General features: G+C 40.9%; 5 protein-coding genes and 1 pseudogene across 21 annotated transcripts; 2 read left to right on the forward strand and 4 right to left on the reverse strand.

The window, feature by feature from the left end:
* Positions 1 to 6,817: 6,817 nt before the first annotated feature.
* Positions 6,818 to 29,069, reverse strand: ZNF350 (zinc finger protein 350). Of its 7 annotated transcripts, none has more exons than XM_045532645.1 (7): positions 18,926 to 19,093; positions 17,715 to 17,820; positions 17,272 to 17,411; positions 14,744 to 14,936; positions 13,757 to 13,883; positions 13,381 to 13,476; positions 6,818 to 8,683 (listed from the first exon to the last, which is right to left on the reverse strand). In XM_045532645.1, the coding sequence occupies exons 4-7, from the start codon at positions 14,756 to 14,758 to the stop codon at positions 7,329 to 7,331; spliced, it is 1,593 nt and encodes a 530-aa protein (XP_045388601.1). In that variant the 5' UTR covers positions 14,759 to 14,936; positions 17,272 to 17,411; positions 17,715 to 17,820; positions 18,926 to 19,093; the 3' UTR covers positions 6,818 to 7,328. The 7 variants fall into 7 exon arrangements, with proteins under 7 accessions (XP_045388601.1, XP_045388595.1, XP_045388598.1 ...); XM_045532639.1 differs by having other exon boundaries at positions 6,818 to 8,686; positions 18,926 to 19,090; XM_045532642.1 differs by having other exon boundaries at positions 6,818 to 8,686; positions 19,004 to 19,075.
* ZNF615 (zinc finger protein 615) lies at positions 22,988 to 34,696 on the reverse strand. Of its 3 annotated transcripts, none has more exons than XM_045532629.1 (7): positions 34,597 to 34,696; positions 34,111 to 34,203; positions 33,847 to 33,947; positions 30,880 to 31,076; positions 29,382 to 29,508; positions 29,009 to 29,101; positions 22,988 to 25,635 (listed from the first exon to the last, which is right to left on the reverse strand). In XM_045532629.1, exons 4-7 carry the CDS (start codon positions 30,898 to 30,900, stop codon positions 23,729 to 23,731), a joined length of 2,148 nt encoding a protein of 715 aa, XP_045388585.1. In that variant the 5' UTR covers positions 30,901 to 31,076; positions 33,847 to 33,947; positions 34,111 to 34,203; positions 34,597 to 34,696; the 3' UTR covers positions 22,988 to 23,728. The 3 variants fall into 3 exon arrangements, with proteins under 3 accessions (XP_045388585.1, XP_045388586.1, XP_045388587.1); XM_045532630.1 differs by having other exon boundaries at positions 34,643 to 34,685; XM_045532631.1 differs by lacking the exon at positions 29,009 to 29,101.
* Positions 34,697 to 38,785: 4,089 nt separating this feature from the next.
* Positions 38,786 to 70,417, reverse strand: LOC123624627 (zinc finger protein 432). Of its 5 annotated transcripts, none has more exons than XM_045532637.1 (5): positions 64,506 to 64,562; positions 48,554 to 48,771; positions 42,318 to 42,444; positions 41,943 to 42,038; positions 38,786 to 41,598 (listed from the first exon to the last, which is right to left on the reverse strand). In XM_045532637.1, the coding sequence occupies exons 2-5, from the start codon at positions 48,566 to 48,568 to the stop codon at positions 40,079 to 40,081; spliced, it is 1,758 nt and encodes a 585-aa protein (XP_045388593.1). In that variant the 5' UTR covers positions 48,569 to 48,771; positions 64,506 to 64,562; the 3' UTR covers positions 38,786 to 40,078. The 5 variants fall into 5 exon arrangements, with proteins under 5 accessions (XP_045388593.1, XP_045388594.1, XP_045388591.1 ...); XM_045532638.1 differs by lacking the exon at positions 64,506 to 64,562 and adding an exon at positions 51,115 to 51,199; XM_045532635.1 differs by lacking the exons at positions 38,786 to 41,598; positions 41,943 to 42,038; positions 42,318 to 42,444; positions 48,554 to 48,771 and adding exons at positions 57,161 to 59,173; positions 65,552 to 65,678; positions 68,794 to 68,999; positions 70,352 to 70,417 and having other exon boundaries at positions 64,506 to 64,601.
* Positions 70,418 to 77,780: 7,363 nt separating this feature from the next.
* LOC123624177 lies at positions 77,781 to 87,697 on the forward strand (annotated as a pseudogene).
* A 2,832-nt stretch (positions 87,698 to 90,529) lies between these two features.
* On the reverse strand, positions 90,530 to 111,251 carry LOC123624630 (zinc finger protein 836-like). 5 transcript variants are annotated; one of them, XM_045532650.1, is made up of 5 exons: positions 111,201 to 111,251; positions 105,012 to 105,101; positions 98,283 to 98,409; positions 97,669 to 97,800; positions 90,530 to 93,164 (listed from the first exon to the last, which is right to left on the reverse strand). In XM_045532650.1, exons 2-5 carry the CDS (start codon positions 105,081 to 105,083, stop codon positions 91,165 to 91,167), a joined length of 2,331 nt encoding a protein of 776 aa, XP_045388606.1. In that variant the 5' UTR covers positions 105,084 to 105,101; positions 111,201 to 111,251; the 3' UTR covers positions 90,530 to 91,164. The 5 variants fall into 5 exon arrangements, with proteins under 5 accessions (XP_045388606.1, XP_045388608.1, XP_045388605.1 ...); XM_045532652.1 differs by having other exon boundaries at positions 97,669 to 97,797; positions 111,086 to 111,224; XM_045532649.1 differs by having other exon boundaries at positions 111,086 to 111,224.
* A 2,590-nt stretch (positions 111,252 to 113,841) lies between these two features.
* On the forward strand, positions 113,842 to 140,931 carry PPP2R1A (protein phosphatase 2 scaffold subunit Aalpha). The gene is made up of 15 exons (XM_045532654.1): positions 113,842 to 114,225; positions 117,800 to 117,890; positions 122,059 to 122,159; positions 123,450 to 123,682; positions 124,581 to 124,728; positions 124,853 to 125,008; positions 128,423 to 128,537; positions 128,648 to 128,718; positions 129,165 to 129,299; positions 133,993 to 134,166; positions 134,508 to 134,568; positions 135,299 to 135,453; positions 136,700 to 136,842; positions 140,239 to 140,330; positions 140,484 to 140,931. Exons 1-15 carry the CDS (start codon positions 114,148 to 114,150, stop codon positions 140,498 to 140,500), a joined length of 1,770 nt encoding a protein of 589 aa, XP_045388610.1. The 5' UTR covers positions 113,842 to 114,147; the 3' UTR covers positions 140,501 to 140,931.
* Positions 140,932 to 144,179: the final 3,248 nt, after the last annotated feature.

Here is a 144,179-nt window from a genome sequence, read left to right on the forward strand (position 1 = left end):
TGTGTGTTTCCCAACTGTCAGCCCTTTTGTTCTCATGAATCGTGACTCTGCTGTATCCAGATTCTGCTTTCTCTGCATGAGGAACAGAAAATCCCCTAACCTTCTTATAAATATGTAAACTATGATTTTGCACAATGATCGGTTGTTTTTCTCTCATTGCTCTTGTAATGTCAATACAGAAACTTGTGGAAAAGCCACATGTCTTTCTAAGGTAAATACTCATGGGTTTTGGGGTCTTCAGCTGGTTAATTGTGGGACATGCATGGGCATGGGGGAGGTAAATAAAGCAGGTTACCATACCATCATCCTGATGCATAGTACCCTATTGATATTAGTCTTAATCAAATGTTTCTGGAGGCACGTTAAATAGATTTGGTCCTAGCTTTCCCGTCAGGTTAATGGGTGACTGACCAAGTGGTGTACTTATGTGATAACCTGCCAGAAGCAATTACAGTAGAAATTGTGGAGGTGAGGGATGATGGAGGTTTAGCCAGTCACAGGAGTGGAGGAACGAAGGATGTGGCCGGGGAAGACAGAGGAGGTGGAGAGAGAGGAGGCATAGAGCTGGGGTGATGCAGAAGTCACTGAATCATCCTCTGATTCATTAATTCCCTTATTTACGATCAAATCACAAGTCATGGATAATTTCCGAGCCTGACAGTCGGACCCTTGGCTTTTCATCGTCTCAGACCCTTTTAATCACTGACCACCAAAGTGCCCATCTAGTACTAAATCACCAGGACTGCCGAGCGACAGAATCAAAAGAAACCCCCAGAACACCGTCCTTGCCACAGGCCCCTCACCCGGATCCACACCCAGAATCGGGCTTTTCAATCCTGAGCTTCTGGAGACTCCACCGGCAGCTACCGAAGGCTGAACCCACCTCCAAAACGGCTTCCAGTTCCGGTGCTCTCGTGCCGTAGGCCCGCCCTGCTGTCGCTAGGGGCGCTCAGGCTCCCGCGCGGACCTCGGGGCGTTTGCGGGGGTTCGAGTCCCGGTCGGTCGCGCGGCTCTGGGAGGCCACCTCGGAGTCCCTGCCCGCAGCGGTCGTAACAGCACTGTGAGTGCAGATTGTAACCACTTTGGGGCATCCTGGTGCCTTTCCCTCCTCGTTGTCGGTCCACAGCATTGTGCTGAGTATATTTTCAGAGGCCAGAACCTAAACGAGCCCAACGAGGAGCGGCTTCTACTCAGCCTTTCGGGCAACACGGAGATGGCGACACCGTTAGCCGTTAGGCGGGAACGCCACGGGGGCGGCCATCCTACAGGCGGAGCGGACCCTGGTGGATTCTGCTTGGAGGCGCGTTTGGACGACCGACCAGGTGTGCCCAGACCTTACAGGGCAGGCAGCGGTCACGACGTGGACAAAAGCACTGGCGACTTCGAGTCCTGGTGAGGTTTGGAAATCGGGCAGGGATAGGAATGAGTAAAGCCGGTCTAGATGAGGGTGGTCAGAACTGTTGGAGGGGCGCAGCCAACGGTAACCTAAACGCCTCCGGTGACCTGGAAACGTAACTCCCTCTGGCTGGAAGGGAAAGGGGTGAGGCTTCAGATATATGCAGATATTCCCTTAGAAAAACACAGAGTAGTAATCCTAGCTCTCTGGGAGGCCGAGGCGGGTGGATCGCTCGAGGTCAGGAGTTCGAGACCAGCCTGAGCAAGAGTGAGACCCCGTCTCTACTAAAAATGGAAAGAAATTATATGGACAACTAAAAATACATACAGAAAAAATTAGCCGGGCATGGTGACACATACCTGTAGTCCCAGCTACTCGGGAGGCTGAGGCAGGAGGATCGCTTGAGCCCAGGAGTTTGAGGTTGCTGTGAGCTAGGCTGAAGCCACAGCACTGTAGCCTGGGCAACAGTGAGACTCTGTCTCAAAAAAAAAAAAAAACTATTTGAGAGTGATCAAGTAATAAGATGTTATTGTATGGCATCATTCCCAAATTAAAAAATAAACAGCACACTTAAGAAATGCCAGCTATTTATACAGGCACGGCAGATGGAGATGGAGTAGTAGAAGATATAATTTGTACCTCCTTTTCTGGAGGACAATTGAGAATTATCTGTACAATTTAAATCTTTCATTCTTTTTGATCAACCAATTCCAATTCTAAGCATTTATTAAAAATAAATAGAGACAGGGGCTCGCTGTTGCCTAGGCTGGAGTGCAATGGTGTGATCAGAGCTCACTGCAGCCTCCAACTCCTGGGCTCAAGCAATCCTCCCAGCTCAGCCTCTGGAGTATCTGGGACTTGAGATGCCTGCCACCCCGCCCAGCTAGTTTTTTTATTTTTTGTAGAGATGGAGTCTCACTGTGTTGCCCAGGCTGGTCTCAAATTCCTGGGCTTAAGTGATCCTCTCCCCTCAGCCTCCAGAGTAGCTGGGACTACAGGAACACGCCACCACGCCCAGCAAGGTTACTGGAGCTTGACGTGAAAATGTCAGGGGATATCAACCCAAAACACAACCCATGTGTCATCCTCACACTTGTCACCAGTTCCTGAGGATGCTATCTAAAAAAAAAACAAAACTTTTGAATCACACTCTATTTTGTCCTCATTGTTTTAGTCCATTTATCTGAATTAGTACTGCTTGCCACCTCACTGGTCCCTATGATCAGGTGGCACTCAATCTACTTCCTTCTTCCCTACCACAAACCATCTTTATTATCATACCCTCTGTAAAACCCTGAATTAGCCTATTAATTACAGACTAAAACAAGATTTCAGGAGAATGCTTTTAAGTCTGTACACAGGCAAACACCAGATTCTCCATTATCATCTTCCATTATGCCCTCCCTGACACTTGATTCTTAAATTATTCTGCCCTTTCCCCAATGCCGTGAGGTCTCATATGCTACCAGGAATTTGCACATACTTACCCTTCTTTTGAAGTGCTTGGCACACAGGAAACAAAAAAGGAATATTATTGCTACTGTAACTTTTTTTTTCATGAGTCATTTTAGCTGTCACTTCTTCAGACAGCATTCTGGGGTGCCTCTCAGGTTGGTCTCATTTACAGTATGGAACTGTTAAATATAAAATTGCAACTCTGTCAAGTGGCATAAGGAAAGGGACTATGGAAGGCATCAAATAGGGGAAAGGGAGGAAGCATCTCTCTACAGATGACTGAAGATCATTTTTCCTGGTCATCATAATCTGCTTACTTGACTGCTGTCTGAAATGGACCATGAGTTCCTCAAAGGCAGAACTCTAACATTTTCATATCCACAGTGCTCAGAAGAATAACTGGAACACAGCACTTCAATGAGACACTATTGAACAAATAACTGAATTTGACTTACAAGATAGTCTTCCCTTCTTCACTTCCCCTCAAGGTGCTGTGCCGCTGCTCAGAGATAATTATACATAGAAAGATGCAAAAGAGTGCATATGGTATGCTGCTTTTTGAAAAGAAAAGGAACAAATAATAATATATGCTTGCTTGTATTTATAAAAAGAAACACTGGAAGGATTCACAGTAAACATGTTGGAGGCAGAAGGTCAGAGGAAAATAGGACTGAGAACAGGGTCAGAGTGAGATTCATAAACTACCTTTTTGTAGATTTAAGTTTTGAACCATGTGACTATGTGACCTATTCAGATTATTTCAATCAGAGTAAAAATCAAACAGCGAATAGAGACTCTTTCCCCCTAGGAGTAGGAGCCAATCATAGGGTAAGTGAAGGGTGAGATTATAAAATAAAAAAAAAACAAACAAACTCCAAACAAAGTTTTAGAAGCCAGAAAAGATTCAAGTCTAGGTCCTTCCACTTGGCAGCTAAGTAGCATGGGACAAACAATTGAAGCTGAATGATAATCCCTAATTCAACTAAATACTGTGTTGACATCTGCAAGGTGCCTGATCCAGTGCTCAATGTTGGGGGTCAAATGGTGAGGAAAGAAAACACATCCAGTCCCTGCCTTCAGGAAATTTACAATCCAGATGAGAAATACACATGTAAATCTAGGAAATGTAAAACTGCGAGTCTCCTGAATTGTAGGAAGGAGAGGAACATGATTCTATGGAAGGCTAGACTGGTGAGGGAAAGCTGCTCTGAAGACGTGATCTTTGAAGATCATAAAGGATGAGGAGAGACCCAGAAGACGGGAGGAAAGGAGAGTTCGGGCGGAGGAAAGAACATGCACAAAGACCTGGAGGTGATGAAAGGAAGTCAGTAACCTGTGAGGCACTAAAAGAGGGCCAGTGTGTCGAGAACAGGGAGCACAAGGGTGAGCACTAGAGAGGGAAGAAAGAACCAGAACATGCTGACTTGATGGCCAGTTTAAGGCCTTTTGCCATTGTCCAAACTCTGAGCAGAACAGTCATTGCAGGTTTCAAAGTTTAAAGCAAGAAAATTTCATAATCACAGGTCTATTGAGACTAAAAAGTATGCTATATGTGAAATCCTTGGCTTGGTGCATGGCAAACCTTTTCGTCATCAAGCAACAGTTTTGAATAAGGTCAGACATAACTTATATTCTTCATTTCTCCTCTTCCCCCCACTAGGACTAATATTTTTATTAATTGTGTTTGCTAGGCACTGTTTTAAGTACTTTACATCTACTTCTGACAACAACCTGAGGCAGATATTTTAAAGATAAAAGCAAGACCTAGGTAAGTTACTTAAAGGCACACATCTTGGGCATGGCAGGGCAGGCTTCAAACCAGGCAGTGTGACTTTAGGTCCAATTCCTAACCACCATGCAAGACTGCCTCTCAGCCCAGGAGGAGCTGAGGTCATGGGAGCAAATGAAGGGTGACCCTCATTGAAACCATAAGGATCCTGGGGCTAGTGGCAGATACTATATACCTAACTTAGGTGTACACTAGGCCTCCTTCATCTAGGATGTCAAGCCCTGAAAGGTGAGTTAAGCACCTGCACCTGGCCCACAGGGATCAGGGTAGGCCTGGTCAACCCATCCTCACACCCTGACTGAGAAGTTCAGAGGGAGTGCACTGAGCTTGCCATGGCAGGATGTGCAGATTCACACAAAGAGGAGAAGTGGACAGGATCTGAGGGCCTGGTTGCCAGAGCACCCATTTCTGATTCTTTGCTAGAGAGTAGCTGCCCGGAATCTATCCCATTATTATGTGGAAGTGATGATAGGGGCACTAATCCAGGACTTAGGGCAAAAATGTTCAAAATTAAGTGTACACCAGAAAGTCCTTGTTAGAAATGCAGAGTCCCCAGTCCCAGAGATTCTGGTTTAGGAGGTCTAAGGTGTGACTAAGGAATTTGCGTTCTTTTAAATTTCTCAGAGACTCCTGAAGCAGGAAGACCTCAGACAACAATTGGAAACAGTACTGGAGTGTTCTCTGCTTACAAATATGATGGCTGGCTCTCCTCAGTATACTTAGGTCTTGACTCAAATTAAATCTATCCAGAAAAGCCTTGCCTAGGATAAAATAATAAAAACCCCCCATTATTACCTGTAGACTGCTACCCAATACTAGGCTTTCTTTTTCTTCTTCCTGACATCATATAGTCCATTTTATTGCTTCTCTGCCTCACTAGATGGTAGGGTCTGTCAAGGTTGTTTCTTTGCCTGTTTTACGAATCTATCTCCCATGTGTAAAACAGTGCCTTGCACAGTGATGGTACTTTAAAATATTCCTGAAGGAGTGAGTTACCCAATATCCCAGGATTTCTACTGAATTCTGAGACAGCCACAGCAAGGCAAATTTCCATTTCTTTTCCTATGAGCAGGACACACTAATTTGGATAGTATATACTTATGGGATTAAGGTAGAGAACTTTGGATAAAAGAAAAGGCTAAGAGCCCCACTCTCAGGAAAGTGGGAAGAATGGTGAAGATAAGAGAATTTACATATCTAAATTCAGCAGATTACAGAGGATCTGGAATCTTTGAAATGGTAATAGCGGTAGCTGGTGATAGGTCTGTGGACAAATATAAGGAGTCATCTCCAAGACTTGCCAAAAGGATCTCACCTCCTCCCATCTCCCACCTGTTATACTCTCCTCCATTCTTAGAGTCTAGGGTTCTCATCTTCCTCTGTGTTCTACTTATTCTAGGGATTCTTTTTCTTTTCTTCTTCTGCCCCTTTTGTATTGAGTTGTTAAATCTCTAATCACACACAAAAAAGTTTTGGTTGAGAATTTAGTTCTTTAGAACTGTCATTCCCTTCAATGATGAAATACACTTCGACTAACCCATTAGTTCATTCATTCACTTTCCAAATCAATATATAATTGGTTTTTGTTTTTCTATGTGTTGGGAAATTTAAAGTCAGGTAAACCAGCACTCTCCAACATAACTTTCTGGGATGTTGGAAATGATGATAGAGATTACTCATTGTTTCAAAAGTTCTGCTCATTGTGCTGTCCAGTTTGGTAGCCGTAACTCATATATGGCTATTGAGCACTTGAAACGTAGCTAGTGCAACTAAGGAAATGAGTTTTTTAAATTTTGTTTTCAATTTTTTGTAAATTTTAAAATTTAAATAACCATAAAAATTATCAGGAATTTGTAATCTCTTGGAGAGAGAAGACATGGACATTAAAAAAATAACTTGTTTCTAAGATGCTTAAGTACCATTAAGAGCAGTCCTTCCCTCATCCCTTCAAACAGTATGTTCCTTGACCAGTAAATTACCATATCCCTTTGACCCAGTTACTCCATGTCTATTTCACCTAATGTAGATATTTATATCCCCTGATTAGATTAGCCTGAGTCTAAAGATACAACTTAAAGATACAAACTCAATGCCCTCTCCAGGAGACCACAAACTTTTTCTGCTTTGTTCACCACTGTGACCTCAACCCCTAGGACGGGACCAGGTACAAAGGAAGCTATTTGTTAAATGAACAGATTGACTCAGTGGAAGGCTATTGTTTCATAGGTCCCTCTGCATAATATGAAGTTCTAAAAGTGAGTCCTGCAATTAATTCTGCACGCTGGTCTGGGGAAATGGAATTAACACATATGTGCCCCATATCCCACCAATTCAATATTAACTCTTTTCCCAAGAACCACTTCTGTGGCTTTTCATTCATGGCAACATTCCAGATACTGATTATCTTATCTGTTTAAAAATTCACAGTACTTATTTCCTCCACTTAAATGAACTCAGGCCTCCTTCACTCATTTAATTGGCACAATAGAGCAATTACTATTTATGTGTCTGGGTAAACATCAGATTGTGCCTCTGTGTTAAAGCATCTATTTAGATAGGATGAGTTTATCAGGCTTTCCCAGCCTCTGCATTTATTAATTTTCTCTCAGTATATACTTTTCAGCCATGTAATGAACTGGAAAGTTTTGCTCAACCCTTTTTCACATAGATTATATCTGAGTGTTTTTCCTATGGGTTTTCTGTGACATAAAATAATACGTAATTGATCACTGAAGGCACAACCACATTCACAAGGTTTCTCTGCTGTGCAAGTCCTCTGTTATCTCCTGAAAGTGCACTTCTGACAACTGGCTGTCCCACGATGACTACGTTCCTATTTGCTAAGAGGCCACTGATGTTTAATGATGTCTGAGGAGCCACAGAAGGCACTTGTGTGGTCACGGTGTTAGCAAGGTTTTTCTCCTGCATGACATCACTGGTATGTAATGAGCTGTGACTCTCTGCAGGAGGGTTTTCCACCTTGACTGAATCTCCTTGTTTCTCCCTTGTGTGTATTCGCTTATGCTTAACAAGGCAAGACATGTACGCAAAAGCTTTCCCACACTCATTGCAGCCATAGGGTCTCTCTCCTGTATGAGTTCTTTGATGAACAATGAGCTTTTGCTTTGTTGTAAAGGCTTTCCCACATTCACTGCATTGAAAGGGTTTCTCTCCTGTGTGAATTCTTTGATGTTTAATGAGACCTGACTTCTGAGAACAGGATTTTCCGCATTCACTGCACACAAAGGGCGTCTTTCCTGTGTGAAATCTCTGATGTGCTATGAGGCATGTCTTCTGAATGAAGCCTTTTCCACATTCATTGCATATATAGGGTTTCTCACCTGTATGAATTCGCTGATGTACAATGAGATTTCCTTTTTGGATGAAGCCTTTTCCACATTCACTGCATATATAAGGTTTTTCTCCTGTATGTGTTTTCTGATGTATGTTGAGCCGTGATTTCTTTAGAAAGGCTTTGCCACATTCAGTGCATTCATAAGGTTTTTCTCCTGTATGAGTTCGCTGATGTTCAGTGAGCATGAACTTTCTGGAGAAGGCTTTCCCACATAGACCACATCTATGAGGTTTCTCTCCTGTATGAATGATCTGGTGATCAGTGAGCCAAGACTTTTTAATGAAGGCTTTCCCGCATTCACTGCACACATGAGGCTTCTCTATTTTTCGAGTTTTCTGATGCTTGGGACTGATGAATAGGGACTTAGCACTGATGAGTTTTCGACTTGTAGGGAATTTAATTTCAGTATGAAATTGTCCAGGGTTAGCATGGAGATAGGATTCCCCATTTCTGGTAAACTCAGCAGGATTCTTTATTTCATAGCTTCTGCTCTGGTTAACTAAAGTGGAATTTGATTTCATACTTTTTCCATTTAAGTCAAATATATCATGATTTTGCCTTAACAGAAACTGAGTTTTGTTCTGATGAACAATATTTCCAAACGCATTATGTCCATGCCATTGTTCCATTCTGTTCACCATGCTTTCATTTTGTAAGTGCTCTGGCAAATGACCATCAACTTTCCAGACTTCTAGAAAGAAAAGAACAATGAGTTTTCTATCATCTTGATTTGTAATAAAGGTATCTTTTTTAAAATTATCATGATGTGAAGTGTCTCTTTAGTGCTAACCCTATGACATGAGTGTAAATAAAACTCCATGTTTAATGGTCCCTGCACATTGGAAAAAAAACAATATAAACAAATGCAAAAGGTAAAGCAGTTAATGTAAAATCAAAGTTAGATAATTCATAGTGAATAAATACAGATTTGACTGCTTTCTAAATAAGGCCTTGCAAAATATGGAAAGACTGTAAAATACAAACAGTTCATTGTAAGCAGCAGACCAGAGGCTGGAGGACCACCTCATTCAAAGGGTCAGATTCACTCATTCCACAAGCCCTTACTGAATGACTGCTGTGTGCCAGCCATGGGTGCTAGTGTTGGGATACACAAATATATTCCTTATGTTCATGGAGCCCACACTGTAGTTTGGTAAAACCACTTAAAAGAAAAAAGAAAGACACAAGAAAAGCAGCAAATTATAAAAAGTGGTTTGAAGGAGCCATGGAGATGGACAGAAGTGGAAGAAATCAGGTTACCTTTTAGAAAACAAAGCTTACTGACAGATTCACTGTTGCAGATGAGATGAGGGAAATGAAGAAAGTGAGGACTCGGAATATGCCAAGTATTTGGCTTGAGCTGCTGGGCTAGTTATGCCTTTTAATGAGATAAGCAAAATCACAGAAGGACAGAAGGGGGAAATGAAGTGTACATTTGGAAGCATATCAACTTTAAGGCAGTCATTATATACCCAAGTCTGAAGGATATATAAATCTTGAGAAAAGCCTTGTCTGGAGATTTCAATCTGGAAAACTTTAGTAAATAAATATTATTTAGGGACAGAGAACAGGAGAAGATCATATTCAGAGAATGTGTAGATAAAAAAGAAGATGGAGGCACAGGGCCATGGTGTCAGTCATTCTATCATTTACAGTTTGGAAACTGGGAAAAGTCCACTGAGGGAAACCAAATGTTAACCTCCTGACCAGGGAGATAAGCAGATACTGGTGATTAGAAAAACTATCCCACAGGGAAGTCAGACCGTTCAGTACTCAGCATTTTGAGTTAACTATAACAGACTCTCGGGTAGTGATCCTCTTCCTATAATTTGCCTTCTTTCTGTAGACCATCGAGCCAACTTTCTCAAAGCACCAATCTCACATTTCTTAGAAACCTCCTGTCATCAACATTTAATCACTCGGGTAACTGTAACATCCTCCTTCATTCCTACAGAAAGAGGGAAGCAATGATCCTTAGGTAATATACAACTGGGTGGTGGAGCATGCAGTCTCTATAAGCAGATGAACAGCTGCAATGGCTGTAGGAACTGTCACCTTTTTCTTCATGCTGTTCCTGGATAGACCCAGATTGTTCCCATTTCACTTTCTTCTCCTGATCTCTCGTCTTGCCACTAATGTCATATTCCTCCATAATTCTATAATATGTCTTGGTTGGCATCAGTTAAGGGGCCCAAATGGACCACTTCCTCCTTTTGAACCAAGACTTACAGCAGCTTTATCTTCAACTTTTCTTAGAACATCTGGATGTACCTTATTGCTAAACATCTGCCAGCCAGGTAAAAGGTAAGACAAGGGCTTAGCTAGAAAGGTCTTACCTTAGCAGAAAAATGAAGCCAGAAAAATACAAAAGGTACCTACAACTTCACCATTCCACTCAGAAACACATGAAGTCCACAACAGTCAGAATTTACATTATCGTGATCACTCAATTTACTGAAATTTCCACTAACAGGACATCAGTGGAACTTCTGACCTAAGCTCTTGCTTGCTCTCTCAGCCCATTTTACCAGCTACTCACCTAATTTCTAATTGCCCAAGGCTGCTCTTTGTCTTTCCTTCACTCCCCAGAAGATCTTATCCAGCCCAAGTTTCTATCTCCAGACATAACCTCTCAAACATCCAGACACAGCAGTGAGCTCCACTTGGATGCTAACAAGCGTGTCTAACTTCTGATCTCCAAAACAGAACTCCTGACTTCCCAACCCAAATCCCTCCCCCAGATCATCTCCATCACAGTAAATGGCAGCTCCACTTTTCTTGTTAACATGGCGAAACAGGTCAGCATCACCCTTCATCTGTTCCTTTCTCTCACACCTTATATCTACATCAGTGGTAGGTCCCACCTGCCCTCCTTTATAAATATACCCAGAATCTGCCCAACACCCACCTGCTTCACCCAAGCCAAAGCCAGTCACTCTCTGGCACCATGGCAGCAGCCTCCTACCTGCCTTTCCTGCTTCTTCCCCTACCAGCTACTGTCTATTTTCTACACAGTAGCCAAAGTGATTCTTTAAACATAAATAAACATAATAATAATTCCATTATATATATAAATTACATCATGTCACTCCTCCTCTATTCAAAACTCCCAAATGTTTCCTCATCTTGTTAGCCTATTGCTAATCAAGGTCTTGAAATGTCCTTGAACAGCCCTCTGTGACCTGCCTCCCCCAACTCCAAGCTACCATCGATCTTATCGCCAGTCATTCCCCTCTTGCTCCCTCTGCTCTATGCGCAGTCTTCCCAAAGTCCCTCAGACATACTCCTGCCTCAGGCCTTGGACCTTCCCACTGATTGACTTTAGAACCTCCTCACCCAGGCCGCCTACTCACATCCCTCACCTTCCTGCTCAAACGCACCTGAACAGAGAAGCATTCCTATTCCTACAAGTGCAGTGCCGAGGCCAAGCACTCATCATTCAGGTACACTGCTTCAATGTTCTTACAGCAATTTGCACCCTGAAACTCTCACCATTCTTCATCTATCTCTTCCTCTCACACTCCGCATTTAAACAGCAAATCCCATCTGCTTTCCTTTACAAGCTTATCCAGAATCTGACCAACACTCACCCCTCCACCCACACAGAAGCCAGCCATTCTCTCTGCCACCTAGGACGCAGCAGCCTCCTGACTGGCTTTCCTGCTCACACCCCTGCCTGCTACTGTCTGCTTCCTATGTCATCCTCTTAAAACCTAAGTTATTTCAAGTCATTCCAGTACTCAAGATGTCATCATGTTTTCTCATCTTGTTAGGAATAAAATCACGATTCATTGCAATGGATTTCCAGGCTCCACATGACTGACTTTCCTCTTCTCTCGCTGCTGCTGCTGCCTCTTTGGCCTTATTTCTGACCATGTTCCCAATGGCACACTCTGCTCTAGCCACATGGGCTCCTTCGTTTCTCAAACACAGTCACGCTTGAGCTTTTAAACTTGCTATCATCTCTACTTGGAACACTCCTAACCCAGCAGCCTACTGACTTCCCTCATCTCTTGGCTCAAAGGCACCTGCTCAGAGAGTTGTTCCCTTTCCTAAAAGAGTAGCCCCAGCCATGGCATGTACTCTTCAGTGTTGTTACCTAAGTTTATGTCTCCTCTTCTAGGAATGAAAGCTCTTTATCTACTGTGTACATGTTTTTGCTCACTGCTGCTATCCTCCAGCATACACTATACTAGCAAAAAAAATAAAAATAAAAATTTTTAAAGGAATGAGTCAAGGGAGTAATCACATGTGTGGAACACACTGGGGAGAGTTTAAGAAAGAAGATGGAAATCTCTGTGTGAGCAAGATGATACCATATAACAAAGATCACTGAAACAAGAATTTCAATGTCATTTGACAGGTAGCATGGTGAACTGGGACTTAGTGTCATCAGAATATGATGGGAGAAAAAAACAAAAGCAAATACAATGGTAATATCTACAATGAACTAGATGAAAGTTCAGAATCAGTAAATACATAAAGGAATCAAATGGAAGTAGGCAAAAGTTATGACCTGGTTTAGGCTGGCTCTGAGAATACAGGATGTTAAAGATATCTTTTTTAGTTAAAAATTCATCATGAACAGCAGAAACCTTTAAAGAAGAGAGCTCTGTATCTAGGTAATGCCAGGATGGCCAGGATTTAGGGTGTACAGGAGTAAAGGAGAACCTAAACTTACAGGGGTTTTCTTGGAGAGAAGATGATTCCAGTTCCCTGCAGTTATTAGGAAAGCATGAGTGAGTTAACATCAAGATCAGTACAACATAAAACTAAAATTGGTGTTAGATAACATTAAGGAGACGTCCGTTTGGGACTCTCCTCCAGAGAACAGAAGGACCTTAACTTACTAGAATGAAGGAAATCCAAGAGTGAGGAGAACAGATGAGGAAATGGAAAACAGAAACTTTGGAGAACTTCAGAGTGAGGAAAAAGAGAAGCTAAGGAAGCCGAGGCCCAGTGAAAGGCCAGCTTGCCTTGGGGATGCAGCATCCAAGACAGGGTGGGTGGTAGGAAGGGAAATCAGCCTTTCCCAACGGGGCAGAAAGGTGCGCAGTAGTCAAAAAACTGTGAGGCATTCAAAGTTTTCTCTTTGGAGAGAGGCCTGGAAGGTGGAATTTCATATCAAGGGAGGTGAAAGAGTATGAAGAAGGGAAATATTTGGAAATCCTAGGAAGAAGAAAAGCATGCAAGCAAACAAAAAACCAAGTTGTAGATAAAGAGGGATCAGATCTCAGAAGAAACAAGGGGATATATTTTTGGGTCTCACATTGCGAGATAGATACATGGAGGAACTGACTGTCCCCTTTCGCAGCTGTGATGCCTTCTCCGACCGATTAGAATGTGACCTACATGGCCTTCCCCCTGGCTGGTCTTCTCACTCACCTGAACGGGCTCCACGGTGGATTTCATCTTCTCTTCTCCATGGTGGTTCCCCGTGTTCCAACTTGGAGAGTGCATCTGGTTTGCTGGCTTGATACCCTGTTTATGGGGAATGACAGATGACTCAGACACAATGAATTGGGCTTGGGGGTCTGTAAAAACCAAAGAATGTTACATCTGAGGACAAAATAATTTTCACACCTACAAAGTAAAGGCTTTTCTCTCAGAAGGGAAAATATGCCCTCTTATCTGAAACCAGAGGGGACTGAGAGTCTACCACCACTTCAGAGCCCCACAGCCCCACCAAGGCTTTCAGAAGCTGAGAAAGGAAAGGCCACTGACAGGCACCCTCTGAGTGACACAGGGCAGCTGTCCTCACCCACTGACACCAAGTTGCTGTAGTTCTCCAACATCACGTCCCGGTACAGGTCCTTCTGAGCAGGGCCCAGGAGCTGCCACTCCTCCCAGGTGAACTCCACAGCCACATCCTCCAGGGTCAGTGATTCCTGAAAAACACAGTCCTGTTTAATGAAGTGGTGTCCTTTTGATAATATGGAAGAAATGTTAAAGTTTTTCTGCTCATTTCTACTCTATTGGTTGCATCTATGTACCTAGTGTTCTTTCTTTAAATACATTGTGGAAGAAGTAAAATCCTAATAAAATATTCTGTAACTGTACATTCAACTCTCTATATCCAGTCTGTATTCAAACACCAGTTCAGCTATCTGTTCACTGAGAGCCATGTGAAAGTCCTGGGATCCTTCCATTTTCCCAGGATGTTTAAATTTCATTCCTGGATAAATCCAGACTGCTACAAGGCTGAAATCAACTCATGTTGGTGCCCTGTGTTTACTGAATTCCCTTAGTCTATTCCACAGAGGTCCATAAGGAATCCTTCCAGAAAAGAGCCATAGGAAACCTGCTTCAGCATTTCTGTGAAGGCTGCTGTTCAGGACATAATCCACCACATCACCTCCAGGAGAAACTATGAAAGAAATTTCCTGAGACTGAAGTGCCATGAAATATTGGCATCCCCCAGGAAGTAATCTGTTTTCTCCTCCAAACCAGTGCATACCATGTAAATCATGATTCTCCTGTAGTGTTGGCTGTCAGAGATAATAGATGCAAGCTGACAACTACTGTAACCCACAGGATCCTCTCTAGTCATGTGTGATGTCCCCCAATTAGTAATTTATTCCTTATCCGACTTTGCCTGATGTTAAGTTTAAAGACTAAGTTTATTTCTCTCCAGACCTTGTTTTTTGAAATTTATATTTCTCATATTAATGGAACTGATATTTTCATAGGCCTCTACAAATCCATGAGGGAACAAAGGAAAGAATAAAACAACCCAAAAGTCAGCTACCTGGGCATGCATCATTGTCTTCTGTTCCTGGAAAATGGCTGGCAACTGGAATGCTCTTTGTGTCTTCTAGATCTGCTCTACATTTCTGTTCAGAAGTCTCAGTCTTTGATCAAGTGCATCCCCAGAAATGCTGATACCCAAATCCTGTAACGTCTTCCTCGTTCAGGTGACTTTTTTGCTAAGGAGTCAGGACCTGTGGGTTGAAGACAAAATTCAATTTGAGTAGTAAAGTGCCTCTGGGCCCAGATACTATCACTGCTCCTAGGCACTTATCTTAACACAATGCCCCCAATATAGTTAACTATCCCTTTATTTGGTGCCCCAAAAGATTTTATATCTCTGGCCAATATAGCCTATGATTCTGAATGTGGCAGAGGCATGCCCTTATTCTGTGAAGCCCAAGTGGAATGACTGTGAAGCAATGTGGGAAATGAGCTCCACGCCTCAGAAGCAGGTAAATTCTCAGGCAGATCAGTTTTACAAAAGCGACTGTATGCAAAGAGAGGTTCTAGACTTTGTTTTCCTTTAAATCATGTGTGCTCACATACCTCTTCAAAAGTCTTTGTACACCTGTGAGTCTGTGTACTTCAGTTTGAAAACAATGTACTAAACCAATCATAAGCATTGTCTTCTAAAGAATATTGATAATATCTTAGGATGTTTGAAATACATAGAGTAGTAAAATGTACAATAATATTATATGAATTAGAAGGTGGTAAATGAAGTTGATGCGCTCTAGAGGAGAAGAATAGAAAAGCGCTAATTAACACAAGAATATGACAGACGTTGCACGTTACATGTAATCTCTAGTGTCATGATTAAAACTAGTAATTGTTTTAACATACATAATTTCCACACTAACAGAAGGGGGAAATGTAATAATAAGAAACTCATCCAAAAGAAGGCAAAAGAACAGGATAAAGAACAAAGAACAAGTGGGGCAAAAAAAATAGATTTAGATAACTCTTTTAAAACAAAACACACTAAGAATTACATTAAGTATTATACATTAAGTATAAACAAAACATGAATGCCAGCCAATCACATGAAGTATAAATGCCTCAAAACTGTCAAACTGGATTAAAAATTAAAACCCAATAACATGCAGTTAAAGGTGACATGTCTGAAACATAATGATATGGAAAGTTTGGGAATAAAGAGTGGAAAAAATATGCTACAAAAAGAGTAACAAAAGATAATGTGCTGTAACTGTATTTTCACCCAATATTGGCCAGAAAGCCCAAAGAATTACTAGAGAAAAAGAGAAACAGTGCTCACTGATAAGAGGTTCAATTTACCTCCTCATTCACAGAAATTTTCAATTTTTATGCACCTAATAATAGCCTTGAAATGTACACAGCAAAAGAAAAATGGACCAAAAAACAATAAAAGTCAGACTAAAAGATGACTTTAATACACCTCTCCCAGTAATTGACAGAACAAACAGACCATCAACAAACAAAATAAAATTTATAAATGAGAAAGAAATGAAACTTTTTATCTGAGGAGTATGAGCCCCTTTAAACTATCAGGCCCAGAGAGGCATTAAATGCGATAGCAGTCATATCTCTCTCTCCGCTTGAGCTAAATAATTACCTCTTGAAGTCACTTGCTGTGCGGCTCTAGGCTGAAGCCCAGTAGCCATAAAATGCCATACCCTGGACACCATAACTAGTAAACTATAGTTGAACAGTAAGTATACAGCCAATCAATCACTAATAATGTTATTTCTGTAAACCAGTGAGAATTCCTGTCACACAACTTTGTGTCAGCCCACTCCTTATTCAAAAACCTGCTTGTAACAAAAGCCAGACAAAGCAGTTCTCAAGGCAACTTGAAAGTATTTTCTTGGGCAGCTGTACTAATTTTGGCTCAACACAATTCACAATTGCAAAGATGTGGAAACAACCCAAGTGCCCATCAATACATGAGTGGATTAATAAAATGTGGTATATGTATACCATGGAGTACTATTCAGCTATAAGAAACAATAGTGATATAGCACCTCTTGTATTTTCCTGGATAGAGCTGGAACCCATTCTACTAAGTGAAGTATCCAAGAATGGAGAAATAAGCACCACATGTACTCACCATCAAATTGGTTTCACTGATCATCACCTAAGAGCACATTTAGGAATGACATTAATCGGGTGTCAGACAGATGTGGGAGGTGGGAGGGGATGGGTGTATACATACATAATGACTGCGATGCGCACTGTCTGGGGGATGGACACGCTTGAATCTCTGATTGGGGGGCGAGGGGGGGCAAGGGCAATATACGTAACCTAAACTTTTGTACCCGCATAATATGCTGAAATAAAAAAAAAATTTGGCTCAAGTAAATGCTTTCAAACATGAATATATATATTAATGAACAAAAGAAGCCTGACACAAGAAAATGAATGATGTCTAATTCCACTGATACACAATTCAAAATAGGCAAAACTAAATTAACTATAACGATAAGGAATGATTAATTATATGGTAAAATTATAAAGAAAAGTCTAAAAATACAGGACAGCAATTACCTTTAGGTGTGAGGATGGAAAAAGGGTCACAGAATACCACTGGGGTGCTGGCAATATTCAATTTCTTTTTGTTGTTGTTTTTTGTTTTTTATTTTTCTTTTTAGGAGGCGAGATGATGCTGAAATATTCAATTTCTTGACCTAGGCAATGATAGTTTATACATATATTGCTTTTATAATTAAATTGTGTATTTTAAATATAAATTTAGAAAAATTAACAAAGAGCTCAACAATACCAAAAACTTGTCCTTAAAGAAAGCCCATAAAATACACAAATTTGTAGTGACATGAATCAAGAAAGAGAAGTCACACAAATAAAGAATAGAAGGAACTAATGGAAGATATGACTCCAATAAAAGACTTTTTTATGTCTTGAAAGAATACTATGAATGCTTTGTCATTAAATTTGAAATCCTAAATGAATTCATAATTTTATGATCCTACCTCCAGGAAAGATGGTAACTCCAAACCATACAGCAGGTAAATTTTCAGGTAGTTAACAAAACATAAGAATGTCTGCTACCACCCTATTTTCCTACTTTGTATTGCACTGAGATAAGAATAAATTATAAACGTTACCAAAGTAAGACAAAATTAAGGTTATTTTCAGACAATTATCATTATTGACATGCAAAAAGAAATTCAAAGAATGACGTATTTTTAAAAAGAAAATGCTCCCTCAGAAACTCCCAGGCAGATTTTCACATACATAGTTGGCTAGAATTGCACCATACGCCTAAGCTTATTTTCAAGTCAGAACTTACACTAGCTACTCATGCATCAACACGGAGGGCGGGGGGGGGGGGAGCGGAGGGGAGAAGAAACTAGCAATTGGAATTGGAACCACCATGATCGGCTAAGACCAACCAGGACTGATTAATAAAGTAAGATTTGGGTCACCTCGCCAAAGGGATGGATACTTTAACGAAATGGAGACATTGTTAGCAAAACAGAAAGTGTGAATGTATGTCAGACGGACAAGCACCACTGCTACTATATATTAAGAGGTGAGTGCAGAGGTTGGGGAACATTTTCTGCAAAGCGACTTTGCCTGCTATAAGGTCTCTATCACAACTGCTCAACTCTGCCCACTGCGCTCGAAAGCAGCCATAAACAGTACATAACCAGATGGGCGTGGCTGAACTAGTCTCCCGGTCTGTAGTTAGCCTCTCCGTGGATGAGAAGCTTAGGTACATGGTTTCGAACTAAAGCTAGGGGTGGTGCTTGTATTGTCCTGTCCCAGTAGCCAGGTTCGAACCTCAGGCCAACCACCAAGGGTCCAAGACCTGGGTTCCGCACTCACAAGCCCTTGTACCAGACACTGACCACACGCCCCCTTATTAATCCGAAACCTGCACCAGACACTCTCAAGTGATGAACATCCTCCCGGACTCCAACATCACTGAGTCCCAAATTAAATCCTGAACCCGAACCAGACGCCGCATGTACACTAAGTAAAACCCACATCCCTCAAGAGCACAGTGATCCGCAAAGACCCCATAGCCTGACCATCCGGCCACGGTCACTGATCACTACACCAAAGCCACGCAGACCACAGACACGAGCATCACAGACTCCCACCAGGTGCTCCCCCTCGTCCCCCCGCCGAGAACTACATGGATCCATGCCACACCACGTCCACAGACCTCCCTCACCCTGTGAGAGACAAAACCTCCGCGGAGACAAAAAACCTCCAGGGACAAAACCACACACTGAACTGATTTTCTCCAGACCCACAAGGAAGGCCTAAACGTTACACTTCCGTCAACCGCCTTCCCTTCGGGACCCCTCGCGCTGATTCCCGGTCCGCCTACGGCGACCCAGGAGGGTCTCAAATGTTTGGAGGAGCGCGGACAACGGGATTTCCGGCACGGTCTCCGGATGTAAATGGCCGAGCCCAGCCGGTCGCAGCCCCACGGGAGCAGCCATATTCGACGAGCTGACGTACAGACTGCAAAGTGGCAGGTTTGCGGGCCGCAGTCGGGGAAGGTGATAAACCGCTGAAACGTCCTCGTTCCCTGGCACTTCGACCCTTACGGGAGGCAAATGGGCAGATTTTCAAAGACTCAGGCTTTACAAGGCAAATATGGGGCGGGCTAAATTGCGTTTACCGGGCTGGGTGGGGAAGTAATATTGCCACAGCCTTTATTCGCTTTGTTTAAAAAAAAAATTTTTTTTTTTTAAGGTTTAGAAAGGACCAATAGTTCATTCAGGTGTCGGTATAGCAGAAAATGGATTCGTGGAAAGGGGAAAGGCAACACATCAGGTAGGCGGACATTCACGGAAAGCATCTGGCGGAAAATGGCTTGCAGGAAGCGGTTTTTAAAAACAGAAAAAGATTTGGAGAAAGTGGTACCGTACAAGGCGGGCCGTGACAGGCTAGTGAGAAAAAGCGGCTGGGAGGAGCCTGAGTTATGATCAGGGTCGCGGCCTCCGGAAAGGCCACTAAAAGTGAGACTTATAAAGGGGCGGAACCAATGGGAAGAGCAAAACCAGAATTGAGAGTACGAAAATACTAACGTCAAGAGCTTCTTTGCAGAAGTGCCAAGACAATTCAATAGGGATAGTCTATTCAGCAAATGACACTGGGAAAATTGAATATACATATGCAGAAAAATGAGTTAGGACTTTTAAATCATTCACAAATGTTAACTCAAAATGGATCATAGACCTAAATTTAAGAGGTAAAAGTATAAAACTTAGAGAAGAAAACAAGTGATAATCTTCATGAACGTGGGTTAGTTCTGACACAAGACAGTAAAGGATGAGCCACAAAAGGAAATAAAATTAATAAAGTGGACTTAATTAAAATTAAAAAAAACTTGTGCTTCTAAGCACAACATTTAAGAAAGTGAAAAAGGAAGCCATACGTTGGAAGAAAATATTTCCACATTAGACATCTGACAAAGGATTTGTATTCCAAATAAATAAAGAACTCTCATAACTCAAAAATAACAAAACAACCATCCAATTACTTTTTGGAGTCATGAAAATGTTCTAAAAATTGGATTGTAATGATAGTGGCACAACCCTATAAACTTATTAAACATCATTGAGCTATACACTTACTACTTGTAAATATTAATAATATGTAAGTTATGACTATAACGCTGTAAAAACTTAATTGCTGTTCTACAGTACAAAATTTATAGGAAGTTTTTTTTAAGACACCAAATATAATTGCAAAATTTTAAACTACCTGGGATTAAAAGTAAATGGACATGTCTGGACCACACAATAAAAAAGGTACAACAACAGAGAGTATAAGATCTTGCATAATGAGAAGATCATAATATAAACTGAAAGTAATTAAATATTTTATGTTTGTCAACTATACCCCAATGTAAAGCATACATTTTATCTGACTCTGGTTACCACGCCACTAGTTCACCTACCTGGTATATTACTACAGCCACTAAGTGAATAAATATATACATACATAAACATTCTATAATATGGAATGTTTATAATGAGAAATTAAGTGATAAAATCAAATGATACCTATTTCTAATATACTTTTTATTTTGGGAAAATTTTAGATTTACACAAAAGGTGCAGAAGTGCTACAGAGAGTTTCCATATACCCTCCATTCAGCTTCCCCTCGTGAACATTTTATGTAACCATGGTACATTAGTCAAAACCAAGAAATTAACATTGGTGTAATACTATAACTAAATTTCAGATCCTGTTTGGATTTCACAGTTTTCCCCTAATGTTCCATTTATGACCCAAGATTCACCCAGGATATCATATTGCATTTAGACATCATATCATTTTGGTTCCCTCTGGTACATAAATGTTACAGTCCTATCTCTTTTTCACAACCTCTATTATTTTGAGGACTACTGATCAAGTATTTTACAGGTTGTTTCTCAATCTGGGTTTGTCTGAGTTTGTAATATAGTTTCCAAATTGCTATTCCAAGCCTCTGTAAGAAACAAGTTTATTAGAGCAGGGGTCAGCAAACCATGGCCAGTGAGCCAAATCTAACCTACAACTTGCTTTTCTATGGCCTATGAAATAATAATATTTTTTATATTTTCAAAGTGTTTAAAAACAAACAAAATCATTCAACACAGACCATGTTGAATTTTAGGCCTTCAAAGCCTAAAATATTCACTATCTGGCCCGTTGTAGAAAATTTCCCAATACCTCAAATAAAGTACACTTGTCCCTTGTTATCTGGAGGATTGGTTCTAGGACTTAAGCATCCACATATTTTGGTATCTGCAAAAATAAAAAAAATCTGTACTGAACATGTACAGACATATTTTTCTTGTCATTCCCTAAACAGTACAGTATAACAACTATTTCCATAGCATTTATACTATATTAGGTATCATAAGAAATCTAGAGATTATTTAAAATTTACAGGAGGATGTGTGTAGTTATATGTACTATGCCAATTTATATAAATGCTATGTTAAAATTTTTGATCCACAATCCGTGGTTGGTTGGATCCACAGGTGTGGAACCCAAGAATATGGAGGGCCAACTGTACAGTTCTTTTTGTCTTAAGCTTCGTAATATCTAGTCAAAATAACATTTTCCAAAGTAACACAAGACAGCTCTTTTCTTTCTCATCTCCTTTGGTCAGGTTATGTCATACATTTCTAATAAAGTTGTATTCAGTTGTCACAGTCTGCGTCTGTCCTGGGTTCCTCTGACATAATGGTCTGATTTTTTTTTTCTTTATTTGCATGAAGTTTACACTTGTGGTGTACAGTTGATGGGTTTTTATAAGTACATAGAGTCATATATCTATACCTCCGGTATTATATAAAACAGTTCCATCACACTAAAAAGTCCCTAGGGAGATCCCTCTGTAGTCAAACAATCTCTATTTCCCCTGCTCTTAGCAACCACTGATCTAATTTTTATCTTTATAGTCTTGCCTTTTCTAGAATGTCACACAAATGGAATCATATAATATATGGACTTTGGGGTTTGATTTCTTTCACTTAGCAAAATGTATTTAAAATGCATCCATGTTGGTTTGTGAATCAATAGCTCTATCCTTTTTATTGCTGAGTATTTCATGGTATGGACATACCACTATTTAGCTACTTGCCCACTGTAGGACATTTGGGTTGTTTCCAGGTTATGGCAATTATAAACAAAATATTTGCATACTTGTTTTTGTGTGAACATAAGTTGCCAGATCTGTGATTGCCAAGGGTTAGCAATGAGGAAAGGGTGTGGCTAACAAAGTAAAATGAGGGAGTTTATGTTGATGCAACATTCTAAATCTTGATTGTGGTAGTGGTTACAGGAACCAATATATATGATAAAATTTCTTAAAACTATATATAAAAAACAAAAATTCATGCATATTAAAACTGTTGAGATCCAAATAAATTTGGCAGTTAACAGTATTGTAACAATTTCACTTTCCTGTATTAAATAATGAACTATGGTTATGTGAGGTGTTATCTTTGGAAAAAGCTGAATTTAGGGCAATTGGGAACTTGGGAATATTTCAGTAAGATTTTGTGAATCTAAACTTGTTTCAAAATAAAGACTTACAAAAACATTATATTATTTTCATATCACTTGATGCTACTTAGAAGCCTAAACACATCCAAATGTGTTCAATTACACTTATGAACTGAATATATCTTTTCATTTTGAAGTACTTCAAGTATTCTGAAATAACACAAACACAGAACCAAAGAAATGCAAGAATTAATCATATAATAAAGAGGCAGGCATAGAATACTCCTGTATTGTGTATATTAAAATTTAATCCATGAAGAAACTGTCACAATTTAAAATATATAAAATCTGTGACAAGGCAACTAGAAATATGGCTCAAGGTATCCTGTTCCCAAATGCACCTGAGGTGTACTGTCTAAAGTTAGACTTGTGACAAAGAAGTCTCATTCATTTTGCCAAGGCTCCTTTCCTTCATTAAGTTCTCTGATATTTTTCCAAAGATCTTCCACATTGCATGTGTTCATAAGTTTTGTTCCTACATTATTTCCTTGCAAATGATGAAGCAAAATATTTTACTGCAAACCCTGCCACACTCCTTACCATAGGAAAGTATTTCTCTAGCGTGAACTCTCTCAATCTATTGAGGTCATATTTCTGGGCAAAGGTTTTCCCATAATTATTACATTTTCACCAATTAGTTTATTATTAGTAGTTAAGATCTATGATTACTTTTGATAGGGTCTATCTTGCCATGTAAGGTTTTCCTATTCAGCCACATTTGTAGAATTTTTCTCAATATACATTTTTTCAACATAATGTCCCAAAATATTTTCATCAAAATTGATTGTATTGGAGTTGTTTTGTACATGTTTTATTTGTGTGTATACATGTTTTCTTTGACATAAAACATGAGGTAACTGATCACTAATTACATGACCACGTATTCTGCAATCATTAAGTTATTCTTTGAAATACTATAATATCTTGAGGACTTACAACTGGCAAGGTTTTCTCAAAATGACTACCTGTGAATCCTCTTGTGTTTAACAAGGATAGACAAGTGGGCAAAAGCTTTCCCACAATCACTGCAACCATAGGGCCTCTCTCCTGTATGTTTTCTTTGATGAACATTGAGCCCAGACTTTGTAGTGAAGGCTTTCCCACACTCAGTACATTCATATGGTTTCTCTCCTGAGTGAATTCTCTGATGTGTAATGAGATCATTTTTGCGCAAAGATAATTTTCCACACTCAGTACATGCAAAGGAAGTCTTTCCTGTGTGAAACCTCTGATGCTGTATGAGACATGTCTTCTTCCTGAAGGTTTTACCACATTCATTGCATTTGTATGGTTTCTGTCCAGTATGGGTTTGCTGATGTATTCCTAGAGTACTCTTCATGGTGAAGCCCTTTCCACATTCATTGCATATATATGGTTTCTCCCCAGTATGAGTTCGCTGATGTGCAATGAGCATGCTTTTCCCAGTTAAGCCTTTGCCACATTCACTGCATATATAGGGTTTCTCTCCTGTATGAGTGCGCCGATGTACATTGAGGTGACTCTTCTCAGTGAAACCTTTTCCACACTCACTACATATGTAAGGTTTCTCTCCAGTGTGAGTTCGTTGATGTCCAATTAGCCGGATCTTTGCTGGAAAGCCTTTTCCACATTCACTACATACATAGGGTTTTTCTCCTGTATGAGTTCGCTGATGTACAATCAGGCGGCTCTTCACAGTGAAGCCTTTTCCACAATCATTGCATATATATGGCTTCTCTGCAGTATGAGTTCGCTGATGTACAATGAGGTCACTCTTCATGGTAAAGCCTTTTTGACATTCAGTGCATACGTAGGGTTTCTCTCCTGTATGTGTTCGCTGATGTCTGATTAGAGGGCTCTTCAAGGTGAAGGCTTTTCCACACTCATTGCATATATATGGTTTCTCTCCAGTATGAGTTCGTTGATGTACGATAAGACAGTGCTTTACTGAAAAACCTTTTCCACATTCACTGCATGTATATAATTTCTCTTCTGTATGAGTTTGCTGATGTGTGATAAGACTGTTCTTCAAGGTGAAGCCTTTCCCGCATTTACTGCACACAAAGGGTTTCTCACCAGTATGAGTTCGATGATGTGCGGTAAGACGCCTCTTCTCGATAAAGCCTTTACCACATTCACTACATATATAAGGTTTCTCTCCTGTATGAATTTTCTGATGTGTAGTGAGACTAAACTTTGTAGAGAAGGCTTTCTCACATACACTGCATTCATGGGGTTTCTCTCCTGTGTGAGTTCGCTGATGATAAATAAGTCGACACTTTTTGATGAAAGCTTTCCCACATTCACTACATGTATAAGGTTTCTCTCCCATATGAGTTTTCTGATGTATATTGAACTGTGATTTCTTGAGGAAGGTTTTGTCACATTCAGTGCATTCATAATGTTTCAGTCCTATGTGAGTTTTCTGATGTTCCATTAGCCTGGATTTTCTGGAGAATGCTTTCCCACACATACTGCATTCATGAGGTTTTTCTCCAGTATGAACTCTCTGATGATCAATGAACTGAGACAACTTGATGAACCCTTTTCCACATTCACTGCATACATGAGCTTTCTCTATGTTGGGAGTTCTCTGTTGCTTAATGACTTGGGATTTATTTTTTATAGGTTTTGTACTTATAGGGAATTTAATTTCAGAAGAAAATTGTTCATGAGTATCATGAAAAAGGGATTTCCCATCTCCATTAAACTCAGTAGAGTTCTTTAGGTCACAGCTTCTGTTCTGATTTTCAAAACTAAAATTTGATTTTAAAGGTTTTTTATGTAAGTCAAACATATCACAATTTTGCTTTAGCAGGAAATGACCTCTCTTCTGAATACTTTGACTTTGCAAGTGATGCTGCAGAGGATTATCAATTTTCCTGATGTCTGGGAAAGAAGAGAACAGCGAATCATTCTGTCATCTTCCTTTAGAGTAAAACTGTTTAAAAAATGCCTTGCTATGAAGTAACTCTTTAGTGACAACTCTATATTAGTATAAAGGAAATTCCATATATGTATATCTCTTATCTCTTGCATATTGCAAAACCCAATAATATGAAAACACCAAAAAGCAAAAGCAGTAAGTGTACAAACAAGGCTAGATAATTCATAATGTATATAGATTTGGTCGCTTTTCTAAATCAGTCTTTACAAAATGTACAGATAGTCAAATATTAACAGGTCATTTTTAGTAGGGAACCCCAGAATTTGGTGAGACACCAGATCATAGAAATTGAAGAAATAACAGACTACACAGGTTAATCCCACAGGACAAGGGCTACGTTCATTTATTCTACAAATATTTTTTGAATGACATCTATGTGTAAGTCACTATGCTCACATTTGAGATATAAAAACATGTCTTATTTTCACAAAGGTTTAATTCTAGTTATGGAAAAATGAATTAACAAAAAAGCAAAGAAATAAAGAAGGTAACTGTAGTTTGTGAAATGTGGTTAATGGAACAACGAAGACATAAGAGGTGGAGAAAATCAGGATATAGTTAAAGAAAAGACAAGACTCATTAAAGGGTTCTAAGGGAGAAATGGGAAGAGGGTCAATAAAAGAGAGGACTCAAAGATTATTCCAAAAATTATATGGCCTCAGCTACCAGGTAGGAGAAAAAAAACCTCATGATGAAATAAAAAGTATTACTGAAGTCTGGAATGAAGGGCAAATGTAGCATCTAGCATCTATTGTGAAACATATAAAGTTTAAGATGATTACTACATATCCAAGTACAAACATGAAGAAATTGGTTGAACGTATAAATCTTGGAAAAGGTCTTATCTGGAAATAGCAATGTGGATGTATACAAATTATTCAAAGAAAGAGTACTGGATGAGACTGTATTTGGAAACATGTAAAAAAAAAAAAAAGGTGAAGGCACAGGGCCAAGGATTTAGTCATTCCAACAATGTAAAGTTTTGGAAGTTGTGAAGCCCTCTGAAATGAACTAAACACTGACTACTGTAACCAGGTACATGACTGGTGATCCAGGTGTACAGAACAAATATCCCAGAGTGGTAAATAAGAATGTGAGGGCCTCTTGAAAATAGCTAAGAGAGTAGATTTTAACTAACCCCCCCCCCCAAAAAAAAAAAAAGAGTAAGTATGTAAGGTAGTACATACGTTAATTAGCTCAATTTAGCCATTCCACAATGTACACATATTTCAAAAACAAGTTGTACACAATAAAGATATATGATTTTGTCAATTTAACAGAAATAATTTTTTTTAATTTTGTTTTTATTTTTATTTTTTGAGACAGGGTCTTGCTTTGTCACCCAGGCTGGAGTACAGTAGTGCAATCATAGCTCACTGTAACCCTGAACTCTTGGGCTCAAATGATCCTTCCACCTCAGACTCCCAAGTAGCTAGGACTACAGAGGTGTACCACCACACCCTGCTATATATATATATTTTTTTCTGTAGACACAAGGTCTTGCTATGTTACCCAAGCCAGTCTTGAACTACTGTTCTCAAGGGATCCTCCTATGCTGGCCTCCCAAAGAGCTGGGATTAGAGGTTTAAGCCACCACACCCAGCCCATAGTAATAAATTTTAAAAAGGAAAGAATGTGAGATCCTCAGTATTTGATTTCAAATGTGATAGACTATTGAGTGGTTATCACTTCCAAAAACTCGTTATTCTTCTTCATTCTATACACCACCACTAAACTAATTGTCCCAAAGCATCCATCTCAAGTTTAGATGAAGGATTCTACTACAGTTAAGACTACAACTAATGGCCTAATTGAATCATACTCTCCTATATTCCTACAGAAAGAGGGAACAATAATATAAAGTATTAACTTAGGAGGCTTGGGTTATTCTATCCCTGAACATCCCTAAGAAAGAAATGGCCTTGACTGGCTCCTGGAAGATAAGCTTAGAGTCCCTGGAACATTCTACCTGGTAAGAGTATCATTTTATGCCCAAGGCTTTGGGCCATACCAGATAGTTTATGCCAACAACGTTATTTAGGGTAGACACCTGTTTTTGTATGCCTGAAGCTTTGGGCTACATTGTCTCATTATGACTGTGAGGGGCTAGAGACTCCAGCCTTGGGGTGAGTTTCCCTGGATAGGGAATAATTTATTAAATGTTCCAAAATTGATTGTGATGTTTATACAACCAGGTGAATATACTAAAAGATCATAGAATTATACACTTTAAATGGGTGAATCATATTACATGTACATTATGTCTCAATAACACTGTTAAAAAATGTGAGAAAACACAAGCTATAGGGAAATGAATGCAGTGGCAACATCTAAAATGAACTGAAGAAAGTTCAGAATTGGCAACACTATGAAGGAAGTAACTTGTAGCAGACATAAATTCTGATCTGATTTGGGATAGAAATAATACTGGATATTAAAAGTTCTTTTCTAATTAGTCAACTGAAATAGTAGACAACTGTAAGACGAGAGCTCAGCATGTAAGAGAACATTTGATGTACTGCCAGGATAGAGAGAATTTAAGATGTCTAGTCATGAAGGAGACCGTGAATTTAAACTAGGATAGCTAAAAGTGTTTTTCTTGGAGGGAAGATGATTCATGTTCCTCGAACACAAAATGGGAAGTTACAGGCCAGCTGCCAAGAAAACAAGTACATAAAAATAAAGTACACATTAGATAATATTAAGGGAGAAGTCAATTTAGGAGTCTCTTACAGAGAACAGAAAGAGGTTAACTCATAGAATGAAGGAGTATATTAAGAGCTATGAGAATAGAAAAGAAAATGAAAAGAGATGTATGGCGAATTCTCGTACGGGGGAATAAGAGAAGCTAAAGAACCACAAAATGCTCGGAGACCAGGTTATCATGGGGCACAGCATCCCAGGTGGGCTTGGATGTTATGAAGGGAAACTATTATTTTCTAATAGGACAGGAAGGCGTAGTAGTCAGAAACAAGGGGATGCATTCAAATTCTCTCTAGGTGCCTGGAAAGTGGGATTTCATAGCAAGAGAGCTGGTAACACAGCCAGCGACACTGTGACAGTGGAGAAAGAAAAGGAAGACTTGAAAATCCTAGGAAGAAGATAATTATGCAAACAAAATCAAGATGTATACAAAATAAACAGGGATGAGATCTCAGAAGGAAAAAAGGGGTATATATTCCTCCATACTTCTACAAAGAAAAAGAGCTCTTCCATGGGAAGAAAGAGGCTGCTGTATCCTCAGACACTCTGCCTGCTCTGCATGAGCAGAATATGACTTCCGTGGCTGCCCACCTCGCTGGTTCTCTCACTCACCAGAACAGATCTGGCTACGGATTTCATCCTCTATCGTCCACAATTCTCCTTGTTCCAACTTGGAGAGTGTATCTGATTGGCTAGCTTGATACCCTGTTCACGGGAAATGATAGAAGACTTAGATATATGCAATTGGGCTGGCCATGTCCAGAAGGGAGAATCTTATATTTTAGAGACTAAACAGGTTTCATATCTCTAACATCAGGGCTTTTTTCTCAGGAGAGGGTAAATTATACCCTCTTGTGTGGGGCAAGAGAAGAATCTGAGAATCGACCACTGCAGAGTACTGCTGGTATTCTAAAGATTTAAGCAGCTGAGAAATAAACACCACTGACTGGGCACCCACTGAGCAACATGGGGCAGCTGTCCTCACCCACTGACACCAGGTTGCTGTAGTTCTCCAACATCACGTCCCGATATAGGTCCTTCTGAGCAGGGCCCAGGAACTGCCACTCCTCCCAGGTGAACTTCACAGACACGTCATCAAATGTCAGGGATTCCTGTAATAACACAGTCCTGTTTAACGAAGTGATATTCTTTCATTGATATGAAAAGAATGTAAAGGAAGTTATTCTGCTCATTTTCACCATATAGGAAACTGGTGTTTTTTTCTTAATACATTGTGATAGAATGAGAATCCTGGTAAAATATTCTGTGCAATCATCCATTCATTCAACTAAGATGAAAATTCAAAGAAGTTTCTGTAATATGTAGCCATCAAACCCTCTTGCTAACATAAGAACATCTGTAATGTATAGCATCTATTTGCCAATACCAAACTGTAAGCTAGTTATAAGTAGATTAATAACATAAGTTCTTAAATTCACCATAAGCCTTCAAACCAATATCAAAATCAGTAATAAAGAAATCACAGATGCTAGTATCACAAGATAATACATACTAAATAACTATAGTTAATACATTTTAAAAAAAGAAACTGTACACAACATATATGAAGCACAAGAGATTATTAGATGATTAAGCAAATTGGATAAAAATTATTCTTAAAGTAAAATATATATAAACACATATATACACACACAAATGCATATCTATATGTGTACGTTATTAGGATTAATACCTTATTAGACACAATGAAGAAACAGCTATAGGAAACCTACTTTTGTATTTATAAGAAGGCTTCAGTTAAGACCACCACCTACAGGCAGGGCACACTGGCTCACACCTGTAATCCCAGCACTCTGGGAGGCTGAGGCAGGAGGACTGTTTGAGTTCAGGAGTTTGAGACTGGCCTGAGCAAGGGCGAGACCCTGTCTCTACTAAAAATAGAAAAATTATTTGGGCGTGGTGGTGTGCACCTAGAGTCCCAGCTACTCGGGAGGCTGAGGCAGGAGGATTGCTTGAACCCAGGAGTTTGAGGTTGCAGTGAGCTATAATGACACCACTGCACTCTAGCTGGGGCAACAGAGCAAGACTCAGTCTCATAAAAAAACAAAACAAAACAATAAAACAACCTATCTACCACATGACCTCTGTGAAGAACCATCAAAGACCTATGTAAGCGTCAGAACTATGTGCCGTGAAACATTAACATCTCTCAAGAAACTGGTCTGCTTTCTCTCAGTTGATGGAGCTTACCATGATTCTCTTGTATGGCTGTCAGAGATATCAGACACAAGCTGATGGCAAATGTAACCCACAAGGTCCTGCACAGTTACATATTATGTTCTAACATGAATCCCATAGTATGAATCCCACGAACAATATATTCCTGATCCTACTGTACACACAGATTTTTCCAGATCCTGCTATTCCCAATTTATACTTTTCTGTTTAATTGTGATGATTTTTACAGGCCTCTAAAAATCCACTGGCGAATAAAGAAAAGAATAAAACAAACCAAAAGTCACCTGGGCCTGCATCATCTCCATTTGGGAAATGGCTGCTAACTGAGATGCTCTGTCTTTGTCTCTCTGGATCAGCTCTAAATTTCTGTTCAGAAATCTCAATCTCAAGTCAAGGGTATCCACAGAAGTGGTGATACTCAAGTCGTAGAATCTCTGCCTCCTTCCTTTGCTTGATTTCTCTTGTTCTCAGCACCTGTGGGCTGAAGAGCAAATTACTCTGAGTGGCACATTCTCTTTAGGCCCAGAAGTTGTCACGATTGCTGTGTATTCACCTTAAATCAAGGCCCCAAAATATCTAGCTGTCCTTTTATTTAGTGCTTCAGAAGATTTTATATCTGGGCTCGTAAAACATAACATTCTGGATGTTTGGAAGGTACATCTCCTTCTGTAAAGTGGAAGTGGTATGACTACTGTTGGTAATGAAAAAAAATGTGGGTGAGAGAACCATCCCCACGTGATGCTCCAGCAGCCGGGGAATCCGCAGGCAGACCAATTTTAGGAAAGAGGACATACACACAGGACGCACACAATTTTTTTTTCTTTTAAACCATGTGTGCCCATCTACCTTTTCAAGTCTTTTTACATTCTAGGTACATATACTATAATTTGAGAACATCATCCTAAGAAAATAATAAATATTGTCTTATTTAATTACTCATCACCATCCATGTCTTGATTCCCTGCAAAGTATTATAAGTATAAATCTATAAAGCATATTCAGCAAAAATATCCTGGAGGAATAAAACTTAAATAAAGACATCTGCAGGCAGACCAGAGAGAATTCTTCATCAGAAGGCCTGCAATACAGCAAATGCTAATGAGTATTCCTCAAGCAAAGGGAAAGAAGCTTCCAGCATAAGCAGAGGAGCAAGAAGGAGTAAGAGGAACAAAACCGGTAAAAGATAAAGCCTAAATTACTATGGACTGGAAAAATAAGGATGATAATAATATCTCAGGAGGTTTTAATACATAAATGTTAAAATATACCATAAGAGCATATAAATTAGGAGGATAGTGAATGAAAAAGTACTTTATGATATCTGTATAGTAGGAGAATACAAAATACTAATTACCATAACACTGACAAAGTTTATATGTTATTTGTAATCTCTAGTGTCAGTAATAAAATATTTTTAAAAAAAAACATTATTTCCACATTAAAAAAAAACCATTTCCTATAATTTCTGTGGGAACCACTCAATTCTACCACCATAGCTCAAAAACAGCAGTATACAAAAAAATAGACAAATGAGTATGGCTGGGTTCCAATAAAACTTTATTAACAAAAACAGGCACTAGGCTAGATTTAGTCCATGGGCTCTAATTGCCCAAACTTGAATTAGTACAGAAGAGCCACATGATTATCTACATCAAGGGTCAGGGCCTGGACCACCTGTTTTGTAAATAAAGTCTTATGGCAACACAGCCAGATCCATTCTATAACATATTGTCTTGGGCTGTTTTCACATTACAATGGCAGAGTTAAGAATTTGGGTCTAGAAACATTACTCAATGCAATGCAGTTTGGAAAAATAATCAAAGATGACTTCTGAGTATAAGAAAGATCAAATTATCAGTATTTCCCTAATATGTCTGTATACCTCTTTAGTCAGGTGGCTGGTTACAAAATTTGAATAGAATAATCCTATACCATCCTAAAGCGTACATAGGACAAGAGTCAGTATTGAAGAGCAGAACATTTCTTGCGCAAAATTTAACATTCTATTGAAAGCTGCCAAAAAAGTATCCCTGGTAAGCCTAAACTCAATTTCTGGGACTTTCTGAAAAGGAAATATTGGCAAAAGGGTGTTGACAGGTCATTTTACTTTCTTCATTGGATTTTTCATTGAGTACATACATGTTTAAATCAGAAAATATCAGCATTCTACATTTAAAAGTGCTGTTCATAGATCAGTGATGTAAGTTCATGACTTAAAACGTTTTCATTATTAGAAAAAAGAGAAAGAAACAAGGAAGGAGGATGGAAGAGAGAACGTGAGTTATAAATACAAATTTTGCAAAAGACAAAACCACAAATAACCCTGGAAGATAACCTTAAGGAAGAGATTTTCACTTCTCTTTTTACTAACAAAGAACAGACACACGTCATACAAATCACACAATGAGCAAGAAGTACAATCAGGATTGAAAAACCAGGTTCATTTTATTCCAAAGTCCACTTTCATTCCACTTTATACCTAGCCAAAATTATTTGTAAATAAGATGTCTCCTTATTAAGTAAACAAAGAAAGCAACTAAAATGCTATTAATAGAATTCTAGTTAATCATATGACTGTAGAATTTTTTAGAGGTATGGTGCTGATGTCTGCAACTTAATTTAAAATATATCAAAATGAACAATAAAAAGGAATGATTTCTCAACAGAGGAATACGTAGATGCTTAGATTACTGATGGAGCTAATCTAATATAATGTTTATGGTAAAATTTAGGTGGTAGGCATATGGGTGGTAACTTGGAAACTTCTCTCAATATTTCTATAGCTTGGAAATTTTTCACAAAAATATGTTGAACAGTGAGAAAAAATACTGTAATATTAAAAATTTAATAGGATGATCAAATATAAATTAAATATCTAACACATTGACTTTTTATAGACTATTATAAAGAAAGGGCAGTTAGAAAATAATAATAACACACTGCAATAAAAGTAAATAATCTAGACTGGAGATGAAAGGCAGAAAAATAAATCCATAGGTAAATGCATCATCATAAAATATTCTTAAAAATGATACCTAAATGCAAATGTATGCATACACTTAATGTGAATCCACTCAATACCACTGGTTCAAACATTAAAAATAATTTGTAAATGTTTATCACACCACATGAGGTGAAAAAGAAAATCATAGTACCATTTATGTAATTTATATTAAGCACATAACACCCAAGCACAAAATTGAAATATACTAAATATTTGACATGGGTTATCTTTAACTAACAGAACTTACCATGACAGAGATGTTACTTTACTTGGGTCAGAAAGAACTCGAAAAGAAATATCCGAGAGGAATATGCTGGAAACTTGCAGGACAAAGAGTAAAAGCCGCATCTTAAATATAAAACATACTAGTTTTAGATATGCTAGATCATTGATCTTGGCAAAAAATTTCATTTCTGTGGGTTCAAAAGTAAGGAGTGTTGTAGGGTGCAAAAGGGGATTTAAAAACTAGTCGTGGAGAAGGGTATTGGGCAGAAGAGAAGTGTTAACGTACATCAAGTCTGTTCCAGCAGCCAAGGCTGGAGCCTCCACAGCAGCAACACCTCTGGACCACTAACGCCACCGCCATCCGGCTTAATTCCAAAACCTGGACCAGAAACTTCCGTACGTTAAACCCCCAAACAGTCCCTCGGTCATTTAGCCCCGGGACCACACACTGCATTCACTGACAAACCAACCCTCCAGTTTGCAATCACTGAGCCCTGCAGACAATAAACAGCAAAGATACGAAAATGACCTCGGTCGTCAGTGGTTGATCTCTAGAGATCTTTTAACCACAAACCCGCAAGAGGACCTTGTGACCAATGCCAAAGGCACCCCCATCGCATACACCCCATTATGGACCCCTAAAGTGTCCCCCTGCAATAGAAAACGCACCCACGCTCGGCTCCCGGAGTCATTCCTCTCACATCACCAACGCGGTCGCCGAAAGACCCCCGCCCATCACCATTGTCCACGAACAGATCCAGCCGCCACCGACCTTTCTCCTCCAGCCACCACAGCGACGGCCCTGCGCGTGAACTTACTTCCCTGAACTCCGTCCGTTACTGGTCTCACCGCTTAGCCTCCTCACCGCCTTACAGCGGATAACGAGGGTCGGCTGCGTAAAAGCAGTTCCGTTACTATCGTTTGCTCAGAAGTAAGATGGCCGCGCCCTCCGCGCCGTGGCCCTGTGGGGGCGGCCATCTTTGAGCTTCTGACGTACATAACCAAAAGTGGCCGTGTTTGCGCTGCTGACCAGGGATGGCTGGGACGATGAAAGGGCATTGAAAGTATCCCATTTCCTGGCACCTCAGCCTTTCGTAAAAATGGATAGGCTCGAGCTTTCACAAGACGAAAATGGCGTGGGGTAAATCCTTATCAGCGAGTTGAGTATTAAACTAACATGGCAGCGACCGTTTCCACTTTGTACAAACGTTACGAAACAGCCCACTGGGCGCAACCATATTGTTTTACAAGACGCTGAGGCATCCGTACAGCCCAGAACTCGCTTTTGGTAAGGGAGAAGGGGAGCTGGCCGAGAGAGAGGATGCTTTGGCTGGGTTTCTGACAGAAAGTGGCTTGAAGCAGCTTTTAAACACAGAACAGGGTTGGTAGAAGCTCTGAGGGTACAGGGATAGCGGTGACAGACTAGGAAATAAAAACGGCTGGAAAACGCCAAAGTTATGTTTGGATGAGGCATGGGGGAAAAGGCCACCAAAGGCCAGTAAAAGTCAGACAAATTCAGTACCCAATGCGAGGGCAGAACCTATGACAAGAGACTGGACTTTTCTCTTGGAGCCGGGTAGAGCCAAAAACCATAGCAGGTCTCAGGACTAATAGAAACTAGGGGAGCAGGACAACTTCAGAGGGAATGAAAGATTGTGTAAAAAAGAAAGTAAGCATGTTATCTATCCTACGTGTGTCAACTGCGAATAGCGACTACAACGTCACAGTAACGGTAAACCGTAAACATAGATCCAACTAAATCTCTCATATAACTATATTGGAAGAATGGGGGGGTGGGGTAAGGAAAGAAAATGCCTGTGTGAACGTGTGTGACATAGATAACCAGTATATCAATACAGAGAGAGAAACTGCCAAACTGTTTTCCAGAGTCGATGTACCATTTTCTATTCTCACCATCAATATATGGCATCCACTTTTTCTACATATTTGTTGTCATTTGCTATAAAGATAACATAAAAGGAGTAAGAAAAAGATGACCAATTTAAAATCTCCCTAGGCCGGCCACGGTGTCTCACGCCTGTAATCCTAGCACTCTGGGAAGCCAAGGCGGGATCACTTGAGCTCAGGAGACCAGCCTGAGCAAGAGCGAGATCCAGTCTCTATCAAAAATAGAAAAAAAAATTAGCCGGGCTTGGTGGCGTGCACATGTAGTCCCAGCTACTCAGGAGGCTGAGGCAGGAAGATGCCTGAGCCCAGGAGTTTGAGGTTGCAGTGACCTGTGATCATGTCACTGCATTCTACCCAAGGTGACAGTATGATACTGTCTAAAAAAAAAAAAAAAAAGAAAAACATATATTGAAAATAAATTAAACTATCCTTATTTATAGATGACATGATCATCTATGTAATTTCCAACAATATGCAAAATTGTGTTAAACTTCTGGAAATAATGTCAGTTTAACAAGTTTCCAGGAGTTGAGGTCAACAAATAATAAATTGTTGGAGACCATATGATTGTCAATAATATCCCCAACCCTTAAAAAAATCACTTAAATATAAAATTAACAAAAACATGTAGCAGATATGTATGCTATAAACTACATGTTGAGGAAAGAAACCCCATGTTTATGAATTGAAAGGCTTAAAATAGTAGAGATGTCAAGTCTCCCCAACTTGATGTATAGACTTCGTGCAATGTCATCAAAAATCCTAACAGGCTTTATAGAAACAAATTTATTCTAAAAGTGATAATGGAAAGCCACAGGAATTAGAATAGCTAAGACAATTCTCCAAAAGAACATTGAGGAATCAGATTACACAATTTTTAAGATTTACTATAGAGACACAATAATGAAGACAGTGTAGTACTACATGTTAATCAAGAAAAGTGCAGTAACAAAGGATTAAAAACACACAAGTAAGGGCAACTGATTTTCACAAAGGTATAAATGCAATTCAAAGGAAAAAAGACAGGATAAACAACAAATGATCTTGGGACAATTGCACATCCATAAAAAAAGAAACTGAACCTCAATTAAAACCTCCCACTGCATAAAAAATTGGCTCAAAATGGATCATAGTTACAAATGTAAAAGGTAAAACTATATTTTCCTAATGAAAAAGAAAAACTTTGCAGGCTCGGGTATACAAAGAATTCTTAGATGTGATACCAAAAATCACAATCTTTAAAAGAAAATTGATAAATTAAGCTTCATGATACTTAAAAATGTTTCCTCCAAAAAAGACCTTACTAAGAGAAAGAGGTTACAAAGGAGCAAATATTTGCATATTGCATAACAAGGACTTATGTCCAGAATATATTTAAAAAACATTCTAAAACTACACAGTAAGAAAACGACCCAAAAACAAAATTGGCAAAACTTGAACTGACACTTCAACAAATATGGCATACAGATGGCAAATAAGTAATAAAAAAGTGTTCAACATCATTAGCCATCAGGGAAATGTAAGTTAAGCTCAAGAGCTGATACTATCACATACTTAACAGAATGGATAATATGAAGAATAATGACAATACCAAGTGGTGGTGAGGATGAGGAGCAACTGATACTCTCATGTTGCTAGAATGGCTAAAATAAAATAGACTGAAGGGAGGGGGAGAAAAGAAAAAAAGGATAGACTGAAAATACCAAGTGCTGGAAAAGATGTAGAACAGCTGTATCTCATATTCTGCTGGTGAGGGATGTAAAATAGCTCAGCCACTCTGTAAAAGATTTAGGTAGGTTTTTGTAAAGCTAAACACAACATATGTCCCAACAACCGTACACCAGAATCTTTATCCTAGAGAAATAGACTTTCATGTTCACACAAAACCTTGTACACAGATTTCAATAAGCATCTTTATAATAGTTTAAACCAGGGAACAATGCAAATCTGTTTCATGGGTAAATGAACAACCTGGTACAAGTTTGTATACTACTCATTAATAAAAATAAAACAACTAGGCTGGGCACAGTAGCTCATGCCTGTAATCCTAGCACCCTGGGAGGCTGAGGCGGGTGGACTGCTTGAGCTCAGGAGTTCGAGACCAGCCTGAGCAAGAGTGAGACCCCATCTCACACACACACACACACACACAGAGTGAGACCACATCTCTCACTCACTCACACTCACACACACACACACACACACACACACACACACACACACACGCACACAAACACTAATCCACTCAGGTAAGCCTTAAGAGCAATTTGCTGAGCAGCAAAAATGCCAAAAGCTTACATACTCCCTATAAATAAAAATTTACAGATTCATATAAATAACTTATATAAAAACCATTTTTAAAATGATTCAATTTTATAACATTCATGACATGACAAAATTACACTAATGGAAAGAAGTTGGCAGAGTTAAGCATAAAAAGGTAGCCCAGAGGGGGTTGTGTTGATTAAACACTTTGACCTGGTTGTTCTGTTGGTTACATTGTTCTTCGGTATTTTCTAAACATCAATAAACTTTCCAGGCCCTGTGTGGTGGCTCATGCCTGTAATCCTAGCACTCTGGGAGGCCAAGGTGGGAGGATTGCTTGAGCTCAGGAGTTCAAGACCAGCCTGAACAAAAGTGAGACCCTGTCTCTACTAAAAATAGAAAAATTAGCTGGGTGTCCTACAGTCTCAGCTACTCAGGAGGCTGAGGAAAGAGGATTGCTTGACCCCAAGAATTTGAGGTTGCAGTAAGTTATGATAACCCCACTGCACTCTATCCAGGGCAGCAAGACTGTCTCAAAAAATAAATAAATAAAAAAGAAAAATGAATAAATTCTCCAATTTCCCCACACCAAGTGGGTGTCATGCAATTCAATTATGACACTAAATACTCCAAGTTAGTGCAGACTCCACAATTTAAGGAACTCAGTTTCCCCCACTTCAGATGCCAGTTACAAGTCCTCAGCCACCTGTACTTCTAACTGGCTATAAATCGAGATTCCCATGACCTCTGCCTCAGGTTCCCTAAAATGGCTCACAAAACTCAGGAAAACCGTTTACTTACATTGACTAGTTTATTATAAAGGACAAAAACAAACAGCCAGAGAAAGAGGTACACAGAAGAGTATGGAATGGTCCAGGGCTCAGGAGCCTCTGTCCCCATGGAGTTAGGGTTCAAGACCGTCCAGGCACGTGCACATGTTCACCAATTTGGAAGCTTTCTGAAGCTTATTGTTCAGGAGTTCAATCTCCAGTCTCCCTTCCTTCCCGGAGGTGAGGGGGACAAGACTGAGAGTTCCCATCCTGTGATCTTTTGAACTTGCTGGTGACCAGCTGCATCCTGAGGCTATCTAGGGGCCCCACCTGAAGTCACCTTATTAGCATACTAAGGTGTGATTAAAATGGGCTTGCTGCAAATAACAAAAACACTCCTAACACTCATGAAATTCCAAAGGTTTTAGGAGCTCTGTGCCAGGAACCAAGTATTTAAGACTAAATATATTTCCTATTTTACCACCATTTTATATAACAATAAAAACAATCTGGTAAGAACAGATAAATTTTTAAAAGTATGGAATCACTGACAAGGCAACTTGAAATGAGGTTCAAGGTGTCCTGTCTGAAAATGCACACCAGGTATATTATCTGATGTATAATGAACTTAGACTTATAACAAAAAGCACTCAAACATTTTCACTGGACTGCATTCCTTCATAAGCTCTCTGATATTTTGCTAAAAGTGCTCCACATTTAGCATGTACAATTTTATTTTCTATTTAATTTCCTGAAAAATGATGAGGCAGAATGTATCAGTAAAATCCTGCCATATATACTGTCTTAAAGTTACTCTCCAGTGTAAACTAATACTCATTGAGTCTTAATTCTGGGTAAAGCCTTTGTCATGGTCATCACATTTCTATCAACAATAAGCTCACTGATGATCTATGACGCACCTGATAATAAAGTCTATCTTCCCACAGAAAGCTTTCCTTGTCTCTGCATTAGCAGAATTTGTCTCAGTATACACTTAGCAGACATATGAGCTAGTAATTATTGTTCAAGGCATTTTCACATTAAACGCATTACAGTTTATCCAACGTGTTTTCATTGACAGAAAATGTGAGGTAAAGGGTCACTAAAGGCACTACCATATTTACTGTATTCACCAAGTTTATCATCTGGGCAAATTCTTTCATCTCCTGAGGGCACACATCTGACAGCAGGCAGTACAATGATTACATCTCAATCTGCTAGAAACAAACCCGTCTGATAAAGTCTGAGGTGCCACAAAAGGCATTTCCACGGTCATTGCATTCATTCATAAGCTTTTTGTTTTGCATAAGTTCATTTGTAAGTAATAAGCTGTGACTCTCTGTTAGAGGAATTTTCAACTTGACTGATTCTGCCCATTTCTCTTATGTGCTTTTTCTTATGTTTAACAAGGTTTGACAAGTGGGAAAAGGCTTTCTCACAATTGCTGCATCCATATGGTCTCTCTCCTGTATGAGTTCTTTGATGTACATTGAGTACTGACTTTGTGGTGAAGGCTTTTCCACATGCATTGCACTTGTAAGGCTTCTCTCCTGTGTGAATTCTCTGATGGGTTATGAGACCGTATTTGTGTGAATAGGATTTTCCACACTCAGTACATACAAAGGGAGTCTTTCCTGTATGACACCGCTCATGTTGTATGAGGCATATTTTCTGGCTGAAGGCTTTACCACATTCATTGCATTCATAGGGTTTTTCTCCTGTATGAGTTCGCTGATGTATAATGAGGGTGCGCTTTGTGGTGAAGCCTTTTCCACATTCATTGCATACATAAGATTTCTCTCCTGTATGAGTTCGCTGATGTATAACAAGAGTGCGCTTCACAGTGAAGCCTTTTCCACATTCACTACATATATAAGACTTTTCCCCTGTATGAGATCGCTGATGTACAATGAGATTGCTCTTCACTGTAAAGCCTTTTCCACATTCACTGCATATATAGGGCTTCTCTCCCGTATGAGTTCGCTGATGAACAACAAGATAGCGTTTCATGGTGAAGTCTTTCCCGCATTCACTGCATATATAAGGTTTCTCCCCTGTATGAGTTCGCTGATGTACAATGAGATTGCTCTTCACAGTGAAGCCTTTTCCACATTCATTACATACATAAGGTTTCTCTCCACTATGAGTTCGCTGATGAGCAATTAGATAGCGCTTCATCGTAAAGCCCTTTCCACATTGACTGCATACATAGGATTTCTCTTCTGTGTGTGTTTGCTGATGTGCAATGAGACTGCTCTTCACAGTAGAGCCTTTTCTATATTCATGAGGTATATAGTTTTTGTCTCTTGTGTGAGCTTTCAGATGCTTACTGACCATGACACTTCTAGATGATTTCTCACATTGACCACTTCTAGAATTCTCTCCTGTATGAATGCTCTCTTGGCAAATAAGCTGAGACTTCCTGAGGAGGGTGTGCTCAAATTCAATGGATGCATGGAGTTTCTCAATTTTCTGAGTCCTCTGATGCTTAAAGACTTGGAATTTAGTATCAATAGACTTTTTACTTTCAGGGAATTGAATATTAGTATACATATGTTCATGTTTACCATGTAGAAGGGGTTTCTCAACTCCACTAAACTCAACAGAGTTATTTATTTCATGTTTTCTCTTCTGGTTGACTAAACTTAAACATGATTTCAAAGTCTGTCTACATAAGTCAAATATATCACGATTTTGCACTAGGGGAAAATGTGTTTTGCTCAGATGAACAATATTTCTAAATGCATTCTGTTCACTGCATTGTCGCATGCTCCTCTGAAATCTTTGGTTTGGAGAGTGTACTTGCAGATAACCATCAACTTTTCTGATTCCTAAGAAAAAATAGAATAATAAAATCTTTCATGAGAATGGTATGGAATAAAAATGCTTACAAGATAAATTGGTGAGGGCTGGCTCTTTGTTGTCAACTGTATGACCCCCATATAAAATAAAATTATTAAGATGCAAGGTGAAATAAATAAGGACCAGATCCAAGAAGACACAAAAGGTAATATTTAATGCTAAACACTATTTTAAAAAAGTTCTCATATGGTAAGATAAATATCTGGAGGAGCTGGTTAGGTATCCTCACTTGCTTTAGAGCTGTGACACTTTTCCTTAATGACTAGAATAAGACTTCCATAGTCACTGCCCTTGCTGGTTCTCACTAACTCACCTGAACAATTTCTATTCTGGATTTTATCTTCTGTTATCCATGGTTCTTCTCCTTGTGCCAACTTGAAGAGTGCATCTGATTTGCTAGCTTGATACCCTGTTCATGGGAAAAGACAGATGACACAGATACACTGAATTGAAATACAGTATGTCAAGAGTGAAAAATAATACATTTGATGAACAAAACTGTTTTTCATATGCAAAGTGAAAATTCTCTTTCAGAATAAAAGAGATTATACTGTTTTATTTGGGGCCAGAGAAGGAACTGAAAATCTAATATTTCAGAACACTATGGTGACTACAAAGCTTTCATCAGGTGAGAAAAGAAAGGTCAGTGTCTGGCACCTGCTAGGTGATACAGGGGAAATTTCCTTACCCAGTGACACCAAATGGTTATAGTTCTCCAACATCACGTCCCAGTACAGGTTCTTCTGAGCAGGGTCCAGGAGCTGCCACTCCTCCCAGGTGAACTCTACAGCCACATCCTCCAGTGTCAGAGATTCCTGTAATAACAAAGTCCTATTTAATATGATACAAATTCCTATTACTAATATAGAAGTATGAGTGAAATTTTTTTGATTTTCACCATGTAGCCTGTACCTATATTTTTCTCAAATACATTTTTGCAGGAGCAAAATCCTATCGTTCTATCTATACATTTTCACACCTATTTCTAAACACTAAACATGTACAAATGACATCCAGACAAATAAAATATTCCTACATTAATTACCACTGACTTCACAGCCATTATGAAGATCAATGATGAAGTGACTCCACATCCTGAATTCATAAAATTGTGCTTGTAAATAAATGTAAAAGAATAAAAGAAACCATACAGCATATGTCTAAAGAACAAGATTATTAAAGCTGATTAGAAAAATGTGGGTTGAAAAAAACCTTCTAATAGAAAAACATATATATATACACACACATACATATATAATGAACAGATAACATCACAGTAGATACACTAAAGAGATTAGTGGTGAACTTATATATATGTATATATAACTGTGGAAATTGCAGAAAATGCAGTACAGAGAAAAAAGAGAAGAAATCATAACAAAGAAGTTAACAAATATAAAATGTAAAGACAAAAAAATCTAAGGTATGCTTACTTATAGTTTCTGAAAGGGAAAATAGACCCAAAAAAATCCTTAAAAAAAAAAAAGAAAAGGAGATACAGAGTAATGGAGAAGCAATAGCCAAAGATCTAAAAGGTGATAAATTTCAAGACTGATTATTAAATACCTCAAATCTCAGGTTCAGGAATCTAATCAGGAAGTCACAACTGGTGTGACACATCTGACTGAAACTATCATATGCCAATTACAAAGAGAAAACTATAAAAACATCCAGAGGCAAATGGCAGATTATCTACAAAGAAATGACAATATTTAATGGTAGCTGACTTTTCAATAACAGAATCCACAAAAGTATGGAATACTATCTTCAAAGTCCTATTTCCCATGTCAAAAAAGGCCAGACATGGAAGCCATTCGGGACTGAAACACATGGCCTTACAACACTGACATTAGGGATCTGCTTGTCAACTACACTGCAATTCTCCTCCTTCAAAATAACTTTTCAGAGAACTGCAGGGTGTGAGGCAGAAGAAACCAAAATCCACGAAAATATTGATGAGATAATCTATCCCTATATTATTGTGAGGGATGCTGCACAGAAAAGAAAGTAGGCTCATGAGAGGGTGCAAAAGCTCAAGCCTGGTCAGCTTATCGCATTCAAAACTATTTTATGTGAGATATCTACCCATTGGGTAAAACAGTAAAGTTAAATTCCCACCTCACTCCACAGTCCAGAAGAATTTATTACTGGATGGAAATCCAATAATAGGCCGACTCCAAGATGACCCCTAATAATATTAGCCTCTAGCTGCAATAACTTCTGAGACCAACTATTAATACCTGGAGTTAGGCGGAATTTCACAGTTTAAAGGCAGATTCCTCCACTAGACAGCATTCACTTCAGACACCAGCTGCAAGCTTGAGGCTCCCCAGGCCACCCTCCATGCCAACCAGCTGGCTACAAATATGGTACTACCACTAACCCCCAACCAGGTTTGATAATTTGCTAGAACAACTCAGAGTACTCAGGAAAGTGGTATATTTACAATTAGCACTTGACCAGGGATGGGGAACCTGTGGCCTGCTGGGTCCTTACGTGCAGCCTTTTGACCGAATCCAAATTTTACAGAACGAATCCTTTCATTTTCATTAATTCATTTTGTTCATCTTTTATTATTTTTATTTCATTTTTAAAATGAATGTATTTAAAACACCAAAGAATAAAATAAGTTTCAATGAAATAATCCTCCCAGATTGACTGGCACAATTAGAACATCAGTGAGTCATAAGGACTAACGTGACAGCTGCTACACTCATGTTTTATTTCTAACTTCCCCCGCCTGACTGGCACCACTACCACATGAGGCTGGCTGGCGAGGGTTTATGGGGGGTTGAGTATGCCAGTCTGTTATCAGCTTTTGACAGGGGTGCACTGTGTTTCTGTTTGAAGTGGAATTTGTGAATAGTTGCACAGCTCAACAGTATTAATTCTGTCTGCTTAACAGCCCATCATGTCAAAGAAGACCAAGAGAACACTGAAAAGAAAACAGACTTTTTAATGAGGATTGGGAATTGCAATATAATCCTGTTTCTGCTAAAGAGAAGATGATTTGCTTGCTTTGATATGGCAATATCAACATTAAAGAAATTCAATGTTTATCAGCATTATAACCCTCATAAAAACTACAAATATTTTAAATTAGAAGGAGAGGCATGAAGGGTTGTACTGCAGAAATTAAAAGATGAAAAGCAAAAGCAAAGAATTCTTTCAAGCAGCAATAAGACCTGGAAATAATACTATTGAAGCAACTTATTAAGTAGCTTATACACTGGGGAGGGGGGCGGCGGGGAAGGGAAGCCATTCAGGGATGTAGAAATTGTGAAAGAATGCATTGTCAAAGTTGTAAGATGCATAGACCCCCATAATGTTTCAAAGTACAAACAACTGCCTCTTTCAAGGAGAACCATAACTGATTAGCAGCATGAATTAGCCTTCAACTTAACAGAACAACTACATGCAATACTTCAAAAGGAAAATATATACTATTCAATTGCTTTGGATGAATCAACTGATAATAATTTGGTGCAGGTTTTATACTTCTTTTGGGTCATAACAGAAGATTTTCTGTGCTACGAGGAGTTACTTGCTTTGGGTACTCTTGTGAACAGAACACAGGAAACAGATATCTTCAACAACTTTTAAGATAAATGTTATGAAGTTGGACTAAATTTGGTAAATTTAGTGAGTGTATGTATAGACGGTACACCTTCCAGGACAGGAAAACATGAACAGTTTATTGCACAGATAAAGAAAAATATTAACAGATCCAAATGCTCTCATTTCTTTTCATTATATCTTGCTTGCATCAGCAAAATCTCTGTGCTAAGCTACTACTTTAAGTGACACTTAGCAACAAGTTAAAAGTATTTTTAACTGTATTCATACGTGTTAAATTTTATGAAGAACAGAATCAGCAATGTGAATTATTGAAAGAAGATTTCTATAGGAATCCAGCATTTCTGTGTGATACCATATCAAATCAAAACGACATGAATATTTCTTTGCAAGGTAAAACTAAGTCTATATATGTTATGTGGCAAAAAAAATCCAAGCATTTCGAATAAAAGCTATCTTTTTTCAAAACACTTTGTCTTCAAAAGGAAATTTCAGATGAACATTTTCCCCAGTTAGCAAAGTTCATTGATGAGCAGGATGATATATACGAATCATTTTAAGAATGCGCAGCTGTTTTAGACCTATTAATTGGAGAATATAATGAAAGGTTTGCTGACTTTGAGAATCATGACATCACGCTCAAATTACCATTTCAACCTCACCTAGTGGATATCATCAAGGCACCTAAAGAACTACAGATGGAATTGACAGTAGATGACATTTTGAAGTCATTGTCTGATGCTAAGAAAGATCCAACTGAAATGTGGAAAAATGAAGTAGAATACCCAACACCTTTGGCAACATGCCCAAACAATACTTTCTTGCTTTTCAACCACTTATTGCTGCAAATCTACATCCTCCTACCTAACCCAAATCAAGACATCCTTAAGGTCACAAATGACTGACAACCATCTAGAGGATCAACTGAAACTGTGGACCTCTATGCTGCAACCAAATATTCAAATGCTTTCCAACCAAAAGGAATGGATTCTCCAAACACCAATTGGATATTCAACAATTCAATTATATTCCAATACTAACTACCTGTGTCAGATTCCAGAGATTTAAGGGTGCAATCTCACAAGACTGCCCTGTCTTCAGGTGCCAGTTGCAAATCCTGGGCCACCAGTGTTTCTGAGCCACCAGCTATAGATTGGAGGTTCACACAACCCCCTCCTCAGTTTCAACAATTTGCTAGAATGCCTCACAGAACTCAGGGCAACACTTCACTTATGGTTACTGGTTTATAATTAAGGATATAACTCAGGAGCAGCCAGATGGAAGAAATGTATAAGACAAGGTATGGGAGAGGAGGTGCCAAGTTTCCATGACTCTCTGGGTGTGCCACACTCCCAACACCTTGACATGTTCACCAACCCGAACCTCATCAATGCTCTTGTTTGAGAGTTTTCATAAGCTAGATGTCAGAGGTGGTACATGCTTATAGTATCAGCTACTTAGGAGGCTGAGATGGGAGCATCTCTTGAACCCAGGAATTCGAGACCAGCCTGGATGATATAGCCAGACGCTGTCTCAAAAAAAAGGAGAAAGAGTTTTAATAGAACTTAATCTTCAGTTTATTTTTCCTTTCAGTTCCAACCCTCTCATCACTTGGTCTTTCTGGTGACCAGGCCCATCCTGAAGGTATCTAGGGGCCCCACCCTGAGTTACCTCATGAGCAGAAACTCAGATGTATCATAGGGGCTCCTTGTGAATAACAAGCAACATTCCTATCAGGAAATTCCAAGGGTTTTAGGCACTCTGTGCCATGAACTGGGGGCAATGACCAAACATATTTCTTATTATACCACATTTACATATCCCCTTTCTATATACCAGACTGTGACGTAATAGGAAATATATATTTGGTCTCTGCCTCTAAAACCTTTGGAATCCCTGAAGTGATGTCTTTTTGTACGCAAATGAGATGACTGTGGCTGGGGCTCTAGGATAGCTTGTAGATGGGGGCTGTTTGCCAGATGAACCAACTATGTGATTAGAGGGTTGGAACTTTCAGCCCCACCTACTTCCAACCCCTGACCTCTGTGGAGGGGAGAGGTGGTAGAAATTTATTTCTTCACCAATAGCCAGTGAATTAATCAACCATACCTATGTATGTAAAGAAGGTGCCATAAAACCCCAAATGACAGGGTTTGGAGAGCTACCAGGTTGCTGAACATGTGGCAGTGCTGGGAAGGTGGCACACCCAGAGAGGGCATCGAAGATCTGTGCCCCCAGCCCATAAGCAAACTGTTTACTCTTGTTTTGTGAGCCATTCTAGCAGATGATCAAACCTGAGCAGAGGGTTGTGGGAATTTCTAACTGGTAGCCAAGTATGACAGAAGTTTTGGGTAACGTGGGCACCCAGCACTTGTCATTTACTACTGAAGAGAGCAGCTTTGAACTGAGCCCTTAACCTGTGCTAACACCAGACAATTAGCGTCAGAACTGAGTAAATTTTAGAATACCTAGTCAGTAGGGAGAATTGAATTGATATGTGGAGGGAAAAAAAAACACAGGTGTCAGAAGCATTGTCTGAGATAAGAGAGATAAATTATTTTTTCCTATATACAGGCACTCTTCTAAATGCTTGGTATAGATTAACTCATTTTATACCCTACCTTAGGTGCCATATCATTATCCCCATTTACAGATGAAAAAACTCAGGTGCATAATGGTTAAATGAAGTATGCAAGCCCACACAGCTGGCAACTGGATCAAGAGTTAACACTTTTAATCATATGCTACATCGACCATGACTGGAACATCCATTTGAACAGAAACTGGATGAAAATGAAAATGACTACAACCCATAACTGATTTCTCTGTAACCATCCTCAAGAAATATTGACATAATTTTACAAAAAGCCATTAACATGATCATGTGGCCATGTTCATAGTCAGATGGTTTTAATAACAAACATTTCTAAATATTCACTAATAGTTGAACTGTTAAATTATCACACAGACATCATTTGGAGTTCACTACACATCAGGTAAAGAAGAGAGTTGGGCCTGCAATCACTAAAATGAAAAGATTGTCAATACACTGAAAATAGTCTGGAGGATTTACATTAAAATGACAAGCATGGTTCATTTTGGAGACATAATTCACATATGAGTGCGATGGTCAAAAAGTTTTAAACTTTATCAGCGACACTTGCATTATTTCACATTGAATCTACTAAAGTCAGAATGAATCCCAACCTCTGCTTTCAAATGTAGACTCTAAATTAATTTCTCCCCAGAACACAATTATCCCAATTTCACTTCTTTTAGTTGAACTTATTTTTTTAGGCCACCACAAATCCATTAAAACAAAGGGAAAATATAACAAATCCAAATCACCTGGGTCTCAGTCATTTTCTTCTGTGCTCAAGAAATAGTGAGCAACATGGACTATACTTATTTTGTCTCTTCTGCATCTGCCATGAAGTTCTTATAGTCACAAGTCTTGGTATCCAGTTAGAGCCATCCCCAGAAATGATATGCAAGGCCAGCAAATTTCTCTTTCCTTCATCCCTTCACTTGATTTCTCTTGCTTCTGGGGAGCCAGGACCTGTGGGCTGAAGAGCAAAACGACCTTAAGTGTACATTCACCCTGATTCCAGATGTTGTCATTGCTGCTGTGCATTTACCTTACATAAAGGACCCTAATATTTCTAACAGTTCCTTGATTTGCTGCCTCAGAGGTTTTCATACCCTGGGCAATAAAACAGGGTTCTGAATGTGTGAAAGGTGTGCCTTTCTTTTGTGAAGGGAAATTGGCATGACTATCAAAGAGGAGATATGAAAGCAAAACCAGCACAGTACAAGGCCCGAAAGACAGGTAAATTCTCAGGCAGATCAAATTTAGGAAAGAGAACATATGGAAGATTGCAAGAATCTGGACATTATGTTTTTAAAAAGCATGTGTGCCCATGTACCACCTCAAAAGTCTCTGTATGCTCAATAGGTATACAAACCTCAGTTTCAATACCAATGTACTAAGCAAATCATGCGAATTATCTTATTTCACATTGTGCACTATAGGATTAACTTTATACCCAAGATGTTTGGCCTTTGCCCTAAGTTCCTGCGAGGCAACCTCTAAGCCCTTGGAATATCCTGCTTGATTAAGAGTGTCTTTGCTTACCTAGGTTGTTTGGGACATGCCAGATAGTCTATACTAATAACGTAATTTACGGTGGGGTGCCTTGGACCACAGGGCATTAGTTTGACCTCTGGAGGGGCTGGAGACTGAATTCAGCCACATAGGCAGTCAATCTTATATACATTAACTGATACCCAATAAAAGGATATCTTGGACACCAAAGCTTTGGTGAGGGGCAATAATCATTGCAATTGTTGGCAATAATAATAAAAGGGTGTATATATGAGGACGATGACAAATTTTAAATCTACAAATCTAACAAGAGAGCTTCAAAACATATGAAGCAAAAATAGAGTTAGAGAGAAAAAGACAATTCAACAAGTTGAAGACTTCGATACCCCCTTCTCAATAATAAAGAAAACAAAAAGTCAACAAGGATACAGAAAACTAGAACAACAAAATCAATCAACTTGACTTAATTCCCGTTTATTTAACATTATACTCAACAGCAGCAAAATACACAGTCTTTTCAAGGGCACATGGAACATTCTCCAGGAAAGACTATATGCTAGGATTGTAAAACAAGAGTCAATAAATTCAAAATGTATCTTCCAACCATAATAATTGAATTACAAATCAACTTTAGAATGAAATTTAGGAAATACCCAATAATTTGTAAATTAAACAGCACATTTCTGAATAACCATGTTTAAAAAGAAAATCCTATGGGAAGTTGGACAATATTTTGAACTGACTGGAAACAAAAACACAACATAAACATCAGTTGGATGTCCCTAAAGTAGTATTTAAAGGAAACTTACAGCTTTAAACCAGAAAGTAAAAAACCTGTATCAGAAAAGAAAAAAAAAAATCTCAAATACTCTTACTTTCCAACTTGAAAAACTAGAAACAGAGAAGCAACTTGAAAACAAAGCAAGTTGACTGGAGAGAGTAATAAAGATGAAAGTAGAAATCAATAAAATAAAAAGCAGAAAAACAATTTAAAAAAAATCAGTGAACCAAAAGGTGATTATTTGAAAAGATCAACAATACTGATACCCAATAACCAGACTCATCAAGTAAAAAAGAAGACAAACTACCTAATCAGGAATGATCACTGCTGACTCTACAAAAATTAAATAGCTTATGAGAAAATGTCACGAACAATTTTAATATCATAGATCTGTCCATATTTTTCACGTACATGTGTGTATGAATTCTGTGTGGACAGCGAGAAGAGTGGTGATGTGGGGAGACAAAAAATTCTGGTAAGAACATGAGGACGAACATGAACTTTATGACGTAAACTGGATTAGAATTAACAGGGCAAATGTACTCTTCAAGACTGTCCTGGCATTAAGGATTAAACCTGAACCCAGTGACTCTCCAGGGGTCCTGGACCTCCTCAAACACTGACAGTCCCCCACCAGGTGACTTCATAACTAGGCCACATATAAACGACAAACACGTCCACGAAATCAAGGTGAACATCTCCCTAAACCCAGGCTTCTCTAACACCCAGCCCCACGTTAAATGGCGAACCGGAACGAGCCCCGCGTTCACTGATACAAACTTTTCCCCCCAGTTCTCAACCACTGAGTCCCACAAACGCAGCGATTCACCTGGCCCTCAAACCAGAGAAAGTCGGACTTTCAACGATTTCTTCGGACTGTTAATTACTGACAGCCAAAGGCCCCATCACTAACGCCCAGCTTCCTCAGTGACTGCGTTCAAATAAAACCACAACTACGACCCTTCAAAGACCAGGTTTCACGGACCCCGCAGGCTGTGAATCTACGCCCAGAACCCGACTCACCCGATCCTAAGCCTATCCCGACACCACTGGCAGCGAAAAAACGCCCAAAGCACGTCCGAAGCCACTTCCTACTCGGACGCCCTCCTTCGCGGTCCAACGGGACACCGAGGAGCGGCGCCGACGGAGGCCCGCGGGGACCACGCAGCCTAGCGGGGGTTCCCTCTGTGGGCCCCGCCCATCTCGCCGTTTCTGACAGGAGCGGTCATAATGCCTGTGGGAACAAACTCAAAGCAGTCCTGGCCACCTCAGTGGCTTTCCCTCCTCGTTGGAAGGGACGCTAAACAGCGCTGTGCTAAGTGCGCTACGTTTTCAGAGGCCGGTGCCCATCCAATGCCAGCACAGTGCGGCACCATTCTATTCAGCCAGCTGGGGAATAAAGAAAGATGGCGGCGCCCTTTGCCCATCATGGCTGACACTGGAGCAACAGGGGCGCGGCCATCTTAGCGGAAGACAGGCGGCTGTACGGCAGAGAAGACAGCCCTGATAACTTTGGATAAGGTGTGCTGGAGACTTTGCTATGGAGGAACCTGTCAGTTGTCAAAAGCAATGGTCATTAAAAGTCTTAGGTTTGGGGTTCGGGCGGAGGTGTGGGGAGTGGGTGAGGCTTTTGTACGTTAGAGTATCAGACTCTGAAGGCGCGAAGCCAGAAGTAGGAGGGATGCCCCACAAAATGCTAACACACACGTGGGACTTGCTACACAGCTACCTCGAGTGGGGAAAAGGTATGAGGAGGTGAAGGTGCAAATGTATGTACGTTTCCTAACAAAAATAAATGACGACAGTGGGGCATTTGAGAATATGAAATTATTAGAATGCAATTCCATATTTTGAATAGTTTCCAAATTTAAAAAAAAGGTCACATATTAAAATGTTAGTTCTGTTTCTGCAGGCATGGGAGATGCGAGATGTAATTATAGAGGATTTAAGTAGATATTCTCTTGGCCGGGCGTGGTGGCTCACGCCTGTAATCCTAGCACTATGGGAGGCCGAGGCAGGAGGAACGCTTGAGGTCAGGAGTTCAAGACCAGCCTGAGCAAGACCGAGACCGCCCTCTCTACTAAGAATAGAAAAAAAAAAAATTAGCTGCGCAGCCAAAAATAGGGGAGAAAAAATTAGCCGGGGGTGGTGGTTCGCACCTGTAGTCCCAGCTACAAGGGAGGCTGAGGCAGGAAGGTTACTTGAGCCCAGGAGTTTGAGGTTGCTGTGAGCTAGACTGACGCCAGGGCACTCTAGCCCCGGCGAGAGGGAGACTCTGTCTCAAAAAAAAAAGTAGATATTCTTTTTGGAAGGAATCCTAAAGCCACTTTAAGTTTTTATTTTCTTTGATAAAACAGTTCTAGAAGTTTATTTGGTTAAAAGTTGTCTTAATATTAATCACAGCGGGTTTTGTAATTTATGAATAAAAGGACTGTACAATGATAGACGAATACTTTGGTAAATTATGGGACACCTGCTCAAGCATAACAGTATATAGCAATTTAAAAGAAAATGCTACAGTTTTTTAGCAATGTTTTATTAATATAATTAAGTTATTCTAAAGAGGACAAAAAACAATCTGCAAGACAGTGCATATATACTACGATCTTGTTATTGGAAGAAATCATAAACATTTACCTTTTTGAAAATTGTGATTGGTTAAAGAAAACATTTAGTTTAAAGATCAGAAAGCTCTTTTTATAAATGCAGAGTCCTTAGGCCTGTCCCCAGAGGTTCGGGTTTAGGAGATCTGGGGAGTGACTCAGGAATTTGCCTTCCTTTATGAGCTTCTCAGAGAATTCTGAGGGAGGAAGCCCAGGAAAAACAATTAGAAATGTCAGGTTTTAGTCTGAAACGTTGGTTCTTGGCGCGCTCATGGCCGAAGAACGAACAGACACGCCAAAGTTAGGCAAGCACAAAAATGAGGTTTATTGAGGAGAGAAAGATAGGATTATAGAATGAGAGCAAGATAAAGGTTTACAGAGCATGGTACATACGCCACAGGTGACGGCTGGACACATTATCGCAGCAAAGTGAGAACCAAAGGAAGGGCGAAGAGAGAGGTTACGGGCTGCATCTTGTTTTATAGTACCGGATAGGGACCGCCCCTATAGTACAGAGGTCACCATGGAACCACTTCGATTGGACAGTTGGGAATCACATGACCTGAGCCTTAACTATGCCTGTGGGTTCTAGGTCACTTTCAGGACTTTATGGTATCCCTGCTACTTGGCCTGTGGGCTAGAGAGCCCTCTGCATTCTTTTGCAGCTGGCGTGCCAAATTCTGATTGGCAGATTCCTAGGGTATTCCCTCCTCCCCCAGGTATGGAGAATTAGGGTGGGGCAAGACCAAGACGGGGGAAACAGCACTCACTTTCATCCCTAGGAGACAAGGAATCTCTCATTATCTACCTAACAGAAACAGTCCTGGCCGGCGCCCTGGCTCACACCTGTAATCCTAGCACTGTGGGAGGTCGAGGTGGGCGGATTGTTTGAGCTCCAGAGTTAGAGACCAGCCTAATACTGAAAAAATAGAAAGAAATTAGCTGGACAACTAAAAATATATAGAAAAAATTAGCCGGGAGGCAGTAAGATCGCTTGAGCCCAGGAGTTTGAGGCTAGCACTCTAGCTCCAGCAACAGAGTGAGACAATGTCGAAGGAAGGAAGGGAGGAAGGGAGGAAGGGAGGAAGGGAGGAAGGGAGGAAGGGAGGAAGGGAGGGAAAGAAAGGAAGGAAGAAAGAAAGAAAGAAAAGAAAAGAAAGGAAGGAAGGAAGGAAGGGAGGGAGGGAGGGAGGGAGGGAGGAAGAAAGAAAAGAAAAGAAAAGAAAAGAAAAGAAAAGAAAAGAAAAGAAAAGAAAAGAAAAGAAAAAAAAAGAAAAAGAAAAAGAAAAAGAAAAAGAAAGAAAGAAGTTAGCCAAACAACTAAAAATAGAAAAAATTAGCCTGGCGTGGTGGTGCATGCCTGTAGTCCCTGCTCCTTGGGAGGCTGAGGCAGAAGGATTCCTTAAGCCCAGGAATTTGAGGTTGCTGTGAGCTAGGCTAACGCCAAAGCACTCTAGCCTGGGCAACGGAGTGGGACTCTGTCTCCAAAAAAAAAAAAAAAGAAAGAAAAGCCTCTCCTGAAAACTCCTACTAAAATAGCTCTTGGGTTACAATCTATGAACTTACTAGGCTTTACATTTCTTCCTAGCACTTATCCAAACTAAATTCTATTTTGTATTTATTTTACTGTCTCCTTCACCAGACTCTAAGATCTTCAAGGCTATCACATTGCCTGTTTTGTTCATTGATTTGTCCCCAGTGTCTACGACATGGCTGGTATAATACAGAAGCTCAAATATATACATATATAATATATATATAAATATGCATATGTTTTTAAAAGAGTGAATTACTTAATATGGATTGGGGATTGAATTCTGCCACAACACTATATGGCAAACGTCCATTTCTTTTAAAGCAGACTCACCATTTATAAACTGGATTAAATATCCTTATTTGATCAAGGGAAATAACTCTGGATAGAAAAGAGATAACAACAACCCCTGTTCCTCAGAAAACTAATAATTTTTTGCCAGCAGGTGACAGCTCAAAGAGAAATGATTAAGGAAGTTCTGATAAACAGGAAAAAACAGAAGGAAACATAACATCAGAAATGCAGAAAAAGGAATGGAAAGGGTAAATATATTATCAAATATAATAAGCTATTGAGTTTTTAAAATTATGTTTGCTGGTTAGAAGCAAAAATTAGAACTTCACCTGATGTGGTTCTCAGTGGATGTAGAGGTGTTGGACACCATTTTCTGGTAGAAGAATCTAAGTTAAGGCCATGATCATATACCACCACACATTTAATAGGAAGACTAAAATATACTGACAGTGCCAAGTGCTAGAAAGGACATAGAACAAATGGAGTGCTCATACAGTGATGGTGGAAATGTAAATTAGTACAGCCAGACTGGGAAACAGTTTGGCAATCTTACAAAGTTAAACACAAACTTAATATATGAACCAGTAATCGTGTTCCTGGGTGTTTTTCCCAGAGAAATGAAAATTTATGTTCACAGAAAATCAGGTACACAAATGTTCATAGCATCTTTATTTATAACAGCAAAACACTGGAAAACAACCCAAATGTCCATCAACAGTGAATACGTAAACAAACCATGGTAAATCCATACAAAAGAACACTAACTCAGTAACAAAAAAAAATAAAACCATTTATACACCCAAAAATCTGGATGGATATTAAAAGCAATTTGCTGAGTGAATAAAAGCCTTTCTCAAAGGTTACATACCTAATGATTCCATTTAAATAGCATTCTTTTTTTTTTTTTTTGAGACAGAGTCTCACTCTATTGCCCAGGCTAGAGTGCCGTGGCATCAGCCTAGCTCACAGCAACCTCAAACTCCTGGGCTCAAGCAATCCTTCTGCCTCAGCCTCCTGAGTAGCTGGGACTACAGGCATGTGCCACCACGCCCAGCTAATTTTTTCTATATATATTTAGTTGTCCAGCCAATTTCTTTCTATTTTTAGTAGAGACGGGGTCTCGCTCTTGCTCAGGCTGGTCTTGAACTCCTAGCTCCAGCAATCCTCCTGCCTTGGCCTCCCAGAGTGCTAGGATTACAGGCGTGAGCCACCGTGCCCAGCCTAAATGGCATTCTTCAAATGACAAAAGTAGAGTGATGGGATCAGTGATTTCCATGGGTCAGGCTGGGGGGAGGGTGTGACTATAAAGGGGTAGCAAGGGATGTTTCTGTTGTCACAACAGTTGTACATCCTGATTGTGGTCGGATTTACACAAATCTATACATGGTATAAAATCTGTTAGAACTCTACACAGAAATACACAAAACACACCAATTAGTGCATGCACAAACTAGTGAAGTCCAAATAAGGAGTATAGTTTTATTAACAGTATTGTACTAATGTCATTTCATTGGTTTTGACTATGTATTATGGTTATGTAAGATAACCCTGCAGAAACTGAGTTAGAGATACTCAGGAACTTTTTGTATGTCTTGTAATTTCTTGTGAATCTAAAACTATTTCAAAACAAATTTTAGAAAAATCATATTTAAGGTATTTTTGTAAACTTCTTAATGCTACTTATAAACCTGGACTTGGATAAACATATCCACATGTACTGAATTACATTTATGAATTTAATATATTCCTTGTTAAGTATATTAGTAGACTGAAAGAAATTTAGGAGCCTAAGATATGCAAGAACCAATCGTGTAATGATACAAGGTAGGCACTCTAAACCTCCTATATTGTATATTACATTAAAATTTTATCAGTGAGGAAGACAGCCCACTTTACAATTATGGAATCACTGAAAATATGGTCCTGTCTGAAATGGACATCAGGTGTATGGTGAGTTTAGATTTGTGGTAAGACTTCTTTACTTCCTGAATTCTCTGACACTTGGCTAAAGTTACTCTACATTTAGTGTGTTCATAAGTTTTATTTCTATATGAAGTAATGGTGGATGATGAGACAAAATGTTTCACTGAAATCTTACCATATTCATTGCCATCTTACATTTTTTCTCTAGTGTGAAATATTTGTCAACCATCAAGGATTTATTTCTGGGGCAAAGGCTTTCTCATGAGCATTACGCCACTCGTATGTATAAGCTCACTCATGAGATAAGGGCTTTCTTCTCATGGAAGGCTTTCCTAGTCTCCCCATTTATAAGACTTAATTCAGCATACACTTTTCAAGACATACAATTACTCAGAAATGTTTCAAGACTTTTTTGCATTGGAAGTATCAGGGTTTTTTTACCTACATGTTTATTTTGACATACAATTTGAGGTAACTGAACACTGAAGGCACTAGCACATTCTCTGAATTCATTAAAATTTACTCTTATGCAAATTCTGTAAACTCCCAAGGGTGAAAAATCTAGCAACAGGCTACACTATCTTCACCTATGCTAGGAGCACAATGATGTTTAATGAGTTCACAGTACTAACATGGTTTGCCCCCTGAATGAGTTCAATTACATGTAATCAGTTCAGATTCTCTGCAAAGGATTCTGTACTCAATACATTTCTCTTGTGTGCATTGTCATAATTTTAACAAAGGCTAACAAATGAGAGAAAGGTCCCCCCCAATCACTGAATCTGTACACTCTGAGTTATTTGATATACATTGTGTGCATCAAAGAATTTGGAGCTTGAATTCATGTTGCAGGCTTTACAACATTGACTGTATTTACCCTGGTGGATAATGAGACTGGATTTTGAAATAGGATTTAGTACACATAAGGAAGTCTATCCTGTATGAAATCTCTGATGTTGTACAAGACATATTTTCTTCCTGAAAGCATGACCATGTTCACTGCACTGTTATGGTTTGTTTCCATTATGAGTTCGCTGATGGGCAATGAGATTTCTCTTTGAGGAGAAGCCTTTTTGACATTCACTGCATATAAAGGGTTTTTCTCCTGTATGAGTTCGCTGATGAACGATTAGACGGCTTTTCACAGTGAAGCCTTTACCACATTCATTGCATGCATAAGGTTTCTCTCCAGTATGAATCTGCTTATGTAAAATGAGCTCAGTTTCCATGAAAAAGCCTCTTCCACATTCACTACATATATAAGATTTCTCTCTTGTATGAATTTGCTGATGTACGATGAGATATCGTTTCATGGTGAAGCCTTTTCCACATTCATTGCACATAAAGGGTTTCTCTCCAGTATGAGTTCGCTGGTGTACAACAAGATTGCTCTTAAAGGCAAAACCTTTTCCACATTCATTGCATTTATAGGGTTTCTCTCCAGTGTGAGTTCGCTGATGTAACACCAGCCCACTATTCACGATGAAACCTTTCCCACATTCACTGCATCTATAAGGTTTTTCTCCAGTATGAGTTCGCTGATGTACAATCAGCCGACTCTTTAAGGGGAAGCCTTTCCCACATTCATTGCATATGTAGGGTTTCTCTCCAGTATGAGTTCGCTGATGTCTGATGAGCATGCTCTTCACAGTAAAGCCTTTTCCACATTCACTACATAGATATGATTTCTCTACTCTGTGATTTCTCTGATGTACAATGAGATTACTCTTGCTAGGAAAGCCTTTTCCACATTCAATGCATACATAGGGTTTCTCTCCTGTATGAGTTCGCTGATGTTCAATCATACGGCTCTTCGTGGTAAAGCCTTTCCCACATTCAATGCATGTAAATGGTTTCTCTCCTGTATGATTTCGTTGATGTATGATGACATAGTGCTTCGTGGTGAAGCCTTTCCCACATTCACTACAGATGTAGGGCTTCTCTCCTGTATGAGTTCGCTGATGAATGATAAGCATGCTTTTCCCAGTGAAGCCTTTCCCACATTCACTACATACATAGGATTTCTCTCCAGTATGGTTTCGCTGATGTACAATGAGATTACGCTTGCCTGGGAAGCCTTTTCCACATTCATTGCATACATAGGGTTTCTCTCCAGTATGAGTTCGCTGATGTTCAATCAGACGGCTCTTCATGGTAAAGACTTTTTCACATTCGTTGCATATAAAGGATTTCTCTCTTTTATGAATTCTCTGGTGTTCATTGAGCCTGGACTTTCTGGAGAATACTTTTGCACACATACTGCATCCATAAGGTTTTTCTCCTGTATGAACTCTCTCATGATCAGTGAGCTGAGACTTCTTGACAAAGGCTTTTCCACATTCACTGCATACATGGGTTTTCTCTATTTCATAAGTTCTCTGATGCTTAATGACTTGGGATTTAGTGCTATTGCGTTTTGGACTTACAGAGAATTTAACTGCGGCATGAAGTTCTTCATACTTATCATGAAGAAATGATTTCCCATATCCATTAAATTTAGTAGAATTCTTAATTTCACAGCTTTTGTTCTGGTCTACTAAACTTAAATTTGATTTCAGAGTTTTTATATATAATTCAAACACACCATGATTTTCCCTGAAAGAAAAATTACTTTTGGTTTGAGGAACAATATTTCTAAATGCATTGTGTTCGTGGTATTGTTCCATAGTCTTAAGTATTCTTTGATTTTTCAAGTGACCCTGCAAATGATCATCAACTTTGTTGTTTTCTAGGAAAGAAGAGAATGAATCCTTTCATAATTTTGTTTTGGGGATAAAACTGTTTTTTTAGAAAAAAATTCCTCAGTGTTTTTAAATAGGGCTTTTTAGTGACAACACTATGATAACAATATACAAGCAACTCCATGTATAAATGTTCCTTATTGCTTACACTTTGGTTAAAAACACAATAAAAACAAAAAGTAAAAGCAATTTGTGGACAAATAAGGTTAGGCATTTGACAATCTGTATAGATTTGACTGCTTTCTAAATAGGACCTTACAAAATATGCAGATATAGTAAAATACAGCAAGTCATTATTAAAAGCAAACAACAGGTTAGGAGGAACACTATTTCATAAAACTTGGGGAGATACCAGACCAGAAAGGCAGAAGAGACAACCAATCCAAAATGGTAAGGGTTGTATTTATTCTCTCCAGAAATATTTATTGAATGGCTCCCATGAACAAGGCATTCTGCTGGTATTTGGGATATACAAAATATGACTTATTTTCACTGATGTCAAATTCTAGTTAGGGAAAACTGAATAAACAAGAAGGAATTAAAAAAGAAGAGAGTTGGAATTTGTTAACTGTGGTTCAAAGGAGCAGTGGAGATGGTGAGAGGTTGAGGAAACAGTATATATTTCCAAAAAGAAGAGACAAAGTTAAATGATGAATTCAATGGGGAGAGTGGTTAGTGAAAAGTAAGGAATCAAGGGTTACTTTACTAACTATATGGCTTGAGCCACTGGGTAAGTGAAAGCATCTTATAGTGAGATTGGGAATATTATACTGCAGTCCAGAACATGTAAGATAAAGTATACATTGTAAAACATAAACTTTGAGATGATTATTAGATATGTAGTACAGATATCAAGTATCTGCTTGGAGGTATAAATGGAGAAGGCAGTGTGAAAATAATCAGTATATACATATTATTCAAGAAAAGAGAACTAAGCTGGGCGTGGTGGCTCACGCCTATAATTCTAGCACTCTAGGAGGCCGAGGTGGGAGGATCCCTTGAGCTCAGGTGTTGGAGATCAGCCTGAACAAGAGTGAGACCTTGTCTCTACTAAAAATAGAAAAATTAGCCGGGTGTGGTACCATACACCTGTAGTCCCAGCTACGAAGGAGGCTGAGGCAGGAGGATCGCTTGAGCCCAGGAGTTTGAGGTTGCTGTGAGCTAGGCTGATGCCACGGCACTCTAGCCCCGACAACACAGCAAAACAGAAGAAAGGAAGGAAGGAAGGAAGGACGGACGGACGGAAGGAAAGAGAACTAGATGACATCTTGTTAAGACATGTAGAATGAAAGTTGAGTAAAGTATAGAACCAAGGTTTTATTTATTTATTTATTTTTTTTTTTGAGACAGAGTCTCACTTTGTTGCCCGGGCTAGAGTGAGTGCCGTGGCATCAGCCTAGCTCACAGCAACCTCAGACTCCTGGGCTTAAGCGATCCTACTGCCTCAGCCTCCCGAGTAGCTGGGACTACAGGCATGAGCCACCATGCCCGGCTAATTTTTTTGTATATATATTTTTAGTTGGCCAGATAATTTCTTTCTATTTTTAGTAGAGACGGGGTCTCACTCTTGCTCAGGCTGGTCTCGAACTCCCGACCTCGAGCGATCCACCCGCCTCGGCCTCCCAGAGCTAGGATTACAGGCGTGAGCCACCGCGCCCGGCCTAGAACCAAGGTTTTAGATGTTCCAACATTTAGAGTTTTGGGAGTCATTAAGCCCTCTTAGAAGAAACAAACTCTGTTAAAGTGAACTGAGATCCTCTTGTATGGTAATCTTATTCCTAAATTTGCCCTTCTTCAATGTGTAGACTACCATCAAACTAGCTTTCCAAAAACATCAATGACATTTAGTAGACAGCTCCTATAATCAATACTCCAATATTTGGTCTGCCTGTGTCATGTTGTCATATGTTCATTCACAATGAAATAGGAAAATAATGATTGTTAGGGAATTTTGCAACTGGCCAGTGTACCATGCACTCATTTTCAAAAGCTAACATGGTGCTGGATAAGATATAAATACTGTCACCTTCTTCAGTCACATTCTGCGTGCAGTAGAGAAGTCATATCCAATTTTTCCCATTTCAGTGTTCCCTCATTTTGCCACCAACAGCATCTACTTTAGTAATACTATATTTATGTCTCAGCGTCAGTTAAGCTGTGCTAAAGGATAAACTTCCTCTGGACCAAGGTTGTGCCAACTTTACCTTCAGTTTTTCTTGGAACATTTGGTCATTTACATTGCTGTCACCTAGATGAAAGGTAAGACTACCTAGATGTAAAAAGACAAAAATACAAAACCAACCCTCCACCATGCTGCCTCAATTATGCACATATAAAATCTAAACTAATCCTGGCAAATAAGAGTTTACATTACCATGAGTATTCCATTTATCCATATTTGACCTCCACTAGTTCCCCAACAGATACCTTCTAACACTGGCCTTTAATGGGTTGACTTCAGGCCAATCTTTTGATAGACAACCCCACAGCCTTGCACATTTCATGCCTATTGCACGCCTTTATTCTTAATTCATGCCATCATTTTCCTACTTCAAATTTAGATATATATCATCAATGTCATACACTCATTCTAATTCTGAATATACCACCATACACTCTATCTCCTCTATATTTCTAAATTAATATTTATTTTTTTCATTTTTGCAGTAACCTCCTGTGTAGTGAAGCTCTAACCTCCCCAAAGAGAAGTCTAGCCTTTGCCCTTGGCTACTGGGAGGAAATCTCTAGGCTTCTGGAATGTTCTGTCCCACAGGAGTGTCTTTGTTTGCCTAGTGGCTTTGGCCACTGGATAGTCTAACTGTGATTTATGATAGGAGCTCTGGGCCATGCCATACCTCTCCAACCTTTAGAGGAACTGGAGACTGTAGGTAGTAGCCCAATTTCTGAGAGAGGCTGGAGTCTAAAGGTCAGCCAGGTGGGCAGTATGTGATTCAGCCCCAGTAAAAACTTTGGACACCAAAGGCTCAAGTGAGCTTCCCCGGTTGGCAATACTCTGTCTATATTGTCACATACTGTGGCCAGGAAGAAGTAACACCATCCATGAGTCCACAGGGAAAGGATGACCACAGGGAGAGGATGACCAGAAACACTGCATTTGGACTCCTCCTAGACCCCAACCTTTTTGGAACAAGGGACCGGTTTCATGGAAGACAATTTTTCCACAGATGTGAGGGGGAGGCAGTGCTCAGGCAGTGATGGGAGTGATGAGGAGCAGCTATAAATACAGATGAAGCTTCGCTTGCTTGCCCACTGCTCACCTCCTGCTGTGCGGCCTCTGGTTCCTAAGTTTCATGGAAGACAATTTTTCCATGGGTAGGGGTGTGGCAGAGCTCTGCAGCCTAGTCCCTAACAGGCCTGAGGATTGGACACCACAGCCCTCGACCATGTATAACCCAGGAATTCTACTCCTAGGTAAATACTCAAGAAAAATGAAAATATATCTTCATGAAAAAGTTGTACATGAATGTTCTTTTTTTTTTTTTTTTTTTTGAGACAGAGTCTTGCTCTGTTGCCCGGGCTAGAGTGAGTGCCGTGGCATCAGCCTAGCTCACAGCAACCTCAAACTCCTGGGCTTAAGCGATCCTACTGCCTCAGCCTCCCGAGTAGCTGGGACTACAGGCATGCACCACCATACCCGGCTAATTTTTTCTATATATATTTTTAGTTGGCCAGATAATTTCTTTCTATTTTTAGTAGAGATGGGGTCTCGCTCTTGCTCAGGCTGGTCTCGAACTCCTGAGCTCCAGCGATCCGCCGGTCTTGGCCTCCCAGAGTGCTAGGATTACAGGCGTGAGCCACTGCGCCCAGCCTACATGAATGTTCTTGGCAGCATGATTCGTAAAAGCCAAAAAATGGAAACAACCCAAATGTCCATCAATAGATGAATGGATAAATAAAGTGTGGTATATCCATATAATGGATTATTATTCAACAATAAAAAGGAATGAAGTACTGATACATGCCAAAATATAGAAGAACTTCAAAAAATACGCTAAATGAAATAAGCCAGACACAAAAGACCATATATTTTTTGATTCTATTTAAATGAAACATCCAGAACAAGCAAATCTATATAGATAAAAGTAGATTAGTGGTTGCCTAGGGCTGGAGGCTTGGGAAGAACTTTTTTTTTTAAAGTGATGCAGTCAGTGAAAATCTTCCCAAATTAATTGTGGTGTTGGTTATGTAACTTCATATACTGCAAAGCACTGAATTGTAAACTTTAAATTGGCAAATTGTATGGTATGTAAGTTATCTCAATAAAGCTCTTTTTAAAAAAACAAATATATAATGAGAAAAACAATTTAGGAAAATGAGTACAATGCTAATGTCTAAGATGAACTAAAGGAAAATCAGAAATATCAATTGTACAAGGAAGTTCTCTGAGACAAACATAATTTATGACCTAGGTTGGACTGGAACTTATGTAGAACAGTCCCTTCTAGTAAAAGAGGAAACAGAAACAACAGAGACCTTTAAGAAGAGAATTCCATAGGTACAGGACATTCAACATAACACCAGCATGGACAGAATAAATGATGTATGGTACTAAAGGAGACTGTAACCTTAAAATAAGATGGAAAAGGTGAAAGGTTTTCTGTGGAGGGAAGATGACTCCTATTCCTCACACAGGAAATAGGAAATTATAGGCCAGTTGTATATGCTGGACAATATTAAGGGAGATGTCAATCTGGGAGTCTTATCCAGAGAACGTAAAGAGTTAATGAATGAAGGAGAATTACAAGGATTAGGAGAACAGTAAAGAAAATGGAACCATTGAGGAACCTCAGAGGGGGTTGGGGGTGGGCAGAGAAGCTAAGGAGCCAGATAAATGCAGTAAGAGACCAGGTTACTGTGAGGGCACAATATACAAGGTGAAGTTGGATGTTAGAGAAATTAGTATTTCTCAATGGGGCAGAAAAGTGCAATAGTCAGAAGACAGTGATTAACTCAAAGATCTTTCTGTGGAGCAAGGCCTAGAAGGTGGAATTTAATAGCCAGGGAAGTGGAATGAACAGGCAAAGACACTGTGACAGGATATAAAGGGGAAGATAATAGAATCCAAGGAAGAAAAAAACTAGGCAAACAAACCAAAATTAAGATGGAAGATAACATAAGCAGAGATCAGATCTAAGGAAAGAAAAAAGGGATATATTTCCCTCTAAATACTTAAAAGTTCTGATATGGGAAGAGAGATACATGGAGGCACTGTTTCTATGCCTGAGACACTCACACAGCCTTCTCTGATTGACTGTAATATGACTTCTGCAGCTACGCATCTTGCTGGTTCTCACTCACCTGGACAGATTCGACTACACATTTCATCTTCTATTGTCCATGGTCCTTCTCCTCGTTCCAATTTGGAGAGTGCATCTGGCTTCTTGGCTTGATAACCTGTTTATTGGAAATGATAGAAGACTTAGACACAATGAATTGGGCTGGTGCATATAACATGAAAGAATGTTACATTTTAAGAACTAGACGGATTTCACATCTGAAATGTAGAGGCTTTTCTCTCAGGAGAGGGTAGATTATAGTCAGCCTTCATATCTGCAGATTCCACATCTGTGAATTCAACCAATTGCAGTTTGAAAATATTTGATAAAAACCCAATAACAAATAACAATACAACAATAAAAAGTGATACAGGGCCGGGTGCGGTGGCTCACGCCTGTAATCCTAGCACTCTGGGAGGCCGAGGCAGGTGGATCGCTCGAGGTCAGGGGTTCAAGACCAGCAAGAGCGAGACCCCGTCTCTACTAAAAATAGAAATAAATTATCTGGACAACTAAAAATATATATAGAAAAAATTAGCTGGGCATGGTGGCGCATGCCTGTAGTCCCAGCTACTCAGGAGGCTGAGATAGTAGGATCGCTTAAGCCCAGGAATTTGAGGTTGCTGTGAGCTAGGCTGATGCCACGGTACTCACTCTAGCCCGGGCAACAAAGCGAGACTCTGTCTCAAAAAAAAAAAAAAAAAAAAAGTGATACAAATAAGAAATATAGTATAACAACTATTTACAGAGCATTTATATTATATTAAGTATCATAAGTAATCTAGAAATGATTTAAAGTATACAAAAGGATGTGTGTAGGTTATATGCAAATACTATGCTATTTTATATAAGGACTTGAACATCTGTGGATTTGGTACCCATGGAGGGTCCTGGAACGAATGCCCCAAAGATACCAAGGGGTGACTGTGTATCCTTTTATCAGAAGCCAGAGGATGTAGTACAAATCTGCTCTTCAGAGCAGTGCAATGACTTCCAAGGATAAACGGCTAAGAAAGCAAAGACCACAGTCTGGGCAACCTCTGAGTAACACAGGGCAGCTGTCCTCACCCACTGACACCAGGTTGCTGTAGTTCTCCAACATCACATCCCGGTAAAGATTCTTCTGAGTAAGGTCCAGGAGCTGCCACTCCTCCCAGGTGAACTCCACAGCCACATCCTCCAGTGTCAGCAATTCCTGTAAAATCAGAGTCCTGCTTAATATGAAGTGTTTCTCTTTTATTGACATGGAAGGAATGTGAAAGAAGTTGTTCTGCTCATATTAACCATATAAACTGCATGCATCTAGAAGCCTATTGTAGTTTGTAATACATTGTCATAGAATCAATCTCCAAGTATTCTATAATTATGCAGTGCCCCATTCATTCAACAAAGTATTTTATATCAAAGCCTTTCAGTAAAAACCAGTTTTATATATAATTTTTAATTTCAGTATCTACTGACCAGTCAAGAAATTATACACAAGTGACAATCACATATATGATATATTGCTATATTCACTGCAATCCTTCCCAGCTAATTCCAGCATAAGACATGAAGAAACTCTAGATGCAAGAATCACAGGATACTAAATAAGTGTTTCATTACTGAATGGATTAAAAAATAGAAATATATAAAAAGCACAAGAAACTATTAAAGAATATTAGTCAAATTGAGAAAAAAATCTTGCAAATATATATTAAATATACATGTACATAACATACACATATGCATGTGTATATATGTATATAGACACATGTATATATGTTAACAGAAAGGTTATCATATTAGATATACTGAAGAGATAAATAGTGAACTGGAATGTACATTAAAAAAATTGAAAAGTGAAGCAGAGACAAAGTGATAGAAAATATAAAGGAGATTTGAATAAATATGGAGAATACAGTAAGGTCTAACATATGCCTATACATAGTTTTTGAAATATTATATCGAAATAAGGGAAGGAATTTACAAAGATCTGGAGAATGAGAAATTTTTAGAACTGATTAAACACCCTATAACTCAGAATTAGTAAACCAGCAAAGCCAAGCAGGCAATCTGTATTTAGACCCATCAAACTGAAACTATACGTAGAACACGAAATGCAAATATAAGATTATGAAAACAATTAGAAGAAAAGGATGCATTACCATAAAAGAAAGACAAAATTTACTGATAGTTGACTTTTCCACGAAAACAATAGAAGCCAGAAAAGTGTGGAATAATATCTGCAATGTTCTGATTCTGTGGCAATGTAGCCTAGCCCTGACTGCCACCAAAGAATGAACTGAGACCTTCCTAATCAACTGAACTGCCACTATCCTATCTCAACATGGCTTGTAATTACATGACAGCGTGGGAACTTGAGGCAGGGAGATCTAGACAAAAACTGATGGAATAATTTATCCCCATGTTATTGCAGAGATTAGTACAAAGAGAAGAGAGCAGACTTGGTAGAGGCTACAAATTCCTAATGCTGCTGATCTTATCACATTCTGTTATAAATTATTTCACATGAGAAATAAATCTATTTGGAAAAAAGAAAACTTAGGTTTCTACCTAATTTCACACTCAAAAGTAAGTTTTTCCTGTTTAAAGTCCTAACCAGAAAGCAAAAGAATCTATGAAGGAAATAGAGGCATATATGAAATATATTCATGTCAAAAGCCATAAAGGAAAAAAAGTGACAAATTTTATGAGAGGAAAAATTTAAATTTCTGCGTTGAAAAAGCTATGAACAAAGCTAAAGAAAAATGACAGGCTGAAAATATATTTGCAATAAACAAGATCAATATATAGCAGATACAAACACCTTTTATTAATCAGTAAGAAAAATGTTTTTTAATGTAAAAATTATACAGACAGGCATTTCACGAGGGAAAAAATTCAGCTGACCAATAAATACACAAGGATTTCCACCTCACCTGTGATGAGGAAAATGCAAAATAAAGTGAAAGAATATCAGACTATTCAGATTGCTAAAAATTATACCATTTGATTATGTCATATTTTTAAATATTGGCAATAATTTAAGTCATGAATGTTCCCACATATCAGTCACCTTGTGGCAGGTACTCATCTAAATGCTTTACACAGTTTAATTCATTTTTTTGAGTATGACTTTAGACAAATGGAATTTTTTATAGTTAATATTCTTCAACTAATTATAGTCATTATTCCATTATTTCTTTAGATGCTGAAACTATACCCTCTAAAGTGGCAAACAGGTTATGTTCTTTGGAGTATGATTTCATTGAAACAAAAAAATAAGTCACAATAAATGTGTTTATGTACACAGTAAATATATATACATCTGTAAATACACGTACATATGTATATGCACACACAGTTTAGTGACAGCAAGTATGATATATACTACCATGTATAATATACATATATATATAAATAATATATAGAGGATTAGTAAACAAGTTATAAAGAGGAAATTTATTTTTTTTTTGCTAGTGTGTACCTCATTAGAACTATTTTCCTTTATAATGTATCCATGAGTAATTTGTATAATTATGAAAACATAAAAGCCATAAAAGCAGGTGAGAATTGGATTTGAAAATGTGGAAGGATTCTGTATATTCTGAGATGAGATAAAGTTATAAAGCAAATGCCATGGCACCCAACAACTCAAGTCCTTACCAGACAACATTTCTTGCAACTCCCTAATGCCATATCTATATCTATGGTTAAATGCCAGTTGAGTCACCTCTTCAGGATAGGTGAAAACCATACAATCCTTCCATTTTCCTAGGTCATTTAGGCACAAGGCTGAGTCCTTTAAGTGTCCTTGCGTTGGTCCCCTGAGAAATTGTGTCCAGTTTTTACTTAGTCTATTACCATAGGAGTCTCTGAAGAACCCTGTAATAAACAGCAGTAAAAAATCTTCTTCTGCCTTTATTAACAGGATAGTTCAAAACTATGTCCACCATATCATCTCTGGGAAAACTATCAAATTTCTTTTGAGACCTAAGTGCCATGAAACATTGACATCCCCTGAGGAATCTGCTTTCTCTTCACAGTCACTGTATATCATATAGCTCAGCATGATCTCTTGTATTGGCTGTCAATATAAGACACAAGCTGACAGCTAATATAAACCAAAAGATCCCCTAGTCATGCATTATGTTCCAACATCAGTCATTTAGTAGGAATCATATGAACACTACATTCCTGATCCTACTTTGCCATGATGTTGGAGTTAGATTCAAAGTTTATTTCTCTCTAGACTCTGAAATGATTTCTTATGGGCCTATACAAATCCATTAAGGAATAAAGGAGAGAATAAAACAGACAAAAGTCACCTGGGCATTGATCATTTTCTTCTGCTGCGGGAAATGACCAGCAACCGGGCTACTCTATCTTTGTCTCTTCTGGGTATGTCCTAAATTTCTGGTGAGCAACGCAGTCACTGGTCAAGGGTATCCCCAGAAATGATGATTTCTAGGTCCTGGAACCTCCTCTTTTCATTCACTTCTTGCCTCTCCCCACGGTAGCCAGGACCTGTGGGCTAAAAAGCAAAACAACTTTCAGGGGTACATTCCCTCTTGTTGTACATTCACCTTAACGCATGGCCCTGAATATTTCTTTATTTGGTCCCCTCAGGCCAATGAAACAGAAGACCCTCAATGTGTGGGAGGAATGCCTTTCTTCTGTGAAGTGTGGAAGTAGCATGAATGTGAAAGGGGAGTTGTCAAAGGAGAATCAGCACAGCATCATGCCTCAGTAGTAGGTAATTCTCAGATCAATTTTAGAAATGAGACCATATGGATGGTGAGGAATTGTAAATGTTTCCTTTAAATTATGTTGCCCTTATACCTCTTTAAAAGTCTTTATATACACTTTTAAATTGTTTATATACACACTGCAATATGAGGGACAATGAACACACCAAAAAGAGGAAGAGAATAGAGAAGGAATATGAGGTATAAATATAAATTTAAAAAACAATTCAAAAATATAAATGCTAGGAAAATAGCAACCTTTATATACTCACCTATAGAACCTAAAAGGAAACACCCATTAAAAAATATGCAGTAAACGTGCAAGAGGAAGGACAAAAACAGACTGTCAAATAGAAAGGATATTAATTTTAGATATGGTGAATCATTTATCCCTCTCCCCTTCCCAAAAAATAACCCGTTAATTTCTGTGGCTTCAGGAAGATGGGTTATTGTGGGTGGCCAAAGAGGATTAGAAAATTTGTCATGGAGGAAGGACTTGGACCTGAAGCTTTTAGGGAATGTTAACGTTCATCAAAGCTGCTCCAGCAGCCTAAGTTTGAGCTTAAGACACAGGGACACAACACCAGCCAGGGCTCCTACTCCAAGTCTTCAGCTTTTAATCACTGGTACGCAAAAGACCACCACCCCACCAGATTAACACGAAAACTTGGACTATATTCACACGCACACTGACCTCTCTTAATATTTCCTGGATCACTGAACCCCAAATTAACCCAGAATCCGAAACAGACACTGCATTCGATGACAAACACCATCCCACCAGTTCTCAAATCACCGAGTCCTACAAGCAGAATGACCTGCGAAGACCCTATTCCCTGACCTTAGGACTCTTCTCGGTCGTTGATCTGTTCAGACCTTTAATCAATGACCACCAGAGCTTCTCATGATTGACTCCCAAAGACATCCCATCGCAGAAATCCCATTACAGACTCCTACCTGCTCCCCTCGCAAAACAACAGCCGCCCCCGTGCGCTACCTCCATCGCCTCGCACTAGCAAAAACCTAGGTAGAAGCCCTCAGAACGCTCCTTCTCTCCGCCTTTTCCACGGACTGACCCAAGGCCTAACCCACGCACTGACTCTCTCTTGAACCGGTAGCTCTTAAGGACTGAACTTACTTCCCTAAACTTCTTCCACTTAAGGTCCGCTTGCCCAGCTCCTTCTCCAGCTATCTCCGATGAGGGTGCGCTGCGTTTCTATGAGAACGGCATACTGGCTTCCGGCTTTTCTTTATGAGGTAATACGCCCGCGCCGGCGTCGCCTTGGAGCTTTGGGGGCGGCCATCTTTGAATACGTGGCGTACAGAGGCAAAGGGGCTGCTTTGGTGCCTGTGACCTTGAGAGGCGTCTGGAACGGTCCGATTTGCAAGCACTGCAGCTCTGGGGGAAAATGGAAAGCTTGTCAGAGGCATGAGTTCTCACAAAGCAAACACGGCGTGGGGTTGAAGTCCTGTGAACGGAGAGGGCACAGAAATAAGATGGTCGCCTTCTCCTTGGTTTTCAAAGACGGGAGCCCATCGCTGCCACAGGCGCGACATACATTCTTAGCCATTACGGCTGTGACGTCTTAATTCGGTGGGAAATTAACCACTGGGGCATCTCAATCACTATTCTAAATGCGAAACGTTTTAGAGGCCGTATAAAAACTTAAGCTAGCCCAAAAAAAGAAATAGTTAAGTGGGCGCGGCCATCTTAGGGGAAGTTCAGTGTCTGTAACGCAGAACAAGTGGTCTCTGGAGACCTGGGAGTGGAACTGTCACATCCAGTGCGTTTAGAAGAAAAACAAGATATGGAAAAGTGAGATGGTAGGGGGGATGCAGCGATCACAAAGTGAACAGAAAAGGTGGACTTCGTGACCCATCTTTCCAGCTTCATCACCACCATGCCCCTTACCCTGCCGGGATTATAAAACAAGCGGCCACTGAACTGCCCTCTGTCATTAGGTTAGTCTGCATATTTTGAACAGAAGCATACAGTATGCACTCTTTTTATCTGGCTTCTTTCACACAGCATAATTTTTTTAATTGATCAGTTTTTATGTATTAATACTCTGTTCCTTTTGTTGCTTAGTATCACATTGTATGAGTATTCCAAAATGTATTCAATAATTCATCAACTGATAGACATTCGAGTTCTTTTCATTTTTTGGATATTGGAAATACCTCTGTGAACATTCGTGTGCAAAAAATAGAAATCACCTTAAAGAACTGGATTTCCCACAGTCCTATGGTGTCTAAACCACCTCATCAAGAAGTCTTTGCCAGCCATTTGTAAGCAGCCATTTGCATTTCTAGCCCTGCTCCATCTCATATTCTCCTGCTCTCTTCCTCCTATCCCAACCCTGAACTTGTAGGCTCACTCATCCTGAGGAATCAGAGATCTTGAGAACACTCATTCAAGCCCTAGGTTCACCTACTTGGTCACATAATGTGCAAGCCCATAGGCCATTATAACCCTCAAAATGCACCTGATAAAGTCATATAACCACAAGTCAAAGCTGGAAGTCAGTCCCATATTTTTTTTTTTCAGTCCCATCTTTAAAAGTTATCTCTACAACAACAAATACGATGAGATCTGTCATCACTGGGGAGGCAACATCCTAGGTCCAATATCTGTGGCTCGCATTGCCAAGCTGAAAAGACAAAGGCTAAGGAACTTGCCACTAAAGTGGGCTAAATGTACACTGTTGTTTTCTAAACATAAAAATAATAAAAGTTATCCTTCAGCCAGAAAAAAAAAAAAAAGTTATCTCAATTCCAACCACCTCTCACATCCACCATGATTACTGTACTGGTGCAGTGCCTCAACTGAGATACTGGAATAGTCCCTGCATGCACTATTGGCCTGTATAGCACCATTTAGTAATAATGCTAGGAAATTGCACATAGGATATGTACAATTTAGAATTTAAAATAATACTAATTACAATAATCTGTTTAACATAAAGTGTATTTTATCTGATATTTATCTTGGCATTGTAGTTGGTCAGCTGGTTAAAACACAGGGAAGGTATTTTTCATTTATATACTTTAGTTTTGTGTCTTAGCTATATCTCTTGAGAAAAAAACATCAAAATGAATATAGTCAAGCAATATTTGGCTTTAGCAGAAGTAATTAGTCTTTTGTGTTTTAATATGATAATGGACATACTTGGGAAGCACCAACACATTGAGCCAGTTCCTCAGGGATCACCAGGCAGGTCAAAGCCAAAATCACAATTCTCTGAGAATAAATTCTGGTCTGTTATAAAGGACCTGTACTAGGATTATGGGCTGCTGTTGTCCTGCAGAAAATGAAGTGGAGCCAGGTTAAGTAAAATTGTCACAAAGCGCTCTTACTGAGAATCAGCTGCCTCTTTCTTGATTTAGTTATTTTTGTGTTTGCTGTAAACAATTGTTTAGTTTACAAAATTCTGATAAAGTTCATTCTGATGTTTTTTGCCAATTTATTTGCTCTTTTATGGATGGACACACCTTTGGAGTTCCCTAAGCCACAATATTCATGATGTCACCTTTACCCAGTTCTCAATCTTTATAAAATTATGTATTTACCCAAAACCGGTATTTCAAAATTCAGTGGAGATGTGTGTGATTTAGATTTCTAGGGCTGTGTGGTAGTTTTCTTCAACATGTTTTCCAATTCTCATATCGTATGCTCCTTCTGGCATATAAGTCTTTTATCTTGTGCTTAAGGGAGAAATTATTAGAATTCTACAATCTGTATTTTTCATAATTGTGGTTTCTTGTTATTTACCCATTGGATTTTTCTTGGATGACAAAAATGTTTTATTTATTAGCTTGATTGTAATTTACAGATGATGGTTTTCAGTATCTATTATGGAATATGACCACAATGTACCAAGTATTAATGTTGCAAAATGCCTATTCTGCATGGATATAGTTTTATAGCAACTATTTAGAAGAATATTTTGTTATTCTTCCAACAGTAATTTATTAAATTCTTTCTGATTTTTCTATTATCATTTAAGTTTTACACTTTTTAATTCCCACGTTTATCTTATTCATTAAATAAGGTTTTTTTGTTTTGTTTTTCCTGGTCTGAACTCAAGGGTAAATTATTCCCTAAATAAGGTTTTGAGAATGATTTGTCATTACTTTATATAGTGTTTGCTTCAGTAATTATTGCATGCAATAATTATGCAGTAAATATGCATTTGTGCAATATCTGTCTTAAAATATGAGTCATGCTGTTGTGCCAGCACTGGTGGAAAAATATGCTTTCTTTCAGAGCTTTTTTTAGTTTACATAGTGTGAGTGGTTTGTTTATAGGATATTTGAAACTAGGCTTCCCTTAAAGTAATTGGAAATATATATAATAATTTCTTATCAAAAAATCTATTCACTTTGTATTCCTAAACATTTGTAAACTTTGAGAACATATCATCGCTACGATATGACTTTTAGTGTAATAATCGTTTTCCAACTTGTCAATACAAAGCCTATAGTTCTTTACATCTTTCAGATATCTCTGTGAGATTTTTGATCAAGAAATTCTTACAAGAGAGCAGAGGAAAATTATACAATCCCGTGGTATTGAGAAGACATGAAAGCCATTGCATTGAGGATTTTGATTTCAAGGAAGTCTAGAAAAATAGGTGTAGGAATTTGAGAGCAAGTGTGGATATGAAGAAAAGAATTCCACAGGAATACTTATGGAAGATAAAAATTTCACTACGATGAAATATCAACGAGACAGCAAATCCTGTATTAACTTACCTTTCAAGTAGAGTGTTTCTGTAAGAAAAAGTACACATCAATATTTCAAACATGGGAAGTCATTTATAAGAAATTTGTGAAAAACAAAAAATGACGTAGTCCATACAGAATATGAAATGTTTTGGAAATAGGATTTGATAAAGCTTTCAGCCACATCTGGCTGAACTGCAGAGATCTGAAACTGAAGAGAAAAGGTATGACTGTAGTCAAGTTGAGAAGCATATTAAAACTTGTTTGTCAATTTCACTCTTTGAATGATTTTTTTTCCTAGTGTCAAAACCAACATTTGTAATACATATGGGAAGATGTTTGTCTATCACTTATTGCTCACACAGCAGCATAAAACCCCCATTGAATGTAGAAGACATTGAATGTACAAATGTAATGAATGTAGAAGACTTTTTGACACTATTCAGTTCATATTAGTTACCAGAGAATTTATTCTGAGCAAAGACCTGACAAGCGTAATGAGTGTGGTAAAGCATGTAGGCAGTTCTCAAACCTCATGAGACTTCATAAAAGCCATACCAGAGAGAAACCATATAAATGTATACACACACATATGTATGTATGTTGTAATATACGTGGCAAGGTCTTTTATCAAAACTCCTATAATAGTTTGCAAGTAATTGTAAAATTCATAATGGAAAGAAACAACACAAATGTAATGAATGTGATAAGGTTTTTATCAAGTGTTCAGACCTTTGGCATCACTGAAGAATTCATACTGAAGAGAAGCATAAAAGTGTACCAAATGTGACAACAATTTTACCAAATATTTACATGTTTGGAATCATGAGAGCATTAATTCTGGAGAGAAACTATCCACATGTATTGAGTGTGGCAAGTCCTTTAGTTAGAGGTCTACCTCAAGATTCACTAGAGAATTTATACTGAGTAGAAATCTTAAAAATATAATGAATGTGGCAGGTATTTAAAGGCAAAAAAGGGGGACAATTTTTAGATAATTGAAAAGTCTTGATAATTTAAAAGTTCTCACATAAAAGTTCTTTTGTTTTCTCACACCAGAAAGCAAGGAAGAGCGACTTGATTTGGGTATGGGTGGTGCTTAGGAGATGGGCCTGGGATGAGGTCCTGCAAGTGGTTTGGTCTTTCTGCTGATCCCAAACAAAAGAGCACCTAGGCTCATCGGCTCACAGACACGTGGAGTAGAAGGAGGATGCACTAAATATGTGCAGTTTTTTGTATATCAATTATACTTCAAAAAAGCTAATAAGGAAAAAAGGGCCTGGTGCAGTGGCTAACACCTGGAATCCTAGCACTTTGGGAGGCCGAGGCAGGAGGATCACTTGAGGTCAGGGGTTCTAGACCAACCTGAGCAAGAGTGAGACACCTTCTCTACTAAAAAGAACTGGGGCAATACAAGATGAGGAACCAATCCAGTAAGGTGAAACTAGGTAGACATTTTAATATCCCATAAGTCTAATACTAAGATCTGGAGAACACGATAAGTTAATTTTACCTTAGAATTATCTCCAGTTTCTTTTCTTTCATCATCATTGCCATAATTATCCCCATCTTTTTGCCTCTATTATTGCAATGGATACTAGAACTCACATCTCCAAGGCCTTGTAGGACAGGGTTAGAAGATTAGGTTGTTGTTTTTTTCAGTTCAGCGTACAGCCATTAGATGATTTTGTTTGTTTTATTGACATGAAATTTATATACCATAATATTAACTCTTAAAGTGTACAATTCAGTAACAAGGATGTCCATTATCACTACTCCTTTGTAACATTGTAATGGAAGTCCTAGCTAATGCAGTAAGACAAGAAAAGGAAATCTATTTCCTGATCCAGAGAGGCCAGAACCAAATTCATTTAATTTGCTTTAAGAAGCATTTTATTAAGATTACTATAACCAGGATACTATGCATTAGAACAAGGGCAGCCTGCTTTACTCACCTCCCCCATGCCCATGTAGGTCCCACAATTAACTGGCCGAAGATCCCAATACCCATTAAGGTTTGCCTAAGAAAGACATGTGCCTTTTCCATAAATTTATATATTGACATTTCAAGGGTGATGAGACATAAACAACTGATCTTTGTGTAAAAACACAGTTTACATATTTTAAATAAGGTTAGGGAATTTTCTGTTCCTCACCCAGAGAGAGCAGAGTCTGGATACGGTGGAGTCACAACTCATGAGAACAAAGGGGCTGACAGTTGGAAAACACACAGAAATTAGAGCTGTAGTATTTACCAACCACCAACTGGGATTATAAAATAGAGCAAGACAAGCAGAAAAGATGGAGGACAGGGTATGAAAAGACACAAAGGTGCTCACAAGGACAAGGATACTTTTGGTGGCTCTGGACTCAGGGGAAAATCTATGGGACCCATTAGTCCTGTGAATGTGTTGGACCTGCTGCTTGTGCCTGTATAAAATGAAAATGACGGAGCCACTGGACAAGATTGTGAGCACAGAAAACAAAACTTCAGGAAATACAAATAATGCTGCATATAATAAGTCTAATATTTTGTCACGACCTAGAGTAGAACAGTATCCAAAATCTCTTTTCTTTGTGATATTTTTGCTGCTCCATCTGACCAATGTATACACAGGAAAAATGGAATTTGACAACATGTACAGGATCCAGCAGAAAAGAATGGTGTAGCCAATGTACTTTGAGGCTTTAACTTTAAGATCTCTCCACCTGGAGATCATGGGATTGATTGTGATGGTCTGGAAGACACTCAAGAGACAGGTGGTGCCAATGGACATACCCCTGCCCACTCTGTGAACATACAAAAGAAGTTTGCATACAAAATCATTCAATGAATGTTTTATCCCAAAAGCTGCCATTGTTGTAGCAACTCCTTGAGAGAGAATGACCAAGGAATTGGCTATAGTCAGGTGCTTGAGAATCAAATCTGTGGACTTCAACCTGCCTTTAGTGTAGTAAAGGAAGAGATAATGGTAAAGAAGAGAGAAATTGCCCACGATTCCAACTATATTCTGTGATAAGAAGATTATTCGCATTGCCAAATCCCCGAAGGCTATTCTTTCATGCAGCGCATTTTCCTTTAAATTGTGGCAACAATCATTCCTATGAGCAAAAGCCTCATTGAAATTTTTTGACATCAAGATTAACTTTCATCATGTGCTTCATTGCTAAAGACACCAAGATGTGTGTAGAGATGGAGAAAATTCCCAGTGTACTTTGTGGAAGTCAGCACAATGGATAAAGTGTTGTTAACCTAGGGAAAGCAATGAAAAGTGAGAGCAAATGGAAAGAAAGCATAATCCAACATTTTCAGAATAAATTGATTTTGCTAGTCATGAGAGAGAGAGCAAGAGAGAGAGCACCTCAATCACTATCCACACCACACAACAAATCAATTCTGAATGGGTCGCTGATTTAAATTTTAATGATAAGTAATAAAATGTTTTAGAACAAAAGGAATATTTTTGTGGTCTTAGAATAGTAAAACGTTTCTTAAACAGCAAAAAAATACATTAACTATATGGGTGAAATGACAAGTTAGATCATATTAAATTAAGAGCTGGCTCTCAGTAAAACACATAGACACTAGAGATGGAGGAAAGAGGGAAAGATGAATGTAGCACAAAGAACACTTACTGATCACACAACAGAATAAAATATAGGCAAAACATTCCACCAGAAACTTCAAAAAACATACATTATTCAATGCGTGATAAATATGAAAAAATGTTTAATGTCCTTAGTAACCATGAAAATTCAAATAACACCACTACCTGGTATCATTGTTACACCATCCTGAAATCTAAAATAAAAATAGTGGGAAATACTACGCTTTGGCAAGCATGAGGATACACCAGGAATCTCATACACTGCTGACGGATGTTAAAACTGGCAGAAACATTTGGGAAAAGTGCTTGGTAGTACTTATTTAAGCTTAACAGATATACACATATGTTCCAATAATTCCACTCTTATGAATCTACCCCACAGAAATTTATATATATAAAGCAAAAGATATAAAATCAAAAGATAAATTCTGAAATTTATATGCCAGCATTAGTCATAATAATAGCCCCAAACTGAAGACCACCCACAAGCCCATTAACAGTAGAATGACTCTTTACTTGTTTGATACCCACACAATGGAAGCCAATACAGCAATGTTAGTGAATACAATCAATACATTCATGAAAATTATATAGACTGAAAAAAAGCAAATATAAAATAATTCTTGCTGTATAATTCCATCTATATAAAGTACAAAACAGGCAAAGGTGATCTAATCTCTTGAATGTTAGAATAGATGTAAACATATATCCCAGCAATTCCACTTCTACAAATATAACCAACAGAACTACACTCTTGGGGGCAGTGACTTAGAGAGGACATGAAGAACTTTTAGGGGGCTGATAATAGTCTGACTCTTTTCTTTTCTTTTTCTTTCTTTTTTTTTTTAATGAGACATAGTCTCATTTTGTCACCCAGGCTAGAGTGCAGTGGCACCATCATAGCTCACAGCAACCTCAAACTCCTGGGTTCAAGACATCCTCCTGCCTCAGCCTCCAGAGTAGCTGGGACTACAGGTGCATGCCACCACACCTAGCTAATTTTTCAGTTTTCCTAGAGACTGGGTCTCACTCTTGCTCAGGCTGATCTCCAACTCTTGACTGCAAGCAATCCTCCTGCCTTCACCTCCCAGAGAGCTAGAATTACAGGCATGAACCACTGTGCCTGGCCAATATTCTGTCTTGATCTAGATGTTGCATACAGAGGTGTTCTTTGTTTGTGAAATTTTACTGAGCTATACATTCATAACTCGTGTATGTTTCTTTAATTAAAACAGTACATTTCACCAAAAAAATAAAATTGGACTAAGTGGCTGGGAGAAGTTTGTTCTTTTGAATGTGTTTGACCTGTTGCTTGTGTCTGCACAGGATGAAACTTATGTAGCTGCAGGCACAGTTCATGAGACCAAACTTTAAATACCAGGAGTAAGAACAATGCTGCATATTGTGAGTTGTGATTTTGTCATGAAGTTCAGTAGAACATTATCCTAAATTTTTTCCTTTCTGCTGTTTTTCTGCTTCATTTGACAACCATATACATGGAAAAATTATCCTTACCAGCATTACAGAGTCTAGTAGAGGCAAATGAAAAACTCAATATATTTCAGAGCTTTTATTTTCAGTTCTATCCACCTGGAGTTCTTGGGACTTATCGAGATGGCTGGAGACACTCAAGAGGAAGATGATGCCTGTGAACATACCCTGACATCTCTGTGAGGATAGAAAACAAATTCACATCCAAAACGTTTGAGTAAATACTTCAACCTAAGAGCTGCCATTGTCTTGGGGACAACTTCACAGAGAATGACCAAGAAATGGCTATTATCAGATGCTTGAATTAAATGTAAAACTTAACCTGCATTCAGTGCTGTAAAGGAAGAGATAACAGTGAAGAAGAAAGAAAATGCCCAAGATTCTAACTATAGTCTGATATATGTGGACCATTCTTATTGCCAAATATCTGGCAGTCATTCTGCTAGTTTCCACTGACTGATATCATCAGAGCCAGAGGGACATGCAGTATGGGCTACATTTCTATCAATGAAACCCAGTATTCTAACTAAGAAATATTTACTTAAGCTTACATTTTTAAAAGGCTTGCCAGTGTTGAATGCATATACCTAAAATAGCACTTACATTACATGAATTACTGATGTAATGCTGTACTTATGGTACCTTCTCTGATTTTCAGAACTATATGATGTGGACACTGGCATTATTTTCATGTCAAGACATGGAGATCTTAAAAACAGAGAGGTTAAGTTATTTGCCTAAATTCACGTGCTAGGTAGGCACAGAGTAGGGACTTGAACCCGGTTTTGCTGGGTACAAAGACAGTGCCCTAAGCACTGTGCTACACTAACAAATTATATCAGCTATGTTTCCAAATAATCTAGACCTATGTTTAGTTTGTTTTTATAACTTGCTATTTTATTTTACTTTACTGGTATTTTATAGTATAATTTTGGTTGTAATAAGCTTAAATTTGGGTGTAAAATTTTTACTATATAAGCCAGCATCAAATCTGAATAAAGCCTCAGAGATCCTAATAAAATGTAATACACTACTACAGTCTAATCCTACAAGAAATTGCTCCATGTCCAAGTTGGATTTAATGAATGAAAGATTGACTCAATATTAGTTTGGCAGCAGAAACATTCATTTGCTATCATTCCAGGAAGAAAAATATAGTCATATCTACCAAAGAAATTATTGAGCAATTAGGAACAATTATTTGTTCTTAACCTATGAAACATGAAACACTAATATGTGATATAATAGTGTAGGGTAGAAGCTAAGTTATTACTAATTTCAGGCTAAATGCTTATCTATTACTAATATTAATACTTAGGTTAAGTGTAACTGTGAGTAATAAAGTGAGATTTGTGAAGGGCATTAAAATATAAAAGATGGAATCTGTAGAAAATGAAATCTTGTGCAATGTATAAATTCAAATAATAGGAAAATGTATCTTGAGTGTGGGATTGATGTTAGAATTTTATTTAACTAGAGGAATTGACACAAGATACATTTGATCCTGACAACTGTTGCCTAATATCCGTAATTATAATGTTACATTTCCCTTAAATGTATTCCTGACCGCATGAGGAAATGCAATCTCACCATAATCATCAGACTACAGCTGTTTCAGTGGAGACACATTTGCTATCTCCATTAAGTGGATCATAAACCTATATTTACATAAAAATGTTTTTCATTCCAGAAACAAATTCAGATCCTGATTTCTGCACAGGATTAATTCTTCCAGATCGATTCTAACCTTTATTATAATCATGACTGCATTATAAACACACTTCTAATAATACTACTATAAATTTAGTCTGTGATTTTTAAGTCTGTAAGGTGATGAGAACATCAGATTTATTTCATTACTACAATCCTTAAGCACTTTTAAAACGACATTATCACATTTCATTATCACTTGAATTGTTCACTACCAATCATCATCAGTGAGAGGTTTTTTTTGTTTGTTTTTTTTCTGAGACAGAGTCTCACTCTGTTGCCCAGGCTAGAGTGCCATGGCATCAGCCTAGCTCACAGCAACCTCAAACTCCTGGGCTCAAGCAATCCTCCTGCCTCAGCCTCCCGAGTAGCTGGGATTACAGGAATGCGCCACCCTCCCTGGCTAATTTTTTATATTTATATTTTTAGATGTCCAGCTAATTTCTTTCTATTTTTTTTAGTAGAGACGGGGTCTTGCTCCTGCTCAGGCTGGTCTCGAACTCCTGAGCTCAAACGATCTGCCCGCCTCAGCCTCATCAGTGAGAGTTTTATTACATTATACTAGCAGCCATCAGGGGTTGGAATAGGGTCTAGGACCCTTCTGTATTTACAAAGTTAGCTCATAGCTACAAAATTATTTGTCCTCCTTGTCTAGCATTGCCACTCTATCTGTTTATACCCTAAAGGAATCCCTTTTCCAGGGATGGGCACTTACTCAGCCCTCCTTTTCTTACAGACTCTCTGTCTCCCTTTGAAATAGAACGTACTCACCAGACTTCTTCCTTCTATCAGGGTGGTGGGCTCTGTGGAAGGATGTGAAAGCCAGTAAATGAGGCAGGGAGGTGGGAGGCCCTTAAATAAAAGTTTGTGATTACATGACCTCATCTGCCCTCAGAGCTGCAATTACCATTTCACCTTTAGTGGCAATGCCAGTGCAGGCTTAGGGAGCTGAGAACATTTCTGAAAACTTTTTTCACAATTGCTAATTAGAAAAACCAATTACAAGTTTCTCGTGAGTATCCTCAAAAAAAAACTGTTGAAGTATTTGGGAGTCTTACTTTTTCATGATCCCTAGAGGCTGTACACAGGGTCTCATGTGGGAGGAGCAGGAAATACTGAGATCTGATCCGTGAAGGACTCACAGAGAGGTTTGTGTATCTCACTGGATTCCCCACTTTCCTGAGTTTTTCTATCCAAAATCAAGTTAATTCTTTTTTTTTTTTTTCTTTTGAGACAGAGTCTGACTCTGTTGCCCAGGCTAGAGTGCTGTGGCGTCAGCCTAGCTCACAACAACCTCAAACTCCTGGGCTCAAGCGATCCTCCTGCCTCAGCCTCCCGAGTAGCTGGGACTACAGGCATGAGCCACCATGCCCGGTTAATTTTTTCTATATATATTTTTAGTTGGCCAGCTAATTTCTTTCTATTTTTAGTAGAGACGAGGTCTCGCTCTTGCTCAGGCTGGTCTCGAACTCCTGACCTCAAGCAATCCACCTGCCTCAGCCTCCCGGAGTGCTGGGATTACAGGTGTGAGCCACCGCGCCTGGCCTAGGATAACTCTTCTGGATGATCATGTGACAGAAAGAGTAGACCAGGACATTGAGATAATGAGATTTTCACGTGAGTAGGATTATAGGTTACTAGGAACTGCATATATGATAGAAAAAAGTGGAGGAGGAATGATAGTCACCCTCTACTTTGAAAGGTAATAGTTGTTCTATATCATAGATTAATTAATCTTATTTTTGGAAACTAAAGAGAAAGCAGTTATTACAGAGGACAATTTAATCAAAAGAACCAGAGTATGCTTGTGGATTCACATTTGCCCACTGAAATTGCCTTTTGTTACTATTTATTTAGAATGTATGTCTTAATCAGTAAAATGTAATCACTTTTTGGCAACTTGCAATGAGTAATGTGCTTTATAATAATACTAACCTAGGTATGCCTCACCTCATTGGGGCACTTCATAATAAACACTCATAATACATCATTAGGCTCTGAAGGTTGAATGGAATCTATAACATTTTTGACAAAATATTAGATGGGTTCAGATAGCATACAATTTTGGGAATATATGCTCATAATTTGCACTTGAGTTATTCCCTCTGAAGTATGCTCCAGGATATTTTTGTAGCTGTAATGAAAATACCGGCCAGGCGCGGTGGCTCATGCCTGTAATCCTAGCACTCTGGGAGGCTGAGGCGGGAGGATCGCTCGAGGTCAGGAGTTCGAGACCAGCCTGAGCAAGAGCAAGACCCCATCTCTATTAAAAATAGAAAGAAATTATCTGGCCAACTAAAAATATACATAGAAAAAATTAGCCGGGCATGGTGGCGCATGCCTGTAGTCCCAGCTACTCGGGAGGCTGAGGCAGGAGGATCGCTTGAGCCCTGGAGTTTGAGGTTGCTGTGACCTAGGCTGATGCCACGGCACTGTAGCACGGGCAACAGAGCAAGACTCTGCCTCAAAAAAAAAAAAGAAAAAGAAAAAAGAAAAGAAAATACCATGCAGTGCAATTTCAGACTCAGAGCACCTAAAACCTCCCTTGATATTTATGAGTATACACCATGTGATTATATTTCTACATGCCTTTGTATGTGCTGAAATAATTTCCACAATTTGCATTTGCCATGATTTTTACATGTGATGAAAACGCAAATATAGTAAACGTGAAAAAATATCAGAAAATAAACAATAATTTCAGGAATAAGGATTAAAAACAATAGTTTCTTTTTTGTGTTTAGAGCACACTGAAGTAATTTGAAAAGGTCAATGTTCACAAAAGAAAGAACAGACTTGGCATCTGCAGAACAAGATCTGGGAGGATGTCATTGCCATTGAAGATGCCTTTGTGAACAGCCAGGAATGGACATTGAGTCACTCCATACTGGACCTCAAAGTGGGAATTGTGGGTGATTGGGCCAGTGGGCAAGTCTGAGCTGGTGTACCAGTAATGGACATTACGTATGTCTAGGAGGTCAAAGATGGCAGATTCAAGAACGAGATTGTTGTTGATGAGCAAACCTATCCGCTGCTGATTAGAGATGAACTCTCCCCCCAAGGCACAGTTTGCCATGTGGGTTGACGCTGTTATAGTTGTCTTCAGCTTGGAGGATGAGATGAGTTTCCACACTGTTTGCCCCTACTACAATTGATTGGCCAACTATTGGAATACAAGTGAGATTCCTCTAGTTCTGGTGGGAACCCAGGATGCCATAGTTCCTCTACCCCAGGGGTCAGCAACGCCAAAGCAAGAAAGCTCTCCAATGACCTGAAGCAATGCACTTACTACCAGATGTGCCACATACTGGCTGAATGTGGAGAGGGTCTTTCAATACATTGCCCAGAAGATTGTTGCCACAAGGAAGCAGCAGCAGCTGTCCATCAGACCCTGCAAGTCATACCCAATTCTCCAACCCACTGAGTATGTCTGTTGTGCACAGGTGTCTGCCATAGACATAGCCAGACAAAAAAATGGAGGTGGGTTTTAAGCGACTATTCCTCCTCCATTCCATGGCCTCCAAGCACCAGCCAGAAGGAACTTCGGATCAACATCCCTCCCACTGCCAACACACCAATGACCATTTGTAAGCAGTACAAGCGCCAGTCCAACCTTTTCACCACTCGGAAAGGGAATGACCAAAACAAAGAGAAGAAAAGGCCTGGAGAGTTGCAGACAGCACAGGTATGCTGCGTCCCTTTCTGCCCTTGCCTGAGGCTGGAAACACACCTCAAGTCTACCTGGAGATGCTGCTGGCTTGTGTGTCAAGGTTTGTTTGATACGCTCTGTTGATGAATGTAGAAGTCACTCACTTGACATCAATTAGAAGAAGTTCCTGTGTGTATTAAAATGGTTTCATTAGAATAAGAGGGAACTGTGACAACAGATCTAATGAAATGCTGGTTTTGTAGTACAGCTTTATTTATTTTTTATTTATTTTTATTTTTTTGTAGTACAGCTTTAGTTGGGCTGCTGGCTACTAGTCAACAAGTGTGAATAAGATCGCTGCTGCCCAAGCGCCCCTTGTGACCACAAGAGTAGCCCCACGTGGCCCTAATTTGCTCTCACAGAGGAACACCTGAACACCATTCCAGACTGGTTTGTAACAAGGAGGCAATTAGTTGTGTTAATCATGCCCAGGGTGTCAGCTGCATGCTCTTATTTTTAATTTGCTAATGAAGGAATTGTAACTTTGATTATGTTCGGTTTTATTTAGACCTTATTATATAAAGGAAAATTTACAGTTGTAATGGGAGGTCCTTAACTAAACTTCCTCATTACACAAGAGGACTTGCATTCAAGCATTTGTTTTAGCCTATGTTGCTAGCCTGGAATAGGTTTTCATTAGCCGTGAAACCAGATTTTAAATTACTTTATGTCTCAAGTAAAAAAAGCTGGAATTCAAAAACAAAGAAGAAGAAGAAGAAAAGAAAGGAATGAGCCTGGGCAACATAGTAAGACCCCATCTCTACATTTTTTTTTTTTTTAAATAGCAGGCTGTTGGCACTTGCCTATAATCCCAGCTGCTCAGGAGGCTGAGGTGGGAGGATCACTTGAACCTAGGAGTTGAAGGTTACTGTGAACTATGATCAGGTGACTGCACTTCAGCCTGAGTGTGAGACCCTGTCACTACAAAAAAAAAAAAAAATGGATTCAGACTCTTTAATTTCAACAATGAATGTTTACTCTTCAGTCTAACACTCTCTTAACTGAGTTATTTCAGCTGGTGGCTGAATGTTTACTCTTGAACTCTGGAAAGTCCTGACATTTTGGCTGGGAAAGAATTCAATTTTCTTCATGCCAATAACTTTATATGTGTCCTTTTTTTCATGCACACATAGGACCCCTTACACAACATAATTGTTGAAAGTTCTTCTGAAATCCTGTTTAGGCAAATTGACTAATAGTTTCATTGTTTTATGAAAACTAATGTGTGCATTTATCAGACAATATATATGACTCAATTGTTTTACAGAAAAGCAATATTTCAAAGGCTATAAAAATTTCTGTTTGAAGTTATGGTAATAAGCATTACATTCTGTGATTTCTCAACTGTAGTAAAACTTCATTTTTAAAATAAATGAACATTATTAATTTTCCTAAAAAACATTTAACTGAATTTGTATATTTATATTTCTTCTCTTTTACTTCAGGGAAAAATATGGACAATGCATAAATTAAGGTGTTGTTTTCAGATTTGTGTGGCAAAAAATGTATAGAAGAATGACAGATACAAAGTATATATTCTATAAATATGAAGATGGAGAAGCCAGGTATGGTGGCACCTGCCTAAAGTCCCAGCTACTCAGGAGGCTGAGAAATGAGGATCACTTGAGCCCAGGAGTTGGAGGTTACAGTGAGCTATGATCAGCTACTGCACTCTAGCCTGCATGACAGAGCGAGACCCTGTCTCTAAAAAATAAAATAAAATTTAAAAAAAAGATGGAGAGTCCCTTACATTTTAATCAGAATGATACAGGATAATGAGCTATAATCTTATAATATGGAATCAAGAGCCTGTTGTTAATGTACATCACTGAGATTTTAGAAACACAATGTTAATTATACCTTAAAATGTATCTCTCCAATTCCTCTCCTTCTAACATTATCTATTGCTTTCAATACCACAAGGGAAACTAGAACTCGTATCTGCAATGCTTTGTAGGCCATGGTCAGTAGGTCAAAATTTTTCTAAATTCAAGATGAAGAGATGAGATTTTGGTTTTGTTTTCTTGAGATATAATTGACATACAATAAAATTCACACCTTTTCAGTGTACAATTCAGTGGGACTTAGTATATTTACAAGATTGTCTAACCATCAGCACTCTCTAATCCCCTAGTATTTTCATCTTTCATCACCCAACCCCCCCCTAAAACATCCCATACTCCTTAGAATTTTTTTTTTTTTGGACAGAGTCTCACTCTTGTTGCCCTGAGTAGAGTGCCGTGGCATCTGTTACATATTGTAATATTTTCTGCAAGTATCACTCTCCCATGAGAAGATTATCCATCTCTGCTCTTTGTTATCAGGCTTGGCCACACGACTTGAGGCAAAACCTTCCCCTTTGAGAGGATAGTGCTTCCTTGCCCACTTTATGACAGGCTTGGCATCGTGAGTTCCTTGGCCAATCTGGTGTGAGTAGAGATGGCATGCCTTATTGTTATAGGGAAGTTTTAAGAGTCTTCACTTGCCTCTTCTAATGCTCCCTTCTTTCTGCTATGATAATGGTATGATCCAGATAGATAACTGAAATTTTATTGTGTGTCCCAGAATCAAATTATAGAACCAAGCAAGAGATGAATAATGCTAGACATAATATTAAAAGAAATAAATGTTTGTTATTGAAAGCCAACGATAATTCAGGGATTTTGTTACCAACAGTCTAACCTCCATCAGAAATTTGTTCCTTTTACTTACACAAAATATACTCAAGCCCTTCCCCTCAAAAAACAAAGGAAAAGTCCTACTTAAACACGACTTCCAGTCACAAAGAAGGATTATGTGACAGTCTCGTGAGACTCCTCTTGATTTAGAGCCCAGTGGCATCCTCCTCACTCACAACACGTTCATGGTGGAATAAAGAAACAAAACCTCAATAAACCCTCCCATTCAGATAAGGAAAAGAAATAAGGTATCCAGTAGTCTCTGGTCCACAGCAAACGTGCTATGTTGCTGAGCAGATGTAGTCAGGACCTGATTCCATGACGGCAAGAATGAAGAATAATCCCTCTCATGGCTCCATTTCCCTGAGAATAGGTATCTAGTCTACCGTGTTTCATCATTCTTGACTTCACCTGATTACATCTCTCACAGAGTATCAGAAACTATGCTTTCCATGTGCAGTAAACAGCTTTCCTCAGCTACTCCTTTCACATAAAAATATACAGTCGTAAAGACTGCTGTAAGTCTAAACTTAATGGTTTGTTTTTTTTTTTAATAGTATTGACTGGTAGAACTCTCAACAGTAGAACACTATGAAAAGTAAAATAAATTTTTTAAAGAAGCACTTTTATCTGATGCCAAACACCTACATTTTCCATTAGCTACACCCGTGATTTTTAGCACCACATTCCCACTTTTACAAATTAATTTCAGGGTCTTTGAGCTTCTTGGGCCACACTCTAGTTTCTATTTACTAAATGTGTCATTTTGTCCAAAATGACCGTTTCACAAAAGCTAAGTTAATCAACTGGCAGGATACTTCAACGGACATTAGAGCCATGTCCTTGATTGGACTGTCATCATATTGCAGTGCTTGTGTTCAAGTAACCCTTATTCTACTTATAATGGCCCCAAAGCACAAAAGTAGTGGTGCTGGCAGTTTTGATATATCCAAGAGAAGTTATAAAGTACTTCCTTTAAGTGAAAAGGTGGAAAGTTCTTGACATAATAAGAAAAATTCTTTTAAATCACATGCTGAGGCTATTAAGATTTAAGGTAAGAATCACGGGCGAGGCGTGGGGCAGCGGCTGGGACGCCGGAGCTGCGGAGAGAGGCGGCGCTGGTCACGACCGGGCGCGGCCAGGGATGAAGCCGGTGTGTCGTGTCGGGTGGGCGGGGGCTTGGAGGATCGAAGCCGCAGGGACAGGAGCGGTCCCCGAGGCCAGATCTTGGGCCAGCGGGCTGCCTGCGGCTGGTCGCGCGGCTGGACTCGCGCAGTAACCGTGCTGTGATGGGTCGGGAGGTGGCGCTTCCCCGCAGGGGCAAGGGAGACGGCTGCTGCAGAGCGAGACCCCGCGGAACCAGGTGGCGGACGAGGGGGAGACGGACGTTCGCGGTGCGCCTGCTGGGGGCTGCCGCCTGCAGAGTCTCATAAGCCTCTCCACAGCCCTGCCAAACACGGCCGAGCCCCGCTGTACAGAGGAAACTGAGGCATAGAGAACTTACGTTTCAGCGTTTCCGTCGGGGTGCTACCCCAACCCTGAAGGGTGTCCGGGCGCTGCCCTGCGCCCACTGGGGGAAACCAGGCGTATGAATGCCACGCCCCGGCTTGTGGCCGACGTCAGGACTGTCACCATCCCCCAGGACCACCTGGCACTGCCTCCGTTTCCCTGAGACTCAGAGGCACTGGGCCTGGGGAAGTGGAAACGTCCAGATCTGTTAGGATTCATAAACCTGGCTGGTAGAGGCTGCGTGAATGGCCCACACAGATTTAAAGTCTTGAATTATCAAAGCTGCTTTAAAGAAAAAAACAGACGCAGGCGCAGGCAAGGAGCTGAAGCCCCACCTCATTACCTACCACCAGGTTGACAACCTATTGAAGGTCCTTTTAGGGGTTCAGTTGATTATAATACTTCACATAAATCCAAAGCAACTCAAATCCATAGCCTAAATTGGTTCTTCTAGTAACAAGACCACTATAGAATATGGCTTCAGAGCTAGAAAGGGCATTAGGTGGTTACACTTGCTAATCCCCATGTTTCCATGTGGAGGGACTTTCAGCTGTCCCCCACTCCTGGCCTCTCTCTCCACCTGTCCCCAAAAGGGCAAGACTGAGTTATCTGATCCTGGAGTTTGGAAGGAACTGAACACAAGTAGCTCAACCTCCTCTTCTATCTTGAGATCTACCTGCCTGCCTACAGAAGGTGCTTTCTGGTCTACTCTGTCACTCAGGAGACCTGGATTGTCTGTTGCTGTCTGTGACTGGGTGCCAAGCCAAGTCTGTCTAATTCTGGGGTATAGAACTGGCAAGCCCACTTGACCACAGCTTTAAGCTACACCCTCCATTTGACACTCAATAATAAAACTAACATTTTGATCTTCAAAAAAATGAGTCTTCTATCCGTGAAAATGAGAAGAAAAAGAAATCTGTACCAGTTTTGCTATCACACCTCAAAACTTTACTGAAACTATATATAGAGAGTTCAGCAGTACCTGAAGTTTCAGGCATCCACTGGGCAGGGGGGTCTCGGAACATATCCCTCTGCAGATAAGTTGGGGGGGGTGAACACTACTGTTTTCACAAAAATGGATGTTGTTTGATTCTGATTCCACCATGAAAAAAAAATTATAGATTACTTCAACTGTAAGAGTCTAATGGTACACTGTTAGTGTCTGTTACAAAGTACCCTACTGAGGTGGGATTAAACTGTGTTGGTAGAGGGAATGAGACTGAATTATGAAAAAAATGACCATATTTTATTATTAAGCTGTGAGACCTGTGATACATTCTGAATAAAACAGTACTAAAATATAAAGCTGATGGTTAAATGTGAATCCCACTTGTAAACAGGCCATTCTGGTTCTTTGGATTAAACTCTCCTCTTTCATAACTGCTCTTTTCAATAAGATTAATTTTTAATTTATCTTTGTCATTCAGTGGAAGTGGTCACCATTTGCCGTACATTATTTTTACCACATAATGTCTCTAATAACCTGTCACTCTCTTCCCATGAAAAATCCTCATCTATAAATGTCCTCACCTGCTCTCTTTCATGGTTAATTGGTTGGGCAGTTGTTTCCTATAACCCAAAGTGGCCCTCTATCCGGAAAAGGACACCCTGAACACAATAGGCATGATGACTTATAAATTTACATTATTCTCATCCATACCTGATGCTGTTTAATTCACACAATAATGAATTTTAAAATTCAGTGTCCTTAATGTTCCAGGGGAACACAGACATGAAAGAACCATACTTAATGAAATAGGACCTCTCATCCTATTGATTCATTCCCAGAGATCACAATGAAAGGTGTGTAAGGAAGGTATAGTATCAACAGACTTCAACTTTTAGGATGAAAGTCATACATAGGAAAGCAGGCTTTTCAAGAAACCTCAAATTGAATACTGTATTTTATTAATATAAACAAGATAACCGGTCATTTCCATACATGCTCTTGCTCCTCTGATTTAGATAATATCATGAGTTTTAACATATTTTGACTTGTATTAATAGTTATTCTGCAGTATGTAATGTTTCAAGTCAACCTTGGCAAAACAGACTTAGTTATTTCCAGTATAACTTCTCTGATATGTAATCTGTTGTGAGAATTGCTTTTTACCATATTCATTACATTTGTAAGGTTTCTCTCCAATATAAATACTCTGATGTTTCAGTTTTGATCTTTGGTTAAGACCCTTAGCATGCACATTACATTTGTGTGGTTTCTCTCAAAGTTGTATATTCTGATGTCTACTGAGTTGTGATGCCTGGGGACAGCCTCCGCCACATTTATGATTTCTCTTCAGTATGAACTCCCTTATGTCAAGTAATGATTGAACACAACTAATAGCTTTGCCACATTCAATTTCATCTGTAAAACTCTGAATTCTCTGTAGATTTACAAGTTTTGGCCTTCAGGTAGAATTCTTGCTACATATACATTCCTGTAGTTTCTTTCCAAGATACATATTCTTATGTTTAGTAAGTAGTGAACACTAAGCTATATTTGCTGTATATTAAATTTGAATTATTTGGTGAACCCAGAAGTTAGGACAATGTCTAAAGGCCTTGTCACATTAGGTGTATTTGGAAGCTTCTCTCTAGTATGTTTTATCTGATGTTTAGTGAGGGCTGAGCGGCTAATAAAGGATTTGCCACACTCGTTACATTTATAAGGTTTCTCTCCAGAATGAATTCTTTTATGTATATTGAGGTAGGACCACTGTCCAAAGGCCTTTCCACATTCAGTACATTTGTATGGCTTCTCTCCAGTATGATTCCTCTGATGGTACACCAGCTTTGACCTTCGGATAAAAGTTTTACCACATTCATTACATTTATAAGGTTTCTCTCCAATATGCATTCCCTGATGATTAACAAGGACTGAACGCACTCTAAAGGCTTTGCCACACTCATTACATTTGTAAGGTTTCTCTCCAGTATGAATTCTCCGATGACGTGCTAGGCATGAGTAGTAACTGAAGACCCTGCCACATTCATTACATTTGAAAGGTTTCTCTCCAGTATGAATTCTTCTATGAATTGAAAGGTTTGCACTGTAACTGAAGACCTTGCCACATTCATTACATTTGTAAGGTTTCTCCCCAGTATGATTCCTCTGATGGTACACCAGGTTTGACCTTTGGATAAAAGTTTTACCACACTCATTACATTTGTAAGGTTTCTCTCCAGTATGAATTCTCACATGACGTGCTAGGCATGTATAGTAACTGAAGACCTTGCCACATTCATTACATTTGTAAGGTTTATCCCCAGTATGAATTCTCAGATGTCTTTTAAGGCGTGAAGTTTCACTGAACACTTTGCCACATACATCACATTTATATGGTTTCTCTCTGACATGGATTATCTGATGTCTAGTGAGGAGTGAAGACAAATTAAAAGCTTTGCCACACTCATTGCATTTGTAAGGTTTCTCTCTAGTATGAATTCCCTGATGACGTGCTAGGGATGAGTTCTGACTGAAGACCTTGCCACATTCATTACAACAGTAACGTTTCTCTCCGGTATGAATTATCTGATGTCTAGTGAGTAATGACATCAGATTAAAGGCTTTGCCACACTCATTGCATTTGTAAGGTTTCTCTCCAGTATGAATTCCCTGATGACGTGCTAGGGATGAGTTCTGACTAAAGACCTTGCCACATTCATTACAATGGTAACGTTTCTCTCCGGTATGAATTATCTGATGTCTAGTGAGTACTGACACCAGATTAAAGGCTTTGCCACACTCATTACATTTGTAAGGTTTCTCTCCAGTATGAATTCTCCGGTGCTTCGCAAGATGTGAAGTTTGACTGAAGACCTTGCCACATTCATTACATCTGTATGGTTTCTCTCCAGTATGAATTCTCCGGTGCTTTGCAAGATATGAAGTTTGACTGAAGACCTTGCCACATACATCACATTTATATGGTTTCTTTCCTGTATGGATTATCTGATGTGTTGTGAGTAGTGAGTTCTGATGAAAGGCTTTGCCACACTCGTTACATTTGTAAGGTTTTCCCCTAATATGTGTTTTCTGGTTTTGTGTGAGAAATGAAGGATGCATAAAATCATTCCCATCTTTACTGGAAATGTTGATTTGGACACTAGGAAGAACTCCTTGAAGTGGTGAAACTGAAGAATCACTGTTAATTGTCTTCTCAATTTGATTACGTTCATAAATTTTCCCTTTAGTTTGGAATTTCTGCAGTTCAGCCAGATGTGACTGAAAGCTTAATCTAAGCTGATTTTGAACAAGCTTATTTTCTGCATGTCCTGGATCATGTCCATCTCTTTTACCAGTGAGACTTTTTTTATGGGTCATTAGCACTCCTTTATAATTTCTTTCACCATCTCTGCAATGAAAATCAAACTCTTGTGTATTTTTCTGCATTTCCCTAAAGTAAAAATCTTCTATGTCATGGCTTTCATGTCTTTCCAACATTACTGTTTGGAATTTTTTTCCTGTATTACTGTTCTCTATTGGTAGTAATTCCTTGATCACACATTTAGGAGAGATATCTACAAGATATAATAAAACATGGGTTTCCTATTAATTACAATTGGGAAATAAATATTTCATATTGAAAACATTCTACACCAAAAGTAATATTTATACTAAATAGCTATGAAACTTTTCCACCATGATTTTTAGGAACACAGAAGGAACAGAATTCTTTAGTAAAGAAAGGATGATTATATGTAATTTAAATCAATGTTAGGGAAGCCCAGTTTTAAACACCCGATCACCAAAACATGCATGTTGTGCAAACATATGTTAGCACTAAAAGAACTTGTTTTCCACCATGACCCCAAAGTACACCAACTGGCAGTAAACATATGGCTCTCTCATAATTGAAGGAAAAAAATTACATATATTTACTTTACATTTATTGTGAATAAATAAATGCCAAACCACAGCACGATATACTGTAATGGTAAACAACCACAACAAACTCATCTAATGAATAATCCAGTAAATGGCAATTTAGAATTAATACCTTTTGCAACAATCTGGATGGAACTGGAGCCCATTCACCTAAGTGAAGTAACTCGAGAATGGAAAAACAAACATCACATGTGCTCACTATTAAATTGGAACTAACCGATGATCACACATGTGCACAGAGGGAAGTAAAACTCAGTGGAAAGCAACCAGGGGTTGGGAGAAGAGGAGAGGGGAATAAAGCAACCTAATAGGTACTATGAACACTGTCTGGGAGACAGGCACACCTATAGCCAGGACTTAAGCATTACAAAAACAATTCATGTAAACTAAAACATTTGTACCCCCTTAATATTTTGAAATTAAAAAAAAAAAAGAGTAGGGGAAAAGCTCTCCTGCATAAATCTCTATAAATTTCCCCTAAAGCACTGGTTCTCATAATGTGATTTCTGGGCTCAGCATCAGAAATTCTTGGGCCCTGCCCCAGACCTACTGAACCAAAAACTCTTAAAGTAAGGCCCAGAAATTTGTGTTTTCACAAACCCTCCAAAGGATGCTGATGCACACTCGTTTGAAAACTACTGCCCTAAAGAAAAATTTCATCTCTTTCTAAAAGAGACTTTAGAAATTTATTTTAACTGGGAACAATTTTGATATTTGGGCTTGTAAATTAAAAACATGATTCCTTATGAGATGGCTGAGATAGCCTTTAAATAATAAACAGTAAATTATCATCTTACTGAATTATCATTTGGAATAGCAGTTGTACATAAATTGCTATTATGTTTTCAATACTTTTCTATGAATTAATGTTTTCAATACTTTTCTAAAATCAAGTTTTGTATTACATGGCTGCCCTTGATCCACTTATAAATAAAAGTGAACAGCCACCAAAAAAAAAAAAAGAATTACAACCCAAAAGCCAGCATCACCCTCATACCAAAGCCAGACAATGACATTACAAATAAAGAAAACCACAGAGTAATATCTCTCATGAATGCTGACACAAAAATCCTCAACCAGGCCGGGCGCGGTGGCTCACGCCTGTAATCCTAGCTCTGGGAGGCCGAGGCAGGTGGATCGCTCGAGGTCAGGAGTTCGAGACCAGCCTGAGCAAGAGTGAGACCTCGTCTCTACTAAAAATAGAAAGAAATTATCTGGCCAACTAAAAATATATATACAAAAAAAATTAGCCGGGCATGGTGGCTCATGCCTGTAGTCCCAGCTACTCAGGAGGCTGAGGCAGTAGGATCGCTTAAGCCCAGGAGTTTGAGGTTGCTGTGAGCTAGGCTGATGCCACGGCACTCACTCTAGCCCGGGTAACAAAGTGAGACTCTGTCTCAAAAAAAAAAAAAAAACAAAAAAACAAAAATCCTCAACCAAATATTAGCAATCAAAACTCAACAACGCATGAAAAGAACTGTACCCCATGACCATGTGGGACTTATTCCTGGAATGCAAAGATGCTGCAACATGAGACAGTGAATGCAATGCTCCAGATTAACAGAATGAAGGAAAAAACATTTGAAAAGAAAATCAATACCCTTTCATGACAAAATCACTCAGCAAACTGGGAATAGAATGAAACAACCTCAACATAAAGAGGCCATATATAAAAAGCAGACAATACTGGTTTTATAAACCAGTGGAGAAGCCCTTGAAATGAAAGAAATGGGTTAAATGTAAAATGAGATATTTAAATATTAATTTAGTATACTAAGATGGGCATGATGAATCTAGACAGATGAATAATTATTACAATACAGCATTTGTTACAGGAAAAAAAAGAACAGTGAAATTTAAATAAAACCCAACAAATTATATTTAGAAAATTGAAACATGCTGTAGAAAAGCAATGTATCTTACATAGCAAAGTACAGTCAAGTTAATAGTATCTCTGCAATTAAGAGAGTAACTTAATTAAAATATATATATTCTCAAGATATCAAATAATTCTAATTTAAAACTGTAATAAATTTAATTGACAAGTGTATACTGTAATAGTAAGAATTAAGTGAGATGAATCAGAAGTAAAAGGAATAACTACAACTATCTTACCAAAATATAACGGAGTATGTGTAAGTTTTAGGGAAAATGTTGCTGAGCCTACCATCTATAGCAAAGAAGAAAAACTTGTAAAATATATATAAAACAATATGCATTCCCCAATACAACCCTACCACATATAGCAACATAAAACAAAGAACAGTGAGTATCCTCAGAAATATGGAAGTGATAATTAAATGAATAAAAATAAAATTCATTTATAATACATGGAAATATACAAGATGAAAGTAGCAATAGCTTAAATTATGGTGGACTTAAAAAACATAGAACTAATTTAGGCTGAGTACGGTAGCTCATGCCTATAACACCAACACTTTGGGAGGCCAAGGCAGGACTGTTTGAGACCAGGAGTTCAAGACCAGCCTGGGCAACATAGCAAAACCCTATCTCTATAAAAAAAGTACGAAAAATTAGTCAGGCATGGTGGCACACACATATAGTCCCAGCTACTCAGGAGGCTGAGGCAGGGGGACCACTTGAGCCCATGAGTTTGGGCTGCAGTGAGCTATGACTGCAGCACTGCACCACAACCTGGGTGACAGCAAGACCCCGTCTCTTAAAAAAAGCAAACAACAAAAAACATAGGCCTTATTCAACTTCATGAGCTCCTTCAATAAGATGCATCAAATTCACATTCATTGTAGGAGAGTGAACAATGGAACATATTGGGGAAAAGAAATGTTGCATGAACAATGGTTTAGTCAACAGCCTAATAGAGATGAAGTTGTGAACTTTGACAATGTTCTCCTTAGGAGAAATTCCTACATCATTTATTGCTGGCTCAAAAAGGATGACCTTAGTATTAGTATATGTGATCAACACTGTCACAGTGCCCCTGCGGGATGCTTTTCTGACACTACTCAAAAACCAAGATCTTATAACTTTCTGAGTATCAGGGGACAAGCTTACCACTCTATTCAGTGACTTTAATGGGCAGGTCTGTATGTAGCAGAATGACATTGAAAGATATTGGTCAAAGTGTTATCCTTCAAGAATTTTCTGTTAACCAGTAAGCCCACTCCATGGAATAGTGCACAAGATGTTGTCCATAACCTAAACGTGGGTTATCACAACAGAAAAAAAGGATGGCATGTCAGACTCTAGGAATGTGGTTATCAAAAGCAAGTTTCAGAGGTGAAATCAAGCAAACTTAAAAGAGAATACAAAATCAGAAGAGTCACGGTTTTTCTGCATTCTTGAAGTAGACAGAACACTGGGAGGGAGAAAAATCCAAATACAAGTATCAGATTTTTAGGGATCTTGAGATAAGACTCTGTGCTCTGCCCACAGACCCTAAGCTAAGAACCTGAAAGGCTCCCCTTGTCATACTGCGAATCAAAGAGAGGACCTTTGTGTTGATTATCTTTACAGTTCCTCTGAGTAACAATCTGAGACAACTCAACCCACTCCCCTGTCACTGACCTGAGAAGAGTGGCAAAAGTGGAACTAAAAAAATGGCTGAGGGACCTGAACAGGCAGAGAGAGCTTGAGACAGCTTCATGCAATTTTTAGGCTGCACATACAACGGAAGTAGGCAATGTTTTCTCATCTCCTGATTAGGTTTTCCAAGTACAGGAAATGGGAATGGAAACGGGATAGGTCAAGGCATCAGGATGAGGAGGCCACAGTTCTGACCTATATGGATGGAGAACTGAACAACAGATGGAATCAATTACAAAAGGAGAGACCACGGGGGAAAGAGACCCCTTGGAAACAGCCCTCCCTGTGCTTCACAGAATCAGGGAAGTAAAGAGCTCACAGAAGCCAGATGTCAAGATGTTGTCCATCATGACAAACACTTTGCCTTTGTCTCTGAGCTGCAGCACCACTGGGGGGGGGGGAAGGATAAACTTCTACAATGTCTAAAGAACAGAGTGATAAGTAAGGAAGAAGAATTTCTTTTCAGGGCTCACAGGAAATCTTTTGTTTTCCCATAGAACTCTCCCACTTGCAGAGAGTTTCCCAAACACTGCTTAATGACGTGGCTTCCACTGTGCTCATCTGGGCTCTTACCTGTATTCACACTTTTGATCCATTTCCCTCTATGTGGGTTTCTCGCTATTTTCACTTGGCTCTCCACAGTCCATGGCTCTTTCCCTTGCTCCAATATAGAGATAATAGTCAGGTCAGGAAGAGAGATTCCTGCTTATAAAAAGAAAGGAAGATGTGCTGTGACATTTCCAGAAGCCCAGCCCTATGTTTACAGAGAAAGAAGACATTATAGATGGATCAGAAAAATACTTCACAAACTCATCCACTGATTGGCTCTTTCTGAATGTTTAGGCAACACTGTAACATGCAGGTATCTAACTCCCTTCCAAGAACTACTGAATCAAAAGCACAGAGGCAGAAAATAGGAAATTGGATATTTTAAAAGTCTGCCATAAGGTTTTATGCATACTACAGCTCTGGAACCACTGCTGTACAATGAAGGGGGCAGGATATCTACAGAAAAAAGACAGTTAAAGGCCAGAAGCCACATTGTGAAGCTTTTCATTTTTGAATCAACAGAGCTTTTTCAATCTAAGTGAAACAATACAGGGGCTCCAAGAGGCATAAAAATACACAGGGAAAATACAAAAATACACAAGGACAGATCCCAATTCCTAGAGGGAAATTATCCTCACCCAGGGAGACCAGGTTCCTATAATTCTCCAACATCACATCCCTGTACAAAGCTCTCTGAGCAGGGTCCAGGCATGTCCACTCCTCCTGAGAGAAGTCTATGGCCACATCCTTGAATGTCAAAGGTCCCTGAAATGAAAACACATTTCAATAAGTGGTTATGGGGAAGAGTTCTTATCTTCACACAAAATGATAAGAGAAGAGAACTGTAAGGATCTACTTGATTGAAGTGTATGTTTTGACATATTAATGTAAGGCATTTGTGAGAAAGTTATGTGTCCCTAATTTTGGTTTGTTATAAATTCAATAGGAGATTATGATATCCTGTAAATCAGTGTGGATTTCTCATTTTTGTGGACAATACAATAAATATACAAATGAGAAATCACAGGGTTATTTCTATAAAAATGTTGGATATTATGTCCAACATACCAAGTGATACTCAGTATCTAGAAGAGCTAGAGCTTGAGTGGGGACTTCAAGAGAAGACAAGTGGCATCTTCAGACAGGACAAAGTCCATAGCAACTTTAAAGAAAATTCATAGTCTAAAAACCATGCTAATCATAGCAATAGCAATGACTGAAGTTTTGGAACATTTCCCATGAGCTAGGCATTATTCCAAATGTTTTACATGTACTAACTCAAATAACAGAAAAATAGCCCATAAAAGAAAGATCTATTCCCATCTTACTAGGAAACAACTGTGTCACAGATACTCTAAGAAACTCACCTCAGATCAACAACCTGAAAATGGCAGAGTAAACACCTGAACCCAGGTGTCTGGGAATTAGAGTTGAACCGAAAGAATCAAACAGTTAAATAATGGCTACAGTATGTTTTATTATAGTCTCTCTGTGCTGCTATAGCACAGTAGGACAGACTGGGTAATTTATGAACAATACAAACTTATTTCTCACAATTCTGCTGGCTGGGAAGTCCAAGATCAAGGTGCCATTAGGACTGGTAACTGGTGAGGGCTGCTCCCTTTTTCCAGGATGGTATCTTGTTGCTGCATCCTCCGGAGGGGAGGAATGCTGTGTCCCCATGTGGTGGATGCAAGGAGTAAAAAGCAGTGAACGTCCTAGGTCAAGCCCTTATATAAAAGCACCTGATTCCATTGATAAGGGTGGAGCCATCATGACTCAATCTCCTCCTAGAGGCCACACCTTGTAATGCTGTTGCAGTGGGGATTAAGTTTCAACATGAATTTTGGAGGAGAAAAAAATTTGAACCACAGCATTCTACCCCTGGCCCTCAAAGTTAATGTATTTCTCACATACAAAATACAGTCATTCCATCCCAATAGACCCCAAAGTCTTGACTTGTTCTACTACCAATTCAAAAGTCTGTTGTTTGAGTTGCATCTAACTATAATCTAAATCAAAAACTCAAAGGTGTGTTTTGCCCTGAGGCAAATTGCTTTCCAGCTGTAAACCTGTAAAATCAAACAAGTTATGTGCTTCCAAAATACAATTGATAAGCAATATGCCACCACAGACCATGCAGAAGACCCACTGAGTCTGTGCATGAAGCTGAAGGAAGGACCAATATTATTCATTATAATACTAAAATCTCTGCCCTGTGAGGGGACTTATCTACCATTTTTTGATCATGGGCCATATGTACTAGCATGATTTCTCACTGCACTTGCGTGCCTTGCACTCCACCCTAAACATACAATGATGCTCACACCCTTCATGCATTATTCATTTCACATGCAGAAAAACCCCTGACCCTGTTGGTCAGGGAGGCAGATTTGAGGCAATTCATAGCCTCGCCCTCCCTGTTGATGCGTCCATGGAAATAAATCCTTTCCTCCTGACAATCCTCACTATCTCAGTAATTGGCTTTCTTTGCGGTGGGCAACACTGAACCACCCCCTTGTGGGTTCGTTAACAAAATGACTGAACGGGAACCAGCAAAACAGGGAAAAGGTGGGGGTGCAAATGGGGGGATAGAGTGGAAGAACTAGACCATTAAAATTTATGGGTGACATGACTGCAACCCAGAAAAAGAATGTTATTTGAGTATACAAACTAATAATAAAATACTAACAATGATCTTCCTACTCTAGGAGTACTAATTAAAAAATAATACACACAAAAAAAATCCTAAATTTTTATTAAGAAATGTATCATGGTACCTGATTACAAAACATTTCCAGAAGTATGTGAACAAATTATAAAACTATACTGAAGGAGTGATGTCAGCGAGACAGAGGAATAGGAAGCCCCAAACTCTCCATTCACAATGATGAAATGGATTTAACAACAATTCAGGGCCCAATTGCCTTTGTGAGAAATCCAGAAAGCAGTTATGAGGTTCTTGTACCTCAAACAAATGCAAAGTGAAGAGTATGAAAGCTCTGCAAGAAAATCTGACCCATCCACTTGACAAATACCCTGCTCCTGGCTTGCAGTGGTGTGACAGAGAAGAAACCTGCAACTCCCAACATCTCCTGGGAGAGGAAAAGGAGTGGAACCTCTGTCCAACATCACGACTTTTCAGAGGACTGTCTGAGGGACTGGTTTCTTTCTTTCCTGAATATAAGCACTGAAAGGAGCAGGATGAAAGGTTAGGGGCTACTGAGAAAAAATATGATTGACATAAATCAGTGTCTGTAGTAATACAGACAGGCACTAGGTGGAGATGTAGTACCACAGCTTACTGCAGCATCTCTGTCCACAATAACGCAGAGAGACAACAGGTAGAAATGAGCAAACCTCTTCAATTGGGAGATTATAAGCAAAAAGCCCAGAGAAAATACATCCTCAGCCAGAAAATGTTTGAGGTCTCTAAAATTTCGAGTCCAGTTGATTGAAGAGTGTCCCCCCTGAACAAAGCCAGCAACCAAAAACTAGGGGAGATAGCTGATTTTTGAAAAAGTTCCAAAAGAAGATAATAAGACATACAAAGAGACAGGGAAACATGGTCCATTCAAAAAAAAAAAAAAAATTTTAATCTCTACAAACCTACTTTAAAGAAAAAACGATACATTTGTCCCTGAGTATCTGTAGGGGACTGGTTCTAGGCCCACTGTGGATACCAAAATCTGTGGATACTCAAGTCCCTTATATAAAAAGGTACAGTATTTGTTTATAACCTAAACATATCATCCTATATGCTTTAAATAATTTCTAGATTACTTATAATAATATTTAATACAATGTAAATGCTATGTAAATCATTTATACTGTATTATTTAGGAAATAATGGTAAGAAAAAAGAATTGCATATATTCAGTACAGATGCTACTATCCAGTTTTTATTTCCGACCATTTTCAATCTGCATTTGGTTGAATCTGCAGATGCAGAACTCATGGATACAGAGGGCCAACTGCATATGAATTACCAAAGAATTCAAAATAACAGACATAAGGGTGTTCAATGAGTTAAAAGATAGCACACATAGACAAATTCAAGAAATCAGGAAAACTATGTATGAAGTATACATGAAAAGGAGAATATCAACAAAGAGACAGAAGCTATGAAGAAGAATCAAAGAAAAATTATGGAGCTAAAAATACATTAACTGAGTTGAAAATTCACTAGATGAGTTCAACAGCAGACTTGTTCAGACAAAATAAACAATCAGCATACTCAACAGGACTTTCAACAAGGCAGAGGAGCAAAAACTATGTAAAATAAAGAAAAATAAAGAGAGCCTAAGGGGCTTACGGGAAACCTTCAAGTGTCGAAAACTTATATGTTCTGGGAGTCCCAGAAGGCAGAGAGAGAAAGGGACAGAGAGACTATGTGCAGAAATAGTAGCCAGAAGTGTCCCAAATCTGAGGAGAGAAATGAACATACAAACTCAAGGAGCCCAAATAAACCCAACTAGACAAACTTAAGAGATCTACACTGAGACATTTAATCACTAACCATCAATATCAAATCAAATTTTCAAAAGTCAGAGAAAAAGAAAGAACTTTGATAGAAGCAAGAGAATAGTGACCTGTTGTGGAAAAAGGAGCTCCTATGAGATTATCAGGATATTTCTCCGCAGAAACCGTGCAGGGAAAAGGTAGGATGATATATTCAAAGGGCTAAAAGAAAAAACAAGCAATTAAAAATACTATATCCAGCAAAACATTCCTTCAAAAAAGAAGAAATGAAGACTTTCCCAGATAAATAAACAAGATCTAACTATATCTTGTCACCAAGAGTCTCACATTTATTTACTTATTGATTGATTGATTCATTCATTTAGAGACAGAATCTCACTCGGTCACCTTGGCTAGAGTGCAGTGGTGTCATCACAGCTCACTGCAACCTCAAACTCCTGGGCTCAAGGTATCCTCCCACCTCAGCTTCCCGAGTAGCTGGGACTACAGGCATGTGCCACACCACGCCCAGCTAATTTTTCTATTTTTTTGTAGGGACCAGGTCTCACTCTTGCTCATGCTGGTCTCCAACTCCTGACCTCAAGCAATCCTCTGGCCTTGGCCTCCCAGAGTGCTAGGATTACAGGCATGAGCCACAACGTCCAGGCGAGTTTCGCTTTAGACCTAAGGACACACATAAGCTACAAGTGAAAGAAGGGGAAACAAAGAGATTCCATGCAAATGGGAACCTATACAGAACAACAGTAGCTACCTTATATCAGACAAAATAACTTTAAGACAAAAACGTTACAAGAGACAAAGAAAGATATTATATAATGATAAACAGTCAATTCACCAGTAAGATTAAAAACTTATAAGTATGCATGGACCTAATATTAGAGTCCCCCACTATATAAGACAAAATTAACAGAACTGAAGGGAAAAATAGGCAATAGCACAATAACAGCAGGAGACTTCAATGGCCCACTACAACGTATGCACTGTTGGTGGGAATGCAAAATGGCACACCTATTATAGAAAACAGGATGGAAGTTCCTAAAATATTAAAAGAATTATCAGATAATCCTGCAGTCACTCTTCTGGGTATACATCTGAAAGAACTGAAAGCAGGATTTTGAAGAGATATTTGCAAACCTATGTTCATTGCAGCATTATTCACAAAAGCCAAGAAAAGGAAGCAACCAAAATGACCATCCACAGATGGAGAGATAAATAAAATGTCATATATACATATGAAAGACATTATTCAGCCTTTAAAAAGAAGAAAATCCCATCACATGCTACAATATGGATGAATCTCATGGACACTATGCGAAGGGGAATAAGCCAGTCACAAAAACAATAAAAAAAAACAAGCACTGTGTGATAGACTGGGCATGGTGGCTCGCGCCTGTAATTCTAGCACTCTGGGAAGCTGAGGCGGGAGGATTGCTTGTGCCTGGAGTTCAAGACCAGCCTGAGCAAGAGTGAGACCCCATCTCTATATTAAAATAATAATAATAGATTTTTTAAATAAAAAAACACACTGTGATTCCACTTATATAAATATCTGTAGTAGTCAAAATCATACAAACAACTTAGAAAGATGGTTGGCAAAGGCTGTGGAGAGGAGAGGGAATTAGTTCTTAGTGAGTATAGAATTTCATTTTGCAAGATGAAAAAGTACTAGAGATCTGTTGCACAATAATGTGAATATACCTGACGTTACTGAACTGTAAACCAACAAACTTTACTGAAAGACGCAACAAAGACACGATCAAAGACTGACAACGCTAATTCTTATTGGAAGATGTGGTGACATAATGACCACTGGAACTGTAAAAATTCAGAGCCATTCAAATGTAAAATAAATATGTAAGATTTCAATAAAAATCTGACTGTGTCATCTCATATATATATATATATGATCTGGAACTTTAAAATTAATCAAGTATTATACAGTAACATACACACAAAAATCCAAATTAAAAAGACATGTAAAGAAAATTTAAACAAGAAAACATTAGATCTAAAGGAAACACAGTATTTTATCATCATGCAGTGAGCCAAGCCTTCCAAAGAAAGACATTTACTTTTGCTATAGGTATAGCATTTTGTTATAGGTATACCATCCTAAAAAAAGCAATCACTCTTTCAACTGTCTAACCTGGATGAATACTCAGACACCTGTAGTGAAGACAGCGTGGACAGAAGCAGCCACTGCTGACATTCTTTATAACACTAAAAAATTGTAAAGGCCCGCATGTCTTCATTCAGAGATTGCTCCAAAGAGAATGCAAAAAAGCTATACATGTTTATTAACATGAAAAGGTGCAAACTTCCAAAAATTTGCAAAATAAAGTATCACAGCAGAACACTCACTGAAGAATCTCATAATGACATGTAAACACATCTTGACACCTTGCACTGACTCTTGCCACAGAACTGACAACAGTAGCTCCCCACTGAGACATGAGGGGTGGCAGAGGATGCCACAGGGAAGGGGAACCTGGATTCCTCCAGGCTGGGCAACTGAAGAGTGATTGCTTCTTCTAGAATGGGGCATTCCCTACTTTGCTAGATCTGGCAAGATTCTCCCATAACCCCCAGCTGCAAAGGTTCCCTCTCCTAATAACATCACACGAGATTACCCCCCCTCATTTACATCTGGGTGTGAAGCCCTTCTCAGGACCATGCCCAGTAGAGCCTCTTCACAAGGTCATGTCACTGGGTCACAGTGAGACGGAATGTAAGTGGAGATGAGAGGGACTGAGGCAAGGCATGGGTGAGTGCGAGCAAACACGTCAGGCAGGACGCTTCAGAGTCAGAGAAGATCAGCAATCCCAGTGCCCGGCATTTCAGAAAGGAGGGAGACTCAGAACAATACATTGAGAATCTCACTTTACCTGAGTAAGAGCCATTCCTGACTCCTTTCCTTTCCTCTTCCTGCTCTTCTGGGCTTCTTCCTCACGTAACATGAGTCTTTAGAAGTCAATCTGCAAGTTGGAAATATGTTGTTTAATGCTTAGAAATAACACACTCTTTTCTGTGCTGCAGCCACATACCCAGGGAAGACCTCACCCTGTGGAAAGATGGCTTCTGCTGCCCACTGTATGGGGAGTTGGGTGGGGTGGGGGTTACAAAAGGACAATAAACTCCTACAGGAAAGAGCAACAAGAATTTTTGATCCCTTTTATCAGATCTCACTCCCCTTCTGGTGAAGCTCCCCACACTGCAGCTGTGGGGAGCTGGGCTGGAATTTTCCCCATAATTCTTCTATGGGTCGCATTATGATTCTTGCACTCTCAAAAGACCTCACAGAAGTCACCATGTGGAGTGGTTGCTGCAGGGCATCTCTGGGATCCACCCCCTCAGGAACAACATGCCCATCCTCCAGCTGCCCAACCTCCCTATGGGCTCAGCTTAGGCCTTGGTTCTAATTACAGCTGACCCTTGAACAACACAAGTTTGAAGTGTGCAGAGCCACTTATATGCAGATTTTTAAAAAAAATATATTGGAAAATTTTTTGGAGATTTATGTCAATTTGAAAAAACTCACAGATGAACCACGTAGCCTAATTAAGAAAAAGTTAGGTATGTTATGAATGCATAAAATATATGTAGATACTAGTATGTTTTAACATTTACTATCATAAAGTATATCCAAAAAACTCATGTGAACACTTACAGACCATACACGGCACCATTTGCACTTGAGAGAAACATAAACAAATGTAAAGATGCAGTATTAAATCATAACTGCATAAAATTAACTATAGTACATACTGCAATACTATAATAACTTTGTAGCCACCTCCTGTTGTTATTGTAGTGAGCTCAAGTATTACAAGTATCCTTAAAACACCCTGTGGCACTAATCATCTCTGCATAAGCAGTTTCTCTCTCCAGTAAATTGGGTAGTACAGTAAATATTGATCTCTAGTAGATCGTGTGTATTTTTTATAGTGTTTAGTGCAATACCATAAACCTTTAATAATACCACAAGACCCATACAAAGTGCCACTATTGATGCTGGAAGTGCTTCCAAGAAGCAGAGACATTATAAGAAAAGGTTGAATCGCTTGATATGTACCACACATAGAGGTCTGCAGCCGCAGTCATCCACCAACCATTTCAAGATAAATGAATCCAGTGTAAGGACCATTGTAAAAAAAGAAAAGGAAATTCATGAAATCATCACTGCAGCTACAGCAGCAGATGCTAAAACCTTGAGTTTTCTGTAAAATACCCTTTTTACCTCATACTGAAAATGCAGCTTTTATGTGGGTACAGAATTGCTATAAGAAAAGCATACCAGCCAGGCAAGAGCCCAGCCTGAGCAAGAGTGATACCCTGTCTACAAAACAAAGAAGAGAAAAAAGTAGTTGGGTGTGGTAGTGTGTGCCAATAGTCCCAGCTACTTGGGAGGCTGAGACAGGAGGATGGCTTGAGTCCAGGAGTTTGAGGTTGCAGTGAGCTATGATGCTGCTGCTGCACTCTAGCCTAGGCAACAGAGCAAAACCCAGTCTCAAGAAAAAAAAAAAAGGGCATACCTATATGATTTGAGAAAAAGTGAAGTCATTTTAGCACAACGTAAAGCAAAAGGAAGGTGAAAGATCTAAGGCTGGAAAATTTAATGCCAGCAAAGGATGCTTTCATAATTTTAGAAGGAGGCTTAAAAAAATGTCAGGATAATGGAAGAAGCAGCTTTCCAAACCAAGAGGCAGCAGATGAAGTCTCAGATGTCATTAAAAAAAAAAAAAAAACAAACCATTGAAAAGAAAGAATATCTGTTTGAACAGATTTTTAACGCAGGCAAAATACCCTATTTTGGCAAAGAAAAAAAAAATGCCACAAAGAACATTTATTAATAAGGAAGAGACCAAGCACCAGGATTTAATGCAGGAAGGGATAGGCTAACTCTGTTTTATGCAAACACAGATGGGTTCATGATCAGGACTGCCCTTACCTATAAAGCTGCTAAATTCCAAGCCATGGGAAATGATAAATACCAGCTACCAGTCTTTTGATTGTACAAGAAGAAGAAGGCCTGGATGAGAAACCTTTGTCCTGGATTGTTTCCACTGATGCCTTGTGTCTAAAGTCAGAAAGTAACTTGCCAGTAAGGGATTGCTTTTCAAAGTTCTTTTATTCCAAGTAATTGCAAAGATCTAAAAAAAAGAAAAAAAGAAAAGAAAAGAAAGAAAGAAAGTAAAAAAGAAGAAAAGAAAGAAAAAAAAAATAAAGCTCTCTTGATGTTGGACAATGCCCTTGGCCCCCCCAGAACTCCATGAGTTTAAAATCTAAGATGTCGAAATGTTCTGCTTGCCTCCAAACACATTCCTATAATTCAGCCTCTAGATCAGGGAGTCATAAGGACCTTAAGGTTCATTAGACATGTTCTCTATGGAAAGGATTGTCAATGCTATGGAAGAGCACCCTAACAAAGAGAATATCATGAAAGGCTGGAAGGATTACACCATTGAAGATGCCATCATTATTACAGAAAAAGCCACGAAAGATATCAAGCTCAAAACAATACATTCCTGCTGGAGAAAACTGTGTCCAGACATGCATGACTTAACAAAATTTATGATAGAATCAGTTAAGGAAATCATAAAAGAGATTGTAGATATTGCCAAAATAAGTGGGAGATGAAGGGTTTCAAGATATGGATTGTGGAAAAATTCTAGAGCTAATAGGAATTCACAGAAGACAACTTGATGAAGATGAGTGCTTCCAAACCAGTGAAGAAGGAAGAAGATTGAACAAATTGATATTAGACAATCTGGCAGAAGAGTTCATTATCCAAGACTGCTTTTGACTTCCTTAATGACATGAACCCTTTAATGATATAGGCACTGAAACTAAAGCAAATGGTGAAAAAAGGATTGGTACCATATAGAAACATTTTTAGAGAAAAGAAAAAGCAAAAAAATCAGACAGAAGAAATTATGATGTATCTCGATAAAGTTACACTCAGTGTATCTGTCTCTCTTGCCTCCTCTTCCACCTCCTCCATCTCTTCTACCTCTTCCACCCCTGAGACAGCAAGACCTCTCTTCTTCTTCAGCTTACTCAATGTGAAGATGATGAAGATGAAGACCTTTATGATAATCCACTTCCATTTAATGAACAGTAAATATATTTGCTCTCCTCATGATGTTCTTAACAAAGTTTTCTTTTTTCCAACTTATTTTATCGTAAGAATACGGTATATAATACATATAATGTATAAAATATGTGTTAATCTACTATTATCGCTAAGGCTTCACGTCAACAGAAGGCTGTTAGTAGTTGAGTTTTGGGGGAGTCAAAAGTTATATGTGGATAGGTAAGTACCTCTGACTCCTGAGTTGTATAAAGGTCAGCTGTACATTGCAGGATAACTTTTCTGATTCCACTGCCTTCAGTCCTCCTCAAGAGGGATTATGAGTTTCCCAATTAAACCTCTGCATGCAAATCTCAGTCTCAGCATCTATGTCCCAGAGAATCTGAGCTAAGGCACTATGGCATTTCAAAACAATCCTGCAGCTCCACAACTACCCATAAACCCACTTCCAGGTGTTCAAACCAGACCTGAGACATTCCCTTCTAAGAGTTTCACGCACTCCTTGATCCCACAACCAAGCCTGGGACAGATGCACACACCATTCCTTGAGGTCAGCTAGAAGCTCATCCTTGCTTTACAGAGCTCTCTAAGGACTCTCCTCCACTTTTCCCCATTTTTCTACCTCTCCTCCATGCATACATGAACAAACTGGACCTCTGGGAACACAACAGGAATGAACATAAACTGCAAACTGAAGAACCCTGGGCCTTCAGTATAGAGACCACAAAGTTGGCCCTGCTGGGAAAACTTGCCAGCAACTGGGGACAACATGGAGTCCAGTTTAAAGGCAATTGGGGATTGGTTGGATTGAGTTCAGAGAGGACATCACAGAGAAAGAGAACCCCCAGATCTTATGCACTAAAGACAAAATATCTGAAAAAAGAAATTAAGAAAAAAGTCTTATTTACAACAGCATCAAAAGGAATAAAATACTTAGGGATAGATTTAACCAATGAAGTGAAAAATCTGTATACTGAAAGCTATAAGATACTGGTGAAAGAAACTGAAGAACATACAAATAAATGGAAAGCTTTCTCATGTTCACAGGTTGAAAGAATATTGTTAAAATTATTAACAAATGAAGTATGTGGAGCTTATTTAAAAAAAAGAAAAAAATTTTTAAAAACTATTATCAAAATGCCTGTACTACCAAAAGCGATCTACAGATTCAGAATAATTCCTATTGAAACTCAAATGCCATTTTTCACAGAAACAGAAAAAAAAACTTAAAACTTATATAGACCTACAAAACAAACAAACAAACAAACAAACAAAACCCAAATAGCCAACGCAATCCTAAGAAGCTGGAGACATCACACTTCCTGATTACAAACTATATTACAAAGGTACAGCAATCATATCATAACAGTATCATGCTGGCTAAAAACACACATAGACCAATCAAATACAACAGAGGCCCCAGAAATAAACATACTCATATACAGACAACTAACCTTTGACAAAGGCACCCATAATATACAATGGGGAAGGGCAGTCTCATCAATACATCCTGCTAGGAAAGTTGCATATTCACATTTAGAAGAATGAAACTGGACCCTTATCTCACACTACATAGAAAAATCAACTGAAAATGGATTAAAAACTTAAATGTATGACCCCAAACCGTAAAACTCCTAGAAGAAAACACAGGGAAGAAATTCCTTGACATTGGTCTTGGCAATGACTTTTGGATATGACACCAAAAGCACAGGCAACAAAAGTGAAAACAAACAAGTGGGACTACATCAAACTAAAAAGCTTCTGCACAACAAAGGAAAAAATCAACTAAATAAAAAGCAACTATGGAATGGAACATATATTTGCTGGTGACTTATTTCACCTTCACCGTTCTTTCTCCCCAATCTTTTTGATTGCCCTCAATCTCCATATGTCTGCCTCTTTCTTCCCCTATGTCTGCTCCTCCTCTGCTCTCCCTGTTATGTTTCCCCCTTCCTTCTTACATCTCCTTTGTCCCCACTCTATAGCACTCCCAGCACTCCTATGCTTCCTCCTTGCTGTTTCTTCCTCTGCTCACCAAGTCACCCATTTTCCCCTCTTTCAATCCCAGCACGACCTTGCCTGTCTGCCATGGCTCCAACTCTTTTTACCTTCTCCTCTCACTGTCTGCAGTGCCTCCCACTTTCCTGCCCCCTCTCCTACAGCTCATCAAGTGCTTCCAGTCCTATTTTCCACCATTTCATCTCCCTGGAGACTTCTCTTTTCTCTCACTCTTGCTGACCTTTTGCAAGTCCCTCAATCATCGTCCACTTTGCCATGTATTTACGGTTCTCCCTCATCCTTTTCTCCTCAGCTTGTCTATTTCTGCTCTGTCACTCTCCATCTTTCTTTCTCCTGATCCCTCTCACATTCAGAAGAAGGGAGATGGAATAAGATGCCCACCTCCCTGAAAAGCACATTTTCCAGTGGGGTTGAGTTTGGGACGGAAGAACACTGGGTATCACAAAACAGTCAGGTCGCCTCCCCCAACGCAGGGTCAGGGCAAGCAGTGACTGTCAAGGGGAAGCCTGGAGAAGGGACCCGACCAGAGGAGGACACGAGGTGGTGGGGAGATGGTGTGTCAGGTGCCAGAGCGTCTGCAGAATCCCACAACTTGGGAGAAGTGGCTGCTCCTGGAGCAGGGCGGCGAGAGCTGCCGTCCAAGGACCGAGAAGGGCAAAGCTTGGGGGTCGCGAAGAGCGTGAAACCTCCTAGCGGGTGAGGACTTGACATGCACCGGGCGGGAGGAAAGATCAGTAACGGTTTTAAGCAAGAAAACGACCTGAATGGCGGTGTCTACACGGTCCTAAGGCAGAAAAGCCGGGCGCAGGGAAGATTTCAAACCGAAAGGGAAGCAAGTCCCAGACTTACTTGGGGTGAAGGGGCTGTTGCGGATATTTTAAGGTCAGTAGAGATTCCCAGATTCCAGGAATGGTGAACCAAAGACTGCGAAGCGACGGGTTAATTTAGACAGACGCAAACTCACGCGCAGCAGTGTGACCTTCCCGGCGATCCGCTTCCGGGTGTGCAGGAAACTCCGCGGGCGGACGGAAAAGACAGGGAGGATTGTGGGCGGGGCCTGGGCGGGGCGCGACCGGCAAGGGGCGGGGCGGGACGAGAGGGCGGACTTGGGGAGGAGCCACTACGGGCTGGGGCGGAGAGTGAGGGCCGGGACAGGGCTTGTGCCTCTCGCCCAGCGCGTTACTGATTTTTGTTTGGTAATATTTGTGTTTATTGCCTGTTCTGTAGAGCAGCGTTGCTTCTTGCCTATTTTAAGCTAATGTTTCAAAATTGAAGGTGAAAGTTTAAAGTTGTGGTCCACTTATACTGGAAACTAAGATATTTTCTTAAGTTGAAACATTTTAAGTCAAAAACTATTTTTGCGACCCTGTTGGGCTGCAGTCCTGCCAGCGAGGCTAAAGCTACTCAGCGGTCAGGGAACTGGGATCTACGTGGGGCTGTGAATGGATCCAGAAACCCGTAAGACATTATGCCAAGAGAAATATGCAAGAAACAGAAAGACAAATACTGCATGATCTCGCTTTTTGTGCAATCTAAAACAGTCAAACTCATAGTAACAGAGACTACAAGGGTGGTTACCAGGGGTGGGAGTGTAGAGAATGAGGAAGGGTTGGTCAAAGGGTATAAATCTGAGGTTTTAAGATTAACAAATTCTGGGCGGGGCATGGTGGCTCACGCCTGTAATCCTAGCACTCTAGGAAGCTGAGGTGGGAGTGCTTGAGGTCAAGAGTTAAAGACCAGCTTGAGCAAGAGAGAGACCCCATCTCTACCAAAAGTAGAAAAAATGAGCCGGGCATGGTGGCGCGAGCCTGTAGTTCCAGGTATTCAGCAGGCTGAGGCAGGAGGATTACTTGAGCCCAGGAGTTTGAGGTTGCTGTGAGCTTGACGCCACGGCACTCTAGTCCAGGCAACAGAGCAAGACTCTGTCTCAAAAAAACAAAAAACAAAAAAACCAAACGACACGGTTTGGAGAGCTTCTGGATAGCTGAACATGTAGAGGTTCCTAGAGGGTGGCACATCCAGAGAGGGCATGGAAGCTCCTTGCTCCCATCCCAATACCTGTCCTATGCATCTCTCCATCTGTATCCTTTGTAGTAGCCTTTATAATAAACTGGCAAATGTAAATAAGTATTTCCCTGAGTTCTGTGAGCTGCTCTAGCAAATTAATCACACCTGTGAGGAGAGGGTTATGAGAACCTCGATTTACAGCCAGTTGGTCAGAAGCACAGGTATTAATAAAATCACCTGAGACTTGTAATTGGCATTGGAAGTGAGGCAAGGTGGGGGAAGTCTTGTGGGATTGAACCCTCAATCTGTGGGATCTATAAAATCCAAGGCTTTCCCTTCCCTCGTGGTGGAGACTTTTTTGGCCTCCACCCATCTGCACCCAGCTGCTCAAAATAAACAGCATTTTGCCACACATGAAGCTGCCTGTGTCTCCCTCTTGACTCCGGACCTAACAATGTTATACATGTATAGATATGCATATATATTTATTAAATGCTTATCAAAGTCTGCAGTTTTGTTTTGGCATTACGAGCCAATAATTTGGTCTTTTTGTTTCTGAGATTTAATAAAGCCTCATAGGACTTTGAAAATTTCAAGGCCCTGGACACTTCAAAGGACCCCGGCCCAAGATCGCAAGCAGCCTTAACCAGCACAGGAACCCTTAGGTAACGAAGACCCTTAACCTCAGTGGGCTGGGTGGTGGTGGGAATCCCAGGACTGACATATCCAACCCTGTCCCCACTTTTAGGGGCAGCGGTTTCCTAACTGGAGTGGGTCTGGGTGTTTGGAATAGATGCTTGTGGTATTCATACCCATCACAGAGTTCAAGCTCAGCCCACCCCTTCAAGTGGGCAATAAAGGAGGAAGGCGCACTCCCATCCTCAGTCCCCAAGCCCCTCAGTTAGGGTGGTCCTATGATTGCGGTGGGGTGGTTGTGCTGGCTAAGAACAGAGATCAGTCAGATCCAACCCTGCTCCGCTCAGCGGAGGAGACAGACTCCAACTCATAGTCACAGCCCCGGGGATGGGAATTGTGAGAGACAGAGAAAGAGAGGTTCTGGGGCTCTGGAGGCCCAGAGGACAGAGCCTGAAGAGAGGCAGGGAAGGGGAGACATTTATGTGATGATCTGACAAGTGACTATGAACTGCACTCCAAGTAGAAGGCTGGTTGTCATGAAAAAGCAAGATGTACTCACTCAGGCAGCTGAAATTGCACAGGACTGATGAAGGGTGAAAAAGGGAGGTGGGAGATGTGCCTAGACAAGGCCCTTGGGTTTTATTCAGAGAGCAAAGCAAGCGGCCTCCTTCTCTGGGTGGGCTTCAGCATAAATTAAGCACAAATCAAGGACTCACTCTCTCCTCCTCCTGCACAAACGCGCCAAGAGGACGTCCGCCAGCCACTGCAATCCACTCTAGGAAAGCCAAAACCTGCCACCACGGGTCCTCACATGACGTCACGTATTACTAGCGACGCACGCGCAAAAGCCCTCTCCAGAACTCGCCTAAGGGCAGGCTTCGTCTCCTCCCAATGCCGCTCTCCATTGGCTAGAAACAACTGCTCGTCTCGGCCGTTGTTAGCGGCGACGTAGGCGGGAACATTCTTGGTCGCTAAGACATCCCGTACTTCCGCATTCTACCCCACCCCTTTCCTAGGCCCCGGCGAGCCAAATCGCCTCCATTCGACCAATGGCAAAAGGCAAATGGGCAGTGGGCGGGACTTCGCTTATACGGACCAACGAAACGCGGGCTCGGCCTGGCGTAGCGCGGCCAATGACCGTGGGGCAGCCCCTGTAAAGTGGGTCGGGCGCCCCCACGCCCGCCTTTCCTCCTCCCAGCCCTGCCCCTTCCTACCTCCGTTTCAGCACAGCGCTGGTCGCAGTCTGACAGGAAAGGGACGGAGCCAAGATGGCGGCGGCCGACGGCGATGACTCGCTCTACCCTATCGCGGTGCTCATAGACGAACTCCGCAACGAGGATGTTCAGGTCTGGAGGCTACCGGAGACTTGGGGAAGATGGGGAGGGCGACATGGGGGCACGGGTGGCCCTCGCGGAGAAGGCTCAGTGTTCGCTGGGAGTGGCGGAAGGGCGCGGCGGCCAATCGGCATGCAGCTCTTTTCTCCCCAGGTCCTCGGACTCGTTGAGACGGCGTCCCGGATTGGGTTTCGGTCCAGCGGAGGGCGGGGGTCAAGGCAAGCCTCGAGAGGCCCGGGCCTGCCAAGTGCGCGCGGTGGCCCAGGTCCTGGGAGGCCGCGGCCAGTGTGGGGGCCGGCGGGCTTGGTGGGGGAATGGAGAGGGCTCCGTGATTGACGGTAGCTTCTGAATGGCCCCTTGGGATGGGGAGGGCGCGTGACTTGCTTTGAGTAGGGGTGGGGTCGCCTGACTGGTCGGGACCCGGGAGGTTTTCTCTTTCCTGGGCCAAATGAGGACTGAGAGGCGAAGGTTGCCAACCCAAATCCTGCCCTCCCTACACGTCTAATTTTGGTTTAGGTCCCCTAAGAGGAATGGGACGCAAAAACAACTCCTCACCCAAAAGGGGGGAACTAGCCAAATTTAGGAGCGAATTACGTTGGAGAATCCCTCCTCCTGCGTCCATCCTCCCGTTGACCGGGAGGTGGGGGTGGGTAGTTTAGTAAGCAGACTAACATATTTCTGGTTATGGGATAGAGTGGCACAGGATGCTGAGCCCGCCAGGGTTGGGATTGAGAACAGTTAGGACTGCAGGTCCACCTTTCACCCGCTGTGTGACCTTGTGCAAATTACTTCCCTGCTCTGAGCTTCTGCATTCCATAGCGTATAGGCCAGTGATCGTCATAGTCTCGTTGGGTAGGTGTGAGGGACTGAATGTGTTAATAATAAAAGTGAAATAAAATGGTACCTGGCCTATTGTAAGGGTCCGATAAATTTTAGCTATAATTATTGGAAGTGGTGATTGAAGAGGTCTATCCTCCCTTTAGGTTTCAATTTCTCCATTTATAAACTTGAATGGGGTGCCCTGCCCAACCTGGGCTGGCCTCATGGGTTCCTGGTAGATCACTCTGTTTCTGGTGACAGGCTGTGTTTGTACTCCTGACTCTCCACTTCCTGGTGTTTGACATAGGCAAGTTAGTTAATCTCTCTAAGCTTTGTTTTCCTCTTCTCTCAAATAGGAATAATTATCTAGTTCATAGGGCTGTTGTATGAATTCTTTTGTTCAGTAAATACCTGCCATGTATCAGGTGTGATGCCGGGGATATAGTGGATACACCAGTTGCTATACGGGAGCCAGGTATGAAGTAGGTAAACAGAGCTAAATATATTATTGTGTAAGAAGTGGTGGGAAGGAAACAAACAGGGTGCTGTGATAGTCAATCAATATTTATTGGGCCTCTATTCTGTGCAGGGCACTCTTTTAGGCACTGGTATTCAGCAGATAGGGAATGGCTGCTTTTGTGCTAGCTACAACAGCTGAATCAAGTAGTTGTAACAGAGGGGGTCTGGCTCTCACAGCCCAAAATGTTTACTGTCTGGCCCTTTGCAGGGAAAAGTTGCCAATTTCTAACTTAAATCATCTCTGTATCAAATTATTGGGTGCTTACTCTATGCTAGGTTCTGTATAAAGGCATAACATTTATGATCTTAATGAATTCTCATAACCATCCTTTGAGATAGGTCCTGTCCTTATCCACATTTTCCAGATGAGTTGGGAATGATTGAGGTTTGAGCCCTGCCCCTGCCAATTTGCTTTCTGTGTGCCCTTGGAGCAGTACCTTCCCCTCTTTGGGACCACATTCCTCATCTGCAAAATGGGGATAATGATGAAGAATCAGTGTGTACCTGGTTGTGAAGATGCAGTGAAATTGGCATGTTAAGTGGCTGCCTCAGAGCAGGTATTCAGTAAGTGATGACCTCATTCAGTGGTCATGAGGGCTAATGGTTTTACACTTGGGAAAGTGTGGTACAGGACAGTGGTAATGAACATGGGTTCAGTTCTCCACACTCTGCCATAGTAGGTTCACTAGGTTTCTATCCCTTGCCTACCCCCTACCCCTTCAAGCCAGTAAGAGGCAGAGGGCAGACTGCAGTATCCCAGGGGTTTTGGGGACTCTGTGTTTCCACTGGTTGAGAGGCCAGGTTTCTGTGTTACTTATATTCTAAGACTCACTTTTCTCATCTGTAAAATGGGGATAATTTTGTAATTTAGCGGCTCCTAGGGTTTTTATGAAGATTAAATGGGTTTAGTGCATGTAAAGTGTTTAGAACAGGACTTATTCTAAGTGTTCAATAAATGTCTACCTGTAGAAGTTGTGGTAGTGATGGTGGTGGTGAAGTAATGGGGGCTTCATCTGTCAAAGGTGCTTGGCATTTTTAAAACTACTCCAATGGTTACTTGAGCAGTGATTCTCGCTTCAGGGGTATTTTGTCCCTCGGGGAACATTTGGTGAGGAGTGCTGCTGACATCTAGTGAGTGGGGGCTAGTGATGCTGTGCAGTGGCCTACATTGCACAGGGTAGCACCCCACAGTGGAGGATTATCCAGCCCCAGATGTCAGTAGTGCTGAGACTGAGAAACCCTATGATGTGCCGAACAGTATGCTGAGTACTTTGTATGAGTTAACTGAATCCTCAAAAGGCTTCTGAGATAGGTGCTATTTTCTTTGCGTTTTCATTTTTTTTTTTTTTGTTACATTTCAAACATACCTAAGTAGAGAAAATAGTACCAAACACCCAGATTCAAGCAATTTTTTCCAAATGTTGCCACATTTGTTTACCTGTTACTCACTCCCCAACTCCCAACCCCTTTTTTTCTGAAGTATTTTTAAAATCCCAACTTCAGGAGTCAAAGCACACGTTGCGGATCCCTCCCACACCCCATTATCAGCCACCAGCTATACCAAACAGTAACAGTTTGTAGCATGTTCCTCCAGATACTTTATTCCCTCTGCATGTACTAACATCTATATTATCTTTATTTTATGCAAATTAATCCAGCAAATATTTATTGGGCATTTACTCAGCCAGGCGTTCTCCTAGGTTCTTGGGGAATAGAGTGAAGAAGACAAAGTCCTTTGCCCTTCTGAAGCATATTCTAGTGGGGAAGGAGAAACAATAAATGGATAAATACAGGTTGGAATCCCTTATCAGAAGTGTTTGGATTTTGGATTATTGCATACTGTATACATAAGGAGATATCTGGGGGAGGGGACCCAAGTCAAAACACAAAATTCATTATGTACCTTATATACATAGCCTGAAGGTAATTTTATACAATATTTTAAATAATTTTATGAATGAAACAAAGTTCATGTACATTGAGCCCCACCAGAAAGCAAAGCTGGCGCCAAAGACCCAAGGGATGCTTTTATATTTGTTACTCCTGCCGCTACCATTGTTATTTGATGATTCGCTCAAGATCAAAAAGTCTCTTGGTAGGTGTTTGCCAAATTACTATTGAGTATCTTCACATGTAACCTAGCCAAGGCTTCCAAGATTGCTGGAACTGTCTGGGTTAAGAGCTGTCAGAACTCCTGTGCGTCTGGGGTTTCTAACATTCCCCCCTCCTTGTCTTGTTCTCTCATTAGCTTCGCCTCAACAGCATCAAGAAGCTGTCTACCATTGCCTTGGCCCTCGGGGTCGAAAGGACCCGAAGTGAGCTTCTACCCTTTCTTACAGGTAATGAGGTGGACTCCGGGGTCCAGATCAAGTGGGACTGTTGCGGGATGGTTCCTGCTACATGAGAGAGGCCTTTTTGTGGCTTTAACAAATTGTTCGTAAGCATCTGCCCTGTGCTAGACACTGTGGGGTGGGAAAAGGGATTCAGAAGAGGAGAAGTGCAGTCCTCTCTGAGAGAATGGTCTAGAATGATGGAAGCAGGCATTCGTGAAAGGAATCTGGATGCAGGTAGAACCAACTTTGAATTGCAGTTCCCTGAGATAGAGTTGGCAACTTTAGGCAAGTTACTTACTACATTTTTCTTCTATAAAATGGGAATAATCATCCATGCTCTGTAGTGTTGATATGAGCATTAAATGTTAATAATAATTGCTAGCATTTATTACATGCTTACCATGTGCCAGGCAATGTTCTAAACCATTTCTTTTGAGGATTGAGTTAGTTCACATAAAGTGTTTAGAATGGTGCCTGTACTCAGTTAATGTACATCACTATCATCACTGAATTAATCTCACCGCAACACCTTAAGGCAGGTAATGCTACTATCCCCATTTAATAGATGAGGAAACTGAGGTGTAGAGAGGTGAAGTAATTCATTTGCCCAAGGTCATAACAGTTAGGAGGTTACTGAGAAGAGATATTTAGTCATTCTGGCTTCACAGTTGACAGTACTGGTTAATGACTCATAGCACACTGTGTGTATTGAGAGGGTGGAGTGAAGGAGAGAAGGGCAGAGGCAGGAAGTCTACTTGGGAGACAGTGGCTAGGAGCAGTAACCCTGGGGTTGTCTGCCTGGGTTCAGTCTCACCTTGGTGTGCTGCTTTCCTCATCTGTAAAATGTGGATGATTATATAATACATGCTAGGGTTATTGTGAAGATTCAATGAATTTAATACATAAATGTTAGCTTTATTATATTATAGAGTCACATACAGTGTTATAATAATAATTCAGGTGGGCCAGAGTAGTGTGGGAGCCATAGACTGAAGAGGAGCCAGTGATTCAGAGAAAGCTTTCTTTGCACTGTTGGTTTCCCAAGTAGTATCAGATTTTCTCTGCTTTGAGCTTCAATCCATTGTAAAATGTTCAAAATAGCAAGTGCCTGATACCCTGTGTCTTTTAGGAAAGAGGATACTGTTTCAGTCAGAATAAGCTAAAAGCCCTCTCTGAGCTCACACCTACAGAACATTCAGAATTGGTTCTATGAGGGGAAAATGACCATAGTGTATGAGTTTACTAGGGACAAAGTACCACAGACTGGGTGGCTTAAACAATAGAAATTTATTTTCTCACAGTTCTGGAGGCTAGAAGTTGGAGAGCAAGGTGTCAGCAGGATTGGTTTCTCCTGAGGTCTCTTCTTGGTTTACAGATGGCAGAAGTGCAAAGATCAGGGTGCTGGCAGGGTTGGTTTCCTCTGTAGGCCATCATGGAAGAATCTCTTCCAGTCCTCTCTCCTTGGTTCATGGAAGGCCCCCTTCTCACTGCCTTGTTCTCACATGGTCACATTGCTGAATGTGTATCCCTGGTGTTTCTCTGTATATCTTACTATCTTTCTGTTATAAGGACACTAGTAAGATTGGATTAGGGCCCATCCTGATGGTCTATTTTAACTTAATTAGCTGTTTAAATGCCCTATCTCTAAATATAGTTAGATTTTAAGGTACTAAGGATTCTGATTCAATATGTGAATCAGAGGGGAGGAATACAATTCAGCGCATAACAAATGGAATATCCCCACCTAGTTAAAAAGACCAGTATTGGTAATTTTTGGTTATAATTTCTGGGATGTGGGTAGGTTCCACAGCAAGTCAAGTCACCTGTGTGTCTACACTCAGACTGTAAAGTAGCCTGCCATTTAAAGACTCAGGTGAACACTGATGAAAAGTAGCCTCAGAATTCCCAGGTTTGTCCTTGTGGTTTCATTCCAGAGTTCTATGAATGTAGGTTCCCTGAGCCAGAGGAGAATAATTTGAGATCTACCTCTAATCTTGCCCTGATATGTCTACAAGTTAGGAAGATTAGAAGCAATGGGAGCATTTCCTATTTAAAGTATCTGGGTTCAAAAACATTGTTTTTAGTATTAGTAAGGTATAAATATTAATGTCTATTCCATAAGTCTCTTCCATTATGAGTTACATGTTAGTCAAGCCAAACAAAGTTTCTGTCCTTGCAGAGCTTCCATTCCAGTGGAGGAGACCAACAGTGCAAAAGGTAGTGAGTGATGAGACCAGAATGAGAATGAAGAGGTCACAGCAGGTTTTCCTGGGGGCATGACCTTTGGCAGAGGGCCCTGAATGAAATGGAGCTACCAGCCATGTGGGACTCTGAGGGAATAGCATTCCAGGCCAGGGGAGAGGCAGGTGTGTGCTCAGTGTGTTGGGAGTGCAGTAGTGAGGCGGCTGTGGGTTGAGCACAGTTGGTGAGGGAGAGTGAGGTTAGGACACAAGGTTGGAGAAGTACAGTGGCCACATCATGTGAGATCAAGTTTCTCAGAAACCATTGGCAGATTGTTGTGGGGAAATGTCACTCTGGGTTTGGGAGGAGAATGGATGGTGTGGGGGTAAGGGTGGAAGCAGGAAAACCAGTTAGGAGGCTGTTGCAGTTGCTAAGGCAAGAGCTGGTCATGGTCAAGGTGATGTCAGGATGGAAGGGGTGGCAGGCCTGGCTTACAGGGGCAGGGGCCTTCCGACTTGGGAGGTTGAGGGGACAGTTCTGTGTGGTTGGAATGGTGGAAGTACAAGGTGCTGGCAGTTCACATGTGTCTGGTTTTCAGCAGCATGGCTTGGCCATGAGGTCTGAACTAGAGATGGAGATGAATAAGAGTTGAGGCTGTGGAAATGCATAAGGTCTTCAGGAGATAGAGAAAACTGCTCGGAGGGTGGTCTTAACTGTGTGCAGAGGGAGTTAGGGAAACTGAGGCTGGGAAGGAGCCCAAGAACATGGTGTGTCCAGGGTCGCACTGGTGAGAATTTATTGATAGAAGAGGCAGAGGTGTGCCAGGCCCATGCTGAGCTCTTCACAGAAATCATTTATTTCCCTTCAGTCTCAGAACAACACTGTTGTGATTTGGGGGATGAGAAAACAGACTCAGAGAGGTGAAGTGATGAGTTGCTGTACAACCAGCCAACAGTAGAGCGAGATTTGAACCCCCCATAAGGTGGAGATGAGGATAATGACTACTTAAATGAGAGAGTTCTTGTAAGGAAGTGACCCAGAAATTGAACCCACCACTTCTATTGGTCAGAACAAGTTCACATGACCATGCCCGCTGCAAGAGAACCTGGGAAGTGTAGTTTGTTGCTGGATTGCTGTCTACTCAGCTTCAACTCAGGAGGTTTAAATGCTGATAGATCCAGGGATGTTAACATCTTCTGCTGCAGAGATCAGCGGTCACCGTAGCCTCAGGGAAGAGATGGAGCTTGAGGAGAAAAGCCTTTGGATTTAGGCATTAGGAACAGAGCAGTTCTCCCTTCACATAATTCATTCTTTCAGTAAACCTGAATCGATCTGCTGTGCTCATCTCTGGCAGGAACTGGGGCATGGAGAGGAGTCAGTCCTCTGGGCTCAGAGTATCATAGCCTTTATAAAGACTCTAGTAAAGGTGGCATGGGGGAGAGGGAACAGGAGCCCAGATAGAGTTTTTGGGGGGGCATTCTACATCCTAGAAATTTTCCATGAAGCAGTAGCTGAACCAAATCTCCAAGGATAAAAGGAATTTTCAAGGCAGAAGAGAAAGAAATTCCTGACAAAGAGAACAGTGCTGAGGGTAGAACCTGGACCCAAACAAATAAGCTCTTATTTACCATGCTCTGCTCTTTATATACCTGATCTTATGTGTTCCTCACTGTAGCTCACTGAGAGGAAGAGATGATTAGCACCGTTTTACGGGTTCAGGAACTTGGGCTCGGAGAGATAGAATCACTCACTCAGTTCCCCTCACCTAGTAAAGGGCAGAAGCAGGACTTGGGGGCTCTGTCATCCAACCCAAGCCTGTGCCTTCATCTCTCTCCCAGTCCAGGTGGAGAGCGGGAGGGAATGGGCAGGAGCGAGACTGAGTGCTGACAGCTGGGGGAGCTGAGTGGAGCCCGCTTGTTCGAAGCTTGGGTTACTGATGGTCTGGGGTCAGACTTGGGGTGCAGCTGTAATGGAGTCTGTCTTGGTTCACCAGATACCATCTACGATGAAGATGAGGTCCTCTTGGCCCTGGCAGAACAGCTGGGAACCTTCACTACTCTGGTTGGAGGCCCAGAGTACGTGCACTGCCTGCTGGTGAGTGGAAGGCAGGGAAGTCCCCTTGCCAGCCTCCTGGGGTCAGACATGTGGTCCTGCCAGCAGGTCAGGGCAGGGAGGGCAGAATGTGGGAGAGTCTGGTGATCACTTTGGAACAGTGGCCTTAGACATTCGCTTTAATTGAACCAGTCAGTAGTGGTATTTAATATAGTATAATAATACTGTAAATGTAGTTGTTATCCTTACCATTTACTGGGCACTTACTTGACCTGTGCCAGGTCCCATATAAGACTCTGGGGCTTTTTAGCTGCTTTTTGAAAATCAGACTTGGTTTTTACCAGTGTTATCCCGTAGTGACAATTGATGGAGCTGGGAAACAGCTGTCCTCCCTGGGCCACATGGTTTCCAGTTTACCATAATTCTGCCTTTCCCTGTCTACACCCCTCTCCTTCCTCATCCCCATCACCTTTGCTGATGGCTTCGTTCTGTTGCTTGCTGTCCCTGAGAAATTTCCACTTACGATTTCTTTCTGCCCTAAATACCTGTCAGGCCAAGTTGGATTTCAGTCAGAGACCTCTACACCTTTATTTGAACCAAATATATTGGAATAAATTGAGTCTTCCTTCACTAGGTCAGTAATCACTGAGTGCCTCCCCTGTGTTAGGAATGCTGCTGGGTTCTGGGGACACAAGGGAGAGCCAGTCAGATGTCCCTGAAGGGGCACAACCATTCCAGGCCTCACAGTAACTCACCAGTGAGCGGTCATGAGCTCCAGGGCCCCCCAGAAATGTGAAATCTTGGTAACAGTCACAAGAACTGTGTCAGAAACTGTTAATTGCACTTTTCATTTGGAGGCTCTGGAGGCAAGTGGCCTGGTTTTAGATCCTGACTTGTAGCTATTACTGGCTTAGGCAAGTTCCTTGGCCTGTCTGTGCCTTAGTTTTCTTTTTAAAATGGGACAGTTACAGGATCTAACTCACAGGATTCAGTGAGGTAGAATAAGCACCCCTGGAGTTGCGTGATGCAGTGGCTCTGCTTAGAACACCTAGTAAATAGATGTTCCGGTCAATGTCAATGATGATTGTTGTACTTTGAGAAGCTAAGGACAGGTGGAGCCCTCTCCTTAGAAAGTGACATGTGTTCTAAGATTCATGGACCCCAGTGAAACTCCTTCAAGGACCCCTAAATAAGAACCTTTGTGAAGGCTGGGATGAGGGGATCAGAAAAGATTTCTCTGAGGATATGAGCCCTCAAGGGGATGCAGAGTGGGGCCCAGGGCTGGGGATGGTGGAGAGGGAGCCACAAGGTGACCTTGTGTTCTCACCATAGCCACCACTGGAGTCACTAGCCACGGTGGAAGAGACGGTGGTACGCGATAAGGCAGTGGAGTCCTTGAGGGCCATCTCGCATGAGCACTCGCCCTCTGACCTGGAGGCCCATTTTGTACCACTGGTGAAGCGTCTGGCGGGTGGCGACTGGTTCACCTCCCGCACCTCAGCCTGTGGCCTCTTCTCCGTCTGCTACCCCAGGGTATCCAGTGCTGTCAAGGCGGAACTTCGACAGTGAGTCTCTACCCACTTTGGAAGCCCCAACCTTTCCCCCCAGCTCAGTACCCTTTTCTAAAACCTCAGCCTCCTTTAGGTCTACCTGGTCTCAAACGCTCGTGTTGTACCACCTGTTAGAGAGGCCGTGTCCTTGAGAATGTGGTATCTGGACACGGCCAGGTGTAAACTCACCTGGCTCTGTCTCTTGGTCATATAGGAAATGAGATGATGATAGTTCCTTCCTCCTATTGGTTATTGTGATGATTTACAGGAATTATCACATATAAAGTGCTCAGGGCAAAGTCCAGCACATAGAAACACTCAACAAATGATGTCTGATGTTGCCTGAGGCCTGCCCCAGTTCTAGAACCCTGGGCAGATGCACCATCTCAGTTTTCAGCCTCCTCCTCCACCACTCCCCAGGCTACGGAGCATCAAGCCCAGGCCCTGTAGTATTATTCATTCCAGAACACTGATTTACAGCTGTACACACGTGCTTATATATCTATGCTAGCCCCTCTCATCTCTAACTGAAGCAGTCACTGCTGAAAACTAAAACCTTTCAGTAGCTATAGACTAGCATCTTAGTTAAGCAGTTTTATGTGTTCATAATAATATAATCAGCACCTACCATTGACTGTAGATTTATTACAGGCAGACAAGCTGCTAAGTGGGTCACATACATTATCTCATTTAAGCCTCACAACACCGTATGGGGTAGGTACTATTGTTAATATCAGCTCCATTTCATAGGACTGGGAAGACTTATAGAGGGGTGATCACTTGCCCAAGGTTACCCAGTCAAAGCCAAGACCCAGGTGCCTGCAGAGTCTGTGCTTGCTCCTCTCCACTGCTTTGTCTGCTGCCTCAGGATCCCCAGGGGTTCCTTCTCCTGAGCCCCATCCCTGACTCCCAGGTATTTCCGGAACCTGTGCTCAGATGACACCCCCATGGTGCGGCGGGCCGCAGCCTCCAAGCTGGGGGAGTTTGCCAAGGTGCTGGAGCTAGACAATGTCAAGAGTGAGATCATCCCCATGTTCTCCAACCTAGCCTCTGACGAGCAGGTAGGTGGGTTCTGCTGCCCAGCTCTCTGTGCTGTCTCCTTCTGGTGGACCCTGCCCCTGAAAGAGAATCTCAGAGCTCAGTGGGGACTCTGCTGCCCTCTCCCTGCTCCAATCCTCTCCCCAGGACTCGGTGCGGCTGCTGGCGGTGGAGGCATGCGTGAACATCGCCCAGCTCCTGCCCCAGGAGGATCTGGAGGCCTTGGTGATGCCCACCCTGCGCCAGGCTGCTGAAGACAAGTCTTGGCGCGTCCGTTACATGGTGGCTGACAAGTTCACAGAGGTAGGTGAGGGACTGTTGACACTGGCCCATAGGTGGGGACGCCAAGGCCCTCAGAGGGGAAGGGGCAGGGCAACATATAGGAGCTGAGTTTTTCATTAGGCCAGCAGAATCATCGGGTGTTTGAGCAGTAAGATCTTTGTGAGAATCCAGCTAGATCTTACTTCATATGCCAATCTTGGTTGATTGATGTGACAACTTATAGTCCTGTGTTTGAGAATTCAGAGGCCAAGTTCAGACTTCATAGAGCAAGGTATCACAGGAGCAGAAAGTGTAGCATGTGTGGAGTGTTCTGATGTAATCTCCTTCCTTTGGCAAAAAGGAAGATACAGCCTAAAAACTTTAATTGACTGGTTAGAGTAACACCACCAGCCAGGCAGAATGGGGACAAGGCCCCAGGTCTGTGACTTTCCCAGGACAGTGCTCTTTCAATAGGGACTCAAATTTCCTCATCCCACAAACATGTTTGTTGAGCACGAACTATTTGCTGGGCACTGGGGATACAGTGAATTCGGCACATTTCCTGGGCTTCAAGGAGAAAGGCAGTCTGAAGGGAGGTCAACTTAGAGGGGGATTTGGTAATAAAGTGTCACAGATGTGGGGCAGACAGATGTGTGTGAGGGCAGACAGACTTATGTGGGGCCTGCAAGTATTGAGGAGATGAGGTGCTGCTGTGGCTGGTTCTAGAAGATGAGTGTGGGTGCGAGCTGAGATAGGAACTGTGTTCCAGCGAAAGGACAAAGAACCCTCGGAGGTGAGAGCAAGTGGTAGCAGGAACATTCAGGCGTGGATCTTGGGGGCCTAGCAAAAGAGCAGATAGGAGAGATGGGCAGGGTCAGATCAGAGAGGCCTTGTGCCACCCTGCCCTGTGGCTTCCTTTTCCTGTAATTATACTTACTTTCACTGATGTTTGCTGGAAGGTCTCAGAGCCTCGGAATACCATTTCCGTGGACCATCTGTTTTCCCTGCAAAGATGTTAGAGAAGCGTGGCTGTGTGGACATGACATGTCTGGGAGGCTCAGCACCATAGTTAGGGAAAGTTCTTCCCGACAGCATACACTGGATCACACTGGGTCTTAGAATGAAAGCTCCACGAGGGGAGGGATTTTAGGCTGTTAAAACAGTTCTTGGCACACAGTAGATACTCAGTAAATACAAGGGAAGTTCAAAAAGTTCATGGAAACATGGAATTAAAAGATAAAAATTAAAAATATAAACAAAATATAAAGAAAGTTTAAAAAATATAAACTTTATTTCTCAACATAAGCTCCATCAAATTTAAGACACTTTTATAAGCAATAATACCAGCCATTTAGTTCATCCCTAAAGAACTGAGGATCCTCGGATTTTAACCATGTTAATGCAGTCTTTTTACATTATTACCTGAAGAAAAATGGGTGCCCTTTAAAGATTTTTTAAGATTGGGAAACAAAAAGAAGACAGAAGGTGCTAAATCAGGACTGTAAGGTGGATGCCTAATGATTTCCCATGGAAACTCTCCCAAAATTGCCCTCGTTTGATGAGAGGAATAAGCAGGTGTATTGTCGCGGTGTAGAAGGACTTTTGGTGAAGCTTTCCGTGGCGTTTTTCTGCTAAAACTTTGGCTAACTTTCTCAAAACACTCTCATAATAAGCAGATGTTACTATTCTTTGGCCCTGCAGAAAATCAACAAGCAAAATTCCTTGAGCATCCCACAAAACTGTTGCAATGACCTTTGCTATTGACCTATCTGCTTTTGCTTTGACGGCACCACTTCCACCTCTTGGTTGCCATTGCTTGTGCTTTGTCTTCAGGATCATACCAGTAAAGCCGTATTTCATCGCCTGTTATAATTCTTTGAAAAAATGCTTCAGGATCTTCATCCCACTTACTTAAAATTTCCATTGAAAGCTCTGCTCTTGTCTGTAGCTGATCTGGGTGCAACAGTTTTGGCACCCATCAAGTGGAAAGTTGGCTCAACTTTAATTTTTTAGTCAGAATTGCATAAACTGAACCAATTGAGCTGTCTGTGGTGTTAGCTATTGTTCCTGCTGTTGATCGTTGGTTGTCTTCAGTTAGGGCACAAACAAGATTACTTTTTTCCTTGGAAATTTATGTGGATGGTCTGCCACTGTGGGGCTTCATCTTCACCATCATTTTGTCTCTACTAATAAGTTATCTATTTGTAAACTGCTGATTCCTTTGGAGGCATTGTCCTCATAAGCTTTTTGTAAAGCGTCAGTGATTTTACCTTTCATCCACCCAGGCTTCACCGTAAATTTGATGTCTATTCTTTCCTCAGTTTTAGCAGAATGTAGGTTGCTCTGATAGGGGATCTTTTCAAACTGATGTCTTATCCTTAGTGCCTTAAACTAGATCCTGTTCAGACATGTTTAGTACAAGTTTATTTTGGTGCAAAAAAATTTTGAAATCCATGCATAGTTTTTCCATAATGCACATTTGCCACGAACCTTTGAAGATGCTGTTTGCAATGTGAATAAAAGGCAATGTTAGAACAAGATAACGTGAGGCCCTTCAAGGTTTTTACTTCTTTATTCCCTTCTTAGTAATGAACAATCTTGCTTTCTAGTAGATTTTCAGGAATCAGCTTTGCAGCAGGACTCATGGACGTTTCCTTGTCTGGTGCCATGAATCAGGCAAGGCCTAGTGTGCCTTCCTCTCCATCAATCTTTATGTTTTATTTCAATTACAAAAATAATACATGTTCTGACCAGGCATAGTGGCTCACACCTCTAATCCAGGCATAGTGGCTCACACCTCTACTCTGGGAGGCTGAGGTGGGAGAATTGCTTAAACTCAGGAGTTCAAAACCAGCCTGAGCAAGAGTGAGACCCCCATCTCTACAAAAAATAGAAAAATCAGCTGGGCGTAGTGGTGCCTATAGTCCCAACTACTTGGGAGGCTGAGGCAAGAGGATCACTTGAGCCCAGGAGTTTGAGGTTACAGTGAGCTATGATGATGCCACTGCACTCTAGCCTGGGTGACAGAGCAAGACTCTGTCTCAAAAAAAATAAAATTAAAAAAACCATGCTTCTGGTAACAAATCTTTAAAAAATACAGATTAACATAAATCAAAAAGTGGGAGCTACTGTTATCAGTAGAATGTTTTGGATCAGGTAACAGAAAATCCAACCCCAAATAGCCTGAACAATATGGAGATCTTTTATTTTTAATGCAGATAACATTATACAGTGCCCTTGTGGGTGCTTATTTTGCTTCTGAGGTATCTGAGGCTCAGAGATGTGAAGAGCCTTGCCTGAGGTCATGCCGTGGCACTGGAATTAGATCCTAGCAGTGATTCTAAGGCCCATACTATGACCCCTAATTCTGGTGCCTTTACTTTAATTTTGGCCTCCTTAGCCCACGTACCTTCTGGACACTTTGACTCTCCCTATCCCCCTTCTTCCTGTCTGCAGCTCCAGAAAGCAGTGGGGCCTGAGATCACCAAGACAGACCTGGTCCCTGCCTTCCAGAACCTGATGAAGGACTGTGAGGCCGAGGTGAGGGCCGCAGCCTCCCACAAGGTCAAAGGTTGGTGCTGGCAACCAGAACACAGCAAGTTGGGGGGGTGTCCGAGAGGCCAGAGGTAGAACCAGGACATCAGGTCTTACCTCCCGCTGCCTCCCTCTCCCCTCCCACAGAGTTCTGTGAAAATCTGTCAGCTGACTGTCGGGAGAATGTGATCATGACCCAGATCTTGCCCTGCATCAAGGTAACTGGGAGTTTGTGGGAGGAACAGAGCAGATCTGAGCCTGCCAAAAAGAGTGGATGGAGACTGGGCTTTTGAGATAGCCAGATGTAAACTAGGTTCCCAGCCACCTGAGACCAGGCAGCTCTTGGGTTTAAAGCAGTTAGGAGTCCTGAGGCTTAGAGCTGACCTTGCCTGGAAACCCACAGGTGACTGAGTCCCCTCATCCACAGAGCTTTGGGATTGGGGTGAGGGCTGCTGGGAGTAGGGGTCATTTAACTCTAAGTAGATGGGACTTGTCAAAAATGACAATTTCCCCCATACCCTAAGTCATCCCGTGCTCCATGAGTGAGAGGGGCAGAAGCAGGCTGTTGTCTCATAGCTTTTTAGGAGTTGGCATCTGCTTGGCCACTTGCCACTACAGGGTTTGCCCTGACCCCAGTGTTTGTCCCCTTCCTTCTCCCTTGCAGGAGCTGGTTTCAGATGCTAACCAACATGTCAAGTCAGCCCTGGCCTCAGTCATCATGGGCCTCTCTCCCATCTTGGGCAAAGATAACACCATCGAGCACCTGTTGCCCCTCTTCCTGGCTCAGCTGAAGGATGAGGTAAGGGCACCAGGAGCAACCTCAGCTCTGGGTTTACAGAGGTTACAGGTGGGTCAGCTGCTTACCCAGATTGTCCAGGAATCTCCAAGAATCTCAACAGACACCAGAATCTTCACTGAGTTGAATATTTGTGAGCACAACTGTCTGTGCATCCACGCATTCATTCATCAGGCAGTTTTGCGTGTCCTGACTCTGTTAGTTCTTTCCTGGGCATTAGGGATACAAAAAAAAGAATAAGACAGTTTTGATCCACAAAGACTTTCAGAGACTGTCAGTGGGGGGAGACAGTTGGGCAGTCATTCATTAAGATGTGGTTTATGTTTTCAGGGTTCAGGCTAAAGTGCTAAAGTAGAGACCGCGGAATACGTATGGCTTCAATAAGATAGAGGGTTATTTCTCTCTCAGTGGTCCAGGCAGTCCTACAGTGGTGGGTTACCCCTGCCGACCTCAACTCTCTGGGTCTCAGGCGACTGTTTTAGTGTTTACCGTTTCCCAGCCAGCATGAAGGGGGAAGGTGCCAGACAACAGCAGGCCTCGTTCTCATAAGGACAAGGTCCATCACCTCTCTTCACATCCTGTACACCTGTTGGCCAGGGCTGGTCACATGACTGTACTATTAATAGCTATTCAGGTTGCCTGGACTACAGAGGATGAGAGAGTGTACTGAGTGATGACTGGAGAGGTCACTGGGGTGACTATTGGGGAAGGAATTGGAACTTGACTTTGGGGCAAGTGGAGGAGCCGGAACAGATGTGGATGTTAGAAAGGTACCCTGAGGCTTATGTGAAGCAAAGATTGAAGTGGGTTGGCCAGAGGAGATGCAGGAAGACCAAACTGGATGCTGCTGTGGGAGTTGAGGAGAGCAAGTGAGATTGGACTAGATTGGACTAAGTGTTATAGATGAGGCTGTAGAGATGTGGAAGGGTTCAAGATTGTTCAGGTGCTAGAAGGAACTATGTGGGGATGGTTTGCAGGCTCCTGGTTTTGCCTTGGTGGTGACTAGGCAGATGGTGGGACCATTTGCTGGTGTGTGACCAGTTAGTGTGAATTCTTTGCTCCCATTGCCCTCAATCTCAATATCCCTCCCTTTTCCTCATTTCCCTGTCTCTTTTTCTTGCACACACACATGCACATGCATAGTGATAAGAAGCTGGAGAAAACACTGCAACAGAAAGCATTGCAACACATTTGAGTCCACCCTCCCCCAAACCGCCTGCCAAAAATCTGCTACAGTAGTGATCTCTTAGTCTCAGAATCAACAATCAAGGGTTTTTATAAAAAAAAAAAAAAACATTGAAAACAGTGTACTTCTAAAAGAAAAGCTTAGTATTTTTTTTTGAGACAGAGTCTCACTCTGTCACCTTGGGTAGAGTGCAGTGACACCATCGTAGCTCACTGCAACCTAAAACTCCTGGGCTCAATCAAGCAATCCTCCTGCCTCAGCCTCTCTAGTATCTGGGACTACAGGTGTGTGCCACTACACCTGGCTGATTTTTCTATTTTTAGTAGAGATGGGGTCTTGCTCTTGCTCAGGCTCAAACTCCTGATGTCAAGGGATCCTCCTGTCTTAGCCTCCCAGAGTGGTTTGTTTACAGGCATGAGCCACTGTGCCCAGCCAATAATCTTATTCATTTATTTATATCAGTTGCTAATACTTTGAACCATAATTAATTTTCATAATGACCAAAATTTTATAATCTAAGTAATTTATTTCCACATGCAAAAGATTTCTTTTATACTCATGCTTTTGTAGATCGAACTTTTTATAAATATTTTTATTTGCTCTTGATGCTTTAATGGGCATAACTTGGCTGGTGAGAGCCCCTCAAGTTGTCTTCTGTCTTTTTAATGCCTCTCCAGGGCCTTGGAGAGCATTTTACCTTCTGGCATCAAGAAAGTGTCCAAGTTCAGCTTGAGTGTGAGGGCAAGCCTGCATGTGCTAAAAGTGTGCTAGAACTGGAGCATTTCCTGCTCCAGTTTCACCTTCAGCAAGTACTACCTGGTAATCATATGCCGCCACAGTCTCCCAGGACAGCTTCTCTTGCAAAGAAGAGAAGAACCAGGATGGTTTTCTTGGTGTGAGATACTCATCTGGCTTATATTTGGAACTTCGATTTTAGATTTATAATCTTTATATTTCACATTTTGACTCTCACCAAGATTTACATACTTGTCTAAATAAAAGGGGCCCACCTTTTTCTTGCTACACCAAAAGAGAAGTCTTTAAATGGGTAAGGCATATTCTTCGAGCCTTTTCCTCTTGTATTCAGCACACTGGGTGTACTCTCCCTGGAGCTGGGCAAGGGCCAGTCCTGTCTTTGGAATGTGCAGGATTTGAACAACCTAGGCCTGCCGAGTTAATACTTTATTGCACACGCTTGCTTATTTGATTCATTGATTCATTTCAGTGCTTTTTTTTCACTGCCCCCGCTCCCAAAAAAAAAAGACTAGGGTAATTTTGACAAGGAAACAATTTTCTTCCTTCTCCTCTCATTATCCCTGAGGTAAGATTCATGGGGAAACCCTCATCTCAGGAAGGCTTCTCTTGAGACTGCAGGGTTCCTTCCATAGCTCTGTGAATTAATGTCTCAGTGAATTGCATTGCAGCTTGGGGAAGTACACCTGTTGGCAGAGGAGGCTTAGTTTGACTCTTATGCTGCTTCAGAGCCCCTATCCAAACTGGCAGTGTGCTTTGCTGGGCACACAGTTCTTCCTCATGTCCAGAGGTGAGACTCCCTCCCCCACAATGTGGACATGTACAATATTTTTACACCTTTAGAATTATGTCTTGCTAGCCTTCTTCAGGGAAAGGAAAGAGGCCCATTCCTGGTTGAGAACATTTGTACTTAAAGTCCTGAGTATGTGCTAACTCCTTTCATTCTTCACTATATTTGAGAAGTGAGCTGCCCTTCTGAACTCGAAGCAGTTCAGGGCTTTATGGAGTTCAGCGTGGCTTTATGTATGCTAAAGATGGGTTTTTATTATGCCTCAATTCATTTAATTTTCAAAGTATTCAAGAAAGAATCTCCCTCTTTGTTGGATATTGTAGATGCATTCGTGTGGTGCTGAGGGAAGAAAAGCATACCTCCACCTACATTTCTAGGTCCTTGAATCTGACCACGTCTCAGTCCACTCAGTTTGTCTGAGTCATCTATTAACTCTAATGGAGTGCTTTTATTGCATTACCCAGTTGTAGATTCTGACACATATACATGCAAATTAATTCGTTTTTTCAAACTGGGGGTTAAGATGGTGGACATAGACAATTCCTGCTGCAGAAATCTTTCTGTAGAGAAAGAAAGAATGGGTAAAAAGCTTTTATTTATGACCATTTTTTCCTAAGGAGAGCCTATCTTCAGAGCACCTCTATTGGGCCCAGGTCCCAAAGAGTCATTAGTTATAGAAGCCAAGGTGGAACAAAGCAAAAAGGATTCTGTTAGGTTTGGTTTTGGGGGCAAAACTACTGGTGGGAATCATTTTGTTAAAGTTTTGCTTTAGTAGGAAAAGAGCACTGGGATGGCTTTCCTAATACCATTGTGACATTTGAGGCTTTTGCAAACATAGGGTATAATATCCCTTTTAATAGAAGGTAAATAAGCTTACAGTTGAATCATTTCAGTTTATGTTACATAAATGAACAATGTTTCAAGACATTTGAAGCAACTATATCTAGTGGACTGTTTAAAGGGATGTAACAGAAAAGAAGAAATTGATGAGCACCAGGGCAGTTCCTATCCTCTTCCTGAGTATTCATAGCTTTGGGAAGAAATAAATTAATACAGCATAAGGAAAGAAATTATGTTGGTTCTGACATATTTTACCTGCAGACTAACTAGCAGAATACTGGCTGTCTTCCATTCCTAAAGGAGAATCTTGTTATTTTGAGAAAAAGAGACTTATGTGCTTTTCATAAAGGAATTATTGATGGTGGGAGCTCTTGGGGAATTTCATTCTAGAGGTGTCAGTTGAGGCTGTCTTGTCTTCCTAGCGATTCCCAGTACTGTTATCCATTGCTGTTTCTGTGTCCCCAAGACCACCCTTTAGGTTCAATGATTTGCTAGAATAACGTGATACAGATGAAAATCAGCAAAGGAAAAAGGTGCATAAGAGAGAGAGCAGTTGCAAGTTTCCAGTTATCTTCTCCCAGTGGAGTTACATGGACAGTGTTTCTTAGGAAGCTCAAAAGAGTAGCAGAGAAAGTGGAAGTAATAGAAATGATAAGTTCCCACACATTAACCCTTTTTGTGTCAGACACTGGCAGGCACTTCACTCTGGTAGCCTCAGTCACCCTTTGAGGCCAGGTGGATATTTCCATGTTACAGACTGATGTCCAGAAAGGAACCCTTATCAGAGGGCTCCCAGCTAGCAAGCGACAGAGCCAGGATTAGAATCGTGTGCATGACTGTTTTTTCAGGGTACCATATATTCCTACTGTGATTCCTACAAGTCCTTTCAAAATAAATAAACATTTCTTATGATGCTATTATAAGATTTTAAAAGCTAGCTTAACTTAGTGATCCATGCTGCTTGCTCTGTGTATGCCTTTACTGTGTCTCCAGGTCTGGGAGCTGGGCTTGGGCAGTAGAGGCCCTCAGGGGATGTCCATCATAGGAAGTTGATGCAGTTGAGCTCTTCTTACCCTGGGTTGCTGTGTGCAGTGCATTTTCTCAGAACCTTCCTGTCCTTTCCTCAGTGCCCTGAGGTGCGACTGAACATCATCTCCAACCTGGACTGCGTGAACGAGGTGATTGGCATCCGGCAGCTGTCCCAGTCCCTGCTCCCCGCCATCGTGGAGCTGGCTGAGGATGCCAAGTGGCGGGTGCGGCTGGCCATCATAGAGTACATGCCTCTGCTGGCTGGACAGCTGGTAAGCGACGAGGCTTGGGGGCCGGGCAGCTCTGCCCCAGGGAAGGTGGACTGCCAGGGTCCAGTCACGGTGCAGTGTGTCCAGGGCTGTGGTGGGAGATCTGGGAGCTTTGAGGACTCGGTGAAAGCTGTGACAACTGCCTGGGGAGTTGGAGAAAGGTACCCAGGAAATAGGACCTTAAAAGATGAATAGAATTCAGTAAGAGAGATGAGAGAAGGGAGCACTTCGGGTGAAGTTGAGAAGTGTCTGGTCTTTCTGGGCTGGGGTAGTTTTTCTGGGGTGTCGCTGGCAACTCTTCCTGCCCATTCTCTCTTGAGCCCTTACCTCCTTTTATCCTGCAGGGGGTCGAGTTCTTTGATGAGAAACTCAACTCCTTGTGCATGGCCTGGCTGGTGGATCATGGTGAGTACCTCCAGCAGGGTAGCAGGAGGAGACTGAACTCCAGAAAGGATGGGTGGATTAGCTGAGGCTGGTGGGGGCATGGAGAAGGCTGAAGTCACTTCCTCATGCCATCGGATGCTCATATGGATCAGCTCCCTTCCTTGTTAGAATCCTAAAGAATAGAGGAGGAGGAGGACTTAGCAGATCACCCAGGGGCTGCCTGGTATAGCAGACAGTCGGAGGGCCACTAAGCAGACAGACTTGGATCACACCCTCCTGGCTGTTGCAGCTTAAGCCACTTGCCATCTTTTAGCCCCACGCTTATTCTGTGGAACATGGGACTTCTCATCCTAGTCTCTCAGGGCCATTGTGAGAACTCCTCATTGTTTTCACTAAGAGTGGTAAAAAACAAAAGTTAATGTTTTTTCCTATCAGTATTGAAGTAGTAAGTACTAAATAACTTGCTTAGGTGAATCACTTATTGGATCCTCAGTTTGCCCATCTGTAAAATGAAGTCAGTATTGGAACCTACCTTTTGGAGTTGCTGAGAAGATACCTTATGAAAAGAAAACCTTTATTAGAGCACATAGTGAGCCCTATTTCCTCTTCAGCTGGAGTTCATTGGCTCATATGTGGTCTGGCACCTAGGGGCTGCTCAGTAAGCAGCGGTGAGAGTGGCTGTTACTCCTTGCCCACAATTTAGTCCTTCACCTCCAGAATCACCACCCATCTCACCCTATCCCTTCTGCAGTCTATGCCATCCGCGAGGCGGCCACCAGCAACTTGAAGAAACTGGTGGAGAAGTTTGGGAAGGAGTGGGCCCATGCCACCATCATCCCCAAAGTCTTGGCCATGTCTGGAGACCCCAACTACTTGCACCGAATGACTACACTCTTCTGCATCAATGTGAGCACCCCCACTTGCCTTCTGGCTCATCCTGGGGGAGCTGGAGTGCCTGGGAGAGGAAGTATGGTGGAGGGTCCCCAAAGGAGGCACTTGGCTTGGAAAGGGGGAAATAGCAGGGATCTTTGGTCACAGGATGAGTCCTTGGGGGAATTACAGGCCAGGGATTGGGCTCCCAGGGTCAGGGTCACAGGGCCTGGGGTTGGGGACTTGCATGGTATGAGACCCTGGGTTAGGGAGACTTGACCTGTTAGAGCAGTAATCTCTGGTGCTTTATGAGCACCTTTCTTCCCCACAAAATATATATGTGTATCTACTTACTATACAGTGGTTAAGTGTGCAGGCTCTAGATCACACCTAGTTTTAAATTTTGGTTCTGTCACACATTAGCTTTGGACCTTGGGGAAATTACCCTACCACTTAACTCAGTGCTTCCGTTTTCTCATTTGTAAAGGATTCATACTGGTAATCACAGTAATTCACTCATCAGGTTGTGAAGATTATTTGGGTTATGCATGCAAAGGACTTAGAACAGTGGGATGCAACCTTTTTGCCAGCAGGGACCGGTTTCATGGAAGACAGTTTTTCCACAGATGGGAGGGGTGTGTGGGGGGGAGAGACTGAGCTCAGGTGGTGATATGAGCGATAGGGAGAGGAGTGGCTGTTATATGGATGAAGCTTCGTTCGCCCACCGCTCACCTCCTGCTGTAGGCCCCCCCCCCCCCACCTTCCCTGTTCCTAAGTTTCATGGAAAGCCAGTATCAGTCTGTGTTGGGGATTGCAGGCTTAAAACAGGAACATACAGGGAATATTCCTATCTGTTTGCTTTTATTATAATTATCTCATGTATTACTGTATACTTATAACCCATACACATAGCTAGAAATTAAAGGATGGGATTTAAAAACAAATATAAATATAACTGAGCGTTGTGATAATTTCTTCCTATGCCATGCTTTGGAGACCACTGCACTGAGGAGGGATCCCCGGGGGTTAGAAATCCAGGCCCATCCTCAGAGCAATGAAGGAAAGTTGGGGATAGAAGAATTGGGGCATCCCAGAAGAGAGACAGGGGGTCAGGGGGGTGTTAGGAGGGTGTTAGGGGAGTTGGGAGATTCAGGAGGATAAACTGCCCAAAGAGTTAGTGAGGGCCTGATGATCACCAAGGTGGCCGGATCAGAGGAAGAGGAAAATAGGAGTTAGCTAGGAACTTTGCAGAATCACTCCTCTGCCACTCACTGGCCCCTAGGTGCTGTCTGAAGTCTGTGGGCAGGACATCACCACCAAGCACATGCTGCCCACGGTCCTGCGTATGGCCGGAGACCCAGTTGCCAATGTCCGCTTCAATGTGGCCAAGTCGCTGCAGAAGATTGGGCCCATCCTGGACAACAGGTGAGGCCTGGATACTCCACATACACCACCAGGGGCTTGTTTTGGGCATCTTAATTTTTTTTTTTTTTTTTTTTTTTTTTTTTGAGACAGAGTCTCACTTTGTTGCCCAGGCTAGAGTGAGTGCCGTGGCATCAGCCTAGCTCACAGCAACCTCAAACTCCTGGGCTTAAGCGATCCTACTGCCTCAGCCTCCTGAGTAGCTGGGACTACAGGCATGCGCCACCATGCCCGGCTAATTTTTTCTATATATATTTTTAGCTGTCCAAATCATTTCTTTCTATTTTTAGTAGAGACGAGGTCTCACTCAGGCTGGTCTCGAACTCCTGACCTTGAGCGATCCACCCGCCTCGGCCTCCCAGAGTGCTAGGATTACAGGTGTGAGCCACCACGCCCGGCCTGGGCATCTTAATTTTTGACCTTTAAAGATAGAGCCCAGGGTTTGGAGGCCTAGCACCGCTCTTTGCTTGTTGTGTCACCTTCGCCTGTCCCTTCTCCTTCCCAAGGTCTGTTTTTTCAACTGTAGAATGAGAATTCACAGAATGGAATGGAAGAGAGGGTGAGGGGATGGCAATTCTATATACCAGCAATAAATCATTAGAAAGTGAAATTTTCTGTTTTTTGAGACAGAGTCTCACTCTGTCACCCAGGCTAGAGTGCCATGGCATCAGCCTAGCTCATACCAACCTCAAACTCAGGGGCTCAAGCGATCCTTCTGCCTCAACCTTCCAAGTAGCTGAGACTATGGGTGTGCGCCACCACACCCAGCTAATTTTTATTTTCAGTAGACCACTCTTGCTCAGGCTGGTCTCAAACTCCTGAGCTCAAGGGATCCTCCCTTCTCTGCCTCCTAGAGGGCTGGGATTATAGGCGTGAGCCACTGCACCTGGCCCTAGAAAATGAAATTAACTAACAAACTTAGTATATAAATGTGTCTGGAATTTATATATAATTGCACCAAAACCATAAAATAGTCAGACATAAATTAATGTGCAATGCATAGCACCTCTATTGAAACTATAAAACATTGTTCTGAGAAATTAGAGAAGACCTACATAATGTTCATGGATGGGATAGTTCCCCGAATTCAATTTTAGATTCAGTGTGAACCCAATAAATCTTAGCAGGTTCTTTAGTGGAAAATTGACAACTTGATTCTGGAAATAATAGGGAAATGCAAAGATCTGAATTAGCCAAGGCAATCCTAACAAAGTTGGATGATTTACACTCCCAGATAATGAGACTTACGATGCCACAGCAATTAAAATAGTGAAGTGTTAGCATGGGAATAAATTTAAATCGCTCAGTGTAACAGAATCATGGGCACAGAAACAGACCCACACGTATATAACAGCAGGTACCAGTGTAGTTCACTGTGAAGATGTACATATTTTCCACAAATGGCTAGGTCAATTGGGTATCTCTGTAGGAATAAAAGAACTATCTCGGTGCATAAACATTAATTTGAGATGGCAGATCAGAACCATAAAGATTAAAAAAAAACTTCTAGAAGAAAGTGTAGGAAAATACCTTCATGACTTAGCATAGGCACAGATTTGTTAAACAGCAACTAAAGGAAATGATTGGTAAGTTGGCCTTCAGTAAAATGAGCAAGTGTTCACCAAAAGACAACATTTTAAAAATAAAATGCAAGCCCCTGACTGGGAAAAGGTATTTGAAATGACCTTATGTCCTTCATACATTCCTTCTCATATTTCTGAGAAAGGACTTATCCAGAATGCTTGTCAACAAATCAATAAGACAAGGAAACCCCTAAAAAGAGATGGGCAAAAAAACTTAGACACTTCAAAAAGAGGATCTCCAAATAGCCAATAAGCATATCAGAAAGTATTCAACATCATTAGCCTTCAGGAAAAGGCAAATTAAAACTCTATGAAATATCATTACACATACCCCAGAACAGCTAAACTTAAAAAAGACCCAATTGTGCAAGTGTTGTTGAAGGCATAGAACAGCTGGAACTCCCATCTGTTGCAGGTGGGGCTATAAGTTTGGGATCCAGTCCCTCTGAAAACCAGTAGAATTTAGTGAAGCTAGTTGTACATCTACTCCTAGGTCTATATCCAAGAGAACTGAGTGCTATTTGTCAAAAGAATGTTCATGGTAGCTTTATTCATAGTAGTGATAAAGATGGAAACAGCCCAAATGCCTGTCAGCAGAGTGGATAAATTGTAGTCTATTCATACAATGCAAAACTGTATTCAGCAATGAAAACACAGATGGCTCTCTGCAAGCAACAACACAGGTGGCTCATAGACCTCATGTTGAGAAGCCAAACACCAAAAAACACACCGTTTATATCTGGCTCAAAAATAGGCAAAACGAGTCTAGATGATAGAAGTGAGAACAGTGGTTATTTGGGGGTAAAAGGGAGCTGTCAACTAAAAAGGGTCACCAGAGCCTAAGCTGCTGATTTCTCTCTGCATCAACAATTACAAAGTCATTGTTCCAAGATACAACTTCACACCTTTATGGTTTCTCTGTGAGGTCTACCTTTATTCCCCAAAACAATTGAGTTTCAGTGCAGTTGGATTTCCCTGGGCACCCTTAGATGAGAGCAGATGCCTCCTCTGGCTCCTACAGGGCTAGAACTTGCCCTTTGAGCCACTTACTACTCCCCTATTATCAGTTTGGTCTGTGTCTTCCTCCTTGGCCCAAGGGCCACATGGGCAAGAATCAACAGTGATTTACCACTGTATGCACACTTAATACCCAGTAGGCCTTAGTAAATTTGTGTTAAATCAATGAAAGACATCCATTTGCTCAGCCTCAGAGACTTGTAGGTTCTGTGATTTTATGTTCCACTTTCCCAGATGCTCTAACCTACCTCTTCTGGACCCCAGCGACTTCTGTCCTAGTTTGTCAGACCTTTGACCTTCAAAGTAATTGTATCTAGGATCTCAGAGACCTTTTTTTTTTTTTTGCAGTTTAGGTTTTATTTTATTTTTAATTGACACATAATTATACATATTTTTGGGGCACAGTAGTGTTTTGATACATGTATACAGTGTATAATGATCAAATTAGGGTAATTAGCATATCCATGTCCTCAAACATTCATCATTTCTTTGTAGTGGTAACATTCAAAATCCTCTCTTCTAGCTATTTTGAAATATGTAATATATTATTGTTAAACCATAGCCAGCCTACTGTGCAATGGTCAGAGACCTCTAATTCGTGTGTGTGTGTGTGTGTGTGTGTGTGTGTGTGTGTGTGCGTGCGTGTCTCCTGGACTCTTGAGACTCCTCCTACCGTGTGTGTGTGTGTATGTGTGTGTGTGTGTGTGTGTCTGTGTACACCTTCTTGCTCAGGATCCCTCTGCCTGCCTGTCCCCAGCCCAGCCTAGCTCACTCCTTTCCTGTCCCCTTCTTGTTCCAGCACCCTGCAGAGTGAAGTCAAGCCTATCCTAGAGAAGCTGACCCAGGACCAGGATGTGGATGTCAAGTACTTTGCCCAGGAGGCGCTGACTGGTAAGGCCTGTAGAGTGAGCCCAGGCAGAAGGGTGGTCTGCAAGGATAGCACGCGGGCTGTGGGCAGCCGATCCTGGGGAGGGGGAGGTGCCGCAGCACTGTAGGCAGAAGGAGAGCTGCGGTTCTGATTCCTGCCTATTCCTGTTTTCCCAGTTCTGTCTCTCGCCTGATGCTGGAAGACGAGCCAACTCTGGTGTCCACCCTCCAACTGCCCCCAAGTCCTCCCTTGGGGAGGCAATGGGGACCTTTGGTTATCTCTCCCTGTGCATGGTCTGACCCCAGGCCCCTTCCCCCTGCACGGTTCCTCCTCTCCCCAGCCTGGGAAGACTGCTCACTGACCACCTCCCTGGGGCTGGGGGAGCATGAGGTGGGACAGGATGGTGACCCTGGGGCCACTCTGCCCACGTTGGGGAGAGACGAGCGCATCCCAGGTCATTGGTTCCTGCTGCTGTAGTGGGGATGCCCTCCCCCATCTACTTCTCGACCTCCTTTTCTCCCCTCTCAGTGGTTTTTTTGTGTCAACTGTGTCGTTTTTATTTTATTCCTTTTTTTTTTTTTTTTTTTGCCCTTTTCACAGAGAAATAAAGGTCTAGAAATAGTCTGTCCTCTGGTCTTAGTCATCAGCATGGAGTAGGGGACACCACCTCAGGGCCATGGTCCCTGCCCTTCTCTCTGGGGAAGCCCTAGCTATGGGACCTGTTACACCCCTCTATCCCAATAGTGGGAAGGATTCTCTGGAGAGCCCCCCGGGAGTGCAGCTGCCCTACAGGGTAGGAGGGTCCACAAGGTGTGTCTGGCCTGAAGAGTCCTGTGGTGCACGCAGTTCAGTTTCACAGACGTTGGCTAAGTATTTCGCAGTTAAGAGCGGGTGCCTTGGAGCCAGACTGCCTGGGTCCAAATCCTGGCTCCTTCAGTTAATAGTCGTGTGACCTGGAGTAGGTTGCACAGTCTTTCTGAACTCAGTTTTGTACTTCATAAAATGTGAGGACTAAATGAGCTAATACCTGGAAAGTATGTATTGATATAATAGCGCATGGCACATAAGAAGTAGTCAGTTAGGGTTAGCTATTAATGTAAATTGCCAGAGAACCCCCTGTGGGCCTGTCCCTGTGTTCTGGGAGAAGACTTGGGTGTGGGCCCCATTCCCAAGGAGGTCTCAGAGTAATCAGGACTATAACAGGGAGCGGTAAAGGGTACTGTAGCAAGATAAGTACCACTTGTTTCTTAATATCTAGTCTCCCTTTCTTAATATATTACTAGAAGCTCTGATTTTTTAGCTGGGCACGACTACCTGGATTCAAGGCATTTTCCTAGTGTCTGTAATTTGGAATGGTGTTTTGACTAAATTCTGGCCAATAAGATGTGAATAGAAGTGGTATGTGCAGCTTCTAGGAAGTGCTTTTCATGGGGGAGGCACAATTCCCCTCCTTTCCTATGCTCTGGAACATGGACCAGGTGGCTGGAGTGGGAGCAGTGATTTCAGGCCAGCAAATGATCTTAGGAGCCTAGGCAAGCAAGGCAGAAGATAGAGGGAAACTGGATCCTGATGCTGTGAAGAACCCTGCCAGAATCGTTACCTGGGAGAGTTAAACTGTTTAAGTGGCTGTTCCTTTGGGGTTTCATGACTTGAAGGCCACCCAAAATCTAATGTAGGGAGGGGCCCAAGGAGCCCTGGAAAAAAGGACAAGGGTCTTAGGGATTTTGGTGTATACATGGAAGGCTTGCACAGAGGAAATGATGCTTGAGTACAATTTGGTTCAGCCAGTAGGAGTAAAATGTGGTGTTGGGTGACAAGGTGATTTTTACCAGCTCAGCCCTCGTGTTACTGAGCCTGTCCTGTTTGTTGGCTCCTGTTGGGCCTTGGGGGATGAGGATGAAGAGCACCAAAAACATCTTCAGACGTTCCCAGATATACCAGGGAGGGTAAACTGTCTCCCAGATGAGAACCACTGCTCCAGAAATGACAATACATGTCTAACCAAACATGTCAAAGTCTAGCAGTCAGAACCTTAACCGCGTCTGTGGTTAGTGCAAGGACCTCAGAACCTTGATACTCAGGATGCAGTCAATGGACCAGGGCCTTTGGTATCCACTGGGAGCTTATTAGAAATGGAGAATCTCTGTCCCCAGACCATGGAACCAGAGCCTTCCTTTTAACAAGATCCCCAGGTGACTGATCTACACACTGAAGTTTGAGAAGTCCTGCCTCAAACACTTGAACTCAGTTTTTCTCTATTTGGCATGAAGTCAGTTTTGCCTGGGCCTAGGGCTGAGGATGTGGTATGGCTCAGAGATGGGTCTAGAATTGGGTGTGGGTATGTAGACGAGGCTCAGCGATGTGCTGAGGCTGCAGGATTGGGTGAGTGGTGGGTGGGGATCGTAGTGGAGGCAGAGGTGTGATTGAGACCCAGGGTGGGCTGGGTGGTGAGCTGAGGTTCAGAGATGCGGCAGGGGTTAGCATGACAGAGGTGGGTGAAGGATAGGTTGAAGCATTGAAACACCTGACACAGAATCACCAGATAACCCGGAGAGTTGCCTGGAAGCAGAGGCTGAGTGGAGATTCTTGTTCAAGTGTCTTACTAAGGAATGATCTCAGGGAAAAGGGGCTAAGGTAACTCAGTTTCTATGAACTTCAAGTTGGGAATCAAATCAAGTAATGAATGTGTAATATGATTAATACCTTATTAGGAGCAGTTACTGATCCCCCAGGCCGCAGCTTTGTTTGCTCTGTAAGCCTGGCCCTCTCTGTAGGAGATGAAGTTTGCTCCTCGAAGCCTGTGCTCCTGGAGCTGGGTCTGGGTGAAGAGACTGGGTGGAGCCAGGATGAGCTTTCTCCTCCCCTCTGCACCTAAACGCCAGGAGGTGCATTGGTTGTCTGGTGGTTCCTTCCACTTCACCATTCACAGGAACCCATGCACAAATTCTGTCTCCTTTTCTGATGGTCCCACTTTTGGCTGGTTTTTTTTTTTGCCAAGGGCTTTTCCACTTAGCCCTTCGACTGCTTTGATCCAGATGGCCTGGATGTGGATGGAGCTGAGCCATTTGGTACATTTGGCTAATGAGTAGGGGCTCAAATAGAGCCCCAGAACCACAGTGCCCTCAACTCAAGGTGCACAACCGCCTGTGGTGCATGAGCGGTAGGTGTCAGTGCAGGAGAATTACCGCGGCTCCCCTGGACAGATGAGGATCAGGAGGTGGTGCCTCCTCCCTGAGGAACAAGCTGTTCACACCAAGGACAAGATCTGGTGAAGCATCAGCAGGCAGGGATGGAAGACACCAGCTTCGTCTATCCCAAGGCTGACCGTGGGGCTGAACACATCCCTCATGTGTGATCTTTGTGCTCAGGGTCAGGCCCCGTGCACACTTCTGTGGGGATGCATGTCTATTTTTGTTTTCTTTTACTTACAAAGAGGGGTAACTCAAAGAGATGCACATCTAAATGTGGCCTAGAGTTCCCTGCTGAGCCACAACGACTTGGGGCCTAGGGCTGTTTATATTTGTGTGTGGGTGGTCTAGATGAGGATGACGAGGTATTTCCATTTATCCCCGCATTGGGCTGGCTGTTCTTTCCCTACTTTATTCGTTTCCCACACATTCTACCCCAACCTCTTCTTCACTCTCTGCCTCCTACTCCTCCAGCTACATGTGGTTGCACCAGGAACATTCCCACCATAAATGCAGTATTATTTTGCACCTCACTGAAGTCATCAAGCCAGGCACCAGGTAATCTTAGGGAGGGCCTCCTCCTTCCCATGATGCCCACCACAAGGGAGATGTGAGAAGTTCATCTTATTTCCAACAGAGCAACATCATATGACAGATGTGTAAAGCAGTACATGCTATATTTCT

Source organism: Lemur catta, chromosome 19 (assembly GCF_020740605.2).
Source record: "Lemur catta isolate mLemCat1 chromosome 19, mLemCat1.pri, whole genome shotgun sequence".
In the NCBI taxonomy this organism is placed as follows: Eukaryota; Metazoa; Chordata; class Mammalia; order Primates; family Lemuridae; genus Lemur; species Lemur catta.

What these genes read in the sequence shown, in the direction of transcription:
- LOC123624627 (XM_045532635.1), bottom strand. An exon ending in CAGCAACCTGGTGTCAGTGG is followed by an intron (nt 64,602 to 65,551) that starts GTGAGGACAGCT and finishes TCCAATAAACAG; the next exon opens with GTTATCAAGCCAAGAAGCCA. An exon ending in GTGTAGTCGAATCTGTCCAG is followed by an intron (nt 59,174 to 64,505) that starts GTGAGTGAGAAC and finishes CTTCTTTCCTAG; the next exon opens with AAAACAACAAAGTTGATGAT.
- ZNF350 (XM_045532644.1), bottom strand. An exon ending in CAGCAACTTGGTGTCAGTGG is followed by an intron (nt 13,477 to 13,756) that starts GTGAGGACAGCT and finishes CCCCATAAACAG; the next exon opens with GGTATCAAGCCAGCAAACCA. An exon ending in CCACCGTGGAGCCCGTTCAG is followed by an intron (nt 8,687 to 13,380) that starts GTGAGTGAGAAG and finishes TTTTCTTTCTAG; the next exon opens with AAGTCTGGAAAGTTGATGGT.
- PPP2R1A (XM_045532654.1), top strand. Translation starts at nt 114,148, where the DNA reads ATGGCGGCGGCCGACGGCGATGACTCGCTCTACCCTATCGCGGTGCTC. An exon ending in ACCTAGCCTCTGACGAGCAG is followed by an intron (nt 124,729 to 124,852) that starts GTAGGTGGGTTC and finishes TCCTCTCCCCAG; the next exon opens with GACTCGGTGCGGCTGCTGGC. An exon ending in TGGCTCAGCTGAAGGATGAG is followed by an intron (nt 129,300 to 133,992) that starts GTAAGGGCACCA and finishes TCCTTTCCTCAG; the next exon opens with TGCCCTGAGGTGCGACTGAA.
- LOC123624630 (XM_045532650.1), bottom strand. Translation starts at nt 105,083, where the DNA reads ATGTTACGTGAGGAAGAAGCCCAGAAGAGCAGGAAGAGGAAAGGAAAG. An exon ending in CAGGAATGGCTCTTACTCAG is followed by an intron (nt 98,410 to 105,011) that starts GTAAAGTGAGAT and finishes TTTTCATTTCAG; the next exon opens with GGACCTTTGACATTCAAGGA. An exon ending in GATCAAAAGTGTGAATACAG is followed by an intron (nt 93,165 to 97,668) that starts GTAAGAGCCCAG and finishes TATATCTTGTAG; the next exon opens with ATATCTCTCCTAAATGTGTG.
- ZNF615 (XM_045532629.1), bottom strand. Translation starts at nt 30,900, where the DNA reads ATGGAGATGATGCAGGCCCAG. An exon ending in CAGCAACCTGGTGTCAGTGG is followed by an intron (nt 29,102 to 29,381) that starts GTGAGGACAGCT and finishes TCCCGTGAACAG; the next exon opens with GGTATCAAGCTAGCCAATCA. An exon ending in CCGTAGCCAGATCTGTTCTG is followed by an intron (nt 25,636 to 29,008) that starts GTGAGTGAGAGA and finishes CTTCTTTCCCAG; the next exon opens with ACATCAGGAAAATTGATAAT.